Source organism: Acinonyx jubatus, chromosome C1 (assembly GCF_027475565.1).
Source record: "Acinonyx jubatus isolate Ajub_Pintada_27869175 chromosome C1, VMU_Ajub_asm_v1.0, whole genome shotgun sequence".
Lineage (NCBI taxonomy): Eukaryota > Metazoa > Chordata > Mammalia > Carnivora > Felidae > Acinonyx > Acinonyx jubatus.
This window is the reverse complement of record NC_069381.1, coordinates 161,555,001-161,675,090: the sequence shown is the minus strand read 5'-3', so window position 1 is coordinate 161,675,090 and position 120,090 is coordinate 161,555,001. Positions and strand designations below refer to the sequence as shown.

Below are 120,090 nucleotides of genomic sequence, written 5' to 3'. Positions count from 1 at the left end.
AAATGTGCCTTGAAGCTCAAGAAGGGAAATTCATAGTTCCTCCTTCACTTCCTCACCTCCTATTGGTAGTTTATTGTGTGGCCAAGAATAGCTCATGTTCTTCTGTGAATAATGAAATATAAAGAATAATGGAGTACCTGGGTGGCTCGGTTGGTTACGCGTTCAACTCTTGATCTCAGCTTGGGTCATCATCTCATGATCGTGGGATTGAGCCCTGTCAGTACAGAGCTTGCTTGGGATTCTCTCTCTCCGTCTCTCTCTGCCCCTCCCCTGCTCATGCTTGTGCACTCTCTCTTTCTCTCTCTCTCTCTCACAAAATAAATAAATAAACTTTGAAAAAAAAAAGAAAGAAAGAAAGAATACTTAGCACGAGGCTCCGGCCTGGCTCAGTCAGTAGAGCATGTGACTCTTGATCTCAGGATCCTGAGTTTGAGTCTCACATTGAGCACAGAGATTACTTTAAAAATAAATAAATAAATGAAAGAAAGAAAGAAAAGGAATACTTAACAAGTTGTTTATAATATTCCTGGCAGAAGAGGTGCACTGTATGTGATGATGTAATAAAACTGCATTCAACATTCAGCAACTAATACAGAATCACTATTATGTAACAGGTACTCAGTGAGAGACAAAATATATAATAATGGAGAAAAAACTAATGGAGAAGGGGGAAGAGGGAAACAGCAGTTGGGAGGGAGAGGGAAAGAGAGAAAGCAATCTTACAATACAGCAGGATATTGTTAAGTGCTGAATGAGTAATACAAACAAATGCTACAGAAGCTCAGAGGAGTTCACTTTAAGTTTGGGTGGTGCAAACAGATGTCACAGTGATGAGATTCGAGCTGTGCCATAAAGGATGACCTTGGATAGGCAGAAAGGCAGAAGAGAAAGGAATGGCATAGGAAAAGGTGCAGAGGCAGAAAAAGCATAAATTTCCTTGGGGAAAAGAATGAAGAGATAACATTAATTAGGGTAAAGTTTCTATGTCAGGTGTGAGATTAACATGAATGGACACAGACATTGAGAGACTTGGGTCTCAGGTTAAAACATTTGAGTTTTTCCCACTGGCAACCAAGAGCTACCAAGAATTTAAAATGGACAACATGAAGACAGGGCTTTAAAACGGATTGGCTAGAAAGGAGACCGGAGGCAAGGAGGTCAGCAGGGCATCCATTGCGTAGCTGATTGAGAGATGATAAAGCCTGAACCAATGGAGAAGGAAAGAAGGCATGAGACATTTTGAAGGAAGAATAAGTAGGGCTTGGTGACTAATGGAAAGCAGGAGCAAGTTGGATATTTGTATCTCTTTTCCTGAACAGAACAGAGTATTTACTTTGGAATCCCACATATCTTAAAGGAGGAGAAATTCCAAATTATTTCTCTGTTCTGAAAGCTGTCTACTTTGAAGTATTAAGAATAAGGAGATTGAGAATCCTAACTTGAAGCACTGACATACATTTGAAAAGTTTATTAGACCCTAATTTATCTGCTCAAAGGGAAGTGGTAACTTTGGGAGTAACTATCACCATTGTTAGCTCTTTTGCTCCAGTTAAGACCAATGAGAAACATCATCTGGTTCACACATACACACACACAAGTAGATGAAAAGGTAAAAGCTTCTTGTTGATGCTAATCTTACACAGCTACATTGCTACTAAATAAACTTTTCAGTAATAACCAGCAAGCTAAGGAATCCAGCAGAATAATAGGGTGATGTGGAAACTTAATGATCACCCAGACCAACCCCTCTGTTTTATAGAAGAAACTGAGACCAGGGAAATTATGTTCCCTTTCAACTAGAAAACACAACTGGAGCTACCCATAACCAGTAAAGAAATCTAATTAGTAATCAAAAATGTCCCAAAAAACAAGAGTCCGGGGCCAGATGGCTTTCCAGGGGAATTCTACCACACATTTAAGGAAGAGTTAACACCTATTCTCTTGAAGCTATACCAAAAAATAAAAATGAAAGGAAAAACTAATGAAGCCAGCATTACCTTGATTCCAAAACCAGACAAAGACTCCACTAAAAAGGAGAACTATAGACCAATTTCCCTGATGAACATGGATGTAAAAATCCTCAACAAGATATTAGCCAACCAGATCCAACAATACATTAAAAAAAAAATTATTCACCACGACCAAGTGGGATTTATACCTGGGATGCAAGGCTGGTTTAATACCTGCAAAACAATCAATGTGATTCATTACATCAATAAAAGAAAGGACAAGAACCATAGGATCCTCTCAATAGATGCAGAGAAAGCATTTGACAAAATACAGCATCCTTTCTTGATAAAAGCCCTCAAGAAACTAGGGATAGAAAAACCACACCTTGAGATCATGAAAGCCATATATGAAAGACGCAACGCTAGTATCATCCTCAACGGGGAAAAACTGAGAGCTTCCCCCCTAAGGTCAGGAACAAGACAGGGATGTCTCACCACTGTTATTCAACGTAGTATCGGAAGTCTTTGCCTCAGCAATCAGACAACACAAAGAAATAAAAGGCATCCAAATCAGCCAGGAAGAGGTCAAACTTTCACTCTTTGCAGATGACATGATACTCTATATGGAAAACCCAAAAGATTTCACCAAAAAACTGCTAGAACTGATCCATGAATTCAGCAGTCGCAGGATATAAAATCAATGCACAGAAATTGGTTGCATTCTTGTATACCAATAATGAAGCAACAGAAAGAAAAATCAAGGAATCGATCCCATTTACAATTGCACCAAAACGCATAAAATATCTAGGAATAAATCTAACCAAAGAGGTGAAAAATCTATATGCTGAAAACTATAGAAAGCTTATGAGAGAAAGTGAAGAAGACATCAAAAAATGAAAAAATATTCCATGCTCCTGGATAGGAAGAACAAATATTGTTAAAATGTCAATACTACCCACAATAATCTACATATTCAAGGCAATACCTATGAAAATAACACCAGCATTCTTCACAGAGCTAGAACAAACAATCCTAAAATTTGTATGGAAACAGAAAAGACACTGACTAGCCAAAGCAATCTTGAAAAAGAAAATCAAAGCAGGAGGCATCACAATCCCAGACTTCAAGCTGTATTACAAAGCTGTAATCATCAAGACGGTATGGTACTGGCACAAGAACAGACACTCAGATCAATGGAACAGAATAGAAAACCCAGAAATGGACCCACAAATGTATAGTGAACTAATCTTTGACAAAGCAGGAAAGAATATCCAATGGAATAAAGACAGTCTCTTCAGCAAGTGGTGCTGGTAAAACTGGACAGTGACACGCAGATAAATGAAACTGGACCACTTTCTTACACCATATAAAAAAAAAACACCTCAAAATGGATGAAAGACCTAACTGTAAGACAGAAAGCCATCAAAATCCTTGAGGAAAAAGCAGGCAAAAACCTCTTTGACCTTGGCCACAGCAACTTCTTACTCAACACATCTCCAGAGGCAAGGAAAACAAAAGCAAAAATGAACTATTGGGACCTCTCCAAAATAAAAAGCTTCTGCACAGCGAAGGAAACAATCAGCAAAACTAAAAGGCAACTGACAGAATGGGAGAAGCTGTTTGCAAATGACACATCAGATAAAAGGTTAGTATCCAAAATCTATAAAGAATTTATCAAACCCAACACCCAAAAAACAAATAATCCAGTGAAGAAATGAGCAAAAGACATGAATAGACACTTCTCCAAAGACGACATCCAGATGACCAACTGACACATGAAAAAATGCTCAACATCACTCATCATCAGGGAAATACAAATCAAAACCACAATGAGACACCACCTCACACCTGTCAGAATGGTGAATATTAACAACTCAGGCAACAACAGATATTGGCAATGATGCGGAGAAAGAGGATCTCTTTGGCACTGCTGGTGGGAATACAAACTGGTGCAGCCACTCTGGAAAACCGTATGGAGATTCCTCAAAAAATTAAAAATAGAACTACTCTATGATCCAGCAATTGCCCTACTAGGCATTTATCCAAGGGATACATGTATACTGCTTCAAAAGGACACATGCACCCCAATGATTATAGCAGCACTATCAATAATAACCAGAGTATGGAAAGAGCCCAAATGTCCATTGATGGATGAATGGATAAAGAAGATGTGGCATATATATACAATGGAGTATTACTCGGCAATCAAAAAGAATGAAACCTTGCCATTTGCAACTACGTGGATGGAACTGGAGAGTATTGTGCTAAGTGAAATTAGTCAGAGGAGGACAAATATATGATTTCACTCATATGAGGACTTTAAGATACAAAACAGATGAACATAAGGGAAGGGAAGCAAAAGTAACATAAAAACAGGGAGGGGGACAAAACAGAAGAGACTCATAAATATGGAGAACAACTGAGGGTTACTGGAGGGGTTGTGGGAGGTGAGATGAGCTAACTGGGTAAAGGGCATTAAGGAATCTACTCCTGAAATCATTGTTGCACCATATGCTAACTAACTTGAATGTAAATTTTTAAAAATAAATTAAATCAAAAAAATAGATAAATAGAAAACAAAAAGAAAGGGGTTAAACAAAAGAAAGGAAGAAAGAAAGAAAAAGAAAGAAAGAAAGAGAAAGAAAGAAAGAAAGAAAGAAAGAAAGAAAGAAAGAAAGAAAGAAAGAAAGAAAGGAAGGAAGGAAGGAAGGGAGAAAGAAAGGAAGAAAGAAAGAAAACACAACTGGTGCTAAAATCTGCATCTCCTCCCTGAAGAATAATGTTCTCTTTTTTTCCCAGTCCTATACCTAAGCTTCAGTGATTCCATCCTTCTGGGAAATGCTTAGAAGCCAACTGTGTAGCTGTGTCATATCTAGTTCTGTATTTCTCTTCTGTTTATAACACTGAGAAGGAAATACAACAGAAAAGAGCCTCCTGGATGAGACAGAGCTCTCCTTCCAAGACAGTGAAATAGTTCAGCCAGCCAGTAGCCCAGAAGAGCAGAGTGGGATTGAGATACTCAGCGTGGAGGACAAAGCCCCAACCTATTCTTGTCTGCATTATCTGCCACTACTTGATGTACTTCAAGAGGAGCAAACAGACCTTCTGTTTCCAAGATGTTGGAGAGAAGCAATCACTGCTATCATCTTGCAAATAATCCTGGATACTAGGAATGGAGCAGCCTTTTCCGGAAGGGGAAGATAGAGATTGACCCTGAACCCAAAGAAACTTTGGGCGCCTGGGCTCTCAGTCGGTAGACCATGCAACTCTTGATCTCCGGTTGTGAGCTCAAGCCCTACACTGGGTGTAGAGATTACTTAAAGATAGAATCTTAAGGGGTGCCTGGGTGGCTCAGTTGGTTAAGCGTCCGACTTTGGCTCAGGTCATGATCTCACCGTTGGTGGGTTCGAGCCCCATATCAGGCTCTCTGCTAATAGTTCGGAGCCCGGAGCCCACTTCAGATTCTGTGTCTGTATCTTTCTCTGTCCCTCCCCTGCTCACTCTCTGTCTCTCTCTCAAAATAAATAAACATTAAAAAACAAAAAATATATATATATATATATTAAAATTTAAAAAGAAAGAAAAAAACTTGAGCTCCACTAACTTGGGCGCTTTCAGGTCCTGAAAGATACCCTAGCAATTTTGTATTCGTAATTTTTTTTTCTTAAAGATATTCCCCCAAATTGTAGTTTAGTTTCAACAAAACCCCTAAGAAGGGAATATAGTGGAAGAGTGGAATATAAGAAGGTGCTATAGTCTAGCATTCTCTAGAAATGCCTCAAAAGGGTCAGTAACCTGCTGTATTAGCTATTTCCAAGTCCAAATGACCACCAGTCTTTGGCCACCCTTTGTATTTATTAAATTATATCAATAAGACTAGTAGAAGTGGAAGAGATAATGTTGAAGTCTTTACAATCTAAGCAATTGACTTTCCTTTTATGCCAATATTTAGGAATTCTTTCCTTAGTTTGCTATTGAATTGAAAGTTTCTATTGAATTTATATTTCTGCATAACAATTATACCTTCAGAAGCAGTTATAAGTGAGATGTCAAATAGAACTATTTTGTATGTTTGTTGCATGTTCATGCTCTGGAAATATGCTTTAGAGGTCAAAACCATGAAAAACTAGATTTCTATTTAGATGGAGATTTATCATTATTTGTGAGCTATGTCCAGTATGATTTCACTTTAAAACCACAAATACAGTTTTAACAATCGGCATTTTTCTTGTTGAGAGGACTGTGGTCAGACTAAATATCTCTCTGAACCTGATTAGGTCCTGAGGTTTTTAAATTCAATATTCAGCAAATATAGAGCATTTGTTAGGCCATAAGAAATAATTAAGAACTCCAGAGCTACTGTAGGTCTCCCTGAGTCTGCCCCTCTTTTCTGATGATAATCGGACATAACCTTGTCTGGTCCCAGGCCTCACCGTATATAAGACTGGGACAGAAGACTCACATACAATTAATCTTTTGAGGATTTAGGTGACATTGCTTTAGGTTTTTACATTAGCAAGCCCTTTGTTTGCTAGTACTCAAGTAATGGAATTTTAAGTATTATTAAATGCTTTATTTCTTCTTCCTCATTCCTAACTATCCTGAATCCAGAAAAACAGATAGACACATGGTCATTCTGTGAAGACAAAAGAACATTGAACAGTAAATTATACAACAGCCGGAACGGTCCACTGTGTATTCATTCTTATAATGGAACACTGGTGGGTACATTAGCATATTTAGTTTGAATTTTTATAAAATAGAGATGGGATTGTTCTAGCAGTTTCACAGTGTGCATAGCTACCATCATACTTCATGGACGATCTGACTCAAAATAATGCAAGGCTCTGAATAATGGGAAGGGGAAATGTTCTATAAACAATTCACAAGGGTTGGGTACCTCCACTGACAAGATATATTTAACAAACTCTAAAACCCACTTTTCCCAGGGACGTGTGGGTGGCTCAGTTGGTTAAGCGTCTGACTTAGGCTCAGGTCATGATCTCACAGTTCGTGGATTCGAGCCCCACATGGGGCTCTGTGCTGACAGCTCAGAGCCTGGAGCCTACTTCCAGTTCTGTGTCTCCCTCTCTCTGCCCCTCCCCTGCTCTTGTGCTCTATTTCTCTCTCTCTCTCTCTCTCTCTCTCTCTCTCAAAAATAAACATTAAAAATTTTTTTTCAATCCACTTTTCCTGTACAAACACAGTATCACTGTATTCCCATGGACTGCATTTACTTTCTTAGAGCTGAACTTTTTTCCAATGTTAGGCCTAAAATAAAATATGCAGAAATCTTTGAACTGTTTCTGTATCATTTTCATTGCTGGAGGGTACCTCCAGAGGTCACGTAGTTCATCCCGATCTCCAGCCAGGACTCTCCCTAATACTGAATATAGCTATATAGTGATCTGCATTGAGAAAGCTTTTAAAGATCCCTGGGGTTGGTCAAAAAATAGCTAATATTGGTCTGATTCATAGGACAACATTATACATATGTCAAAACAGCCACCTTTATCAAGGAAGACATCCATCAGGGTTAAGTGCTAGCTACAGCTTCAAAAGGAAAAGCTTTATTTTCTCAGAGAAAACGGTGGTAGATTAAGGAAATGACCAAGCGTGTTGGTATTTTACTGTTGTTGTTGTTGTTGTTGTTGTTTAGGTATACATTTAATGCTTATCAAAAAGGAAACATTGTCTTGTCAAAGACCGCTGCAGGGGAAGCCCTGAGGTGGCTGGAGCAAGGAGATCACAGCTCCTGTAACAAGTCCTTTCAAATAGCTACAAAGCTGGGTGTGGAAGGGTGAGGTGGGGCTGTTTTTCAAACAAGATCTGATTAGCATCAAGTCAATGGAGGGCAGATGGTGAAACACAAGAATAATATCAACAATCTGAAACTACTATCATACTGTATGTTAACGAGCAGAAATTTAAATAAAAACCTTTAAAAAAGAGGGTGAAACTGTGAAAAAAAAAAAAAAAGAAGAAGAATATTGACAGACCTGAGTTCTACGCGATCTGTTCAACTCCACTAAACCGTGGGTGCAAAAGACAAGAATTTAAGTGTAACTTCAATCTCCTAAGACAATCGCATCACAGTTTTACAGGGATAGTAATCACCCACAACTGTTAGACTTCTGAATTATTGGACTTAAAGCGTGACGCTAGGGGCGCCTGGGTGGCTCAGTCGGTTGAGCGTCCGACTTTGGCTCAGGTCATGATGTCGCAGTTCATGAGTTTGAGCCCTACATCCAGGCTTGCTGCTGTCAGCTCAGAGCCCTCTTCGGATCCTCTGGTCGCCTTCTCTCTCTGCCCCTCCCCCGCTTGTGCACACGCGCGCGCTCTCTCTCTCTCTCTCTCAAAAATAAATAAAACATTAAAAAAAAACAAAGCACTACATTAGAATTTAGAAATCTGGGTAAAAGGAGAGCTTAAAAGTTCTTATCTGGATTATCTGGGCCTTTATGCTTTTTGGTTGAACTATAGAGAGATTTTAAAGATACAGCTATAACTATTCATAAAGTGAGGACCTGCCCTGACAATTGTCTCAAGTATCCACTTGGCTTTGTGTATGACTGTTGCATTTTTTTTCACATAATATTTCTGTAAGGTTGCATAAAAGCCTAGTCAACCATGAGTGCTTTCAGGGTTAGAAGCTAGGAGTTTGGGTGAAAACAAGTTTATCACATACCCACCCTCTTGCCAACTTTCAAATTTTGTGCTTCTTTCAAAGAATTCTTTGAAAATATTTCACCTTTAAAAACGGAGACACCTCTGTGCTGTCTTAGTAGGCCAGATGCTTAGTCTGGGTTACAGGAAGTGGAAAGTCTCTGCCAGCTTCCTTTGTAATTCCTGACTTTGGAAATGGGAATTCAGCCATTGAGAACTTTTTGATATGCAGCTGCCTTTCTCAGAGAATGCAAACCAACTAACAAAATCTTCAGGTTGCCTTTTCCTTGCCTGAGAGCAAGAGGTAAAAGAATAAGGAGGTCATTCTGCAGTGTCTTCTTGGCTTTACGACATTCCCACAGTGGACACCTTTGAGTTAATGTGCAGTCTCTGTATTCACCATAAAACTCAGGCACTTAAAGTATAGTACCTCCTTAGTTACTTGAATATTTGGCAGAGTAGTTTTTTTTCACCCTTAAACTGCTCAGATAATTGTCCGTTACTTGTTTGTGTAAACAACCTATAAAAAATGTGTTGGTTACTTTTTAAAGTTATTAGTCAAAAATTTCCCAGAGCAGAATCAAGAAACTCCAAATTGAAGAAACCCCATTAGCTTTTAAGAAAAATCATGGAAATGAAAGGAGTGTAAGGAAAGACAGAGAGTAGCAGATTCTGTAATTTTTATTACAAAAAAAAAGTTCGAACTCTTTACATGCTATGACATTCAATGCCATGGAGAAGTTCATTGCAAGCAAACATTTTAAAAAATATACATACTGTATATATTTACATTCAAGTCTGAGTAGTTGGTGTCAAGGTGTAGTTCAGGTTCGAATCTTCACCCACCCTGTGGATTTGTTCAGCTACTAACTAAACAGCGATTGTATCTTCACTCAGGCACATGAAGAGGTAGAAACTGCTTTTTAAAGAAAAAAACAACAAAACTGGAGTGCAAATGTGAAGATCATCTTTGAAGCAGCTTAGCTACATCAAGGAGGCCCTAACTAGCTTTGGTCATCTCAAGCTGAATACATGTAGCCCGTCCTTTAAATTAAAATCTGGAAAACTTTGGGTAGATGTTCTTCTGAGTACATCAGGGGTTGTCAGAGATCAGCAACTCTGCCACTCGGCACCCAAGAATTGCATATGACTAAGTGAGGCGACATAGCAGCAGGGCTGGGCTGGCAGCTGGGCACCTTTTCCCTGATAAGACACAAATAAAACACAAACGAGTGGCTTATGAGACCTCAAATTGGTATCTGTACACCTACAGCCTAGAACTCAGAAGCCGACTAGGATACTTCGCTTCCCAAGTGAAACCTCTATCCCAAACTGAGCTAGTAAGTCTAGACAGGGGGAAGGTGACCTATGACTTCTGCAGGCCAAGGTTTCTCAGCCCCAAGACTAAACCTCATGACGGCTCTTGGGCCTGAGAAGGGCTCCCTGGGCTCTTGTCAGACTTGGTGGTGCTCGTTCCTGAGAGGGGGAGTTGGAGGGAAGCCACAGGGGTGGCCGAGGGGAGAAGCCCTTCTCGTTCTCTTTTCTTCTGTTTCATCCTGCGGTTCTGGAACCAGATTTTGACTTGCGTATCATTCAGCTGCAAGGAGTTGGCTATCTCGATGCGTCGGGCTCGAGTTAAGTACTTATTGAAATGAAACTCCTTCTCCAGTTCTGTCAGTTGCTTGGTGCTGAAATTCGTGCGGATCGCGCTGGAGGGGCTAGCGGCTCCATACTCGGCGAGTTTGCCTGCAACATAAAGACAGGGCATCGGTGGGGTGAGAGGACGCGGACAGAGAACGCGGGCGAGCAGCGGGGCCGGTGAGAATCAAAATCACAGCTCAGCTCTCCTGGGTCTCTGTAGACGCAAGTTGTGCCAGAAGAAACGCCCCACGGAGAGCGCCTTCCCGAAATTTCCTCAATGCCTGGCACATTTTCGGAGCGTGTACTTGGGGCACGCTCAATGGAATGCGCCTACTTTAACAGCGCTGCGGGACGCATTTCCTTCCTAAGTCCTAAATCGCCGTCCAGAGGGGCAGCTGCAACGCGCTCCCAGCACAATTCTGCGGAGGAGGGTCCGATCCCAACCCCAGTCGCGTCCGTCCAAGGCCCAGATACTTACTTTTCTTAGGGGCGTTCCTCTTCACTTTCATCCACTCGAAGGTGCTGAAGGCGGCGGGGAGGCCGGAGGCCGGCGACGCAGACTTGGGGTAGGCGCCAGGGGCCGGGGACGCGGTCTGGAAGGTTCCAGGGTGGCCGTCGGCTGGCTCTTTCAGACACTCCGGCAAGGGGCCGGGCTCGCCGAAAGCCGCGTAATCCACCTGACCGCTGAGGAGAAAGGAGCCACTGCCCGAGAAGACGGCTGAGGTGGCGTAGTGGACGTGCGCCCCGCCGTCGTCGGCCGGCCGCCCGAGCGCGCACGGGAAGTCGTACGCCGGCCCCGGCCCCAGGAAGCCGTAGTCCGCGCCCCCTGCCGCGGCAGGTGCGGCCCCCGGCTCGTAGGCGCCCTCCAGGGTGCACGGCGCGTAGGAGGGCGCGGCCGAGGGCGGCGCGGGGGGTGGCGCGGGGGTGGCCGGGGGCAAAGGCGCAGGTCGGGCGGCGGCCAGGGGCAGGCAGCTGACGAAGGCGCCGTCGCCGCTGCCCAAGGGGAAGGCGGGCTGCAGGGCCACGGGCCGGGCGTCGGCGCGGCAGAACTTGGGCGCGAAGCTGAGCGCGTCGCCGCCGCCCCCGCCGCTGCCGCACGACACGTACTCCAGGTAGGAGCTCATGGTTCCGGCCCACCCGCCTGAGCGGGGGCCCGAGCGCGGGGCCGGGCAGGACCGCCGCGGGCTGCGCCGTTCCGCCTTTCCTCTCTACCCGAACTGCCTTCGCCGAGCCATGGCGAGCGGGCCGGAGGTAAATAGTGGCCTAATATAGCAGCGGGGGTGGCCACGTGGCGCTGGCCGGCCAATGGGCGCCTGCCCCGCACGGCCGGGGTCCCGACTGGCGCGCTGCTCCACGCGCCTGCCCCGCCGCCAACTTTGCCAAACCTGCGGGTGGCCGCCGTCCAGCGCCCTCAGGCCGCGGGGAGAGCGGGCGCGGCCCCGGGGCGGCGTGGAGAAGGGTGGGGCGAGAGCGCCGGACGCCTGCCCCCCGGGACGGGCACTGGACGAAGCGGGAGGAGAAAGGCAAGACTAGCCGCTCGGGTGAGGACGAGAGGATAGAGGGCGAGACGCTTGTTCTTCTGGATCGGTGGGTGGCTGATCCCTCGGGTGCGGATAGTGGGCACTGAGGTGGGGAAGGGGTTAAAAGGGAGCGTGGAGTTCGACCCGTGGGCACTGTTCAGAGCCCTATGCGCTTTCGGTTTTCCTGGCACTGCTGTTAGCCTTCCCCTAAACCTAGAGGACGTGTTTACTTTTCCCTCGCTTTCAGCCTGCCTCCGATTCACCGGACTGAATGTTGTGCCCTAGGCGCTGTGTACCTGGGGCGGCATCAGATCTTCATGTTTAGACGAGATTTTCCCGTTACTTCGGCAGAGTCCCTTCAGTTTCCGCTCTTACCGTTTGTGGAGTCAAGGTGGGGGCGAGTGTTGGAGCGCCAGGTTTTGATTGGGACAAAAGATAAGGTTTCTGCCTTGCGGAGAAGTTTACCAGGATAACTGGGTTATCCAGATACAGCATCTGCGCTTGTGGTTGAACGCTCGTGCTCCTCTCCGGGAGGCTGGCTCCCGCACCCGGGCTGAGCACGCTCTGGCTGGGGCGCTTGGCTGGAGGGTGCAGAGGCTTCCCAGGGAGCCGTCAGATCTCAGAGGTTTGGACGGGCTTGTACCTTGAAGCAATTAAAGCTTCTGTTCCATCAGATAAGTGCTGCGTCGTCTCTTGCGAGTGAAATCTGAGGGCTCACAATGTTTAATGGGCTCACGTCTTTCCCTTGATAATACGGTTTTGTTTACTGAGCGTGGAGAGACGGGAAATAAAAGTGCAACTGGCACAGGAAATGAAGACTAGAAAGGTTACAAAGACCGGCTTTACATGGACAAACTTTTCAACTTCCTTCAACATTTCTTTGGGGCTGCAGGAAAATAGCAAAACTATATAAATAAATGTTATTTACACACAGCAGTCATGAGAGAGGGTGGCTTCCTAAAACTGTGTGAATACGGTCTACTCTTGACTTATTCAAGTGCCCTTGAGAATTTGATCTATTATAGCCTCTTAGTTATGGTGACGGAGGTTTTATTATTGTTTCACTGATCCACTTGTCATGCAAGAGCGATTGAGCCCTTGCCTAAAATTCCACTCTGAGGAAGCCGGGAAAATAGGAGCCATCACAGTCCAGGGAGCCAGTTCCTTACAGGGATGTGAACCTGTGAATAAACAGAGCCACACCAGACGTGTTACCCTGGTGAGGCTGAAGTTGAGCCAAGGTGGGGAGGGGGGAGGTGGAGGGTACCCAGCTAGGAGTGAGCACAAAGCTAATAGTTCTGGTGTTGCGGCACTGCTGGAGTTCTGGGATTTGGTTGGGAAATGGAATCCTGTGCTGAAGATGGCCCTTCAAACTTGATGTTGCTACTTCAGTCTTTTCCTTTAGCCAATCAGATGACAAAGGTCCTAAATAGTTCTTTGAAAGAGAAAAATAGAGTCTCTTTTCTAGCTCTCTGGACAGGGAATGGTAGAGCTCTTCAGACCTAGCTGAGACTTCATATGTAGAAACATTTTTTTGCTGTCCCCAACTCTGATGGCCATACAAAAATATCAGCGACCCAGATGCTGCTGAGTTCACATAACACCTCATGCACCCCTGGCTAGACTTTAAGAGCCAGTTTTTACCAGGATAGTGACCTAGCATGCACACCTCTGTCTAAATCAGTCTTTCTCTCGAAAGGTTTTCGGTTAATCACAACTCCTAGGCCCAGAAGCCCCAGCAGGTCAAGAAGGAAGATGGCCTTCTAAACCTCTCTGGAGAAGGCATCCTGCAGGCTGCAACTCAGGATGTAGGACAGAAAACTAAGCCTAATTGCCCGGCAGATCTGACCAAAACCTATCACACTAAGGGCCTTTGCTCTAAGGTTTCAGGGAAAACAGGCAGCCTAGGTGCCTTGGCAAACTTCATTGCAACAGAGACCAGGCTTCTGCTAAGCACTTGGGGCAAAGGTTGGGTCCTTCCTGTCACAATTAAGCATTGACTTTGATCCACCCATGAGCTGTCTACACTGTTTCTCTGAAGCAAATTTTGGAGATTGAACTTTCGCTGGTGGAAGAAAATGTCCTAAAAGAGAATGAGATTTTTTTCTTAAAATTGTATTGTTTTGTTTTCAGAACTATGAGTGAGAGTTGCCGGGAGGAGGGTATTCAATATTCGTTCAGACCCAATTGCAGTTCAATGATCATTGCATACAGAGAGCTACATTCTGTTGTCCTTCTCTCTACTCCCTTTAACCTCTCGGGCTTTGGCATATCCTACACCTTGGGGCCAAGAGCTGCCATCTCAACTCCTGGACTGGTCCTTGACTTATTCATATTGGAGCCGAGACTCTGGTCATCTCAGACTCAGATTCATCATTTCCCAAGGACCTACTGTGTAAGAACATTTTGTTAGGTGAGGTCTAGGCTGCACAAAAAAAGATACTCTCAAACCAAAGGAACAAGGGATTCATTTCTGGCACAGGTCTCAACTATGCTATAAATCTACTCCAGAAGAATGTGAATCTGTAGTTCTCTAAGGAGAGATTGGAAGATATTATTGGAGGAGCTATATGCAGAAAGATGTGAACATAGGATATTTTGAGTAACTTTAAAGTTTGTCTCCTAGATGTTCACAGAGTATGGGAGAAATGTCTTACTAATTTTATTGCTTGTTCAAGTCATGAATTCCCAAGGGTCACTTGCCCTGCCAGGTCCGGGTGCTGTGAGTTCTCAGCAGGAGGTGACAGCAGAGGGGCCTGATTGCCAGGTTGTGTTTGATGTAGGAATGCTTTGAAATCTCTCCCATACTGCTAACCAGGGCAGCCACCCTGAAACCCCACCCCCCATGACAACCTTTGTCTCTCATTCAAACAACAAACTTTTTTTTCTCCTGCAGACAGAAGACAGAAGTGAGGGAGGGTGACACTCTGGTCTTCTGTATGTTTACAGTTGTTCCTAAGAAGCGTCTTGCAACCCCTCTCCACGAGCCTCTTCATGTTACCCCTTGGAGACGCTTTGAGCACATGCAGACTTTTGGCTCCGCAGCCCCAAACGGTAGAAGGGCTCTTGCTTGTTGGGGTGAAAAGCCGGGGGGGGGGGAATGGGGGGGATTCTGGGCTTTTCTCTCAAGCAAGATTTGTAGTTCTCTGCAGAAGCCTTCAGTCATCCCATGATGGAAGTGGGGGTGAAGGACAGGAATTCTAAACCTATCAGAAGCCTGATAACAGGACCCTCCTTGAGGAAAACAGTTTGGAGTGCTGTGCCTTTCCCTGAGAGCTTTGTGAATGAAAGGCTCATGGGTCAAGCCCTTGCCTGGCACACAGTAAACATACAAGAAATGTTTGTTGGACAGAAATAAAAATGGACAGAATGGTGTGTTTTTACCATGACTAATATCGGATAAAAGATATCTTTAGATAACAGCTCCCAAAACCAATTCATGTGGGTGGAAATCAGCATAGAAGCTTCTTTAAAAGTGCAGGTTCCTGAGCCCACCCAAGAGATTTTTATCTAGTATGCCTGACTCCAGTAGGAGTTATGATAAGCCTCTTGAGTGATTCTCAAGCAGGGTTCTCGGGAACCATATTTTGAGAATTTCTGCCTCTCAGAAATTGGGGCAATGTGGGAAGAGAGGGGTAATTCGGTGGGAGGGGCCCTTGGCTAGCATCATGAGAGCTCATGGCTAGCGGGAACATTATACCTGAACAGTGCCCAGAAGCCTCTTGGGTGGTAGGGGCAGAGAATGTGAAATGGCTCTCACATTTTGGTTTGGCAGCCTAAGTCTAGTTGGGGTGAAGTTTTATAAAATATCCTTAAGTAGTAGTCAGTAGAACTTTCCCAAGTTTTGCTGATAAAATAGTGCTTTGCAGAGACCTGGCTTCCGTTCCTTGTCACCTTCCTAACTTGGCTTTAGGGATGCCAGTAAGATAGGAAGTGAAAGGCGTTTGTCTCTCCTAGTCTCTTTAGAGAAAATGTAGAGTAGTTCTGAGGTAATGGAAAGAAGGAAGGAGGAGTAGGAATAGGAGTCTCAAGAGGGCGGAGCCAACTCTTCTTTCCTTCCACCTCTCCCAAATTGTCTGGAATGAATATCTGAGCTCCCAGGAGCCAGAGGGGATGAAATGTCCCTTGGCCTAAGCTGTAACTCTTCCTTTGATTAAAGATCAAGATGTCATAAAATGTCAGTGCAAGAAGACCCCTTAGAGATGAGTGACATTGAACCCCTCATTTCAGAGAGGAAGTAACTTTACTCAGAGGTTAAAAGACAAAACTATCGGGGTGCCTGGGTGGCTCAGTCGGCTGGGCGTCCGACTTTGGCTCAGGACATGATCTTGCAGTCTGTGAGTTCAAGCCCCGCATTGGTCTCTGTGCTGACAGCTCAGAGCCTGAAGCCTGCTTTGGATTCTGTCTCCCTCGCTCTCTGCCCCTCCCCAACTCCTGCTCTGTCTCTCTCTCTCTCTCAAAAATAAATAAACATAAAAAAAAAAAAAGACAAAACTACCCTGCAAAAAATGAGGGAACTAACTTGGGTCTCCCGACTGTCTACAGTCTGCTGCCTGTCCACAGTGTACGAAGAGGAAAGAGTAAAACAGCCCCTCCTTTGCACTGTGGAAGGGTCAATGCTGAGCAAGCAGAGCAGTGTTGAAGGAGACACCCTTGTTTCTGGGAGGCCACACAGGCAGTGTGACTGCCTGGGAGGCTTGCTGGCCTCCCTTTGCAATTTGCTGAACTGGTGCTCCAGACTTCTGAGGCCCAACCTTGAGCTACTCCCAGAGAAGGCAGAGATGGATCTGGGTCCCCACCCCCTCCACCTCGCAAGGGTTAAGGATCCCCTCATTTCCTGCTGAGCTTGATCCCTGGGGGATCAAAACCAGAGGTGTCTTTCCATTAATGTAACTGGATAGTACAAATTTAGGACCGTGTGAACACAGGTATACCCAGGTCGGTTACACTTGTACTAATCTTTTTCTCCTTTATTTTTTAAATAGAGTATACATTGAAATTTACATGGTTCAAGATTCAAAGGGTACACAGTGGTATGCAGTGAGCATCTTTCTCCCATCACCTGGTTCTCCTTCACATAGGCACCAGTTAAGAGTTTCTTACATATCTTTCCAGAGATACCTTATATGTTTCTATCTATCTATAAATCCCCCCACGGTTTTTTTTTTTTGGTTTTTTTTGTTTGTTTGTTTGTTTTGTTTTTTTTTTTTTTGCTTAAATGATGGTGTACCAGACAGACTCTCTTGCACCATGTTTTTTCCCCTGTTGTATCTTGAAGATCATTTCCTATAAATGCATACAGAACTTCCTGGCTTATTTTTACAGCTTCATGCTGTTCTGCTGTACACACCTACCACAATTTATTTAACTAATCCCCTATTAATGGATATTTCCCTTATTATTCATTGTTTTCCCATTACAAACACATGTTCAAGTTTTTAACCTATTAGAAAAATCCCCAGACATGGAATTACTTAGTCAAAAGGATGTGCGCTGGCAGTCTTGACGCAGATTGCCATATTGCTCTCCTTAGATGTGAATCACTTTATGCTTCTGCCAGCAACATATGAGAATTCCTGTTAACCTCATACCCTTGCCAAGTCAGTGGGATAGTAAAAGTTTTTATTTTTGCCAGTCTGATAAATAAAGAATAATACCTTTTACTTATCCTTATAGCATCTCCAAAAATGCCATTCTTTTTTATCTTGTTTGATCCTTTCATAATTCTAGTTTACAAATGGTAATGGCGACACAGAAAAGATAAACTGTTGGTCGTTATCACACCCAATGTAAATGGCCAAGGTCAGATGTTCAGCACTCTTTCCTGTACTGCACTGTGCCCCGAGGAAGCCGAAGGAGATTCAGAGAGAGTGGGTGGCTTCAAGCATTCCCTGAAAGACACATGATATAAAAAAGCTTTCCGACATCTGCTAAGAGGCCTCCTCCTTAGTGGTCTGATACCAAGACCACATTTCTGCATGTGTCCCTGGAGAGTACCCTCCGGAAGCAGAGGAGCTCTAATTAGCAATATGATCTGACCTAGTCCTAAGCATTAGCCTGTATTCAATATCTGGGAAGCAGTAGGTGTTGTTTTTAATTTTCCTGAGACTTATTTCTCACTGGACATCCAGGATCTAAGTTATTGATCAGCATGGTGTGGGTAAGAGGATGTTTTCGCTCGGTTTTAGCTTTGCCTGTGACTCTCACTTAGACCTGGTGAAGATACCTGGTGAAGATAACACACACACACACACTCTCTCTCTCTCACACACACACACACACACACACACACACACACACACACGCAACTTTACTGATAAACTTATGAGGTAGATATCTATTGACTGTTTCACTGAAGATGAAACTGAAGGCCAGAAAGATTAAGTGTATTGTTGAGGGTCATACAATGTATCAGCAAAACAGAAAATACAGTGTAGACCTAAAACAGAAGTCCTTAGTTTCCCCCTGCAAAATCTTCTTTTTCCCCTTCCTGTATTCATTTTGGTGAACGACCTGGCTACCCAATCAGGGCCTCTAAATAGAAGCCTAGGGATTAACATCCATAACTCCTCTTTCACTTGTCCAACTGTCAGCAAGTCCTGTGAATTTGTCCTCCTAAATGTCTTCCCTCTTCATCCTCGTTACCTTAGATCCTCCCTAGGCTGGATTATTGCAGCAGCTTCCCCTTCTTCTTTCCTTCTTGCCTCCTATCCCTCCTCCAGTCAGACACAGCATCCCTCCCAAAGAGCAAGCTTTCCAAATAGATAACGTCATGTCCCAGTTTAAAAACTTCAGTGGCTTTCACTGCCTGCAGATTAATTCCAGACTCCTTTCCACGGACCTCATACAACCTCTTTTGCCAGCCAGATGCTCTACTCCAAACTCTCTTTGTTCCAGGTCTAGACCTTGTTCTTTCTTCCCTCCCTGCTTGCGTGTGCTGCTCTTTCCACCGAGTATGTCCCTCCTTCCTAGACCTAAAAAGCTCATACTTCAGGAATCAAAATTCACCTCCTCTGAGAAGCCTTTTCTGACACGACACTTGTGTCAGTGGCTCCTTCTCTTTATTCCAGGAACCTTTAGGCCATACTTCTGTTCTAGCATCTGTCACAGTTTTAGGATTCTTTTTCTTCCCCAGTAGATCAAAAGGCATACACTATTCGTGACCCATTTTTAGATCTCAGAGCCCAGCACAGTGCACACAGGAGCTGTTCAGCAGGTATTGCTGAAAGGCAAGGAGAGAGAGAGACTCTGACCCAAGGACAAGAGGACCAGTATTTTAATTGCTTAAAGAATTCAGGACACTGTGCAAGACTTAATGCTACAGCTTCTATCTATCGAAAGTAAAATGATAGTAGAACATCTCTCCAAAGCAAGTTAATTTCCACCTGAGAGGATGCTGAGAGAGAAGACAGGGAGGGAGGAGCTGGGATTTTGTCTTTCAGGGGCTCTTTCCTATAGGCTAAGGCAACAACTTTTAACTAACGTCAGAAATTTCTCAGCTGATGTCACTCAAAAAGAGGGTAAAAGAGGGGGTAGCCTGAAACTTTCTTAGAACTTACCGAGGACTACAAGCACCACCATAAGAACGCTTCACCACCCACTTTACCCATGACCTCCTGCTGCAAACAGCTCTAATGCTAATGACCTCCTTCTCTCTCCCTCCACCAACGCTCACAGTTTTCAGTCTATCCCTTTCTGGTATTTCTAAAATGAACCCCAAAAGAGCTGAAGTAAAAATACTCCAGTCCTTCCTTCACACTTGAAAAGAGAGGAGAGGCATATCATTATGGTTGGCATTTTACGTGTATTTTTATTGTTCTTTTTTATATGGCATTCAGGTTTAGTTCCAAGTTTAACAGGGATACCCTTGCTTCCTTCCAAATAAATGACTCCTGCAGGTAAATAAGAGAACTAAACTAGCTCCGCCCCATCCCTGAATTCTAGTCCCCTGGGAATCTTTTTTTTTTTTTTTTTTAAGACTCTTACATAGTGTCTGCAAAACCTGGGATTTTCCTCTTCCCTTTCCAGGGGTACAGCTGCGCTAAGCGTGTGACAGGGGGCGGGGAGCAGGGGGGGGGCAGGGTATACAGTCTCCGTGCGTCTGGGGAGGGCGCGGGGGCCGCCCCTTAGGAGAGCCGTGGGCTGCAAGGGGTCCGGAGGCGGGGCCGGCAGGCGGCCGGGAGTACCGGGAGTGGGGGGGGGGGGGGGTGTCCGGCCTCGCGCCGCAGAGCTTGGGGCAGCGGGTCGCGCCCTCCGTGAGCGCTCACCCCGGGTGCCTGTGTCTCCTCTGCTTGCGGTTTCTGGTCGGCTCCCAGCTGGCCCAGACTTGCTCTGAAGTAGGAGGAACCGCTGTCGAGTGAAAAGTGCACACCGGGTGATTGATGAATTCTTAATAGGACTAACCTCTCCCGCCACCACCCCCCCCCCGACCCTCGACACACACTGAGAAATCCTTCACCCAAGCCCCCCCCCTCGCCCCCCCCCCCTCCCCAGGCCTCGTCGCCGGCGAGAGGGGACGCGGCCGCCAGCCGGTTGGGTGATTAACTCACCGTTTGTCTTTCGGAAAGTGTGCCAGGTGGATTGAGGCAGCCTGGCCGCTCCGGCTCTCTGCTGACTGCGCCCGGCTGCAGGCCGGAGAGCGCGGAACGAGCGCGCGCGTCACATGGTGGCGCGGCCCGGAGCCGGCCTTTGTGCCGCGCGACCGCCCGGCCGCCCCGGGGAGGCGGCGGCTATTGTTCCCCGCGGGGGAGGGAGGTGCTCAGACTCGGGGTCCACGCCAGCCTCCTCCCCAGAGTGTCCCCACATCTGAGGACGGGTGGGGGCTTCCTTTGTGTGTTTTGGGCCTGCGACGGGAATGGCGCGCCGTTGCCGCCCCAAGGGGCCGCAGAAGGGGCCGAGAGGTTGGTGCCAGCGCTGTCGCTACTTCGAGTTCGGCCCAACCGACCGACCCAGTTTCCCGCTCTGCCCTTGCGGAAGAGACGGGGAGGGATGTGGTATTTGTAGGGCAAGCGCTTGGAACAATAGAGCCATCAAAAGGCCTTCTCCCTGGTCTCCTCCCAAGGCAGCTAGGCTCTTCTCCCCTCTTTCGGAAAGGCCGTGGCCCAACAGGTCCTCTTGGCCTGATTTTAGGCCTGCTTTCCCAGTAAAAACACTTCATCTGTTCTCCACGAATCCTAATTTAAAGTCTCCTCCTTGGACTCTTACTGATGTAAACATCCCATTTTCATTATTTTCCAGATATTATTCTTCCATAAATTGATCCAGACTAGCCATAGGAACCAGTCAAGATATTTTGCCACAGGATCTAAGACAAGAGGATTTACCTACTATTGCCCACCTTGCAAATCTCCTAGGGACCTTTCACCTGCTTCTGCTACTGCAAATGATTGGACATCCATTTACATTTCCTCTTCTTCATGTGTGGAAGCAAACTTGTTCACTGTGCTTCAGGCTGCCCCTGGCCTGAAAGTGGGTCCTTGAATTCCCCTTGTACCATTCCAACTTGCCAAGGTGGTTATGAGACCTGAGGGAGGTGTTTAGGCGTGGACTTTGGGCCAGGTGTGTAAATCCATTTGGTACCAACTTTGGGCCCCAAGGATAAGGGCATGTGTAGCTGCACCAGAAGAGAGGGGAACAGTGAAAACTAAAATTTCACCCTCTGTGATGATCTTCACCACCACCAGTACCAACAATGCTGTAAGTACAGAGGATTCACCTACCCAGTCGTTTTTCCTCTCCATCCGGGCCCTCTGCAAGAGTGAGCCAGTGCTCAGAGATGGTGGAGGGTATGGCTGGTGACTCAGTCTCAACTGTGTCCAAAGTGTCTAGGGAGAAGTCTGCTCACCGGTAGCTATATCCTCTCTGGGAAGGCACAGTGCCCTAAAGTGGTGAGGCTGTAGGCCTGTGGGAACTGGGGCCTCCTGCCCCTCTTTTTATTTTTATTTAATACTCACAAACTTCTCTTCATCCCCCCCCCCCTTTTTTTCCCTTACAGTTTCTGAAAGAAGGACCGAAGTAACACCAAGAACTCCCAGATGAAGAGGACCTTCCTGGATCTGTAACTGGGATTAACCAGTTCTTTACTGGGAGAGAAAGTTTCAACTAATCCTCAGGATAAAAGCAAACAGGCCTGTGACTGTCCCTTGAACACTGACAGTGTAAACAAGCTTCTGCCTCCTCCAGGTCAAGCAGAGGAACACTTTTCATTAGAATGTTGGGTTTCTTCTTTGTTATTCAAACATACACCCACACACATCCCCTTGTCCCTCCCTAATGAACAAACCTCAACAGATGGAGAGCCTAGGCTCCCAAGACTTATGACTGAGAAGATGCACTTCACTCAAGGGTGGGTTGGCTTGTACAGAATGGGGGAGAGAGAAGAAATGGGAAGCTAGTATAGGTAATTACTGTGTTTTAATACTCCTTACAGATAGAAATCCAAAAAATCCTGTTCCGCAAGGTTAGCAGCCTCTGGGGCCTGGGAAACCGATTTGGCTGATGTGTCTGTGATAGGGACTAGGCTTGGGGCTGCACCAGGGGGAAAGTACTCACTCTATATTCTATCACTCTCTCTCATTTGAAAGCCTGTACAAAGAAATGGTACAAATGGATGGTTAACTTAATGATTCCATCAGAGGCGGATTTTTCTCTGTCAGGACCCAGGATGAGGCTGAGGTCTGAAAGCCAGGAGGCAGAACATTTACTTAATCGCCCTTTCTTACCGCCTTTCCAGGGGCCAGGACTGCTCTTCAGACCTTTCCTCTGCCACGTCCCCGTACCCCTGGCTAGCTCAGTTGGGTCTTTTTACCCCACTCCTGGCTGGGCCTGAGTTTCTCCTGGTAGCCACGGCAGGGTCTCCTTATGGCTAAATCTTTTCCCACTCCCACCTCCCATTCTACTGCGGGCCATTTTTGCAGCCTCCTCTCTACCCAGCTTTAATTAACATTTGATTGCCTGGACAGAACAACCAGGGGCTCCCAAACCGCTGCCACCCCCATCCATGGACCCTTTCTTCAGGCCTCAGGATGATCCCCCACAACCTCGCTGATCCCTCCCCTCCCCCAGCGCTCCCCGCCGCCTCTATAGGGAAAAAAAAAAAAAAGCCGAGCTGGTCAAGGCCTGAGCCAGAGAGCCACGTCCTCCTCTGGAGCAGCAAAGGGGGTAAACCTCCCAGAGACCAATGCCCAAAGCGAGGCCCGGCCCTTCCCCACCTCCAGGCGTAGGCCCCACAGTGCCATTGTGAGGCCTTTCCCGACGCGGAGCCCTCGGGGAAGCTGCGCACACAAAGGCGCAGCCGCTCCTGGAAGCCCGGCTTGCTCGGCGCCCTCAACCTAGCGCCGGACAGTCGAGGCCTTGTGCGCTCCCCCATTGTACCCCACGCGGCCGTCTCGGGCAAAAGTCACGGGCTGGGGTGGAGGTTTCCTTCTCCTGCCAGCTTGCCCCTTCCCGCTCCAGGTCACACACTCCCCCCCACTTCCCCGGGAAGGAGAGGCCTGGGCCCAGAGCGCCATTGCCCAGCCGGTGCTCCCCTCCCCCACGCTCTTCTTTCTGCTTTCCCGAGGCCCGGGAGGGAGGAGGCGGGCGCCTCCGCCGATAGAGCAGCTATTGTGACCTTCCTTCGCCGAGCGGGAACCCAACCGAGTGTACCGCTGGCGGGGGAGGAGGCGACTGTATGCGCAGACCTCGGGGTGCAGTGGGGGGTGGTACTGGGAAATAAATAAAGGTTTGCAACCTTGGGAAGTTGGGCCCTTCAGAGGGCGTTTGGTTGTGTTTAGACTCCGGTGCTTCCTAACACTAATTGCGGGCTCAAAAGGAGCAGAATTTATGGCGAAGGCCAAGGCGGCTTGTTTATAATTTATGAAGTTTTAAATGGCTGTGCTGCAGGCCCTCCTCTCGCCCTGGCCGGCGGCCGCGCGGGAAGCGCCTCCCCAGACTCGCCACCGCGCCCTCCTCCCCGCGCCAGGAGCGGCGGAGTGTGCCCATCACATGACACGCCGAGGGCAGGAAAGAATCCAAGCCATTCTAGGAAGCCGCGAGGAAACCTGTCACCAAAGGTGAGAGAAAGTCAATTTGTCCCAAGCGAACTCCCCCACCCCGTTAGAGAGGGGTGCCTCCGGGTAACTGCCCGGAGAGGGAGCCCCCGACCCCGCACCTCTCTGGAGCATCAGAGTGAGAGGAAGCTGATGTCAGCCGGCCTAGACACCGTTTAAAGTCTAATCCATGAGACCTAAGCCGCAGATGACACTTGGGGCCTTGCAGACACCCGCAGACTCAGCAGATACTCCTGCGGTAACACACCGCGCTGGAAAACGCCTGGAGCCATAATGCATTATGTATTTTTATTATTATTTATGGTAGGAAGAGGAGATGAGGGAAAACCGGGCTGAATCTAAACAGCCTGATAATTCATCTATTTAATATTTAGCCAGTTAAGAAAGGTTGTTGTAATCCCTGCAAGGCAGCAAGCTCTTCTTTGACTTCCCTAATAGCTTAAAAAATAATTTCTTACAAGACAATTAGAAATTCTGCCTATGGATGCAAGTTTCATAGAAAACAATTTTAAACCTTGCAAATGGGTAAAATATCCCTCCAGTTGAAGTCATTTATTCTGTTGATACACTTGTACAACATGTATACTCTAAACCTGCTCAGATAAAGTAAAATTTTGCAAAAGGATAATCCCTACCACCCCCGATCTAACATGCTGCCATTTTAAAAACAAAGGAACAAGGGAACTAGATATTATTTGAGCTATCAGTATTTAGCGAAACACAAACATCCAAATAGAAACGATTGTTGTTCCACCAGAAGATTAGAAGTTAAATTATTTCCACACAATGGGAATTCCACCTCGTGTCACGGGGAGGGGGGGGGGATGTAGTAGGAGCTGTATTATTTGTCAAACCGAATAGAGATGCGTGGGCTGACTTTGCTGAAATACAAAAGACTTGAACCTTATCTGAAGGCGCTTTCCAAGTGTCTCCTCCTAGAGAAGAGGGTGGACATTGTCCACCCCTAGCCGAAGCCAGGCTAATATTTACAAAGTGGATATAAATCCTTGAAGACGTTTTTGCCCGTGTTGTACAAAGAAACCGGAATAAACAAGGTGTTTATACTTGTTGTGTTCCATTAATTAAACTTTTATTACTTTACATCGTGGGGAACGTTTGTTTACTTGAGAAATGAACCACCAACCATCATAAAGGAAAAAGTCCTGACAGCATTTCCTAGAGAAAAAGCTTAGGTGCGTGTCTCCAAATGATCATTTCTTTGTGTGCACCTTAGCTTTTTCAGAGCTCAGTTCTTCTTACAACTTCTCTTGTGTCTTTTCTTTGATTGTCAGTTTTCTTTCAAAGTTTATTTTTTATTAGCGCAGAAACGTGAGAGCTGGCCTCCCCAGTGTAAATGCAACCTTAAAAAGTTGATTTATGTCTAAAAAGAAGGTGGTGGAAATAGCATAGCAGGCACAGCACAAAGCCCTACCCAGATTATCCCCCCCCCCTCCCCGGGGCATTTCTGGGTTTGCATCCTCAGATTTCCACCCCCCACCAATGTCAATAGCTGCAATGTAATCAAGTATCCCCAGAACCAATTCGTATACCAGATTCCAAATAAATGAAAAATAGATATATCAAAGAGTCAGCCTATTCGGGGGCCTTCTGCTGGGATTGTGCAAAAGATAAAAGGCAGAGCGATCTACTTCCAAGTGTGCTTGATTAACACAGATACACTTCCGACTGAGAAATTTTTTTTATTCTAAATATTTGTTCAAATAGTACCAGACAATTTGAAATCAATAAACTGTGTCGAGTGGTGAGGGCTGCGGCTGTTGAGAAATGAGTAACGGGTGTCGTGCCACGCCACGGGGCCGCCTGACTCTATACCCATGAAGGACAATTTGCGGTCTTAATCCTTTACAACTACAAACACCAGCCACGGTTACAACTGTTCAAAACTACTCTCTCAACTAGTTCAGAGCAAGGGGACTAAAGAGGTGAGACGTGGCCCCCGCGGCCTGGGAGCGCGTTCCTAAGCTCGGCTGGAGAATTCTACAAATATACACATAAATACATTAAGACGAGGATAAATAATCAGGGAAACGAAATGACTCGCTTCAAATAATAAATACGGTCGTTGAGTCCGATGCAATCCTTACGGGACGGGAAGGAGCATATAAATTAAGGTCTCCGCAACTAAGCTAGACGCGGGCCAGGCCCGGGGCTGTCCGGGCTCTGGACCCTCTGCAGAGCGCGCCGCCGGTGGATCTCAGACTTACCTTCGGGACACCACTACCAGATTAGAGTCCCTCGGTCCGCAGTATATGGCACTGTCAGGGTTACAGAGGACAATCCTTGCGGCTGATTTATGGCAAGTCACCCAAAGGAGGGAGCTCCTGGAGGGGAGGCCCAGTCGCCTGCGCCTCGGCCGCTGTTGGCCCGAGACCCAGGAGGCGGCAACCGGGCCAGAGGGGGGGGGGGGGGTCACAGAGCTGCCCCGCGGGCCCCGCCCGCCACCCCCGCCACCAAAGCAAGAGAGGTAATTGCGCCGCGAGTTCGGGCCGGTGGCGGCCGCTACAGATGCGTCAGTTTGGGGGCCTCGGGCAGGCGTCCCTGAGACGAGTGGTGGGCCGAGAGATCTGTGTAGGTGGGATGAGGGTCGCACGGTCCATGGTGGTGGTTGCCGGGAATCTGCGCGGCGCAGCTGTAGTCCACGCTGGCCGAAGACGGATGCGAGAGGTGGCCCAGGTTGAAGACGGGCCCGGACGCGGGCGCCATGGAGTCGACGAAATTGCCCCCCACGTACACCGGGCTGCCCTGCAGGTTGGCGCTGGCGAAGCCGCCGCCGTTGCTGGCCATGGGGTGGGGCTCGAACTCGGGCGCCGCGTAGCGCTTTTGCTGTGGCAGGCAGCTGCTGAGCGGCGCCGTGTAGGCGGCCAGGCCGTACATGTTGGGCTGAGATTTGGCGAAGGCCGGCGGCGAGGGCGCGTCGTAGGCCAGGCCGGGCACGGGCGGCAGCTGGCCCGAGTAGGCCACGTGGCGGGCGGCGCTGCCCAGAGGCGGGCTGCGCTCCGGGGACTGACCGGCTGGCGAGTGCAGGATGCCCTTGGCCTTCTGGTCCTTCTTGTACTTCATGCGCCGGTTCTGGAACCAGATCTTGATCTGGCGCTCGGTGAGGTTCAGCAGGTTGGCCATCTCCACGCGCCGTGGCCGGCACAAGTAGCGGTTGAAGTGGAATTCCTTCTCCAACTCCACCAGCTGCGCACTCGTGTAGGCCGTGCGCACCCGCTTGGACGCTGGGCCCGGCGGGCTCTTATCCTCGCAGCTCTCTCCTGGGCAGGAAGGGAGACAGGGGACGCTGAGCGGGAGCGGGGGATAGGGAGGACATCCAGGGCCAAAGCGGGGTGCTTCCCTGGATCCCTCCTCTTCCTCCCCATCTCCTCCCATCTTAATGCTGGCTGGAATGAGGGAGGGGCGTCTGAGACGTAAGATTCCAATCGGGACTTCACAGGCCCCAGCCATACCTATGAGTTGCACCTGAATTCCAGCCCCCCCCCCCCGCCCCCGCCACACACACACACACACACACACACACACACACACACACATCTGCCTTCTGAGGTCCGATTCACTCTGCCACCCCCTCCCCTTCAGCCTAGTCCATCATCCTGTCCCTAAGGCTAAGGCTGTGGAGGAGTTTAATGAGAAACTAGTAGCAGCTGGTAGGGCCTACCCCCTCTTCCAACCCCCATTAAAGAAGGAACAGACTTCTCTGAATACTCTTCCCAGCCTCTGCCGGGCTGGGGGAGGAAGGCAGCCCCAGCTTGCCTTGCTTAGGGGCTGGCTCCTGGGCAAGGCACCCCAGGAAGCATGGAATGAGGGTAGAGATCATGGCACCTCACCCCAGCTCAGCTGCACCCAGACCCAGGGAAGTGATAAGCCATAAAAATACTTCTCCAGAGTTTCAGGGGCTCCAAGGCCAGCCTGGGTGCATTCTGAGTATTGCAGTGCTAGGAGCAGCAGTCTGAACTCTGGTTTCCAGTCCCCCTGCCACCTCTCCGCAGCTTGTCCACTCCCTCCTTGGTTACACAAATGGATTTCTCCTGGGAGGGAGGGGCCTGGACTTGCAGCTGGGAGGGAGGGGCAGGAGAAGGAGCTTACCGGCTGGAAGGCACTTTCCCCCAAGAGCAGCAGCCCCAGAGAGTTGCAGGCAAACCAGAGATTTGATAACAAGGTAGTTACACCCCATGCCTCAAACTGGCCCTGGACCTGGAAGCATATTCATCTATCTGAAGATAAACTGCATCAAACGACACGAGGCCAGAAAATTTTAGGGACCAGGCAGGCTAAACAGAGAGAGGCAGTAGGCCTCAGACCTCCTGGCCCTGCCCATCTTCTTCTGCCCACCCTGAATAGACCCACAGAAGATCTTCCCAACTCTGGGGTCTCCCTTTTCAGGGAGAGAAATCCAAGGCTGCTCCTGTTTTAGAGCATATCCCCTTCCCTTAAGATATGCCCCTCCCCATTATGGATTTGCTGGGATGGGGAGAACTGGGCTGGCGTGGACCAAGTAGAGTCTGGCTGTCTTGCAGGCTCCGGTTGGATTCGAGTGCCCCATTCTGTGGTTTTGTGATCTTGTGCAACTGTCTAACCCTTTATCTGTAAAATGGGGCTATACCTACCTCAAACGGTTCTTTGGAAAATTAGACAGTGCTTGTAAAGCGCTTACCATGGTTCTTAACATAGCCCTTCACAGACTTTAGTTCTAATTAATTTAAGGGAACGGGATTCGTGTGATGTAAGATACCTAAAAACCCAGGCTTGGGGAATCACAAGTTTCGAAGAGCTATTGGATGGTAGAAGGAGCCAAGTTATGACCAGCCACCCAGGAAAACAAATGTTAAGTCAATATATGGAAGAGCTATCTATTAATAACTATGGGACTTGTCCAGCAATGGCACCAACAGCCCGGAATGGAACACCCTGTCACTGTAAGGGCATGGGTCCAATCAGGGACACTAAAAAGAAAGGACATTTCTGCACGAGTAGGAATTTAGACATGTGGCCTCCAAAGTTGCGCTTCTAGCCCCCAGTCTCTTGATTCCTAGATGAGCCTGAGCTAGCCTCTGGGGCTCAGTGGGGGGGGGGGGGGAGGGGGGAGGGGGAGGAGACTTAGCCCAGGATGAGCCCCCTCAGAGAGCTACCTGCAGCGGCACAGCCGTTCTTCTGCTTGGAGTTCTGTCGGGACTCTTTCATCCAGGGGAAGATCTGCTTGCTGATGGTGGCTGAAGAGCCAGAAGCATTGGGCCCACCCTTGGCCTTCTTGGCAGGCGCTCCACCTCCGGGATTGGTGGGCGAGGATGGGGGCAGGGTTGGTGGCGGAGGAGGGGGTTGTGGTGGCTGCTGCTCTGAGTTCATGCCGGGAGGCTGGCTGCCACCCCCCCCACCCTGGCTGTTCCCAGTGCCAGGACGCATACAGCTGCCGTTAAGTTCAGCTCCTTTGTGGGCTGGGGCTCTCAGAGGTGCGGAACTCTGGATGGAACAGGCGGAGCCCGTGTAATCAGTGTCCAGGGAGTTGGCAGCGGCAGGGGGTGGGTAAGGCTGATGGGGAGTGCCGTAGCCATAAGTGTCAGTGGCTTTGCTGTAGCCGTAGCCTCCGAAGAGTCCTGGGTTTTCATAGTAAGCAGCCTTCTGCATCGTGCACTCAGGAAGTTCCAGGGTCTGTTGACCCTGCTCAAATAACATTGACCACCACTGTCTCCTTCACCACCACCTCCACTGTCTGCCGAATCCCGAGAGGGCTGGGGTAGCCGCAGGCACCAGGTGACCTGTGGAGAAGAAAAGCGAAAGGCCCCAGAGAGACTGTAACTGACAGGACAGTCGATGTATAAGGACTAGCTAGCCCAGGCTCTCTGCTGCCCACCCAGTTCAGAGTGCAAGGAGCTGAGATTTTATGAAGTTCAACTTATTTGAACCTTTGAAAAAGTCAGAAGGAATTTCTTATAAACATGAAAAGACCACTCCCACTCTTTAGCTCAACTCCATCCAAGAGAAGGGGCTTCCCCCACCCCCACCCAGATAATGTTTTCTTTCTTCAAGATTGTCAAATAGCTTTTGATATGGCATAGGAAAGCACTTATGGACTCATACATTTTAATGGCTGATTCTCCCACTGGACTTTGAGCTCCTTGTGTCTTATTCATCTATATATTCCTAACACCCAGCCCACTGCCCTACACGTAGTAAGTGTAATAAATGCTTATTGAATGAGTGAATAAATGGACCTATCAATCAATCTTTGGGTCATCCCACAGTTTTGATGAAAAAAGAAAGTTCAGAACAGCCAGAACTCTCAAAAGAAGGAGGAGGAGGAAGGAGAAGGAGAAGGAGGAGGAGAAGGAGGAGAAGGAGGAGAAGAAGAAAAGTATCTCCCCCACCTGGTTTCAAAATCACAGCATCTTTCATAGAGACCAGACAGTCCACTTTCTGGTGCTGGGATGAGAATCCACCCAGTTAACTCTGTGTGTCAGCACTGTGAAATCTACCAGGAGATAAAAACCAAGAACACTTAAAGACTCCCAAACTTATTTTGAGGTTAGAAAGATGTTTCTTCTCTTTCATCTACATTTTTCTAGACTCTTTACTTTGTCCTCCACTACTTTTAAGTGGATACCACTGGAAACTTGGGAAAGAGATTTAGAATTTGAAATGCATGGAGCATGGGTAAATGCAGAATGCTTCATGGTACAACTTTATCATTTTTATCCTGCATCTAATTGTGTGAACAGATATTATTATTGACCTCTGCTCTGGATCATACACTGCACCCCACCTCCACCCACTCTACAACCAATGAGAGAACCTCTCATGGCATGATGAATGGACCCAGAATTAGAAGAAGAAAAAAAAAAAAACTAAGAAAAATTCTTCCCTTTTGTGTCCTCTGATTCTTGATGGAAGTTTTCCTTGTCAACCACTCCACCCCCATCTCGTGAAAGGCTCCTAAGGAGTTAAAGTATAACTAATAGCATTCAACCACTTTTGTGTGCTTGATAAAGAAAACTCATAGGTCAGCTCCCTGGTCTTAATTCTTGATCTCCTCTTTCAGGCACCTTTCCTTCCTCAAAACTCCCTGGGCTTCCATCATGGTCATCATGATGGACCACATTGTCTAGACAACTTACGTGGCCTAAAGGATTTGACCACTGGTACCAAAACCACTCTGCCATTCACTCATTTCCCCTCCACTTTCACCAAACAGCCTAACCCAATTTTTAAAATCCTTTATATTAGCCTTTGTTTGGTAGTATTGTTGCCCATTTTGTTACAAAGAATAAGTGAATATGGCATTTATCTTGATAAGACACAGACCCTTTTCAATGGGATAATAGAATACTAGGATGTTATGTTTTAGGAATTGTTTCTATTATTGTTCTGAAATGTATGCGGTTAAGATATCTACCTAGCAAAGCTGATGTTAATCTTTCTTTCATTCAATTTCTATGTCATTCTGACTATTAAAGTTCCTGAATATCAAATGGAAAGTTACAGCCTCATCCTCTGTCTAACGTTTATATATGTTTGCCCCCAAGCCAAAGGACTGGTTTAGCTGTTTCTGGACTTTTCTGGGATCCTACTTCCAGTCTTAAACCTTGGGCCCTCTGGATATCAGAATGGCCACATTTGACACTCAACCCACCAGAAGTCACTGCTGCTTCTGTCATTTCATTTACAAGTGTGGAAGCAAAAATACTTTCCCTCTTGCCTCCCAGGTTGACCAAGGTTATCTTGATAGGTGGACCAGTCACATTAAAATAGCTTCTTTAGGAACTGACCATGTTTTTGAAACAGATGGCTTTACATATATATTTTTCCTATGGTATATTCTTAGGAAAAGCTGTGTACTGGGCCTTAAAAGTGTAAATATTTGGCAGCTTCATGAATAACCACAGCGTCTGTTCTGCCTCTGTTTTCATTGTCTTAAGGGATTTCAAGGCCCACTCAGTGATGATCCACCACTCCAATGTCTATTTGCCCCAGAAGCAAGGGTAGTAGCCCTCTCCTCACCAGGAAGGGCTTTGCAGACTCCCCCCACCTCCGCAGTATAATGCCCCCAAAAAGCCACCTCTCCTAAAACAGAACCTGAGAATATTGTTACAAAACTGGTTTTAAAAAAATAAAAAAGCTTATTTCTTTGTAGAAATCCCTACTCCTTGTGAACTCTGCTTGAACCTAAAAAGCAGGAATGGGTCATAAATCACTTGGACAATGGTCAACTGTTCAGTGGCTCATCTTTTCGATCCTCCCCCCCCCCCCCCCCTTTAAAGGCTTTCTTTCCTAGCCCTTTGGTATCTCTGCTCATTTTTGCTCGGGGACCCAAATGCCTTGGGGTGAAGACTAGCCCGTGTCGGGGGGAGGGGCAGTCTTCGAAGTCCTCAGCTGCCCTTTTCTCTCATTCCTCCTCCCCTCAACCCCCAGGGCACCGGCCAGGGCAGGCTCCCCAGAACCCCGCCGGCACCAAGCCTGGCCCCTTCTAGAGTAAGGGCACTACACAGGGTCTGACTCGACCTTTCTTGCGGTCCCGGGAAGTTGCCCAACTCAGCTTGGAGGCCCAACCGCAGGCTGGGAATGCAGGGCCAAAGGATTCCTAGCCACACGGAAGGAAGGCGGCCTCAGAGCGACCACCGCCCGCCGCCTGGGCCGCGCTGGACCGCCACACTCGCCGCGCCTCTGAACAGCCGAACCCTGATACTTGCTCACTGCACTTAATTCTGGGATCAATACCTAATATGATACCGAATAAATAAAAGGCGCTCACAGCGGCCAGGGGACGGGGTTATTAAGCAGCTGGAGCTCTCACGGTGCATATCAATGCACCTGTCATTGTGGTTTGTAACAAAATTTATGACTGCAAGCGCGGCGGCAGTAAACGCTTCAGTAAGGAATGAAAAGAAAAACACTTCCCAAGGCCCGGCACTTTTCAGAAGTGGAAAACAGGCTCCGCGTAGGAGGAAGAGCGGCAAAAGAATTCCCTACTCCGCACTTTTCCCGGCCCCGCGCCCCGCGAGCTGGGGGATTATATAAAGTGGCCGGTGCCGGTCTCTCCGAACAGCTCCGCTGCACGGCCAGACGTAGGACCGGACGCGCGCAGCTCCGCCGGGGCCGAAGACCCGCTGCCCGCCGCTGCCTGGGGAAGCCGGGAAGCTCGCTGGATGCTCAGAGGCCGGCCCGGCGCTCGCTCTCCCGCCGGGGCCGTGAAAGACCGAGGGGCTCGGGGAAGGAGGGGGCGGCAGTCGCTGGGCTGTGACTAGCGCGGCAGTCGCAGTAAATTATGGGCCGGTAGAGTCAGGGCAAGTTGAAAGAGAAGGGGGAGGCGATGATGTGCCGGTTGCTTCTGTTGCTCTCAAATGTTTCTAAGGTTGTAGTTGGCTCCTCTCCTTGTTTTTGTTTTTGTTTTTCCTAAACCAGGGCCTCGGAAACCCACACATCTCTTTCTGGCAGACAAGACTTGTGCTGGGCACCTCCGTTAATTCACTGGAACATAGCAACGATTCTTCACTCCCTGTTGGCTTTACTATTGGGGGATTCCGAAACCACTCCTTTTCGGGTTTGCTCAGTGGGGATATATTTGCTGCAGAGCTGGGCTCGCTCTCTGCCCGAGTTCTCTCGATCTCTCAGCCTGAGCCTCCTCTACCCTATGGGAAGCCCTGGACGCGCCTTCTAAATCATTCTTATTTAGCCCAGATAACTCAATACGTAATACACCCTCCATTTAAGGCACTGGGCTCACCCCCATTAAAGCGCCATAAATTTGAAGGCCGATGATCGGTTATCATGTAACGGGCAGCAGTTCACACGGAGGTGATCCACTTCAAAGCCGCCCTTTGTTTTATGTCTTGATGTATGAATCCTGAGATGGCTACCTTGAGTTGCAGGACAGATGGAAATGTAGTGGAAATTATTTTTTTAAATCACACTACTCACCACAGTGTGTGTGTGTGTGTGTGTGTGTGTGCCCGCGCGCAAGCTCTCGAATTTTGTCTGTAACTCTTTTTAGGTTCTTCAGGGTCCTTTTGATATTCTGTTGAGGCGGATCTGGAACAAAATGGAAAACTCTCAGTGGCAGCCGCTTCTAACGCACACATGTTGAGAGGCTTTCCCCTTTAGGGTGTCATAATCAATGTGACTATTGTATATGTTGCCCGAAGCCATTCCAGGCACCTTCTCCCTGGCAGAAAGGGAGACTTGATTGGCTTCTAGGGAATGAGTGGCCTTTAACACCAAAATCTTTGGCTGGATGGGGGAAGGAGGAGCTCAGACCAGAGGAAAGTGCCAGATCCTCAAGCAACGGGTGAGCCAAGTGGGTCAAAGGCACAAGGGGAATCTGTCCTCACCCCCTGCTTCAGCCAAGCTCTTAGTGCTCCAGGTGCCTTAGTCTCCCAGGCTGAGCCCAAACCTCCTAGGAGTAAAAGAGAAGGACTGTACAAAATTGGCGTGGGAGGGAGGCTACAGCATAGGGCACCTGAAAAAGATGGGCCTGGGTGGGTCCTAGTCAATGGCTGCCCTACTCAGCCCCAGTGGAAAGGGAGCTGGGCGCTATTTCCTGATTTGTACTTTGTATCTTGCATGGTTCCTCTGAATTTATTTTATTCCAGTCGGTACCCACCACAATCCTGGCCTGGGCTGCCCACTCCTGGGTCGGGATTAGGCTGCAAACAATCTAAGAAACACACATCCCTTCCACCCAACAGACCAAGCTGCCCACCACTACGGGCACTTAGCGGGTGCCCATGAAGGTCAGGTGAAAGGAGAGACACAATCCCCCCTCTTGCATCTGCCCTGTGCAATTTGTCGACTCAGTAGTTTGCAAACACTAAACCGGGCAGGAGAAAGCCCCACACAAAGCATTCCAGTCCCTTCTAAAGACCAGAGCGCACAGCCATAAGCCTTTGAAGTGACCTTTGGCTTAGACGGCAATAACTCACCCCTTAATGAACACCCAACGGAAGCGCCTCGGAGAGATCCCAGCCCAGTAGGGCTCCTAATCTCGAGCCCAGGCTTCAGCTTCCCAGCCGGTCTGGGCCCAGGGGGCCCAGGCCGCTAGGCCCGCCTTGAGGGCTGTGCAGTGGGTGTGCGATGTACGCAGGTACTCAGACCTGATCAGCGAGCTGGAAGCTACTTTATATGATACGTTCACGTGAACAGACATCAACTTTCGCCGCTTGACTATGTTTTATTATTTTTTTTTAAAAGGGGGTTCTTTAAAAGTAGGATCTTCCCCCTCAGAAGAGGGCTAAATTGAAAGACCACCAGGGCTGATCCCACGATGCCTGTAGCTAGATTTTGTTTTTCCAGCCGTGGATGATCAGGGTAAGTTTGCTCCTGGGCATTCTGGGATGCCCTGTGCACCCTGTGCTCTAGGCTCAGGAGGCTTGGGAAGGGAAAAGAAAAGAGGACCCCAAGGTGGCCAACATTAGGCCACCCAGAGTCCCCATTGCCTTCTCTCGAGCTCCCTGCTCAGCCCACCCACCCTCCAGCACAAGCCCAACTTCAGCCTCCTGCTTGACCAGAATCGCGGGCTTAACCCTGCTGGCTCTGGGCCACCAGCTCAAGTACCCTTTCCACAGCCAGAAACTGGGGTAGCGGGAGGGAGACCCATCTGGGAGCTGTCAACGGAGAGCTGGTCCGCGGCAGGCCGGGCCCTATACCCCAGCCCCCACCAGCATCCCCGGGAAAAGTCTTTAGGATAGGGAGCCTTGGTGCGGATTATTGAAATTTTCGGGGAAGTTATAAGTGAGTGCTCCACGGGGCCAAATGAAATGCTGCTCGCGGTAATTGGATTCAGCTGACTAAGTTGGCAGGCGCGCTGCTCCAAGGCAGCAGGCGAAGAAAAATGTCCAGTGACTTTAAGTTCTGATGGAGCCAAGAGCAGGCGATTGACAAAACAGCTTTACTGCTCTCCTTTGATGGCGATGTCCTCTTGGAAGTCGGTCCCTCTCCAGCTGGGGCCTGTCCCATCGTAGGTGAAGGGACTGCTCCTTGCTTTCTGGGACCCTTCCCCACAGAGGCCCAGTCTGGCCCGGCTGTGTGACGCTCCCATGAGCCTGGAGCCGCTCCCTCGGACTCATGGAGCTGCTTACTTGGGCTTTGGCCCCGGAAAAATCCAGGATGAATTGTCCTGTCCTCCTCCAGCCAGGAGCCACAGGATCCCGTAAACAAAAGGATGGATGGGAAGCAGGAGCCAAAATAATGATTTAGCTTTCATCCTGGGTTCTTTGGGGAGAAGAACCCAGGAGCCCTAAACCTTTTTTCTCTGCCACTCTGGAAGTCAAAACCCAGATTACTGAGGGAGCATGTACTGGAGGAGGCTCTCAAACTCTTCTGAGTAGTTTGGGGGTTCTCATGAATTTGGGGGAGAAGCTTGAGAAGCACTTTAACCTCTAAAGGAAAAAAATATTAAGCCAACAGCAAGAGATAAAGGCGTGCGTATATGGAGCTAGTTCCCAGAACAATGCAGGGAGCTGGCTGGTCACAGAGTTTATTTTAAATACATATAAATCAACCTGCCTATGCCCAGCCAGGCAGCCCAAGACACAGAATTAATATGACGCTCCATCTTACTTTGGCAGTGACAGTGTAAAAAAAGTTTCTTTTTATTCATTTCATTTCCCAGCCCATTTTCATAACTGCACATTTACCCCCAAAATAGTTCCTCCAGCCCCCAACCCCTTCACCGACCCTCTCCTGAAACTGCCACATCCCCCCCACCATGCCATCAGCCACCCCCCAAGCCTGGCAAGCTAGTGTGTCCTCCTAACCTTTGGGTAGGCGGGGAGCATCCCCACAAAGCGCACCTCCTTACGATTAATCACCGTCCTCAATGTATATGTAGAAGTGTATCTAGGTCTACGCGGACTGCCTCACCAATTGGCAATAATCAAGATCACAGATTACACAAAATAAATCATATTTAGTATCCCGCTCAGGGCAGCAAGCAGCCCGGTGCCCAAAGATTTCCATTTTGTCATGCAATTGCTTACCTGGATCCCAATTTATCATAAACCTGGTGTCCTCGGCCTCAGAGTGGGCGCCAGTGGGGGGCAGAGCTAGCCTTCCCCCTTTGTCTGCAGACAACACTGTCCCAACCCTGGTCTTGCGCGCTCGCAGACGCGGCCATATACCCGAGCACACGGAATTCCCGGTAGAACGGCACCAGGCTGAGGTTCAACTACCAATAAACGCAGGAGGAACGAGTTCGCAGTCCCCGAGCTGGCTTCGCCTGCGATGCGCGCCCGTCGGTCCACCCGCCCGCCTGTCCGCTCCCAGGCCCAGAGCGGCGGCCACCCGCGCCCCCACCCACTCCTGGGTTCCTGCCCAGCCCTCCCAGACCCCCCAGAGCTCGGGGTTTGTTTTGCTTTCGGAATGTGGCCCTTTCTGGATTTGGAGAGAGCCCCGGAAACCCCCTCATGGTCGGGAAATACAGACGCTGCCTTCAAATGCGAGCATATTTGTTCACGTGACCCCAAGGGAAGATTGTACTGATTGAGGCTGAAACTTTCACGCCATCCAGCCCCGGAGCGCAGCCAGGCCGGGGGGCTAGGAGGAGGGGCGGGAAGCGTGGGATCCGGGCCCCTTCCCCGGAGCAGGCATGAGTGGGTATGGAGCGAAAAGAAAGCCCTCATCTCGCAGCTCGAGGCCAACCCAGCCCCAGTCCGGCCACCGGCAGTGGCATGAGGGGCGCTGAGAGTCTCACCCCCCACGACCTCTGACCCTGGCCCAGCCTTCCACCGGACCAGCCCGCGGACTGGAAATTTTAGAGGCTGCCTTTCAGAGGCGTCTCCGGAGGTGACTATGGAGCTTCGGAGGCCCAGGGTTCCCTTAGCTCCCCAGTCGAGTCCGATACCTCTCATCCGCACGCACTCGGGCCAGGCTCCGCCTAGGCGGACGGGCTGCTCGCCCCCTCCCCGGTCGAGGCAATTAGTTGTGGCACAGCGCAGGCTCCAGCCCTAAGGTGGGTGACTCCAGCTCCCAGACCGGGGCCGGTCACCTCGGGGAAACCCCACCCCCACCCCCACCCCGCTGGGGCTCTGGCTCGTTCCGCAGACTCGGCAGAGGAGCCGCCACTCCCCAGAGCCAGAAAGGGCGCATAAGCAGCCGACCGGACCCGTAGCGGTCTCCCTGCTCTGCGTCTTGCGCGCTCCACTCGGGTTCCGCGCGGCGTGGAGCCAAGGCGCCGAGCTGCTGTTTGCCGAGAGCGCGCGCCTCCAAACCTGGGCAGGGCTCACGGAATCCGCAGGCCCCGCGACTGCCAGGCCGCGGCTTCCCGCTTCCTGCGGCGCCTCCAAGAAGGCGAGGTGGCTGAGAAATCAGCCCTAGCCGGGCTTATCTGGGAGTCCTGGGAGCTTCTATTTTAGAAATATTACATCGGGACCTGTTCCCAGCACTCTCCGAGTGGTCAGGCGGAATTTAAGGTAACAATTCTGCGTGTGAGAAAGTTAAGCTCCCAGCCAGGGTGAGCGACCGGCTTCCAGGTCCTGGCCTGCCGCGAGTCCCCAAGGTCGTCTCCCAGCCCGACCCGCTCCCCAGAATCCCGCACCATGCGGAAGTCTCCACCCCATCCCCGAAGTCTGGTTGTCATGGCCAGTTCTGCTTCCCAACGGCATCGGGCACGGAGCAGATGCCCTGTCGCCGCCGGCGAGGTCTCCGAGCGACGAAGGCGAATGTGAATGTGCTCAGCAGCCCCAGAAGGGCCCGGGAGAAGGGGGTAAAGTCCTCCTCATCCCCATTGCAGAGGCACAGGAAGTCCCGGAAGACAGGTCACAGGCTGCTCAGAGCCCTGTAGACCTGTGAGGGAGCTCCTCCTTTTGTTCACCTGGACGGGCCTGGCTGGAGGCCCACTCGGGACGCCTCTTGGAGCCGGACCCTGGGTGCCCCCAGTTCACCCCCACCGGAGTATCCCGCCCCCTAGCCTCCCGCCAGGGGCCGAGCAACGGGCCCGCAGCAAGTGTTAATCTCCTGCCAAAGAGGGGGGCCGCTTTGCGGGAATTTGTCTCCAGGAAAGGATCTAAGCCTTCTTCAATCGGAGCATATGTTCATAGAGCAATAAACCGGAAAGATTTACAGTCCTCGCCCGGCCCCCAACAGCCTCGCACCCTTTCAGGAATTACTTACGATGATTTATCACATCAACCCGGGCAATTGTCACACTGATAAAATAGCCCGGGCCGGTGCCCGCCAAGCCCAGGACTTGGGAGGCTGTTGGCTGCCGGGCTGCCAGCGGGGCTGGGGAGGCTTTTTGTGGGTTCCTTCTCTGGGCCTACCAGGGGATGGTGTGGTGGGTTGGGGTGGGTGGGGTTGGGGTGGGAGGGGAGCCAATTCTCATTGAGAAAAACGCAAGCAGCTCAAAGAAAGCGCCCGGAATCTGCGTCGGAGTCACTTGCAAAGCACATAAACATTTGTCATCTTTGAATAATTGAATTAATGTATTATTGTTTGAATGTATAATTCATAACGGAGGAAACTTTGTCTCTGTCCTGACGGGGAAATATACACACACCAAAAAAGAAATCAAAACATACACACAATCCCACAACAACTACCAACGCAGCCAGCCCCAGCTAGCGGAAATCATCCTCAAAGCCAACGACAGGGAAGGAGGCGAATAAAGAGGCTCTCCTCCCCGGCACCGGCCCTGAGTTTCAAGCTGGAGGAGAATGCCCGCTGCCGCCCCGACCCAGACCCCGGCAAGCTGGGGGTGGGGTGGGGTGGCAGCGTAGTGGCTAGTGGGACCTCGAATCTCCTTGGAGTGTGGGAGAAGAAAGGCTGAAATGGGAGGCAACCGGACAGACAGCTTTTGCACCTCTCCCTGGCCTCTCTCGCACATCCCTGCCCCAGGCTCCCCTTCGCCCCAGGGTCTCCCACCCTGCCGGCAGGGACTTCTAACCCGCGCCTTTATTTTCCATCTTCCCCCAAATTAAGAATACAAAAATAAAGGGGAAGAAGGAGAAAACTCCTTGCTGGGGTGGCCGAAACAGCAGAGCTGGGGTGGGAAAGGAGGGGAGTGGGAGAAGCAACTCGGAAATCATTATCTGTTGGTTAAAACCTGCCTGGGGTAAAATTTCAACCCGATTTTATAGCCTTCTATTATGACGCAAAGAAAAATTTACGACCCTCGCTTGAAAAGAGGGCCGGGGCCTTTTCTCACCGGTTTAAGAATAGGCAGCAGATGCCGTGACAGCGACCATTGTTCCCGGTAGACACAGGCGACCGGGCAACCTCGGCCCGCGTGCGCCAGGCGCGTCCCCCAGCCGGGCGGGTTTTTTTTTTTTTTTTTTTTTTTTTAAACAACTCCTGTTGTTTCGGAGCAGCCCGCGCGCACCCTCGCCCCTCGCCCCCTCGCCCCTCGCCCACCCCCACATGCTCACACACACCCTCTCTCTCGCTCACATACACACACTCGGCCGCTCTCAGTAATTTTTCATAAGTGCAAAGCTTTGCTGAACCAAAGGTCACCATCCAAGCCACTAACAACTTCTCGCCGGCGCGCGGTTCCAAATCAGGAAGCAAAGGGAACTATTTGTCAGCGGCCCTGACAGCTAAGTTCATTAAGGATTTAAATCCGAAGAAATAAAAGTCGCCAAAATATTTACCTGCTGGCCGCGCTCCCGCGCCCGCCACTGGGGGCCGAGGGTGGAGTGCTGGGGGCGCCGCGCAGCCCCCCTCGGCGGGTGATATTCTTGGGATCCCTGCACTTTCCAAGTCGGAGAGAGCCCTTTGCGTGGCAGATTAATGACGACTCCGTGTTTCTTAAGGGACGTGCTGAATTAATTATTTCGCCAATCACGTGGTCGGGACTTGTAGAAATCTATTCTTATCATCTTCCTCGCACTTTGAAAATTCTCCGGGTTATGAAAGGCCCTCCCCCGGCTGCCGGCGAGCCCCGGCCGCCCAGCCAGGCGCGGGGGGCAGGGAGGGCTCCCCAACATGGCGGGCGGGCGGGAAGCGCCTTCTGCCGAGGGTCCCGATTTACTGTACTGTACTCAAGCGGGCTCGGCTATGGACTCGCTTCCTCCTCGTCCCTGCCCGTGATTCAATACACACAACGGTATTGATGTATTGGTGGGCACAGGAGGAGCCATTAACCAGAAGACGGGCAGAGGACAATCATAAAATGTGTCTGAATATTTAAACTTCTGTCTGCGCACTTATAAATACACATGTCCACGCGTCTGAGGCGAGCCCTTCCATATATTAAGGACACATGTCTGATTTTATGCATTCTGCTCATTTCCTGTCGCGAGCAATCCCCCCCCCCCGCCCCCAGCTATTTTGGGACTCCTGTCTTGGCCCACTCTCCAAGGCAAGGCAAAGACGAGAAAAAGCCTTTGCAGGAAAAAAAAAAAATATAGCGCACGGCACTTTTTATGGTGGGGAGTGTTTATTGTCGTCTGGAGGGCAGAGGGGGCTCTGGGGGAAGGAGGGGCAGGTGCTGGAGGCCCCAGTGGGACTAAATAGCACAAGGAAAGTAGGAGTCCAAGATTGGAGACCAGAGGGGTTTGGTCCCAGCAGCCACTGGCCAGTCTCAGCTTGGTCCAGAACCCAGCACTCTCCCAGAGTTGGGGGGCAGGGAGGTCTCTCACCCACCACAAGACAAAGAGAGATTGGAGGTGTCTGGAGCTAACCGGGGCCAACCTGGAGCCTCCTTCTAGCCTGGGAAGTTACTTATTTTTTCTTCCAAAAAATAACGCCCTGCAGCCTGAATGCAACGTTAGGCTTCCCAATGCTCACAAAACATGGTGGCCAAATTGGGACTGTGTATGTGTGGGGGAGAGGTTAATGACAGATTTGCTAACCCTTACACACTTTAACCTTCACATGTCAGGCACAATGCAGAAAATAATAAATTGTTTATATTGAATGTTAGCTTTTAGAAGACTTAATGAAGAATGCTTCTTTGGAGGCACCAAACAGGATGGAAGTTTCGCTACACCTTTTATTATTTCAAATATAGATCAATGAATTACATCAAAACTACAGGCAACAATTAGTATAAATAATACTTTAATCAGTGGCAGCAGAACATTGGTCAATTCTATTAAAAAAGCATCCTGTGTGAACAGACACCATGGGGCTGACAGACAATGTCATCTCCCAACAAAAGGCTGCAATGGACAAAGTGAGATGGGAGTCTGAGGAGCAATGTCCTCAGTAAACACTTCACTCCTCCCCAGTCACGACCCCAACACAGCTTAAAAAAAAAACAACACCAAAACAAACACTTCTGGCTCATATTTGGGGGAACAAACTGGAAACAAATGAAAGCAAATGGGCACTGAGCCTTTCCACATCTAGGTTTCTCCAGAGTGTGTTCCCAGATGGAAACTCATTTCCTTCCCTGCCCTAGGTGGTTTTGAGAAGGGGGGGGGGGGTGCTGCTGCCTCTCCCCTGCCCCACTCCTGTGGGCCCAAACGGACGCTGGGGTACGATTGGGACCACAGGGTTGAGGACTGCCCCCTGGGCCATCCAAGCTCCATTAACATTTCAAAAGACAATCCCTGGAAACTGAGAACTGAGACTTATAAACAAAGAAGTTGTTTCTCTGATTAAGTTACTTTTCAAAGTAGTGAAGCTATGTTTGAGAAGAAGGTGGGTTTTCTTCATCAAAACATGCCTCTTGGCTTTCCTCTGGGACATGGGTGAAGTCAGTGAAGCAGTTTTGGCATTTGGTCTGAAGCTGGGGTAGATAACCTGAACTTCTGGGAATGGGGAAATCTATATAATAATCTTTATAATATATATGTAGTTGGGTGTCGTGAAAATATATACTTTTCCCCCCTCCCAAGGAGAAGGTTCAATATATTCACAGATTTGGGCTTTAGGAAAGAATCTTAGCAACTTTCCAACTTGCCTCTAACGATAGCGGCTCTTTTCAAATGCTACATCCAAAGACTGCTCTCCCCATTAGAGGGGGAAAAAAAGAAGAGAAGGGTAGTTAGAGTCCAAAAGGTTAAGGGTTTAGAGGTCAGTCCTCCCGGCTGAAATACAGCTAATCGAATAGAAAATTTGTCCTCTGGATGAACCTGATTCTGTAATTTAGCCGAACTTCAGTAAAATACCTTTTCAGCTTCTCAACGTGAGGGCGTCAGAAAAAAGACGTCTTGACTATGTATGAACTCTTTGCTTTTTGTCATAGAAACAATGATGCGAATAATGCAGGAATATCCATCTTTAATATCCCGACGTGGCGATATTCAAGTATTGCCATGTGCAAGTCTGAGAGCCAGGCTCACCCCAAGGAGGAACAAAGAGCTGTCCCCAGGGTCTAATACAAAAGACCAAGGCTTGGAAGATACTTTAGAGAAGTGGAATTTCAGCCTAGGGACTCCAGTGAATACCTGCTCTCGGCTCTCAGGAGACACCAAAGAACATGCGTGCAGAAAAAGTCTTTTTTTTTCTCCCTCCACTTAAATATATTTAAAAAATTATCTCTGAACTTTATAAAGCATTCTGAAGCACTGAAAAAAAAAATAGCTCCAATTCTTAATCTCTCTTTCAAGCTCATCCTTTTTCCCTCCCCTCTTTTGTCACTTTTTGGTAGCTACAACCAGGGGTTTCTTTTTGGAGCCCACAGCTTTGGGGTTTAAACTTCCAAAGTCTGTTTCATTTGAGTATATGAACTCTGGCCATTCCCTTTGACTCTTCCCCCCCCCCCCCCCACACACCCCTTAGCCTTAAGGGTCAGCATTTTAGAAAAATGAGCCTTGAATCCTCAGGCAAGGCATAAGAAAAATGACTAAAGAACATCACTCCTCTGTTGTTTGAGAGTGATTGTTATGAAACCACTATTCTTAAGGCAAGGAGGAGGGCCTAAAACTTTTATACTTTTACAATCTCTGCTTCTAATCAATGGGTTGAGAAAAACTTCCTTACACTTGTTTAAAAAATAAAAAAACTTCAGGGAAAAAAACCCTAAGACCAACTTTTGTGGGCTTCTAGATTCAATTAGTGTTCTCTTTCTTTTTTACAGCAAGATTTCCCCACCTTCCCACTTTCTCCCCACCACACACCCCCTCTCCCATATAGGCCGTACACCAATTCCTATAAAATACTGCTACATGGGTTATTTGGAATCCAGCATTTGGAATCCAGTTGGAATAGAAAATTCAGTCACTATCTAATGACCCAGAACATAGAGGTGTTGTTTTCTTTCCCCAGAAGGAAAATGTTGGACCATTTGTTTCTTTCTCTTTTCCCTTTCCTTTAATCACCCAGAACTAGTTGTAAGCACAGTGCTGAAAAAAGCACATGTGGAAATATATTTTCAAGAACTCAACTTTGAGTGGACCCTTTGCTTCCCTCTAAAAGGGTTAAGGGCCCCCTACACACATTTCCGGGGAGTGGGGAGGGGTGGAGTTCAAAATGCCGGTTAGAGCCAGAAGTTAGTCCACACATCTCTGATTCTTCTCCCTGAAACTCAGCCCCTTTCACCTTCTTAAGATTTTTGGCATTAAGATGTCAGTTATTTCTGTCCCCCATCCCCCAACAAATAAATATTTAAGCAAATATAATCTAAACATAAAATAACCCAACCCATTTCCACTTCCTTCTTAGACTCATTTCTTTGGGCATGGGGCCACCGGGAGCAAAATATTTTTTTCACACCGGAAATTATACAGATAACCCAGAAAGTTCAGAAATCCTGGCCCAGCTTTCCTGTTTCCACTGAAAGCACCTAGCACAGGGATGGCCAACCTGCTGCCTCAACTCCCCCACTTTATTAAGCCACCAAGATCCCTGGAGGGGTGGGGTGGGGGAGGATGTTCAAATTCACACTGGGATAAAGCATCCAACCTTCATTTGCAAATCCAAAATCCAACAGCAGAGATTTTCATAAGTTTAATGACTCGCCAAGGTTTATGTTCTCAGTAGCTCCTGCCATATGATAATATACTTAGAGAATCCCGCCCCCCTCCCACCCCCATCCCGCTTCAGGGAGGGGGCTGCCCTCGGGCAGGATGCTAACCTAGTCCGAGGGCGGCCTGCGTATCCCAGGTCCACCCCACAGTACCTTAGAGCCCAGGGAGGTGACAGCAAGCCTGGCCTGCCCCCGCAGCTTCGGCTCAGCCGGGAGCGCAGGGAGGAATAGGCCCAGGGTCCCCACTTCTACAAGGTCGTCAGGTCCGTGTGGTGGTCCTTGGCCAGCTGCTGCAAATGCTGGCCTGGGGCAGCTGAGGAGGAGCAGGAGGAGGAGGAAGAGGAGGACGAGGACGAGGACCTGCCTTTGGTGTTGGGCAGCTTGTGGTCTTTTTTCCACTTCATCCTCCGGTTCTGGAACCAGATCTTGATCTGGCGCTCAGAGAGACACAGGGTGTGAGCAATTTCAATCCGACGGCGCCGGGTCAGATACCTGTTAAAATGAAATTCTTTTTCCAGTTCTAGGACTTGCTGCCGGGTGTAGGCCGTCCGAGACCGCTTGGGCTCCCCGCCAGTGTAGTTGGGGTTCACTGCGAGACAAAACAGACAGCACGGTCAGGTCAGCGCCCGGCTCCTCTTAGGGCCCTCGCCACTGCCGCTCACTTCCTGGCGTGCCCGAGGCCCGCGGCCCTCCCAGCGCACTCCCCAGCCCGCTCCCTTCCTCCCTCCCGCCCTCTCGTCCTCTGTACCCAGCGCACCCGCTCACTCCCACCCACCCACTCCCCCAGGCTCCGGGGCGGGGATCCCCTTACGTGCTCCAATCTCCCTGGCCCACCGAGAGCTCCGGAATTCCCTAGCATTTTGGAAAACCCCCCTCTCCTCCTCTACCAGGTTCCGTCCGCTCTGAAAATGGAGTCCTCCCCCACCCCACCCCCATCTCCACCCCCTTTTTCGCCCACAGCCAAGCAGCCAGCCACATGGTCCCGGCCTGCTCCCTCAGCTATAAAAATTTATGGAGAGAGTAATTGCGGCGCCCATTGAAGCCCCACAAGCCCCCACCCACTCGCACCCCCTCTCGGGGGCCCAGGCCTCCAGGCTGGGGTGGGGACTGAGAGGTCGCTGGACCATGCCTTACCCGAATTCACGTGCACCTTCTTCATCCATGGGTAGACCACCGCGGGCTGCTTGAGTGCCGTCCCGGGGGGCGGCTGCTTGGGGCCGCCCGGCTGGCTGCAGGCCCTGGCGCTGGGCAGAGGCGCGGGCGGCGGCGCCGGGGGCGCGGGGCACGGCTCTCCTGGGGCTCCGTAGTGGCCACCGGGGCCGCCGGGTTCTTGCCCGTGACCCCGAGTGGGTAGCGCCGAGCCGGGCCCGGGCCCGCCGCCTCCGAAGGTCTGCTCACCGAAGTCGGGCCGTGGGTAGAGCCCCGGGGGCTGGAAGTCTGCACCCTGCACGCCTCCGCTGTAGTAGTCGGCGCCCTGCTCGCCTAGGTAGCTGCCCTGCAAATATTCTTCGCACGGAGGGAACTTGGGGTCCACATACTTGGAGTTCACCATATACGAACTCATGGCCATTAATTTCAGAAGGTAGAAAATACTAATTTTTCTCGTGTTGTCTTTTTTTCTCCTTCCATAGGGCCCTCCTACTTGCTGTCAACTGAATAAAGTTGGCGGCCATGTGACCAAGCCAGCCAATAGCGAGGAAGCGAGTTTATCACCGGGTTGGTAAGCATCTCATAATTTTCACAAATTTAACTAAATAACATACGTGTAATCAAGTGACTCACCATGGCACATTTGAGGGCCCCCACCAGATGTTAGTGTAGTTCTCCAATTCCCCGCACCCTCATTCCTGGCAGGTAATCCCAGCTTTTGTCTGCCACTGACTTTGTTAACCTCCAGTGTCCTCTCCACTCACCCCTGCTGAAATACAGCCCCCCAAAATGGGTACAGTTCAAGGGGGAATGAAACCCCAACTCTGTCAGGCTGCAGAATGCCAAAAGGCCGGTGGGTGAGGCAGCCTCTGAGTTGGGCAGAGTACCCCAGGCAGGCAGGGCTCCCGCCCGCGGGAACGGGGACTCTGCCATACAAAGGCCGAGTCCCGGCTTTGTCTTCCTCAGGGTCACCCAAAAGTTACAACAGTCTGGCGGGCCCGAATCAAATCAGGCGATGAGTAACTGCCAAGCTTGCTGTGAGTGCCCAGGATGGAGTGCTTTTAGCCAAAGTCGGTCTTACAGGTATGGCAAGACCGCCCTCCACCCAGCTCATACAGCTGAGGGGTGGGCCTGGAAGGTGATGATGGTACCCCCACCTCACCCAGATAGGCTCCAAAGGACCCTGCACTCCCTTTTCCCACGTGGCAGTCAACGACCTGTGAGCCTCCTCACTGGACACCCTCTGACCTCACTTCATGCTCCTTGAGGGCAGAGTTGGGGCTGGGGGTACCTGGCTTTCCACCTTGCTCCCCAGTTCCCCAAAAGCTAGCCCTTTGGCCCTGCATTCATGCAACCAATTAAGGGTTTACACGGGGACCTCTGCTTAAACGTGAGGGGCTTCAGGGAAAAGGCTCCCCCTGTGTCACCAGGCTCAGTCCATCTTCCTGGAGTCTAAGGTAATAAAACAGAAAGGAAACTGACCCGCACCCGGCTGCCTCTGGCCTCAGCTTCCGACTATGGCTATTTCGGAGAAACATGAAGTTTTTGCATCGACCATATATTCCCCTAGAATCGAATCTGTGACTATGTGGATACCACACAAATTCGGTTCTACAGGGTATATATAGACAACGTTACTACCTCCGGGTTTCACCTAGAGTGGGTACCCAGACCGCTGCCAGCCCCGGCCTCTTCCTCGGAGCCATCACCGGCCCGACGCAGCCACTCGCACTTTCAGAGAGGGTTCAGGTAGCTTGAAGAGCTCGGTGACAATTTGCAGCAACGAGTTCCCCATCCTTGCACCAGGGCCAGAGTTACCGAGCAGCCAAGGAGACAGGACACTCTTCTTAAGAAAGAAAGAAAAGAAGAAAAAATAATCCATCCCAGAAATGGGGGCTTTATTACCCTCCTCTCTAGATCCACCCCCTCCCCCTTATCAAGTGGTATTTTCCAGAAAGGAGCAAATGCCCTTAGTGGCAGGAGAAAAGATGCAAGAGGAGAATATCCTCTGCCCATTCTTCTTCCCAGTGCAGGGGCAAGCCAGGTTGGCTGACAAAGCTAGTTCCCCAAGAGGTCTTGCATTTACCTTCCTGGGCCCTGTGCCGGGCTGGCCTCTCCGTCCTGAGCTGCAGACCCTGCGGCAGGCACTGCTTGCAGGCACCAAGCTGCCCTGGGCTGGGGTCGGCGTGCTAATGGTGAAGGGCAGGGCGAGGGGTCATTCGAAATCATTTACAAACATATCACAAAGTTTCATTATTTTTGCTTTGCCGACAGCAGCACACAAGAGTACAAAAGTTCATGAGTTGCACCCGCCCGCCCCAGTGCCTCAGCGCTGTCTAGGGCTCACCCCTTGGTTTAGGGCACCAAGAACACAGACTCACTCAGGGCCGGGATGGATTTCAGGGGCAGAAGGATGCCCCGGGCTCAAGTCCGGCTTTTGGATCTGTGAGCATAGGCCAGAGGTGCTAGAAAAAAATTGTTTTGATTGTTTTAATTTCCTCCTTGTGATTCAAAAATTAGTTTCAGCCTCAGCCTTCATCTGGTGGGGTAGAGCAGAGAAACGCCTTTCTGCCTCTCAGCCTGGCAAAATTGGCTGCCTGCTTCTACTCTGCACTTTGCATGCTCCCCACCCCACCCCCCATCCTTTGGTTCCAGTGCTGTGGCTATTTTGTAGGGATTTCCTGGGTGCCAATTCTAACCAGAGTCTGAGGCTGCCCCAAGCCAAATTTCCTTGTTGAAGGGGGTGGTTCCCCCCAACTTCCCTTAATGCCGAGTGCTCCCACATACCCACCTGCCTGGGGACACTGGGCCTAGGCTTTATCCAGACAAATTGGGGGAGCCTGCTGGGCCGGGTGGGGACCCGGGTGAGGGTACACATTTTCATATTTGTTAGACGCTGTGACCTGCATTTCACCTTATTGCTCCACTTGTTCAGACAGGTCAAAGCCAACGAGTTATTGATGAACAAAAGCGTTAAATATTCACCTCCCGCTCAACTGCCCATACAAATGCTTTTGATCTCTCGGGCTTTTTGTGCTGTGTTCAGCTACAGGGTGCCGAATGGGTTTGCAAGCGAAGAGCCCTGGCAGAGATAAGCACCCAGAGCAGGGGCAGCAGCAGGAAGGGGGCAAAACCGGGGTGTCCTGGGGACACCAGATTTTCCAGCCTGGAGCCCAGAGTCGGTGTCACTTAAGCCAGCCTGATTAATAGAGAGGAATTATGAACTGGGTGGTATCTCCACTCCTGGGGGTGAACACAGCCCCCGGGAACTCAACTAGGCTGCCCATCCTGGAAGGCAAAGAAACCTGGCCCAGAGCCAAGCACCAGTTTCTTCCACCCTGAAGAGAGGGTGTCTCACCAGAGAGGATGGGTGCCTGGCTCCTACCGCCTTCCTTCATCCCATCTCCCATTAAAATAAAGTCATCTCCATTTTGCAGTAAGGGAAGGGTCACTATCTTTTCCTCGGTTCTCCCGCCACTACCATCAACTTAAATGGGATAGTCTTCCTGGAGACCCCACAGGCCTCCTCAGAAATGTACCTGTCTTCCGCGGCACATGCAACTCAGAAAGATCCAAAGTTCTGAGCCCAGGACCCCAAGAATCTCTGCCCCCACCGCAACTCTACCACCACTACCACCACCAAAACCACGTTTGCTTGCAACACTAGCGGCTCTGGCGCGAAAATTCTCGAATTGCAGTTACAGAGAAACAGAAGTGAACCAGAAGCTTCGTATCTCTCCCTCCTTGCTCAGCCCGTGTCCCCAGCCCACAGCCCAAACGTCTGGAGCTGTGGCCGGGGGAGGGGCGAGGAGGGATTTCCACTTACAGCTCAGAATTCGCAGCCCTTCCTTCCCGGAAGCGGGCCAACTGCACACACCCGGAGCCGTAGAGGGTTACGTTTTTCTTGCTTTCCTTCGTCTTTTTATTAAAAACAAAAGAAGAAAAGAGAAGACTGCGCCAGGCTGGAACGGGTTAAGCTAGGCTGGGGGGGGGGGGGCGGAAGAGAATCGCATTGCTTTGGTGTTTAGCAGGTTGGTTCGAGCAGAAAGCGATGCTCGCCGCAACTTGTTAATGGAGCGGGCTGCTAATTAGCTGCAAGCTCCTAACAGAAGCATAGGCTGCTGCGGAGCTGCACCTGTGCGAGCTGGGGAGGCCCGGGGAGGCCCAGAAGGTCCAGAGAGGCCCAAGGAGACAAGGGTGAGAGCCTGCGGTGTGCTCTCTTGGATAGGTGACTGTGAACTAGGCCCCAGAAAATCCATCCAGGAGCTCAATCAACTTAGAGCCTCCAACCCCGGAGAGAGCTTCCCTTGCACCGCCAGGCCAGGGCAGTCAGGGCCCTTCTTCCACCCGCCCACTCTTCTGGCGCGGCCCTTCTGCCGACACCTCCCCAGTTATCAATACCGCCTCTTCGCATTTCGGAAGAAACGGGAAGGTACTTACAGCCGCAGCCTCTCATGGTCCCGAACCTGTTGCAATGAAAACGGGGGTCACTTAAATTCCACAGGATAATGAAGCAGAGGTAGAGGATACACAGAAAAATGACAAGGCCCAGACACCCCACCAATACCCAGACCTCCCTGCTTCGGGTGCCGCCCCCAGGAACTGCGCCAAGTTCTCCGCGGAGCGGAGCGGGAGACCGCAGTCCTCAAGGGCAGACCCGGGGAGTAGCAGAGTATGGTCCCCAACACCTCCCCCACTCCATGCACCCTTGGGCAAAACCTTACTGGTTGCTTGGCCAGACTGGGGCTGCCTGTAACAGGGTTTCCCCAGTGGGAAAACGGGAAGCGAGGAGAAAATGGGCCTTTGTGTTTTTCCTTCTGCACAATCAGCCGGGTGGGCGCAAGTCCACTGGGGAGGGGGCAGCCGCTGCATCTGTCCCCTGCCCCAGCGCCCTGTCTGCCTCGCGCTGGGAGCAATTCAACCCCTTTTGCCAGTTTCAGATTAGTTTCAAATTCCTCAGCCCCAACTAGCGCCCCCCAAACCTGTCTTCTCCTTCCCAAAGAAGGACCAGGCATGACTGGGACTTGCCTTCCCACTCCTGCTCCAATTCAAAACAAAGAGCAATTTCCAAGGGAAATGAGGATTCAAATGATAACGAAGGAGGAGGAAAATCGATGGGTTTGAAGGTAAATGGCAATGCTTTAGATTGTTATGCAGCTCTATGGACCGGGCAGTATTTTGTCAGTATTGCTTCTGGAGAGCCCACAAAGCAAAGCGGTGATCCTCACAGGGGCTGGTGTCCAGCTTTAAGTTTTCATCCCTTCTATGATGGCAGTCTTCCCTGAGAAGTCTCAGAGGCAAAGCCATCTCCATCCTTATCCTTTCTCTCTCTCTCCCTCCCCCCGCCACTCTCTCCACCTAGACTACCACAGTTTCATTCCCGTCTGAAGCAGATGCTCCATTATGAGGAAGAGAGAGACAGTAAGTCCCTTTTGTGAGGTAGGAGCCCTCAGTTCCTAACTTTCTATGTCCCGAAGGGAGGGGAAGAGCCCAGGAGTCCCATTCTATTTGTTAATTTAGGTTTAGGCTAAAATGAACAGTAATTTCGATGGGACTTCTCCTCACCCCAGGCAGAAAAGACAAGGCAGAGAAATCTCCCACCCCTGGAGTTGTCCTGGAAAAAGTAGTAAGTGACTTACTGTTTTTTTCTCCCAGTGGGCAGGGGAACTGGGAGTCAAACTGTCTCCTTCTGAGCCTGGCGCTAGCTGGAGCCTCTCACTTCCCTATCGCTGCTCCAAGAACCAAGCATCTGCACTTGTATGCTCTTAACCTAATTTATGGTGGGAATTATATTTTGGCTTGTCAACTCTCAAGCCATAAAACAAAGTTTATTGGAATCACGTGCTCGTAAATAGCCACTCAGGTCTCATCTCTGCACAACCATAAATAACCCTCGGCTTTAAACTTTTATTCACTAAATAAAGGTTCACTGAAACTGTTCTCTCACACTTAAATAGTTCCAAATATTCAGGATGCAAGGGGGGTCATATTCATATCAATACCCTGGGCTTTTCAAATAGCATCTTTTCAGAGAAGTCTCTTTAAGTTGGGAGATAGGGCTATTTCGAAAAGACTGGTTGGTGGGCATGTCTTATGATTCTTTGGCTGCATTCACTGTGAGTACCATCAGCTCCTTTATTTCAATCATTTTCTAGCTCTAGATGTGGTAAATAAAGAGGAAAATCAAAGGTTACCTCTTACTTGTTTATACCAGAAGTTATTTGAGATTTTGTTCAAACTTCAACAGAAAAAGGGTGGTGAGGGAGAGGCTGGGTGGGCTTGTGGGGGGCAGTTGGAGTTAACACTTGGATCTGTATTGTTGTGGATGGACTCAGTGAGAAAGGTGAAGGTAGCCACATGCCTAGAGGTTTCTATAATTTGCTTAGATCTGAAAGGGGAGCCTTTGCAAGTGACCAAACTGCTTAAAACAGCAAGACTTGGGGTTTGGTAAAGTGAGAAACTGGAGAATAGCCCCATCGGAATCTTTGGCAACTGAAGCTCTAAAGAAGGTTATAAAACAATAAAACAGCCCTGGTGTGAAGGGGACAGGGTGTGAGGAAGCAAATGAGGCTCTCAAGGAACCCAAGCCCAGGAAGTCAGATGTCCCTACTCCCACAGGGCTCGAGTCCCTGAGCCCAAACCTGAGCACAAAGCTACACCCCCACGCCGCCACTCCCACTGGAGGGAGAGCCTAAGAGAGGAGGAGGGAGTGCGCTTTCCTGCTGAGAAAGCCCAGAAAAGGAGCTTGGGCCTGAGCGCTGCTCTCCAGGAGGATGTGACATTCTGTGCTGGGCAAGGTGGGGGTGGGAAAGATGCCCCCAGCTCCTACCAAGGGGGGTAAATAAAACGAGAAGTGACCCCAGCACCCTTCCATAGCCCGCCAGAGTTTCCACCAAACAGTGTGAAAATACATGTGTTTTTGACTATTCTGGTTTAAAAAGCATAGGTGTTATGTGTAGGTTTGTAAAGCCCACACACATATGATTTCTAAGTCAACTTCAGTTGCAAAAGCTCTCATCAGCAAGTCCAACCAAGCCCCTGAAAGAAACCCCTCTCTACAAAGATCTCTTTGCATCCTAATTTCTACCCATTCGCTGTGTATTTCTAAACCCATTTCCTGGTTTGACTTTCATTAGCTGGAAAGCCGGAGCTGTTAGCTCCGACCTACCTACCGTAGGACATTTTTTCTCCCCCCCCTCCCCCATTAGCCACTCAGGACGACCTTTTTCTTTTACAGTTGGTAGCATCTGTCTTTAAAGTATGAGCAAAGATCGACCCTTTAAAAACTGATTTCTGATTCTGTTAGGACTAAGTGAGCAGTTTCAAAATAAGTCCCAGTTAATCCACTGTAAAAAAATAATTAGAATTTGAGAGGTTGAGAAAAGCTTTATTTCTCCTTAGGTTAATAAAACAGAATTAATCAAAGGATATATGACTTTCCAGGCAATTGTGATGAGCTTTTCATGGGGGGTGGGATATAAGGAGGAGACCAGGCTGAGGAGGTGGTTGAAACAATGCCGGGCGCCTAGTCCGGGCTCAGTAGATATTTTCTGAATGAATGGTAATGAAGGATGGTGACTGGGCTTGCAGTCTTTACTGCGGCTTACACAGGAAGATTAATAAAATGACACAGACTACTCTGTATATTTAGATAATAACAGGAAAGTAACTAGCTATGCATACAGAAAAGGAGGAAAGGAAGACATTAAGGCAGACATCTTCAATTACTTTCTAATCTTAGAGGAGCCAGGAACATGATTAAGGAGAGAGTGTCCACCTTCCTACAGTCTTTGCTTGCCCCAGGGTCCCCAGTGTCCCGGGTGTCTGTGAATGAATGAGAGAGTGGGGATGGGGAAGAACAAACTTGATCTAATAAAAAGACTGAGCATCAGGGGTAACAACATACTAACTTGGGCCAGTTTGCTGGAGTTTTCTCAAGGAGTTTCAATGGTGGTGTTGGTGCTGGTAACGGAAGAAGAGGTGGGGAAGGAGAGGTTGAAGCCTTCTTTACAACTTGTAAGGAATTAGTTTTGGGGGAAAGTGGGACTCTGGGTACTACCCCTCCCCATTTGGCTAGAAAGAGCCAGTCCTGGGAATTCCTGCCCAGAGAGCTCCCATGAGGTAGGGTCCCGTGTAGGACTCCACCAACCTAGAAGCCAGAGCAGCTTTTCCAGGAAGGAGGAGAAAGTGAAGGCGCACCAGCAGGTGTCAGCTATAGTCCAAATGTAATGAGGTCTACCCTCTGCCCACCCTAACGGTCCTTGCTATGTGGCTCCAGGAAAGAATATTCTGACATTGACTTTTAAGAGGCCTCTTGCCCAGAGGTATTGTTGAGCACTCCTCTTTTTTTTTAATGTTTATTTTTGAGTGAGCGAGCGAGCGAGAGAGAGTGTGTGTGTGTGTGTGTGTGTGTGTGTGTGTGTGTATGAGTGGGGGAGGGGCAGAGATAGAGGGGTACAGAGGATCTGAAGCGGACTCTGCACTTTCAGAACAGAGCCCAATGTGGGGCTTGAACTCATGAACCATGAGATCATGACCTGAGCCAAAGTCAGATGCTGAACTGACTGAGCCACCTAGGTGTCCTGTCTCCTCTTAAGCTAAGTGTCTGCATAACCAGGATAGGTAGGCATGGGACTTTGAATGAAATCCCTAGATGGGGGGCAGTTGGAAGAAGGAGACTACACGGGCCTGGCACTTAGGAACACAGGATGGGGGTAGGGCCAGAGAAGGGCTGAGCAGGAAGTCCCGAGCAGGAGAGAAATAATGATCCCATATTCCTGGCCCTGTATTCTATCACTGGAAGAGGAACACTTCTCCCACTACCCTCACCCCTACCCCATACAATGGAGTCTTCTCATTGGAGGTCTGGCTTGGTGTCCTCTGGGAAGAAAAGGTGACCCCAGAAGAAAACTCCAATAGTGAGAGATGGGATCCAAAAGACTGGGCCCTGAGACAGGATCTCTGATGATGGAGCCGGGAGCGACAAAGCCCCCAGTGGTCCCAAGAAAGGGAGGGTCTGGGGTGGTCACCTTAGTACTTTGAGAAACAAGAGTGGAGGTTAGATGGCACAGGGGTTGGGTGTGGCTGGGAATGCAGCACTGCCCTATGCCATGGGCCAAACCTCATCTGACGTGGTTGATAGCTAAAGAGACCATGTGTGTTTTGAGAGAAAGTCTGACCCAGATGAACTCCTGGTTAAGCCAAGAGAAGCAGTTTGGCCAATGGCTTCGGAGGCCCTGTTAGGAAAAATCTGTAAGTATAAGTCATGGAAGCCAGGACTAAGGGGGTGGAACCTGGTTACAAGGGGTGTGTGCGTGTACATGGGTTGTAGCATGAAGTAGCACTTACATAGCTCTTCTTAAAAGATATAAGGAATCTCAAAAAAATTGCAAGAGCTGATGGAAATCTGGGGGGATAAGGCCACTCCAAGATCTACCTTGGCATCGCTGTGGCCCAAGTTGGGAGCTGTGGCTCAGCCATGGCCCTGAGGCCAAGATCTTGAAACATAAGCCGATTAAGAGGGAATGGAACACTTCTGACATCCCACTGGCCATTGGCTTTTCTATCCTGCCCCAGATTTCAAGAGACTAGAAAGAAGAGACTTGCTCTGGTTGGTGTCAGTGATAGGTGGCAGTGGAGAAGGTGACTCTAGGAGCTGCATAGTGGGAGGCCTCTCTCAGGAAAGGCCTGAAGCCTTCTGTAGAAGCCCGAGATGTGCCTGTGTGGGTGCAAGGCCTCTTCAACCTGACATCTGCCCACTGAGGAGCTAGGGGCACTTTCCTTCTGAATGTGGCCCTGAAGTCTACCCATAGGCAGATGCCAGATACTGAGACCCAAGGGGGCAGGGCCTACAAGGCCCACCACAGCAATAGGAAGAGTCCCAGATCTATGTTCTCCTGGGTGAGCCAGCCTAGGCCTGTCTTCTCCTCTGTAGAATTCAAGAATTGGGTGAATGAACCAGGTCTCTTTCAGCTCTAAAAGTCTAGGCCTGATTGTTGAGCAGGAAAAGGATACTGATGATAAGTAACACATACTGAATGTTTGTTATGTGCCAAAATACTGTTTTTAAGTACTTAACCAGTGAGTTAATGTATGCAAGGTGGTGAGAATAGTGCATGGTACATAGCATTGCTGTATAAGTAAAAATCTTCATAACAACTCTTGAAGGTACTCTTATTCCTGCTTTTCAAATGAGGGAACAGGCCTTACTTGCCTAAGGTTACATAGCAGGTTAGTAGTAAAGAATTGAACCTAAGCAGTCCGGACTGAGAACATTTTTGTTCTCTTTAAAATCTTAGTAAGTAAGAAGTTACTTAGTAAGAAGTCAATGTTCCCCTTCCCTAGATGGGAGCAATTAATCAGCCTATGGGGTAGTGACATTTAAAAACTTGATTAGGGAGGGAGCCCCAGGAACTATGGGGGTGCTGAGCAGTAAAGGGAACTTGGTGCCTGGACACCAAAGAACCATAGAAGAATCAGGAGAGACTCTTGACCAGCGGTTCACAAATGTAAGCATGCTTCTTAATTGCCTTGGGAGAGAGTGTTTACAAAATGCAGGTCCCAGATATTCTGATTTAATGTCTGGCCTGAGACCCTGGAACCTAAATTATTAACAATTTGAATGCAGGCCTTCATTAAGAATCGTTGGCCTAAAGTAGGGAAAAGAGGGAAGAGAAAGGCTGCATTGCCATGGAGGATCAGTGGGGTTGGATCAGAGCCCGATGTTGAAGGTGGGTGTCACAATGGTGCCAGAAACACCCCGTGGAGCCCACCAAAGTCCTGAAATGGGCGCAGTGGTGAAAAAAGGGTGTGGAAGAGAGTAGAGATGACAATCTGCAGTGTCCTCAACCTGCAAAGTCAATGATATTCTCCCTTTGAGAGCCTCAAGGAAGGCCAGAGGGAATCCTGGAACCCAAGCCCGGTCGTAGGAAAGCCAAGTCTAGGCCCTTCGGACCGCGTCGGGATGGGGGGCCCTGAACGCAGTGCTATTCAAGGCTGTCCGTTCTGGGTATCAGGGATCGCAGTAAGGAAAAGTGGCAAGAACAGCAGCCCAGCCTCAGGGGGCCGGTTAAACGCGGCTTGTCCAACCGCGGGACCCTGGTTTCCTGCTCTTAGCCCAGTGCGCAGAAATCGCGCCACCTCCGGGAAGGCGGAGGAAGTGAGGTGGCGCTCACTTCAGGCTCCGCGGCCTCAGTTCTGCCTCGGCTGCCCCTCCAGGGAAGCGGCCCTCTGGGGGTGGGTGCCGTACCTCCGACCCTCCTCCGAGACCGAAAGCACCCTGCGATTAGAAGAGGAGGGAGGGGAGTCACATGTGTTTCCCTACCCCCGCCCGCGCCCGGGGCATCTCCGGCGCCGCTGCAGCGGGCGAGACGCTTGTCCTACAGCGCCTCCTCCTGGACAAGGCGCCGACAGTCGAGCAGGGGGACTGAGCCTGCCCGGGAAACCGCGTTCTGAGGCTTCTTCGCGCGGGTGGAGGTCTTCCGCACCAAAGGCTCTTGAGCTGGTCCCTCAGTGTCCCCTGGGGCGACCAGAAGTCGAAAGGATCCAGAGAATGCCTCCCATCCCACCCCCAACCTCTTCCCGGCTTGTGGCCCAGGAGAGTGCATCCCTTATTAATTAGGCGAGTCCAGGCGGAAAATCCCTCCAGTTTGTCGTTTATTTATTTATTTGGCCGCTCTATGCTGAGCCACTGGCCCCCTCAGAGCCCTCAAACGTGCTGCTCTAGAGTAACAAAATCCGGGAATGGTCCGCCTGAAGGACTGGCCCGAAGTCTGGCGGTTTGAGTAGACGCCAGGAGGAAAGGCCTTTTCCCAAGCAGAGGCACCAGGCTGGAAAAAAATCTATACACTTCCCCGAGGATCACACATATAAATCTTCTTTTAAGTGTTAAAAGTGTGCGTGTGTGTGTGTGTGTGTGTGTGTGTGTGTGTGTGTATTTCTTTTAACACCTTGAAAGATTTGGCTTCCCTTTGGCCACTAGTTCCTATTTGCAGGCTGTTTCTAAAGTACAGACTTAAATTGGGATGGGGTGGTGAGTCAAGACGCTTGAAAATAACGTAATCAACGACAATGTGGTTGGCTATATTTAGAATGAAGGCAGGAATACAGGCAAGATGAGTAGCGAATTCTGAGGGAGGGAGGAGTGGCGAGATCAGGTTATATCTTCCTGCTCTGAGTCCGCTCAACCCCTCCCCCCATCTGCGCCTTTTGGTTAGATCCCCGGGCTGGGCTATTTCACTGCACATGCGCCACACGCCAAACGAGCGTGCGTGGCAGGCGCTTAGAGCCCTGAACGGTAAGCGCAGCCTGCGCAGTGCTTTGCGGTGTGTGCCACCGCGCACTCCTTGCGTGCTTACCTGCAGAGCAGCTTGGACACCCCGTCTGAGAGAGGCAGAAAACGTACTTTTTCTTTCTTCCTTCCTTTTTTTTTTTTCTTCAGCAAAACCTGTATTAAAACCCCCAACGGTCCTTTCTGATTTGCAAGCTCTGTTCCGCCAAACCAACAAAATCGCCATGTTGTCAACGAACACTCTCAAGGTTGTCATTTGGATTAGCGATTTCACATCTACTGCACGGTTTCTCTTGAGTCCTTAATCAAGGCGGGGTGGGGGGGGATCACCCCCTATGGTCAGAAAGCACAACTTATACCTCATTCTGCACAGCCATCAAGTCTAAGGGACCATTTCCTAGAAAGAGGGTATCTGTTCACACCAATTCCGGAAAAAGTGGCCCCAAATTGGACTTACATCGGAATTCCGAGTTCTTGGTGGCTTCTCCCTAGCTTCCGGTGCCCTCGCGTGCCCTGCCCCGCGGCCGCACTGCGGCAAGGCCGTAAATACCTCTAACAGCTGCCTGCCTGCCCAGAGTGAAATACTGTCTTTGTTCCGATTTTCCCCTGCTTCTCTAGTTCAGAAAGAATTCTGGCGAAATATACGTGTTTGGAGGAGCATCTGACAAGAAAATACGTTTGGTTTTTAGCCCTGGTGCTTGGCCACATTTATAAGAGCGAGCTTCGTTCTTTTCGCTGGTCCCCGTGAAGAGTGCAAGCCCAGCTCACAGCCTGACCGGTAAACACCAAGGCCCGGACATGCCACCGGCTGCCTGAACTATAAACGGATGGAGGTTCCCACTGAATACGCTGGAGTTACACTTCCCGGCTTGTGAGCTCTTACAATCCAAGTGTTTATTTAATTTTTAAAAATTGGGTTTAATTTTTTGGGTTATCCGGAACAATGGGGGCATTTCCGGCAGTAGCAAAAGCGTTAACTGGTCTCCTTCTGGCCCGAGTTCAAATGTGATTTGCAGATTATTTACTCCCTTAAATGCAACCGACCACTTAGTTCCAATAAACTCTTAATGCTACCACAGGAGTTACAAAGAACCCTTCAGTCCTCCATATCTGCCCATGACCTCACCCTCTGCTTCTTAAAAGGACCTGCAGCCCGCCTAAGTTCTTAGTCACTTGGGCGCACTCAGCCACCGAACCCAGGGAAAAGTGAACACTAGGGCTTGGCCATCACAGCCACAACTCCTCCCCACCCCCACACTTGTCCCAGCCCACCTAGGGGGCTCCTTAGGCCAGGGGACAGGCCTACGTGCCTGACCAGGGGCCTGCTTTTCAATAGGCAATGCTTTTTACCAATATGAAACAATGATCTCAACAGCCATTGTACTGTAGTGGCGAAATAGCTACAAAATGCAGACATTCCAAATAAAAAATATCATTTAGTTTCTTATTTGTGAGATCATAGTGATCCACCACAATCCCTCAGACGTCAACTCGCCACAAATAGTGGCCCTCCATTTTGAAACCAGCGTGATTCCATCGTGAATTGCTAAAAATACCTTTCTACAAAGATGTCATTTATTGTTTAGAAATACATTTATGGTCAAAACGATTACAAAGGATTATCTGGACTACTAGGACTCGCCGCTGGGTGCTTTGGGGAAGATATTCAGCGGTGCGCAGGTCCATCCCATGCGCAATGCGGCAGATTGTCCACAGGTTTTAATATTTCGCAAGGTGTTCATGAGGGAAGAGTCAAGAGGATTTTGAGAACTGCATCCTTAAGTACTGTTCAAAATGGGTGGGATAAAAGCATTCTTTTTTTCTGCAAAGGATTTTCTTTTGATGCATAGATAATGTTTCAGTTCAGTAATTTTGAAGTAGAGGGTAAAATGTTGCTATACAACGTTTATTTGTAGGCAAACACCACGACAGTGCATTTAGAAAGCAAAACATCTACTCTTTTCCTCTTCTGGCAAATAAGAAAGACACGCGATATTTGAACTTAGACATGGTTTGCATTTCTTAAATATCTATTGCTTTTTACCCAAGACCTGCACCAGCTTTTCTGATACTATTACCTCCCAAAACATGTATACATTTTGCGACATAAAATAATCCAATTTCACCTAACAGATTATTAGATATGGGGGGAAACGTTCTCGTTACAAAAATTCTCTAAAAACTAGAGAAACGGTTTAAAATATTTAAAATTCCATCTCACACATAAAGCTCAATAAAGCCTAGAAATCAGCCAGCATCACTCACCAAAGCCTAGATTAACAAACCAAACACATCTTGGGTATACAGAATCCACCCCACCCCCACCCCAAGCCCCAACCCTCAAAAAACACCTGTTAGCCTCCCAGATACCTTTGACCACAGACAAGCCGCAAAACACTGCTCTATACTCTAGAATGCCTTCAAGTGATCCACAGCAAAGCTAAGCCGTCCAGGAACCATCTACCCATTCTTCCCAGGGTGGGGATTGAGGAGCTCTCCATCCAGGCAGTGGGGTCCTATCTGCTGCTCTCCACCTCTCGGAAGCTCGAGAGGAAATGGGGCTTCCCTTCGACTTCTGAGCTCAGCTGGACCCCATCCGGGGCCCCAGGGGATGCCTGCTCAGAGGTGGAGTGAAGAGGAAGCCGGGGGCGCAGTCACCCCAAGGTCCCGGAGAAGTATAGGGAGTCGGGGCAGGCTCACTGGGCTGCCCAAGGGGGTGGGCGCCTGGAGCTCCTCGGTGGCAGTGCAGGGGCGCGGGGAGGGGCGACTCTTACCCGGAGGCTGCCGAGCAGGAGGCGGCGGTCGGCCAGGGCGGCTGCAGTAATCCATTGGGCGCTGCCGGGCTACGCGCACTCGGGGCGGCAGGGATCCGCTCGTGTTGGGGAAGGAGTCGCGTCGGAACCGCGCGGCTGCAGTCACCCGGAGCAGGCCGGCTGCTCCCGGCGAGCGTTGTCGGCGCCGGCAGGGGCCTCCGAGCCCAGGGCTATTTCCGGGCTCTCCCGCCCGCCGGGCTCCCCACCGGCTCCGGAGGCGGCAGCGGCGCGGCCCGAGCGAAGCGGCGGTGGGGCCACGTTGGGCGCCGGGCGGGAGCGGAGGCCGCCGCGGACCCCGCAATCCCGCAGCCGGCGACTGGATCCCACCTCTGCAGAGACAAAGGTTAGAAAAAGAGGGGGTGAGGCTCCAGGAAGGCAGAATGCGGGGGGAAATTCGCCTGGGAAATCAGGAAAAAGGCCGTGAAGGCGAGCGGCGCCTGCACATGACCAGCCGCAGCCAATGACGACCGCAAATAGGTCATAAAAAGGTCTATTACCAAGTTGTAAATTTTCTTCAAACAAAAAGGAATTTGCTGCAATTCCTTGCGGATTTTGCACATACAGCTCGCAAGCGCCATGTTTTTTCCTCTCTTTCTCTCCCCGCTCTCTTCTGTTCTCTCTCTTCCTCCTCCTTTTCCTTCCTTCCTCCTCTCCTCTTTCTTCTTCTCTGCTCCCCTCTGTTGTCTCTGCGTCTCTTGCCTCCATGGGTCCTGACTCTCACCTCTTCTAGGAAGTATTTCTTTTGCTCTTTTTTTGATTTGGCTCGAAACCTCTGCTGAATAGGGCGTTGTGTTAGAGGGGAAATGAATGCGGTGTACTGCCCAGGCGCTCGGGGAGTTGATCCTGGCAGTCACCCCCCTCTGACTCTCCTTGCGCGGGTCACTTGGCTTCTCCTCCCCTCCCCTCGCAGAAAGGCCCGCTCCGGAGCGGCAGCCAAGCACTTTCGGTTTTTGCCCCTCTCATCTATCTGCAGGCAAGCCAGCCCCCCCAGCGATCTTGCGCAGAAAACCTGGGCTCTGCAGGCCAAGAAAGCCCGCCGTCCCCTTTTCCCTCTCCAACATAAATTGGGGTCCCTCCCATTTCTTTGGGTTTCTGGGGGTAGGAGAGGTACCAACCAGCTCAAATCCTGGTGATGGTTTTAGGTTGCTTGTCAGGTTCTCCAAGATAACAGTTTGAACTCCCAATGCTTGGCAATTTATCTTGGCAGAAATATCCTCCTGGACAGTACCGGGTTAAAGGAGAAGCAGTCTTTCTGGATCCCCTATGAAACCCCTTGCTGTGTCTCCCCTAAGTGCACTTCTTATTTCTATGCAATTTAATTTCCCCCTCTTGCCTTGTCCCCAAAATGTTTGACCATTGGAAAGCCTGCGCAATGCAACACTGAAGAGGAGAGGGGTTCCATTTGTTCGGGGAAAGAGCTGATCCCCATTTCAACCTTGGGGAAAAAAATAGTCTTTTTTCTTCAAAGGCAGGAATCACATTCCTTTTGCACTTCTGATAGGAGCTGCTGCAGAGAACACCAGCTGAAAGTAAATGTCCTTGAGGTCCCCAGCATTCTCCTCATCATTAATGCATTCATAGGCATGGCCATCCAGGCTTCAGAACCTGTGTGAAAGAGGTAACCCATCCCTCCAAGCTTTCAAGGACACTGTCTTTGAACTTCTAGTAATGCATTTATAAATATTTGCATTGGATGTGTATGTGTAGGTTCTCTGCTATTAACATCCTCACACCCAGTAAGTACCTCAGTGGACGTAGACTTAAGCAGGAAATACATAGCACCCTCTGGAGCAGGCCATTTGTATCCCTTGAAAAGGTTCCGATGACCTTGGATGTTTTTTATTAAAGGAATTCTGTTGCCATCTGTCAGCAAAAGTCATATTCCTTCTAGAAACAGTGTGCTCTAGTTTTGCTGGAGGGAACCACAGCAGTAGCCAAAGTCCATTAAAATGTTCTCTGTATTCCCCTGTCTACCCCCAGATGCCGGAACATTCAGCAAACACCAGGGAAGCAGAGGACACAAGCTTGGATGTGAAATAGCAACACCTTCTGCACTGAAGAATAATAAAACAATGTTTTTAATTACAAAAGAAAATGTGTAAGAAAAGTGTAAAAATACGTGGGGCAAGTTTTGGGGGCCCTTTCTAAGCTAGAACACTTTATACTGGTCTGTACATGTGGAACTGAACAGAGATTGCTCACTTCTAAAATATTCTAAGAAATAATCTCAATTGTCAGTTTCCTCCTGCCCAAATAAAAGCGGAGCTTTGTGACCCTCCTTTTCAGCTTGGGGAAGGAGGGATGGGAAAAAGACATTGCATTGTTGAATAGGCAGCCATATTTGTACTTTTTCTCCTGTGCAGAGGTAAGCGGGTGTGCTGGGCTTTGTGGAACCTCACAAAATGGCAGTCCCTGAACTGACTTTTCTCTAGAAACCATTGAGACCCACACCCTCTTTTGTGTGTTCCTGGTTCTCAAAAACAGAGAACCTAAATCATTTCGAAGGCTTGGTTCTTTCATTCAGTGTTAACATTGGAGGGTCCTTTTCTCTGAACGGTTTACAGACCTCTCTAAGCAGACTCTAAGCAATCCAGGGCTGAAAAGCATCGTCTGGGTTTGCAAAGGATTCTCTGAAGGTTTATGCAAATTTCTGCAGCAAAAATGTTTGCTCGCTTTTTGCCGCACCCCTCGGATGTTTACAGATTTGAGCCAATTAGAAGGGTATCTTCTGTGCTCGGCTGCATGAAATACCATGATGGGGGGGATTTCTAGCCACTGTAAGAAAGACAGTGGGGTGTGTGTGCGTGGGGGGGGAGAGAGAGAGAGAGGAAGACAGAGAGAGACAGATGTGCAATTCCTCAAACTCTTTATTTGGAAGCAGATCTATGATTTTCCCAGCTACAAAAAGAAACATATATACCTACATTTATGACCAATACTTTCTGCAATATGTAATCCATGTTTATGTACAAATACACCAAATATATACCCCCAGAATACCAAATTTGTGTATGTACAAATACTCTCTAATGCACCAATTACTGCAACAGAGTTTTTTTCTGTACAAGAGCTACAATTTTACTGTGGATTTGGGGCCAATGGGACAAGAAGGTACAACACTTCCAGAGCAACACAGAATACGGAGGAAATGAGGACATTACTACTTCCCCTTCATTCCTTCATTTCCACATCCATTCACGTACCAGGTCTCCTACCTGAGTCTTGCCCCAAATCAGTGACTCTAAAACTGGTATTTGGGGAGTATTCTTGAGCAGGAGACCGCGAATTTTACTAACAGAGGAATCCCCTAAATGGAGGGCAACCGGAGTTTAGCCAGCAAGAAGCTCTAGCCAGCTTGCCACCACCACTGCCGCTGCTACCACCACCGCCATCGCCCCCCACCCCCACCCCACAGGCTGTTCTCTAGCCACGCTTTCAGGCGCTTGGCACCCTTGCTCTGTAGAAGCCAACAGCAGAGTCTCAGGCGGCACACAGCAGAACGTTTCCAAATCCAGCATGGACATTTGCAGCTGTCTCCTCTTGTGCAAATGTTTCTTAAGCCGCAGGCCGCCCGTGACTTAAAATTGTCTTTTCTGGCTCAGGTCAGCGAATGCCACAGCTACGGCCTCTTCCCTGGATAGAAAGCTAGGTGGTGCCTCACTTCTGGCCCCACCCATGCCGACATTTCCCCGGTCCTTGAAGTGGCAGGCAAATAGCCCCCCAATGCCTGAGGGGCTGATTCAGGCCCAAAACAGATTCCGGGTTGTTTTTTTTTTTTCACCTGTGCAATAAAAACCACTTTGGAAATCAAAATGTACCTCCTTAAAAATAAAAACATCTAGAAAAAGCAAAGAGCTCTTCAATGTCTATCTGATGAGGTGCTGTCCGTTTGGGGGGCAGAAATACTGGTACACTTGAATTTCTCTTCTCCACTACCCCTCTTCCCCCTCCTCTTCCCTCATAAAATGGCAGCTGCAGGAGAAGCCTCCAATGGAAAATGGATATCTTAATAACACATCCCAAACCCCAGCATCAGCACAGGCTCAGCGGAATAAGCTGTGGTGTAACCTGGACTCTGGGTCTTCCCCCACTGGGCCCACAACTCTGAATCCTTTGCGAAGTTCAAAGCTTTCACAGTACCTTGGCAAGGTTATTTACAGCAAGAGGAAGCTAGGATAGCCTTGCCAGCCCTGTTTGGAATGAAAAAGAGACCCCATCCCCTGCATTTATTTATTTATCTTTATAGCAGCGCAGTGCCTGTAATCCCCACTACTTTTTTTTTTTTTTTTTTTTTTAAATCAAACAGAAGCTTTACAGCTTCTAGTGAGCCCAGGAGGTATTTCCTGACTCAGGGAAAGGGTTATGTGCGGCGCTCAAAGACACTAGCTCTAGAAAAAGATTCATTTCTTTATTAAGGAGCTAGCTATGTTCTGGAGCGGTTGTTTACACTCAAGATTTTTCTGCATTTGCTCTCGGGGCTTGTTTCAATAGGTGAGGCCATCCTGGAGAACAGCAGAGGACGTACCAACCGACATCTGAGACGCACACAAGTTGGCTCAAAATGGGCGTGCAAACAGAGCGAAGGGAATACAAATAAATATGGCACCTATTCAGAGAAACGGAATCACAGCAGCGGCCACAACACAGAGACCTAGCGATTTCAGGCGATGCCAAGCGCAGTTCAAAACGAAAGCAAGTTGAGAAATGAGGGGCATTCCACAAGGCGACTAGCCAGAGTGAAAAATTAATGAGTGAAAATGTTATAATTGGCTTTTCAAGTATTCATTCACTCTAGATGATTAAATTGCCATAATTTGTATACACTATGAAAAATTATCAAATGTCAACTTTGACACTTTCCTGAAACTTTTCTCATTGGCCCAACGTTTTCCCCAAGTTTAAGGAAGCTGCAGAGCCGAACTACACATTACACTCTTCAGCTAACATGTGCTTTTTCAATATTTGGCCCAGACTTTTCCCAGAGATATTACATTTACAAAATACCCAAAGAAACCTTTAAGGAGTAAACAAAAGGCACCCGAACCATTCATTATAAAAGCAGAAATAAAACATAAATATGCTTTAATCAAATAACATAAAGTAAATATTCTGCAGGCATAATTCTTAAAAAAATTAATAGATCTCTTTTAATTTACTCACCATAAAGAAATGATTTTAAGTGTTCAAGTGCACTTGTTTGATTAATAAAGCATTTTATATTCAATTATTTAGTGCTAATCATTAGGAAGTTTATGTTGTTGAGGCGAATCACCAGCTCAGACATTAAAAACTACCATTATAAAAATATAGCAACAAGGTCAGTATCAAATTACCCTTACATAGGACAGCTCAAGGGCTGCTTCTATTCGATACTAGAAACTTTTTTTTTTTAACACCCAAGCCCCTCTCAAAGCGCAGAAACCTCAAGAGCAGTGACATGAAGGTAGCTTGAAATACAGGTAAAGTTCTTTCCAACAAAGAAAATAGATGGTGTCCAACAGCATGTGTTGATCATTAGTTTTAATAGTCTGTGGTAAAAATTTAAAGGTAGAAGTTAATTTGTCAGGCCTTCGGCTCTGTCTTCCTCCAGCTCTTGGGTTTCTTTTTTGGTTTCTCCATCCTTTGCCTCCTGTCGGGAAACTGGGAATTTGTCCTTGTTGTTCTCTTTTTTCCATTTCATTCTCCTGTTCTGGAACCAGATTTTTACCTGTCTCTCCGTGAGGGCTAGGGCGTGGGAGACCTCAATTCTTCTCTTCCTGGTCAGATAAGGGTTAAAAAGGAATTCTTTTTCCAGCTCTAGGGTTTGGAAACGACTGTAGGTTTGTCTTCCTCTTCGTCTACCAGGAGCTGCTGATTAAAATAAACAAACCAAAAAAAAAAAAAAAGAGGAAAATAAACGTTTTAGAAATGAAATGGTGCCTCTGCAGGTTGCTGGAGCTTTCTGGAACAGGTCTAAAGGATGAAACATACACAAGTCTCTTTAGCTCTGATATATATAGGATATGCAGGCAAGAGCAACAGAGGGAAGATCTTCACAATTACTGTCCCCATCATCTTTACGCGGTTTCTACTTTAAGGGAAAAAAAAAAGTATTACTTTATGAATAAGAGCCACTATAGCTACACAAGAAGGAGAAGGAGAGAGAGAGAGAGGAAAAGGTAGTTTTTAAAGCTAGAACGTGAGATGAAAGCAGATTTCTCCCCCTCTCCCCGCATTAAAAAAAAAAAAATGCATCCCAACCTTGTGGTCTCATCCAGGGAAACATTTGAGAAGGAGACGAGCTCTGATTTAAGTGGTCTGGGTCCTCGCCAATATTACCACTGGACGATTTACAGTCAGGATATTGTACCAGCTCGGCCTCTTGCTGGGTCGTAAAAATCGGCTGTCTCTGTAAGTTATCGTATCCGTAAAACTTCGCGGGCTCCCCGTGACAGGCAATCCCGCCGCAGGGGGGAGGCGGAGGCGGAGGATGCGGAGGAGGAGGGGGGGCGGCCTGGTAGGCTGCGGCCGGGCTGCCCCCGCCGGGGTGGAAGTAGTCCTGGCCGGGGCCCGGGCCGCCCCCACCACCGCAACCCGGCCCGGCGGGCGGCGGTGACGGATGCGGGTGCGGGTGCGCGTGCGCCTGCGGGGGCGCGTGCGGGAAGCCGGCGGCGCTGTTGCCATAGAGCTGCAGGGCGGCGGCGGCGGCGGCGGCGTGGCGGCTGCCGACCTCAGGCGCGAAGTGACAGTCGTAGTAAGTGGGATTGATGGCCTCGCCCGCCGCGGCCGCCGCCGCCGCCGCCGCGGCCGCCGCCTTGTACTTGGAGTACAGCGGGTTCACGAAGTAAGAGCTCATCGGGGCGGCGGCGGCGGCGGCCAGGGGCCGAGGTAGGGCGGCCCCGGGCGGGCGGTGCGGAGCTGGCAGGGAGCGCGCCTCAGCGCGGCCGCACTGCCGCGGGGGCCTCTGGGGCGGCTGTTCCCGCCGCCGGGGCCGCCGGGCTACGTTGCTGCTGCCACCCGCCCGCCTGCGCGCGCGTCGCCTCTGAGGCCTGGCAGCCGCGGGCACTTGGCTACTGGGCGTTCATGCCCGGCTCTCGCGCCCGCCGACTCGGCCTCGCACCGCCTCCCTCGCGGGTCGCGGGGCCTCGCCCAGCCCCCGCGCTCACGCCCGCCCGGCCTTTCCCGGCGCGCGCCGGCTGGGCCACAATATAATCGCCGACGCCCCGGGTGACCTGCCCCGCTGCCTCCACTGTTTCCTCTCAGGCACCAGGCGGCCCTGAGCGCACCGGGACAAGAAAAAAAAAAGTGCGCCCGGCCCACGGGGACACTCTTTGGCTTCGGTTTACAAACCCCCGCTCTGGAGGGAAGAGAAAAAAACACCCTCTACCCGCCGCCACCTCTCACCTCGGCCCCCCCGCGGCCCCCTCCCACCGCTCTCGCCGCCGCCGCCGAGGCTGCCGCCCCGGTGCGCCCCGGCGAGGCATTTTCGCACCACGCCACTGTGAGGAGAAGATGGGGGCGAGATAACCGCGCGGAGGGATCCGCGCGGAGGCGACACCGTCGCTCCCGACGGGACGTCTCACGCTGGCCGGGAGATGCCTCCGCCGGCCTTAAAGGGGGCCCATAAAGCCGCACTGCCAAGGGCTCGTCTTGCCCCCCTGGGCCTGGGGAAAGCGGCCCGCGGCCGGCGAGGCGCGGGCGCGAGAGAACCTTACACTTGGGGGAGGCAGGGAGGCCACTCCCAAGAGGCTACAGGAGCAAATGACTCCCTCCCTTGGCCCCTAGAGAAGCCCCCCAGAGGTTGGCCGTGGCTTTTGCACCTCAGGACACGCGGGCGCAGCCCAGGGAACAAGGGCAAACGGTGTAGACAGGCCGGACCGCGTACAGTTGGGTTGAGTCCTAAGTGGTTTGATTAAAGGCCACAAGGGTGACCCCCAAACCTGGCATTATCAAAGCGAATCTAGTCCCTTCTTTTCCAGGCGAGCAGGCCTTGTGGAAATGAGATGTACATTTACCCTTGACGCACTGCACGCCTGGCTGAGGCTCCCAGGTTAATTGATATTTAATGGAAATCATGCCCATGAATATAGTTTCCATCATTTCACCCTTGATAGACGTCAGCAGTAGGCTCAGGGGGGAAGCTGAAGAATGTGGGGGCGGGGGGGGGGGGAAGCAGGCATTAGCATTGCTGAGGGAGTAAATAGAAAAGCGGACAGAAATGTTCCGAGGCGGGAAGGAGAACTCACGCTGGGGTGGGTGGTGTTTCCTCGAGCAGGACGCGCGGCTCCGGGGTCCCAGCCCCGGCACGGAGCGGACCAGGGCGGGCAGTGGCCCCGGGCGGAGCACAGGGGGCCGACGCCTGCAAGTGCCTCCCCCCCTCCCCCCCATCGAACCTCCGGGCCGGCTTTCGGATCGCGCCGGTTCCAGGCAGCTGAAGGCGGCGCCCATCGTCTGCTAACGATTCTAGTCCATCTGCCAAGCCTGTGAACTTTCTGCTGAGAGCGGGCGCTAGACTCAGCTTAAAAAGTTACTAACTTTTCCAAAAGCAAGGAAAGAGAAGGCTCATCCTAGCTTGTGAGCGGTGAGGAAGAGAACCGTCCCGAGTCATGTGGGCAAGTCCAGTGTGAATCGGCAAAATATTCCTGATTTTAGAAGCTCAGTCTAAAGCCGCTTGGCGTTACACCACCAACTATCTTCTGACCTCCACATCTCTTTTTTTCCCCTCTCTACTCCCGTTTTAATGTCCAATAAATGTAATGAGTCTATGCTGAGTGAGTTTTCCCTCGCCTGCTCGGCCTTTTCCGTGGGTTCTTTGGGTGACGGACGAACCCTTTTCCCTTAGGGTTAACCCATTGTTGTGAGGGCACCAGGCCCACACCAGCCTTGGGAACCGACCTCCTCGGAAACACGCCCCGAGCCCACCGAGGACGCTCCGGCTAAAACTAAAACAGCACGCCGGCTTTTCACGCCAAATACAAATGTCTAAAAACCCGAGACGGCCCCCAAAAGCTCAGCAGGCGAGTCGTTTCAACTACCCCCTACTCGCGGGTTGGTCCAGTCTGGGAGTGCGATCCTGAGGTCAGTCCTTGTGGACTGAATCATATTTTGCAAGTGGAGAAAATGAAGTCGAGATAGAAAGGCATAACAAGATAGTATGTAATACTCATTCAATTGTTTCTACTGGGAATGCCTGGAAATGGTTAAGGTAAACGGATTGTTAATGAATTTCCAGATGATAAGGGCATGCTCTATTTTTTAAATTAGCATGGAGTGGAGGAGACTGGGGGCGGGGAGGGGGGGTTGTTTTCTGCTGGATATCGCCAGGTAAAACTTCCTTGAGATCCGAAGGCGAACAAATAGATTCTGATAGTTAACGACTTGTACTCCAATCTTGCAAATACCCAGTTAAAAGAGAAGTATTCTCAATAAAGCCCTGGAACCAACTTTGTAATTTTTTTTTTTTAACTTCAATGTTTGGCATGTGTGTGTATGCGTATTAAAACTCTGGACCAGTGAGTGGGTTTTGGAATAGAATGGGAAAAAAGAACGAGCCCAGATGTCAATTATACAAGGCACCTTCCAGAACTGTGTGATTTCGGGGTGGGGGGCGAAAAAAAAAAAAACACAAGCACTACGAAATTCATTTCTACATGTTCTGGCCTAATTAAGATAACATTACAAACTAACATTTCCTCTTGGGACAAAACAGTTTCACCGCCCCCCCCCCAAGCATTCTATTCATAATCTGAATGGGAAAAGGGCACGATTAACTTTGTAAATAAAGATCTATGCTTCTACACGTTTGTTTTGATAGAATGCATTAACTTAACCATAACATTTTATAGTTTCAGCCGTGCCGGAGTCCAAATTTTCTGAAATCCTGACTAATCCAAAATTTTATACCTAACAAAAACACGGCTGGAGAACTTAATAGTGTACATTGCTTATTTTTGCTTAAGTTTATCCTAATTTGAAATTAAAAATAAGATTGTAAATATATTAAATCAAAACCATCCGCCGCCGCAACGCCAGCTTTACGAGATCACAAAGTGGAGCAACAGCGCCCTCTAGTGGCAAAATGCCGCCTCCAACTGACCGAGTTTAACTTCCCTTTATTCGACTCAAAGCAGTTCTAATCTTGTTCTTTAGTTTGACTGGGGCTTGGATCGCTGACACTAATAATGCTTCATCCCTTTGATTGTAAACAAGTCAAGTGCAACAAGCTGGGGCTTCTGAACGCCAAAGATATTTGTACTCCCGAGAGCTTCCAATAGTCTTTTTCAAAAGCTTCCAGCCCTTCTTTTGCCAGACACAGTAGGTCCCCATTCCGTAATCGCCCACAATTATAGGACGGGCTAGACCGAACAAATTACAACTTTCTAAATATTAACTGTAACATGTTTTGTTTTTGTTTTTGGTCAGAGGAGCCAAGCACTTCGAAAACGAAGAAATGACCCAAGCTCATTTTATTATTTTCTTTTAAAGATGTTACTCTTAGCATTAAAACCTGAATATTTGCTACTTTAACTTCCTAATTTTAATCTTTCAGGCCCATATCGCTGGGCAGTCTGGGGGGCAGGAGAGGCAGAAATAGAAACCAATTTAAAAGCTTTCTGCTGGATCTCTGAGCGGCTATCTGGAAAGGCCCTGTTGGGCTGTGTTTATTGGAATTTCTATACACAATAAATGAGATTTTAAATTTACATCAAAAGTCACAGAGTGAAAGGAATTGACTAAGCATTCCACTTGAGTTTTTGTTCAAGCAAAGCTTTAATCAGCTTGTTTCCTTCCAGGTTAGTCTTTTTCTCAATTTCAAAAATGTTTTCTTCTAATTCAGCTGTAAAAATTACATTTTCTATAAGCAAGTAGATATAATTTCCAACAGTACTTTTGCAGCAAAGTTTGGAGCGGAGGGCCAGGTATTTTTATGAAAGGACACGTAAGTAACTTCATTTTTCCCTGCCGGCTCTGCAACCATGCCGCTGGGAGACCCATCGGCCCTAGTAAATGACTCAAGATCACGAACTCTCACACCTCCAAATAACAGGCCAATTAAAAAGGAAAGAAAGAAAAGAACGAGCTAGACGGAGACCACAGTGAAATATTGTAAAGAGACACCCGCCGTAGGCTAATTCTAATACCAGGCCCATTTTAAAAATCAGAACTACATCATCTCCTCCTTCCTACCCTCCCCCATTTTTATTTCCTAGGTGCTCACACCTCACCGGGGGCTCCCAAGCCCCTGCCTTCTTGGTCGACACAGTCTTGTTTATATTTTATTGTCCAGATTTTAAGACCCAGTTTTGTCTGCATTTCTCCCTTCCTCCCACAAACACAACATCAAAATGAGATGGTTTCAAAGCGAAGCGCCGAGCCTGTCGTAAACTCATTACCTCCAGACGTCTCGCCGGCTCGATGGCTTTATGACACCTTGGCTCTTCCTGTTTTCAAAGAGCCCTAGGTATCGGGTTGGCCGCAGGGGCGGGAGTAAGCAGCACCTTCTGCCGGATCTGGGCCTTGGCTTTCCCTCCCAGCCCCCCCTCTGCTTTTTCTTCAAGTCCCCTCTTTCATCAGGATCCCCCCAAACTCTGCCATTGCCCCCGCCTTCCACCCAGCCCAGGCCACACGGCGCCGCCACCCCTCAGGCCTGCAAAGGCTGTGCTGGGCCCGAACCCTCACTTACAATGACCTTCATTTTAGTCTCTGAAGGCGGCCCTCTGAGGGCCAAGCTGGGGGCTAAACAGTCACCGAAACTGAGTTGGGGGGGAGGGGGCGTTGAGAAGGGGTGGGGATAGCTGAGGAGGAGAGACTTGACCATTTCGATCTGCTAAGGTCACTTTGGGGCTCTTGAGGGTAGGGCGGAAGTTCCCAGCCTAACTGGCTCAGCCCTCCGGGAGCCAGCCAGCCTGACGAGCTGGGGGGAGTTGCTCCCGAGTACAGAGTTGGCCTTTCCCTTGTTTAGAGAGGAGAGTGGATGGCTGGTACTTCATCAGCAGCGGGAGAGGTGGGGTGCAGTGTGCCAAAGCTCCAGCGAGAGGGTGCCTGGCTTGGGGCGGGGGGTGTGGGCTTTGCTGGGCACTGCCGTGAGGCTGACACTGGGCCCAGGGCACAGAGTTCGCCGAGAAGCTGGAATCAGGCTGGGGGAAAGACAGAGCAGCCAAGGGCCCCCCAGAGGCTGTGCTCTGGCTGCCTCTGCCCACACAAAGGGAGACTCAGAGGCACATCAGACAGACCTCTCAGGTGTAAGGGCTCCAGATTTTTAGCAGTGTCTCCCTCCCAGAGATGGGGGAGAAGTCCTGTGAGGGTGATATTTTGCAGAGAAAAAGAGAAAGCAGGCACACAGTGTTCAGGGCCAGCGTCTGGGCTCCATTTGATCAGGTCAGCATTTATTGGTAGGAAGCGGTAACATTTACAACTGGTCCTCAGGCAGGAACCCGGAGGGCCTACACCCGCGGCCGCCCACGCGAGGTGAGCCCTCCCCAGGAGAGAGCGGCTCCTCCAGTGTACTGAGAATAAACCCCCGACCCACCAGAGGCCCTGGGCTCCTCTCTCGGCCTCATTTCAGGTCTCAGCGGAGGGCCCGCGGGCTCTCTGAGGGAAGAGGACTTCACTAACTGGTGGGCAACCTGGGCGGGCCCCCCACGGTTGTCGCTCTGCCTTCATTCTCAGAAGTGGGGCGCACTTGGCCCTTGCTTGAGCAGCTCTGGGGGCTAAACTACAGCACTTTTCAGAAACATAGGGGACATTTACACAAGAGAGGGCTCTTCAATCCAGCGTGCACTCACAAAATATAGCATTTCCTATGGAACCAACGGGTCAGGAAAGGGAGGGAGCGGGAAAAGGCGAAACCCCAAAGCCACTTGGTTTCTCCAACACATAAGCGAGCAAATACAGAGTCCCCCAAATACCTCACAGAGACCAACCGCACAGTCACTTCTACCTAAAAAAAAAAAGGGGAGGGGAGGGGGGGAATGTCCGAATCGCTGGAGAGTTTCTGGAAATCAAGCACCCACAAACAAACAAAAAAACAAAAAAACCCGCTGCTTTTGCAGCGCAGAGTGGTCCCGCCAGCGGCGCGCCGGGTCAGTCTCCTTTGGGGCATTTCTCCTTGCTCATCTTTTTCATTTTCATTCTACGATTCTGGAACCAGATTTTGACTTGTCTCTCTGTGAGGTTTAGAATCCTTGCCACCTCGTAGCGCCGGTCCCGGGTGAGGTACATGTTAAAGAGGAATTCCTTCTCCAGCTCTAGCGTCTGGTATTTGGTGTAGGGACAGCGCTTTTTCCGGGTGGAGCGAGCGTGGATCCAGTTTGCTGCAGGGTTGTCTACGAAGAGGGGGGTTTGGAGAAGGGGATCGAGGGCGGAGGGGAGGCAAGGAGAGACGACAGGGTGGGGGAGAGAGGTCGTTAAATTAATTTCACCAAGGATGGCCGCTTTTCACAACTTGGGGGGAATTATCATAAAAAGCCTTAATGCCCGCGCTCTGTTTACCGTACACACCGCGCGCCTAGGGTAGGTGGTTATGGGAAGCTTTTTATGGATGCGTGTTGCTCGCCTAGGCTAGGGTAGGCGTCTAGACGTTTTTATAGGTTAGTAAAACTATCAGTTTTGCACATTCGAGCCTTACAGGTTTCAGCAATAAATCAGGGGGCAATTTCTTTTGCACTTACTTGGGTCAAGTTGCTGCTGCGGCGGCTGCGGATGCTGCTTCTCCTCCTCCTTCAGTGGGCAGCCTGGGCTGGGGTGGTCGCTGCAAGCCGAGGGCTCCGAGGAGCCGCCTGCCCCAGACCCGGACCCGATCCCTGCCCCGGGCCCGGTTCCCCCAGCCGCAGCTGCTGCCTTGTCCCGTAGGAACGAGTTGCAGGAGAACTCGGGGCCGCCGCTCCCCTGGGACTCCCGGGCCGCGGAGCACTCAGTCCGTTTGGAGGAGGAAGACGTGGAAGTGGAGGAGGAGGTGGAGGTGGCGGCGGCGGCGGCAGGGGTCGGGGCCGCTCCGGTTTCAGGCTTAATCCCGTAGTGGCGCCCGTTGGGTGGGCCGCTGGGGCCGGGGCTGGGACCAGGGCCCGGGCCACCTCCGCCCCCGCCGCCGCTGCTACCGCCTCCGCCCGCGCCGCCCGGAAAACCGGGCAGCGGCTCCATCCAGGAGCGCATGTAGCGGCCGGGCTCGGAGGCGGCGGCGGCCAGGGGCGGCGGGGGCACGTACGGGTGGTAGAGGCCGCTCATCGCCGCCGCCGCCGGGGGCTGAGCGGGCACCGCGGACCACGAGGCGGAGAACACGGCCGATTTGGGGGCAAAACTACACGAGGCAAACTCGGCGGCAGCGGCGGCCGGGCTGTCGGCCACACCTGCGGGCCTGCCCTGCGCGCCGGGCCCCGGCGGTCCAAAGCGCGCGGCGAACACCTCATCGCCCTCATGGCCTATGAGCGAGTCCACGTAGTAGTTGCTGAGGGTGCCACTGGAGGACATTTTGAGGCGCCGTGCGCTCCCACCCAAGGTTACACTGCCCGCCGCGGCGCCGCTCCCCGCCGGCGCCCGAGCCGCCGACTAGTTCGCAGGCTGCAGCTTCCACCATTGGTCGCGCGGCCCACGTGATCATATTTACCAATACCGGGAGTAAATCAGTCCGCTAAACTGGGGGCTGCTGTGATTTAAAAAAAATATATATATATATCACCATCAACATAAACGCCGCAATTAGAGCGCGTGAGCCCGGTCCGTGCGCCCGGCTCGGTCCGGCCGGGCTCGGACAGCCGGGCGGTGGCTGGAACCACTACGCCCGACCGTGGCCGGAGGAGGCGCTGGGGACTATTTGTTCGTCTCCTCTAGCTGTCCTCGGTCCTGCAGTTCGAACCGAGACGCTGCCTCCCTAGCGCCTGGACTTCGAGCCACCGCCAGCGTGTCCAGGGCGCACCGAGCGCTTGGCCAGAGCCCGGAGCAGCCCGGGGAGCGCAGGGCGGGATGAGGCCCAAGCCAGGCCGGCCTTCCGAGGCGGCCCCCTGGCGCCCGAGGGGAGTTTTTTCCTTGTGCCTCTCTCCCTACCCAAACCCGCCCCTCCCTCCACATACCCACACACGCTCTCTCACAGCTTGTCGTGTTGTTTAAAACAGGTGGAAGACCTCTGTAATGATATTATGCCTTTCAATAAAAATTTTATGAGGTGTATTTGATTATAGATTAATGTGTCCCTAATAAAACGGACGGATGGAGCAGCTCGAGGGCCTCCTCCCCCTACCACACTCACACACGCCCGCGCAGCCACACACACCCCCGACGTGAGGCTGAGCACACGCCGCGGCCCGAAGGGTGAGCTGGGGCGGCCTGGCCCGCCGACTGGGTGCTTCGCTGGCCACCGGTGGGGCTTCTGTGTGCCCTCGGAAGTGCCGGCAGGCTGTCGAGTAGGCACCGCGAAGACAGTGGCGGCCAGGGTGCCTTGTCTTCTCCGGGGCTGCCGGAAAGGCCCTGGAAGAGAACACGCCATAGGGCAGAACCCAAATGCTAGCGCAGGCCCGCTCCCATCCACCGCCCCAACCCTGCCTTGAAGAGGCCAGCGGGAACCGCATCTCCCCGGGGCCAGGACCGCTTCTTGTGGTTGTCCTTGGGCCACTGTCTTCTGAATTCTTCTTCTTCCTTCCCCACCCCCTCCCCCCCTCCAGAGGTAAGGCTGGGCAGCCTTGAATCTGAGGGAAATGCCCATTGTCACTCCCAAATCCATGGTACAAAGCCTCGGAAGCGCCGCTGGGAGCCGAGACAAAAGCAGCCCCAGAGCAGGCGGCAGAGAATATATTCCTCACTCTACAAGTTGCTCAGAGCACCCTTGGAGGGATCCCAGCCCACCTCGAGCCCCGGAAAGCAAGGGGGTAAATGGCTACTTATGGCCTGATTGATTGCCTTTGCCAATGGCTTTCTGATTTTGTTCCAGAAGAGATGCCTTTGCCTGTAGCACGGGTTTTCCTCTGAGACACGGCCCCCTGTCAACAACTAATGGCGCTCCCCACATTGCAGGGAGGAAACGGATAAGTTAAAATTGCCCTCCTTCTCCTGCCCAACCAATGGAGGTCTGGGCAAATCTATCCCAGTGTTCCCAACCTGGCATTGCCTCCGAGCCTTCTCTCTCCCACCCCTAGGAAATGGCTCCCCTAAAGGGTTCTGTCTTGGAACTGGGGAAGGTTCTTGGTTTTCAGGAGGAGGTTTACAACCCTGAATAAATACGGAGCCTCCCATTGACTCCCTGGATGAGAACTGTAAGGCCTAGAGCCCCTCAATAGATAGTTTTATGGAGAAAAAGGAAGAAGTGAAAAGGCCGTGTTTTGTGAGGCTGCTTGAAGCTGGTGGAGAGCTTTTGCAACCACAGCACAACCTGGGGAAACGAATTCTCTGTCAGCTCTTCTCCCTTCTCCCAGGCAGCACTAGATAAGTCTGGACTCTCTCGGTGAAGGCTGGCTGGAGTTTTCCAAGCTGTGTCGGCAGCTGGAACATTGGACTTCATGGGAAGTCATGTTCATTTGCAAATTCTCTCTCAGTCACCTTTTGTACGTTTTCTTGCCTCCCAGAGACAGTGGCTCCAACCAGCATTGTGTAATTAAATAGAGAGAGCATTACCTGGGGGGAAAAATTCCCTCCTTTAAGAAAATTTCATGTGGGACCCTAAAAGGTAATGACTGAACATAAAATCCTTCCACAAGGAAACCAGGGCAAAGTGGGATGGGAAAACTCACCCATCCTCGGCTTCGCTGTGGCCTGGCTTGTCTTGCGCTTGGGATAGGGGTGGGGGTGAGGGAAGGGGGAGCAGAACTGGATCCGATGCAATGCTAGCTGCTGGTTGTCCTTGTTCTTGTAATGGAGGCCCGGCGGCTTCCAGGTGGGCAAGACCGCTTTCAACCTAGCCCCTGACGATGGCGTGCCAGCCAGAAATCGCCAAGACCCCACTAAAAGTATTAAAAAATAACACAGCCAAAACCAAAGACAGGAAAACACACAAATGAGGTGCTGTGAAGAAAAAAGCAGCGTGGGCACAGGCTTACTTACCAGGCTCTGGTTAGAGGGGAACTCACACCCATCTAGAATTCAATTCTGTTACTACCTTGGGGAGGAGGGGGGGGGAGGGTGGGAGAGGCGGGGAGAAGACTCCCCTTCTTCCCAACTATGAAGCCAGCACACCCAGGCTGGATTATCATTCCCCCAGCCACTGCCAAATTTTAGCGCCCTAGGCCTCCTCCAGCCTCTCCTATCTTCCTCCCCCTGCCCTCTATCACCGCCCCCCCCCACTGCCCCCAAACAAGCAGTTTAACAGGAAGATAATCTCACCAAAGGCTTTCATTTCCACCGAAACATACATCCGTTTCAGAAAGCAGAGGGAGCGAACTCGTTTCCAGAGTTTATTGCATTATACATGCGACCAGAACATGCACAGAAAGGACAGGTTGCTGTTGTACTTCTACCAAACCACAGATGCACCACAAGGGAAGGCTACAAGGCATAAATCGTCAATATTCCATCTCACCAAGGACAATTGCTAAGTTCATTTGTGAAAAGATACATTGTAATGTGCTTTTTTAGTCCCCCTCCCCCCAAAGCTTGTGGGTTTTCGTAATCTTTTTTAAATATATATGTAATTTAAGTACTTTAAAGTACTGGATGTATTCAAAACGCCATGAGATCATGGACTAACCACACACACAGACCTTTTGTGTTAGGAAAAACATGAAAAAGTCACATTGCTGGATGGATGAATGGACCGATGGAGGCTGTACAGTTCCAATAAGTTAAGACCCAAATGAAAATGCGCAGTAATAGTTACCCTGCATTACGATGAAAAAATAATAAATTACACGTGCTAGTTTTTTTTAATATATATACTCATAGGGATTACAGATCACTTGCAGCACGAACAGAATGACCCCAAAGTCACATTCTAGCAGGAAACAAAACAAAACAAAACAAAAAACAAAGAGCAATGAAGGTTTTGTTTCCGCCTTCCCAGTCCTCCAGCACTCGGCCCTGGAACGCGGTGCCCCCTCTCCGATCCTGGCCTCCGACGGGCCTGGGACCTAAGAGAAGGTGAGGTTGGCGGTCAGTTCTCGGATCCGGTTCTCTCGGCTCATCTTCTTGAGTTTCATTCGGCGGTTTTGAAACCAAATCTTGACCTGCCTGTCGGTGAGGTTAACGCTCTTACTGATCTCTAGGCGGCGCTCGCGGGTGAGGTACATATTGAACAAGAACTCTTTTTCTAATTCCAGCGTTTGGTGCTTAGTGTAAGGGCACCTCTTCTTTCTGCCACTCTTTGCAGTGAGCCAATTGCTGGTTGGAGTATCAGACTTGATTTCCTCTAACAAAATTAAAGGGAGAAGAAGAAAAAAAAAATCAAGATTTTTTTTTTTTCTCTCTTAACCTGTTCAAATGTACCCTTGGCCATGACCCCGCTGGCAGCCAGGCCGCTTTGGGAAATGCTGGTATTAAACATTCCTCTTATGAGGTGGGCCCTGGAAGGGATTTGTAATTGATGCCAGATTAGTTTAAATGCCCACAACGACACGATGGAGGGTACTCTCACCCTCGATGCTAGTAGGGTTGTCTCTCTCTCCCTCTCTCTTTTTCTCTCTCAACTTTCTGACCTGCACAAAACATTAGTACAATAGTAAACTTTCAGGATCTCCCCAGCAACGTTCTAAGTGGTCAGCTCACAACAGGGCTGGAGTGGAAGAAACAAACCACAGCCTGAACAAGACTGCCAACCCCACTGCTGCCTCACATCCCCAAGGCTGCCACTTCTTCCCCACTTCTTCTGCGCAGGCGGGGAGCCCCACAACCAGGTTTATAGTTGCCCTTCTCTTTCAAAAGATAACCAAGGAACTGAGTGCACCTTCTCCGACCTGCCTGGGCATTGAGGTACTCCCCAGAATTTCTTGAATTCTCATACCTTCTTGTCTCCACACAAAAGCATTCCCCGAGCTTCTTACTGCGGCCCACCTCTGGACACTGGGGGAGAGGCTCTGGGGCAGGGTTCCTCCTCAAAAAGCCAGAGCCCCTGGCTCTTTGCCCTAGCCCATGCAGATTCCATTCTCCTCCCTTCAGCCTTTGCCCCCTTTGCAAATGGATTGCAAAGCTTGCGGCACTTTCCCCAGACAAAGCCAAGGTTACCCAGCCCCGCAGAGGTAGGGAGCCCTGTTCCCCAGCCCGAGCGCCAATCAGCCCAGTCATCTCGTTCCCATTGCCGCCCCCAAGCTCGCAGGATGCGGGGTGCACACACTTGAACACGAACACGGTGCCTTGGACCACCTTAAAATCATCATTGGGCGAAAGGCAAAGCTGGGACTGCAAATCTGAGCGGGAGAAAGGAGGTTCTGGGGCCGTGTTTACGAGCCGCAGGTCTCATTTGCCCTCTTTTGTTGCATTTCAGGTCTAGCTCAGGAAAAATAAACCCGGCAAGCCCTTCCTCTGCCCAGGCGCCATCAGCGTGGGGCCAGGACTAGCCAGGAGGGCCAGGGCAGCCGGGGAGAAGCTGGGACCTTCTCGAGACTGAGACTGCCCCTCTAAAAGCCGGGAGGAGCAGCACCTGCCAGTCGGGCCCCGCCTCAGCTGCCCCGGCTCGACGCTGGGCACCCAGGCGCTCCCTCTCTGCCGGGTTCCCGGGCTGCACGCCCCGCTGGGGTGGCAACTTGCTCATACCGACCTTTGCTTTCCTTCTCCTGTACTTCGGGACTGGACACGGAGACCTCAGCCAGGCAGCTCCTTTCTTCCGGAAGGCCGCCCTTGGCCTCGGGGCTCTCCACCTGGGAGACTTTGGTGGGCTCCGGGCCGCTCACAGGCTCGTTCATCTTCTTTTCCATCTGCAGCTGGGCGGCCGAGAGCTGCGGCTTGGCCGCGCCGCGAGGGTTGAGCTGGAGCATGACTGTGGAGCTGCCTTCGGGGCTGTTATTGTACTCTTGGGTTTTCCCGGTGGCGTAGGTCTGACTCAGTCTAAAATATCCAGGGACAGGAACCTCGGGGTTCTCAACGGGACAGGACTCAGGGACCAGCCTCTGGTACGAAGGGACCTCAGCAGAAATGAGTTTGTTGCGCTTATCAGAATACATGCAGCAATTGGATTCTTCCTTAATGTTGGTGGTGAAGGAGCAAGTGGGGACTTGCTGTGTAACAGGTTGCTCTATTCGACAAGATCTGTTCGGGTCTGTCCAACTGTCTACTTGAGGTATATAAGGATGCACATTCATACCCATATTTTGGTGGTTCACTTCTCTTTTGGCCAGAGACGGGAGCAGTCCACAGGTTTGCATTCCATAGGTCCCCATGTCTGCGCTAGGTGGTGGCATGTACATGCTGGCGCTGCTCGAATAAAAACTGTCACTCCTGCAGGCACTGATCAAGGAATCTACTAAAAAAGTATTAGCAGCAGGAGAGCTGTTGGGAAAGGACATTTTGGGGAGGAATTTGAAGAAGAGAGATTGTGTCCTTTGTAGGCTGACATCTCTAGGAAAACATTCCCCGTGTAATTGTGGATGCCTCTGCCGACCACATGACAACCAAGCCAATGAGATTTGAAAATGGCCTTGAGCCGCAGCCTCCTCGCAGGTCACGTGCTCCAGAGCCCGGCCGGCCGGCCGCGTAAGCACGGACAACAGCGACATCTACTACGCGCCCGTGATAGTGCGCGCTGGAGACAACCGGCCCAGCGCTCTCCGTCGCCCGCCAGCCTCCCCGGGGCTCGTTCGGCCGGCCAGCCCCACTCGCGTCCCCCCCGCTCCGGCCGCCGGGCCCCGCTGGCGGAAGGAAAGTCTCGGCCAGAGGGGCCTCCGGGAGGACACGCGCGGGGAGGGAAGCCGCAGTGCCGTGGCGCCAGCTCACAGAAGCATTCCCCGCACACACCCAGGCAGAACGCGCCCCAGAGCCGGGGCACGGGCGGGGGGTGGGTGCCCGGCTGGTTCAGTTTCTCCCGGGCAGCCTGGGAAGGTGAGTCGGATTCCCCGGGCTCTGCGACACCCCACCCCAGGGAGCCACAGTAAAGATCTCTCACGCAAAGACGCGGCCAAGTTATGGTGGGGAGCGGAGGCGAGAAGAGCCGCGAGGGCTAAGAGGCCAAGCAGCTGGCCAGCCCGGAGCCCCGAGGACCGGCCGGCTCTGGCGCTGTCCATTCCCTTCTCCGGCCCGAGGGAGATGCGGGCTCCCGGCCCCTCCGCGCCCCAGTGGGCTCTCCGAGCCTTGGAGCCTTCGGCAGTCGGAGGAACCACACCCCGACCTCTGCGGCCGGGCCGCTGGGAGCTTTCAGCCGGGAGACAATCCCTCGCCAGCAGCGGGCTATCCTGGAAAGCGTCCCTCCGGTTCCCAGCGGGAGAACGAAACCGAGGTTTCCCTCCCCACACACCCTGATAATAATGAGCAAAGAGGAAGGAAGGGAGGGAGAAAGAAAAGAATTTTTTACAAGGAAAGGGGAAAACTCTCGCCCACAGACTCCAGAAGTTTTAGAAAACTGACTGGGCCGAGTAGCAGACAGAGAGAGATGCAAAGGTGTCATTTGGTTCTTCTGCAAAGAAAAATATGTTTTCCTTTTATGGATTTTGTAAAAGCATTGGTTTCTGACAAGTGCAAGGTACAAAAGGTTGTGGAATTTATTAATACATATTAAGAAGAATCAGGGCGATCAATAAAATTCTCATCTACATTCTTGGGCTACTTGGTAATTTTCTTGCTTCTGGAGGTTTTTAAAGAGTTATACCCGCTGTTGCCACACACGGGAAGATATTTTATTAACAAATCAATCGAGACTTTGTAAAGGATAAGATTAATAGTTAAGATTTAGCATAATGGCGTTCGCTTTATGAATTATTGAAAATTATACTATTGATTTTTCCCCTTCGCTACTAACCAAGAAGGTCAATTTTTGTTTTAACACAAATCGTCAAATATTAAAAGCTATACTTTTGTCAGAAGTTGAGTTTTATAGTTTTGGACAATTCCTAAAATTATTTGACACCGGTTTGCTTGGGTAAGGGGAGGGAGAAAAAAAGGAGGTGGGAGAACCTTAGTCCTCTGTTTCCTTTGGTGACGGAAAGTTCTATAAAGAGGATTTGGTCTGGGGTTGTGGTCGAGCTCATTAAAGAACAACCACCATCACCACCATGGAAACTCAGAGTTTTATGAGAAACTTCTCCAACAACTTCCTTTCTTGTTCTCTGGTTGCAGGCGGGTGAGCCGCCCTTCGGAAGCCCCGGCCTCGGGGCAGCAGCGGGGAGCTTTAACCTTGATTTCCAAAGGCTTGCCCTAGGCGAGGGGCCGGGCCAGGGCACAGGAGCCGTCCTCGGGCTTCCCAGATCCCCTTCCCAGCATCTGAGAGAGGAAAAGGGCCCCAGAAACCCTGATTGGGAACCAGTTTCTCTCGGTCCGGGAAGGCGTCTGTGTTTTCTTCTCTCCACACTCGCCTTGTGCGGGCTGGCCTTGGATTTCAGGCCCAGAGACTGAACTTGTGGGCAAATTGGGTTTCCGCCTCAGCAGAACATTTCTTTGGAGCCCGATGCTCATTAACGCGTCTCAGCATTCTTGGGGAACTAGGAGCCTGCTCACTCCTTCACAAAAACCTTTTCCAATAAACCCTTTGTCCCCCCTCCCCAAAAGGAATCTCCCCTGGCCTGGTGGAAACAGGCGCTGAACATTATTTTCGGCCTTGGGACCACTTTGCCTGTCCCCTCTAAGTGCCCTCGCCCAAACAATAACCCCTTTTAAAAAACTCCACGGTGGCAATGAGACAGACCTTTTAAACCTTTACGCAGCTGTTCAAATACAACATCATTGTCAGGTTAAAAGCCTGGCGCCTCTAACAGCTCCGGCTGCGGGATGCCGGCTGGCGAAGCCCGGGGTTTAAACATTACCTTTCCGCAGGGGTGGCTGATTTTAAGCTTGAGGATGGGGAGGTGGCGGTGAGGAAAGCAGGAGAAAAAAAAAAAAAAATCCAACTTTTCACTCTAGCCTGCCACAGTCCTGTTCAAAGCTAACAGCCGCTGATCATCACCCCCAAAATGGTTTTATCACAAGGTGGAGATCATGATCCCGGCCACGGTTAAGCGTGCCCAAGGCTGGACAAAGTGCCCGCTGCACACACTCTCGGCAGGCACCCTGACGCCAGCCTGGCGCTCCAGGACTGTCGTCCCTTTGCATCTCAGCCAGGGGAGCTGCCTGGAACTCGGATGTCCAATTCTCCCTATCCCACTCGTGAGACAAGACTGTTTAATCTAATCGGGAATTTTATGCCCATCAAATGCCCTTTCATAATCTTTATTTATACACGAAGAAAACATTAGGCGAAAACCCAGCAATTCCTTGCAGAGCGGGTAGGTCTAGCGGTGAGCCAAAACAAACAAGATCTGCCTTCCGAATTTGGGGGCCTTTCTGTTTCAACTCTCAGTGGCTTGGGGCTCTAAGTCACCCCCGCACTGGAAGCTTTAAATAGGTCCTCTTCATTCACAGAAAACGTGTATCAGATATAATTTTGAATCTATTATCACAAAATTCTATTTTATTCTCTCAAATATCTGCCTTCAGACCAGTTCTTTGAGGCCAGAGACTCCAGTGTTTCAGGGCGATTTTATCATAAAAATTGAGCAAAATAGAAAGAATACAGGAGGATGATCTGGACCTGGGAGGATGGAACATCTGGCTAAGACTCTAAGGCTAACTAACATGGGGCAAATGGAATGAAAAGGCAGTGGCTTTCGGGGCCAGCCTGTATTTTGCTTACGAGTATTTGATGTAGGTCCATAGCTGCTGTTTTCGATCATCTTTAGATCAGTTGGAGCAGTTACCATTAATAATAAATCAATATCGCGCTATAAAGGAGATGAATATCCATATTTGTGCGGAGACATCCTTCTCCCTGGCACAGCTCTTCCCAGAGAAAAATTAATAGGGTCGCTTTAGCAAGAAATTAGCATTTGTAATCAAGAAGTGGCTTGCATCTGCGCTCCTCTGTCACCAGGAAGAAGAGCAGTGACCCTGGGCCTGAGTAGACCTGGGGACTCCTAGGTTCACCCTGAATTCGGGCTCTGAGTGGCCTCAGGGCTGTGTCACTCTTTGGGGGCAGAGCGGATGGGGACAAATTTTAAAGGCTTCTTCCCCAGGGAGCCCCTCCGGGTTGCACCGTGCACCTCCCAGGCAACGTGAAAAGCAATCAGGGGGGCAAGTGGGGAGGCTGTGGAAGCCACCACCACCTCAATGAAGAGTGTGTGGAGACTGTGCAAAAAGGCTGGCCGCTGGGGAGCCTCTTTCCGTTACAGACACAAAAGACTCCTACTTGGCTCACTTTCCCTCCACTTCAGGATCTGAGACCTCGGTGACTCAAGATACATGGCCACACTCCACGAGCGCCACCGGCTCTGAACAGTCAGGTGGGGTTGGCTCTGCAGCCCCCCTAAGTCCTGGTCCAATCCTCTGTCCTTTTTCAGGCCCATGTAGGGCGCTGCTGGTAGGAAGGGAACTGTGGACTGCCGAGTCCCCGTTGTCTGAGGAAGGCTGCCAGCCAAGGCCAAGAGACCCCCGCCCCCGAAAGGCCACGTGCACCCCCGCTGCAGCTGCCTAAAGAGGAACATAACGACATTTGGGGAGGAGAGTTCTCGCCCCACCTGGACTGAGGCCCAGGTCAGGCTCCGAGAAATGTCGCTTCACGATAGCGACCCGCGGTCAGACAGACAGGAGTCAGGGGTGCCCGCGGGGAACACCTATGCCTCTGGCTGACGCCTCACTTAGGGGCTCGTGGAGCCCCAGCCTCCACTGAAGCTGATGCCGGCTCCCAGGGGCGGACCCAGGGCCTTTGGTCTAGGGTCTGGAGAAAGAAGACAGAGACAGCGGAGCCGAAGAGGCCAGCACTAATTCTGGGGGATGGAGGCGCTTCACAATGAACTTCGGGAAAGAAGGCATGGCCACCTTCCCTTAGAACGGCCCAGGTCCTGCAGCCCTCCCTTCTGGAACCTCCCTTTTGGGCAAGGATGGTGACAGAGGCCCTCCCCAAAGTCAGGGGCTTTGCAAAAGGGGGATGGGGCACAAGGAGGACACGCAGCAAGAAAACCGCTTCCAAGAGCTGGTGCCAAAATCAAACTCCGTGCTCAAGGCCAGCAGGCGGCTGGGGAGAATGTCCAGGATTCTGTCAAAGGCAAAGCTCGTTTGTTTCAAATGCAACCCCCATTCTCTGCCACCTTGTAGTGTAAATGTTTCCCCGGGATGGTCTGCCGCTACCCGCAGCCACCAAGCCCAGCTTGACCCTGTCGCCCCAACTCATAGTTCTGCCAGAGCCTCCCATCACCGGGTGCCAGGCACGGCTCGACTGGGGGGCACTCCCTCGCCCAGAACGACCCCCTCAGTCCCAACGCAGCTCATGGCTCATTTTCTCTGAGACCACACTCAGCTAAGTTGCCGGCGCCCTCATCTGTCTTAAACAAAAGCCTTTTAATCATCTCAGGCGGTCGGGAGAGCGTACCAGGCGGATGCTGTTTTGGGGAGGAGTTGGTCCTACCCTGTATCCTTCTTCATACTCAAACCAACAAGAAAATGGTTTTCTCTAATTTAATTAACTCGCAGTGGCATGGCTTATTTCGAAATGCACATATTTGTCTTCTAAAAAATCTCTCCTCGACACCACCAGGTTATACTACGGTATTCTTTGCGACAGCCTTATCTTTAGGAAGACAACGATTAGGTGATTGTCTATTTCAGGAATCCGGGTAGCTCCCTTTTCTCTATCTTTATACAACTTCCCACACCTCGTGGCTGCTGAGAACAAACAAACAGCAAACAAATACCTTAGGGGCCGCCGGTTTCTAACGGGCTGAGATTGCCTATTAGAATCCAGTATTGGAAAGATACGGTACCGCGGCCTATTCCGCCAAACGCGGCTTCTGGAACGTGAGCACGCCCCCGTGTGGCTCTCCAAGGCCATGCAAACGGGAAACGGTATCTCTCGGTTGGGCTTACCTAAGAGGGTGGACACACAAGCTTGCTACATTTAGACGCAGTTAAAAAAAAAAAAAAAAAAAGACAGACGGAGAGAGAGAGAAATAAACCAGTTTTAAGATCCTGCAACGATCATACTACTAGGGCACTGACATTTTAACGGACGTCCAGAAATCCACACAAAGGAATCCCCTTCCGAACGAAATTATTCAATTGTAGGCTTTGTTTCTCTTGCAATTTTCACCAAAGGTTGAGGGGGCACTTTAGAAAACAGCACAAATATTTTTAGTTTTGTTCCATAAAGTACAATAATTTATCTGACGGGGCAACAGTTCCCCCCCCCCCCAAATATAGCGAAGGTGTAAATCTGACTAGAGCTTCCTCTTTCAGACGCCTGCTTTTAAAGTCATGGTTCTTCATTACAGCAAAGGGGACTGCTATCTATGACACCCTCCCCCCCCCAGAAAAAACCCACCTCAGTGTATACCAGCTGTATAAAAAGCATGCTGGTAGACATTTTAATCTAACCAGTATTTAAAAAAGAAGTCAATTGCTATCGAATTACACAAATGTTTGAAGGGAAATTAAGGTTATTGATCCTGAAATTAGGAATTTGCTTAGATTTATGGTGAGCCCCTGTTATGATTCTGTGTGGTCATAAATGTATGTGGGGGTCTGGATATGTGTAAGCATGTGTGTGTGTGAGAGTGGGTGGCGGCTGAATATCACAGAAGAACCTTAAGGCGCCTAATTATTCAGAAAGGTTAAAGGTGATGACCTTGACATTTTGGAAGTTCAAAGGCATACACTTATGCACTTATGTTTTTCCTTCCCCCCCCCCCAAACTTTGGCAATTAAAAAAATTTTGCATTTGGAAATGCATACCTCCTCTGAAGATGCATGGGGTCCTGTACACCTTATGGTTTTGTTTTGTTTTGTTTTTGACTTTGGGCTTAGGAGAGGTTAAGAGTCATAAGATTCACTTTACTTTTTTCAGAGAAAGAGATGCTTTTCTCACTCCTACAGTTTATTGCACATTGCGGAAATCTCTTTTGGGCCCACCAGAAGGTGTATAATATAACCCAATTAAGCTGTTTAGAACTTTGGCTTTTATGGTGTTGTCTAGACAGTTCAAGGTTTTGTAAACAGCCTGGCCTGGCCCTGCAACATAAAGTGCTGTTCAGCCCCCACCACATTCTTTAACTTGAAGCGATAAATGCAGTGAGGAGTGGGTCTGCAGCCTCAGGCCCTATTGCAGGGAGGGGTCTTACCTCCTCTCCTGCAGGCCCGCTGTGACACTAGCAAGGACCCCAAGCCCTCTCCACCATTGGTAACTTCCTTTTGGTAAATTATTATTTTTTTTCAATGAAGGTTTCTAATCTTGGTTTCTTTTGGGGGGGGACCCTGGCTCCTTGACAGCTTGTTAAGAGTGAATTTGGATTGTCTAACAAGTTTTTTTTTTAATGGTTTTTGCCTTTTCAGAAATTCCAAGTTCACTAAGCTGGGAAATAGGGGGGAGGAGACGTCCTTCCTAGGTCCTGCTCTCCCAGCCTCATTGCCTGGAGGAAGGAGCACCAGCATGGCTGGGTCCCACCCTCGATTCAGAAATTCATCTCTAAAGTGAATTTTAAAATGAGTGTAACCTAGAGAAGGTGAGAGAGAGCTACTCTTATTTCAGCAGGATCAAAAAGCATTTCACTTGATTTTCAGTTGCATATGGGAGAAGGTTCTGGCTACTAAAATACCCTAATCAGACAATAAACTTCTTTAAAGAGGAAAAAATCATATAGTGTGTTGAAGCTGTAACCTCCATTTTACTAGAAACCATTTATTCACACAAAACACAGTGACTTATGCCTCCATACGACAGACCAAAGGTACATTTCCCAGAGTTTAAATAATCTGCATTCACCAAGGGGGAAGGTCGGGTCCCTTAAACTCAGAACAAAAACAAGTGCCTTCCAACCAACCCAGCGGCCTAAACTCTCTACAGATCCCACAGCGTCCCCACGGGGACTCAGAGTGAGGGAGGGAGAACAACAGCACATTGGCGGTAAAATTGTAAAGGGACGTTTGCATTTACCATTTTCCCCTTATTAGGATCCATTCGGCCAAGTCCCCGGCCTCGTCCGCAGGCAGCAGTGGTCGCTGGGAGGTCCCGAGTTGACCGTGGGAAGGAATCGTGGAGTTCCACAGAGAAGAGGCGTCATTAAACCCAAGGACATTGGGCCTGCCGAGGGCAGGTTGCTGGGGAGGAGGGTGGGTGAGTGGGGCTCGGGGAGAGGGGTGCTTCCTGGAGCTCTCAAAATAAGGGGTTTCCAGTGAAATACTGCAGACGGTCTCTGTTCAGTTTCTTTTCTTTCATTCTTCGATTCTGGAACCAGATTTTGACTTGCCGGTCAGTGAGGTTGAGCATCCGAGAGAGTTGGAGTCTTTTCTCTTTGTTTATGTACACGTTAAAGAAAAACTCGCGTTCCAGTTCGCGGATCTGGTACTTGGTGTAGGGACAGCGCTTTTTCCGGGACCGCTGGGGGGCCACTGCAAGGCAAAGAAACCAAGAGGTGAGAGAGACCGCTGACTGCCCACCCCCACCCGCCCTGCGGCCCAGGCCCAAGCGAGGGCCAGGCCTCGGCCCGTTGGGGACGTCCCCTGCCGCAGCTGAAAGACCCTGCTTGCGTCGTGGGGGATGATATATGGGCGGGCACAGGAGAGTGCGGGCGTGGACGTGTGTACACGCCCGGACACACACACACACACACACACACACACACACACTGGCACAGAGGCGGAGAAACAGAGGGCAAGGCAGGCTCTGAGTTGGAACCCTAAGGGAGAGAAACACGAGCGCGCCGGGGCATCTGCTCCGACTCCAGCCAGCAGCGCGCGTCAGCCAGAGGCTTGGATAAAGTCCAGTTCAAGGATCTCCCCACCCCACCCCCCTTAGAAGCAGGAGGCTCCAGTGTCCACACTCACCAAGTGGCTTGAAATCTCCCCTCCCTCACTCCATGGTCTCTAGCACCACCCCACCCCCCCAAACTGGGGAAAAGCTCTCTGTAGCGATTAATGTCCCCTCGAAGTCTACCTTAAGCCCACCTAAATTGGTTTCCTATCGTAAACACACTTTACAACGGCCCGGGAAATCTTATAGGATGTATAAACCCCTTCGAACGCTTATAAAGCAGCACATAAAACGGCGCAAGCAGAGGGAGGCCCCCGCCGCCCCCCCGCGCCCGCGGCCCCCCGGCCCAGCCGCCCACCCCGCACCGGGTGCCTACCTGTGCCGCCACTCTTTTCAGCCCCCGCCTCCCCCGGGGGCCCCTCGCCGTCGCCGCCGCCTCCTTCTGCCGCCCCCTTGGGCTCCGAGCCGGGGGTCGCCTTGGCGCAGGGACTTCCCCCGCCGCCACCGGCCCCCGTCTTGGGGTCGCCCTTGTCGGCAGCGCCCTCGGGCTGTGGCGGCGCAGGAGGCGGAGGGGGCTGCGGCCCGGCGAACGGGGGCCCGGGAGCAGCCTCGTAGAACTGGTCGAAACCCTGCGGCAGGATGCCGTTGCGGCCCACAGCGCTGTAGAAGTTGGAGGCGGCGCCCGCGGGGCCGTGTGGCGGCCCGGGCGCGGCGCACACTGGCTCGGGCGCCTTGAAGAGCACGTCCGGCCGGCGGCCCGCGGGAGGGAGCAGCTCGCGCTGCATGGCCGCCTCCTCAGCCGCCGCCGCCGCCGCCGCCGCCGCCGCGGCTGCCGCGTAGTAGGGAGCGTAGCCCCCGGCGCCGCCGCTGCCGCCCCCGCCGGGGCCGCCCCCGCCGCCGCCGCCCCCCGCGCCGCCGCCGCCGCCGCCGCGGTACGGCCACTTGGCGCGCTCCAGGCCGTAGTCGCGGAAGGCCACTTCGCGCACGGGCTGGACGTGCGGCGCCAGGTTGGAAGAGTAGGGGAAAGTCATCTGGCAGGACGACGGTTGCGATAGGAACGACGGCTTGCTGGCGAAGTCCGACGGGGCCACATAGTAGGCGCAGCCCGGCAGGTACATGCTGGCTGCGCTCGGGCCGCACTCATCAAAGTCGTTCATGGCTCCGCGGCGTGCGCGCCGGCGAGCCCCGGGCCGCTCCCCGCGCCGCCAACCTGAGCCATCGATTGCACAAGAGGCTTGGGCCAGGATCAACTAAGCAAAAATCCCCACCGGGCGCTGACGTGCAATTCATCTTGATTGATTCTGGTGGTAATTATGTCACGTGACGCCATGGAGAGAAATGTCCTTATATCTATATCAGCTCTCGCCAACACGCCCCGGGACGGCTCCTGGCGCCGAGACACGCGCGCGCTGGGGGCGGATCGGTCTCCCTCTCCAGCCGGCACTCTCCGGGCGCCCTCTGACCAGGCTGCGCCGCAGGCCGGTCACCTGTGCGCCGCCGGCGGCTGCCACTGCTGGGTGCATCTGCCACCGCCCGGCTGGGCCGCCCGCCCGCGCCCGCCCGCCCGCGCCGCTTTAAGTACGCGGACCGAAGCCGGCGGGGAGGAGGAGGGAGGGGGAGGAAGGGGGAGGAAGGGGGAAGGGAAAGAAGCGGAGAGCGGAGGGGGGAGCCCCAGCCCAGGGCACAGGGGACTAGGTGTGAGGTTGTGAGGTTCCCACCCCCCACACCTCTTCCTGCAGCCGCTCCCTCCCCCGCGACGCCGCCACCCTCTGCAGCTTGCCCGCCAGGAGCTTGTTGCTTCTTGCTCAAGGGGCGTAACTGCGCCACTCTCGGGGCGCGAGGAGCCCTGATTTACATATTTCTCAGCCCTGCGCGTTTATCGCGGAATAACTTGGCTCTCTCCATTCCTGACCCCGGGAACGCGAGTGCCAGCCTCAGAAAAAGACCCACGCCAAAACCCTACCAGGAGCTCACCCAGGCCAGGGCCTCGGTGCCCACTCGGATCTTTCGCCCTCTCTCCTGTGTTCCTGTCTCTCTTTCTCCTTCCTTCGTCTCCCTTCAGTTTTCTCACATCTCTCTCCTGTCTTCTCTTCTCACACTCCCTTCTCTTGTTTCCTCTTGCCTCCTTGGGGTGTCTGGCTGGCTCAGTCAGCAGAGCATCTGACTCTCTATCCTCTTGCCTTCTTCCTTCCTCTTACTTTCCTCGTTTCCTTTCCTTTCTCTGTCCCCTGATCCTCTCTTTTCCTTTCCCCTAGCTGTGTGTCACCACCACCTCTGTGCTCTCCCTGTTGCCTCTCTGCCTTTTCTCTCCCAATGCTAACGCAAGGAGGAAGTTCAGCCAGCAGAGACGCCCCATGCCCCTCTAGAAGGTGGGGGGTCTGGTGAACAAAAGGATCTGGAGTCCTACTCTAAAGGTGCCTGGCCTCCCACTCCCTACCAACCGGAGACAAACCACTGGCGCCTCCACCCTCCTCACCCTCCTCACCCTCTCTGCTTTTTGACCTGGACTGGGACCAGCCCGCCTCACATCCAGCCCCTTCTTTGCTTCGGAGCCCCTCCAAGGCCTACGCGTCCACGCCGCCGAGTCTCCCCCAGGCTCCTGCGGTGCCCTGGGGCCGGCATGATCACTGAGGGGCTCCTCCAGGTGGTCCGGTGGCTCTGGGAGGGGGGAGTGCTCTCAGCAGCTCTTTCCTCCTTGCTTGAGCCTCCCTGTACCACTTGACCCCCAGGGCCCCCCATCCATTTGCCCCAAGGCCTCACTTTCCTCCGCTGCCGCTGTGTCCCTCTTTCCTAGCCCGTGGGGCCGGGCGAGGCCTGGACTCCGGCCTCTGGGAGAGCCAGCGCTCTCCAAAGGAAAGAATCAGTCTCTCAGAAAGAAGCTCCCCAAACCCAAATCCCAGAACCGAGGGCAAGAAGTTGCCCCTGTACCCAAGATTCCTCTGCCCAGGCAATCCCAGAACTGGGTTCTGGGCCTCAACCCTACGCTCAGGGCGGGCGACGCAGGCTGAGAAGCTGGTTCCCTCCCTGGCCCCGGCTGCCGCAGTGCCCGTGTGGTGAGCTCTGCCCACCATGCCGACAGACAGAGAAAAGGCGGGTGATCGGAGCTCATATCTATTTTCTGGCCGTTGTCCCCCCCCCCTTCCTCTTTCTCCTCCCTCCTTTTCTCCCTCCCACTCTTCTTCCTCCGCTCCCCTCCCACCTCTGCTTTCCTCCGAACGCTGCGCAAACAGGTCGGTGGCGACTGGAGGGCAAGGAGGCTCCCCCAGCCCCCCAAACTACCCATCGTTTTGTGCACCTTCCTCCCAGCTGGCACCCTCGCCCAGATTCCCGCTCGCCCCTTTCTCCTCAGTCCAGACCGCCAGCACACTTATCTGCCTCCTATCTCCATCCCCCGCCCAAGCCTCTCCCTTTCGGGCTCGTTCGTGGTCGACGCCCCTGGATCTCTCTCCTAAAATGGCTCCCCGGACACTGCACACTGGCCCTGCGGCCGCTCAGGACCCAGGGCAGCGGCTGCGCCCCCCCACCCCACCCCCGCAGCCGAGTCTTTATGGGTCTGGGAGTGCGGAAAATTCTCGAACCTTCTCTTCGTACGGGGTGGGGCGCAGGCAGCCTGCTGCCCCCAAAGCGGAGCCTGCTGACCGCCGAAGAGGGAAATGGGGAGGACGGAACCATTCAAGTTCAACGACATGGCGATGGCGGCTCCGGCTGGAGCCGCGCTTTGGCGGGGGAGGGTGCGCCATCTGCAGCGGCGCGCGGGTGCACAGGGAAAGGGGCAGCGGACCCCTCTCTGCGCGTTAGCGCGGACCCCCGCCCCCACACCCAACCTTGGGCTTTCATTTTCCGCCCGGCCCGCTACGGCCTTTTGCCCTAGCTCCCTCCTCGATCCTCACCCCGAAACCTAAGGAAAACCGCAGCCTCCCGACCCGCGCGTCCCGCGAGAACCTACCATGAAGACTCCGGCGTTGTGGCCTTGTCCTTGCCTGCGCGGCCCCACTCGAAGCACAGAGAGCGCATCCGACCCTCCCGGCACATCCAGCTGCTCCGCGAGTGGTAGCTTTCCGCGCAGCGCCCAGACGCGATGCGGTAATTTTGAGCCACCCAAGATAAGACACTAACTTGACCTTAACTTTGTCAGGGCGCCCCTGGTATCTGGAGAACGTGAACAGACACTGTCTGGCAGCCCTCGTAAAAGCTGACTGGGGAAGGGATTCTGAGTCATTTCATTTATTGCCACTACAGTTCTGCAAGAAAGCTTTTCCTCCCTGCCAAACTTTAATTATTTATGCTCTTTTAGGAAACGAAAGAAGAGGAGAAACGCGGGGGGAAAACACCCAGAGCCAGTCCCTTCCCAGCAGAACCTTTGGAATGGACTCCCTAAGTCAAATGACCGGAGAACAAAAATGTGGGGAGATCACCTTTGTCCAAGGACGATCGGACAGGCGCTGTGCCCCCCCCCCCCACGAAGGGGGGGTGGTGGTGAATGCAGCTGGGAGAGGCGGGGTGAAGAGGCACCCTCCCCCCCACCCCCGCAGACATGAATATTTACAACGGTTCTGAATTTCTCCCCCACCCGCCGGCCTCCCGGAAGCCTCCCCAGCCCGCCTCCCTCGGGAAGAGCCCCCAGGCCTTAAGAGTCCCCCGGTCGGCCCTCTGAGCTCGCAGCCGATTGAATGCCAGACGAAGCCATTTTTTCTCATTTAAAACCCTTTTTCTTGATCAAGAGGCCTGCCTGGACTGCCGCATTTCGGAGGACGCATTTGTCTTTGTGCGAGGGAATGTTGAGCACTCAGATTTCAGCATCATTTCTCTCGGCGTTTGTTTCTTACGAATTTCGTCGTGGTTCCAAATCCCTGATAGGACTTCGGCTAGGAAAGGAGAGAGGACACCACTGCCTTTGTATTTGTGCGGGTCAGTAAAAGGGATAGATTTGAAAAAACACTGCTGAAGCCCCAACCAACAGTCAAGATTTTACACTTAGAATCCTTTCGATCTCTTTGGGGAGTGGTCTCCATGAATTTCTCCTCCCACCCCACATCCCAGGCTAAAGAGAAAGAACATGGTGATTTAATGGTATACATGGGAAAGAAACTGTCTCTCTGTGTTACTGTAGGGTCTGCATCTAAGTCTGATTTCCTAGTCCTTTACCCAGCTTTCCGGACCTGAGGTCTGAGAGGTCTGAGTGTGGCCTCCGCCTTTGTTCCCTTGTTCTGGGAGAGAGATCCAGCTCCGGGTACCACCGCCTCCCTGAGCCCCATCAGGTGGGAAAACATTTCTAAAGACAGGGCCTCAGGAGCCTCTGGCTTCCTACCCGCCCCCCGCCCCCCCCACCATTGTGTTTTTCTTAAAGGAGCTACTTTAAAAATATTTTTAACATACACATCAAACTGGCTTCAGGAAAGGGGAGTTGGAACCCATGAACACTTGGTCTTAGAGATTTAGTGGTTCTTGCTAATTCTTCCACTTGCTAAAAGCTAACAGTTCTCTAGTTTCCATCTCAGAGCTAGCTGGGAGTTGGGGTCTGCAAGAGGATGGCAGCTTTCCCAGCCTCAGCTGGAGGCTCCTAAGGCGTATAAGGGTGCCGAGGCCACATTTCCCAAGGGACCATGCTGGGCTCCAGGCAAAGGTGCCAGCATGGAGAATTTCCACAGGGCATAGCCTGTTTGAAAGAAGCCTGACCAAAAACATGGCAAGGAGAGATCTTTTGTATTGAGATCTGAGGAGCCTCCTATTTTGGCAAGCACCCCCTCCCCATAACAGCAAGCTTCAAAATTGGGGAATTTAGGCAAAATACAGAAGCCCTGGTGTGCAACAACCTGAGAGTTCCCTTAAGGTTGGAGACAAGCTCAAATCTGCCTACAGTCCCCTTTCCTCCCACTTGGATGTTTCATACACATTTTATCCATGGGCTTTTATGCACCATTTTCTGACCGACTTGGAAGCCATTTTCTCATTTAACGAACAGTCAACACCCGCAGTGAAACCACAACCAGAAAAGAAAAACGAATTTGGTGGCCTAAAATCATTAGGAGGGAATCTGAATTGTTTAGAAAAATTGACATCAGTCCCTTGACAACTTGGCTGGGACTTGGATATTTATTTCCATTCAAAACATTTCTATGTATCTGATATGTACAAGCTATTGTGGGGTTTTTTTTTTGACAAAATCAAAACAACATAAAACATGCACAACAACTATTAGATAGCAGAGAAAATGCAATTAGTCAAAACATCAACTGAGGTCAGTTGGGCTGAGGCTTGGGGCTATGTGGGGTGCCCACTCCCCATCTAGGGCCTAGTCCCCCACTAAAAACAAGTCATCCGACTTTGGGAAGGAATCAACTCTTTGGCTGTCATACATCTCAGTTGAAGTTGGGGGGCGCTACTTCTCAGAAGGAGAGGGAAAAGAGGTAGGGGATGGTAGAAGGAGCTGGAGGGGGGTGCTCAGTTTCAGTGAGGTTAAGACAGGACACCCCAGCACATGCAAAACACCTCTACCTGGCATTCAGGAACCCCAGCTGCAACAAAGCAAGCCCAGCAGGGCCCAGGGCCTTACAGGCTCCATGGGGGCAGGCCAGGCATGGGCTCAGGAAGGGCATAGCGCTGAGGCACAGAAAGGCCCCCAGTGGGATTGTCTGGTGGTGATGAGGGTGAGAGAGAGGAACTTCTCTCTACTTGGTCTAGAGCAGCGACCAGGGGCTGAGGGTTTGAAGGGCCTCCTCCTTCACCCCCTGACTACTGGAGGGCCTCTCACCCCTGCCTAATTATCCTAATTCAAGAAAGACATGTCCGCACCCTTACCCACCTCGACAGGACAGCCATATTTACAGTTGGAATGTAGGACACCCTTATCCTTGCTCACTCCCTTCTCCTCCCCCTGGATATTTTCCCCACCTCTTAGTGCACTCCAGCCTCAAAGCAGACTAGCAGCTGTCCTCACCAGAGCTCAGTCCAGTTACAGAGTGCAGGGCTCTGGCCTAGGCGTGTATGAGGAGATAGGAGACGTAGGGGAATTTTACCAGTACAGTCTAGAGATTTCAGTTTGTGGTGGAGCCTCAGCCTCCCTGCTCGAATCCATGGGAAGGAAGTATCCACCCCATTCTGCCCAGCTGGAAGGGTCAGCCCAGCCCAAACTCCGAGGTGTCCATGAGTTTGTCCAGCCACCCCAGCCTTCTACCCCTTGCCTTTCCTCCCCAAGTCTGAAGGTCTAGGGTAGCTTTTGTCCTCCGCAAGCAGCCAGGGCAGACAGGAGAGGGGCGGCACCCTTTCCTCACTCCAGAGCCATGATTCTGGCTTTGCCACAAGCGGCTTTGGTGGCAAAGAGAATTGGGCCCGCAGCCCTTTCTACTCCTTCCCGGAGGACTTCCTAAATTCAATTCCACTCTGCGCTCTAGTGAGGTGCCTGCTAAATTCAAAAAGAACTGGGGAGGAGAGGAAAGGGAGTCTAGGTGGAAGCAGAATTCCAAGTACAAGGGTGCTAGAGTGAGCCCCCGTGTAAATGCCCCCGACAAGAGCTAGGACAGGTGACCCCAGGCCCCCACTTGGGAAGCCTCAAGGCCAAGGTTGTGCTGCAACTTCTGCAGGCCCCTCCCAGAGATCGGAAAGCGTGGAGGCCCAACTGGCCAGGGCTCCTGGGCTGTAGACTTAGTGGGAGGGTACTTGGGACCAGCGGAGAAGGAGCGGAAGGAAAAGCCCCTAGTCCCAGTTCTTCCTCCACGCCAGGCCTCCGCTTAAAAGGGCAGGCCTGGCCAGCCGCGGCCACGCGGGGGGCTAGTATAGCGCCAGCGCCTGCTCGCGCAGGACCACGCGCTTCTTTTTCATACGCCGGTTCTGGAACCAGATTTTGACCTGCTGGTCGCTGAGGTTCAGCCGGTTGGACAATTCCTTGCGCTTCTGGCGGTTGATGAATTCGTTGAGGAGGAATTCGTTCTCCAGCTCCGCAATCTGCTGCTTGGTGTAGGGTTTCCGCTTCTTGCGGGTCCTCCCTGGGGCCGCCCCCCACGGCAGGCCTGCAACACAGCCCCAACCCAAGTCAGCCCTGCCGGCTGCTCCCAGTTGTCTGCCCGCCCCCAGCGGCTCCCTCCCTCTGCACACTCTCCCCTGCACCCCACCTCCCAGCCCAGCCCAGACTGGCCCAGGGAGCATGGCCACCGTTTACCGTCGGGCAGCGAAGGTCGCAGGCAAGAGGCGACGCCCGCCGCCTGCACTGTCATGTTCAAGTTGAGCGGGCCCTTGGTGTCGTCCTTGAAGCCGGCAGCGCAGGGGGTCCCCTCGAGCAGGGCTGCAGAGCCCGCTGCCGCACGGCCCACACCCGCGTAGTCGTACTTGGCCGCTTTGAGAGCAGCGGCCGCGGGGGCCAGGCTAGAGTCGGGGACGAAGGGCGGCCGCACACGGCCACGGTCCTCCGGCCCAGCGGCCACATCGGGCGCATAAAACTTGGCCTGCTCTTCGGGTCCATCCTTGGCGCCCAGGGGCTGTAGACCAAGCGGCCCGGAACCGGCCAGGTAGGGCTGCGAGAAGCTGCCGAAAGCGGTGGCACCGGCAGGCTGCGCTGGGGCGCAGGACGCGGGCGTGGTGGCCCAGGGCAGCGCCCCTCGCGGGTATGAGATGGGGGGGAGCGCGGCCAACTGGCCGCCATTCGGCCGCAGGTTGGAGAAGTAGAAGGAGTCAGGCGACTGCAGATTCAGAAGCGAGCCCACATAGCCCGCTCTGTAGAGACTGCGCTCACACATCTCCAACAAAGGGCTTCGGCTGCGCTCGCAGCAGTATTTAGTTACAACCGGGAATAAGAGGACAGGCTCAGACGATTGGACGAAACTTTGCCTGCAGGTTCTTCAAAGCCGGTCATTTCAGCACCGCCTACATCCCCCGACCCGTTTTCCCCCCCTTCAGGGTATTATGATAACTCCCGCAATATTCGATGGAGAAGGAGGAGGCTGCCAGGCAGAAGAACCAAGGAACGTGGAACGAAGGTGAAACCACTGTGAGTTTCCGGGCTCAGCTTCAGGAGCGGGGGACATTGGGTGCCTTTGCCCCAATGTCCCTTGGGATCCTTCTTGGTCTTGATTGGCTTTGCACTCCCCCTTCCCACTGGCTACCTAGACCAGGCTTGCTTCCACGAGCTTTAAGTTGCAGCCAAGGCCTTTTCTAGCGCTGTGCACCTCTGGCTAGGCTTGTCTAGAGAGTCCACTGTCTGGTGGGGCCACCAGCTCTGTCCCTAGGCCTGAGCTATGCTACTCCTAGGCTGATTTCTTCCTGCCCCTGTCCCTCTGGAGAGGATTCTGCACTGGTCATGTTGCATCGAGGACCCACACACGGCCTGAACCCGGCATGCTCCAAAGGTTTGCTGATGGAGGAGAAATGCATCACAAACTCTGCCCAAGTTTGGTGCCCAGGAAGGTGGTTTCAAACCAATTCTGGTGTGCTTCTCTATGGCCAAGTCCTCTGCTCCCAGGAAATTTGCGGCCATCCCGGTCCGTGGAGAATGCTGGCCCAGGAAGGGGCAGCTGCATTGGCCAATCGTGGCCAAAGGCTACATTCCTTTTATTGCCAGGAGTCACCTTGGCGACTACATCCTGCCAACCAGAACTCCAAGCTGTTCATCTCCTCTGCAGCGGGCAGAGCAGAACGAGCTCCCCGGACTTGGTGTGGAAAGACAGAAGAGCCAGAGTCACTCGGCGGGGAACAGCACGGCTCGCCCAGGCAGCAGGCTAGCGGCGTTGCTCCGCTCAGCGCCTCCAAGGCCGCTGGCGGGTTCGGGGTTCTGGAAAACAGGGGCCTGAGCAGGAGGGGCGGCGCTCCCTCGTCGGGGGCAATGCGGCAGCCCCCTCCGCAGGCCCTCCGGTTTAGCTTGGCCAGAGGGCTATGGGTCCTCCTCCCCTGCCTCGGTCCCAAGAAACCCAGCGGCCGCGTGACTGGCGGCCACCCCAACCTGCAGCCCTCCTCGCGGTCCCCGAGCCAAGCTGGAATTGGTTAGACCGCCAGCTCCGGCACGGAGACCACACAGGCGCCGCCGGAGGGCAAGGCTGACCACCGCGCTGCGACTTTATTGTGAGTTATGGCGACCAATTGGGCGGTTCTGGGGAACGCAGTCGGTCTCTTCCTCCCGCTCTAGGGCGGGAGTATGGGGTGAGGATGGGGATGTCCGAGACTCCTCAGGGTTCTGTCAGAGTTTCCTTACCAGCTCAGACACGGAAAAAACCTCCACTCCCCGTCCTTGGGGGTGGGGGCGTGGGGAGGTGTAGCCATAAGCTGCAACCTCAGTTCTTAGGGGCTTAAGGGATCCAGGCTCTCGTTTTGGGAAACTCTCCCTGTTTTCCAGGAGCTACAGACTCCCCAGGCCCAAAAGCTCCAGCTCCAGGGATCCCTGGAGTCTCATCTCCTCCCGTCTCAGCATGCAGCGATGCTCCGGTATTTCCAAGTCCAAGGGTGTCTTCTCCGGACCCTTAGGCAGCCGCACAGCAGCGGTTTACCCCTGGGGACTAAAGACATAAAGGCACTAAGTGAGCAATGAAAGACTAGAACAATTAGATTCCCTCCATTTCTCTTTGGCTCAGAATGGTGTCCATCTGCCCCACCTTATCTCCTGGGTTTGTAATTTCCGAGGTCCAGCAGGCAAAGTTGTACGCTGGGAGCTAAGAGCTTGGAGCTGAGGACTGCGCGGCGGGGCGGGGCGGGGGCGGGGGCGGGGTGGGGGTGTTGGTGGGAAGGGCAGGAGGCTTGGCTGGTGAGCTGGAGAATGGGAGAGGATTTGGCCGCGGAGCTAAACCGCGAGTTCTGCCAATGCCGCCGACCGCCCAGGAGATGGCGAGCGAGCTCCACGCCTGGCGAGGCGCCGCCGCACGGTCAAGATCAACAGTGAAGGGCGGCACAGCCGGCCTGGGGTCGCCAGCCCGTGCGGTCACGGCCCGCTGCCAGGCTCCGCCAAGCGTCTCGGAAAGCCGGAGATCGTGGCAGCAAGGCTGGCGGGGACAGCGGAGTCAGAGGCACCCGGCAGGCTGCCAGACACGGGGAAGTGTCGCGGCCGCCCCTTTGTCTGGCGGTGCGTCCCGGCCGCAAACGCCTCCTTCGCCTCCTGGATCACGCGTAGACGCGCGGGCCTGGAGTCTCCACCAGCGGCACTCCAAACCTGCTAGGTTTCAGACGCGTCCTCCCTGCGGCCTCTCGGTCTCCTCCCGGAGAAAGGCCTCTCTCCCAAGCTCCCTTCGCCTTTGCTCCCCGTGGGCCTCCCTACCAGCGCTCCGGCCACCTACCGGCTCCTCTCCTCCCTCCTCAATTCGGAATATAAAAGGAATGCATATAAATAGCAACGTCTTCATCTGTTATTGATTTAGCCATCAATTCAAATTCCACCGGAGAGCATTTGAGCAGTTTTAATCTTCAGCAAACCTCCCCATTTCTCCTAGGCAGAGTAAACTGACCAGCAAACTACGGATGAAAGGAAAACCTCCAGGCAATCCCCGCATCCGACAGGAAACCTCAGAAATGGACCTGGGAAATGGAGTGCGGCCCTGGAGTCTGGAATTTACCAAAAAGGAGGGAAAACGACGTTGGAAAAGAAGGGAAAACAGGCCTGCTTCAGATGAACGCACATCTTGCGAGGAAAGCAACATGCTAATTAGAAACTCTTCCTTAAAGTGGAAGGTCGGGGTAGTTATGTCCAGGGTTAGTTCTGTTCAGGGTTACTTCTCCAGAATTTGAGTCGTAGTCCGTTCTCTCTCTGTTTGCCTCTGTCTCCCTCTGTGTCTCTCTATCTCTGCCAGTTAAAACGAAGTTGGCCGCCCATAGCCAACCATCGATGCAAGATATGAAAGAAATCAAGCCGGGCCAGAGAAAACGAAAGTAGCTCCGGACCTTGGGTCTCTGCGTTTTCTCTAGCGTATCCATAAGGGAGCCCTCCCGCCATAAGAGTTTACATATTGTGTGAGGTTTTAAACATGCGTATTTAACTTACATACCAAAAAGTTAGCAACCACTAAACTGATTGTGCCTAGGCGCTAACAACACGAGGCACCCAGCTCCTCAGCGGCCATTTCCCTGAGTGGCAAAAAGGCCTCAAAAAAGCAAGTTCATTGGGCCTAAAAATTGCGTCTAGAGGTTTAGGGCGTATAATTATGGTTTTCAGTCCTCAAACGCTGTTTGGAGGCTGCTCGGAAAGGGTGATAAGGGATCAGCCTGAAATGTTTCTTTTTCAATTGCCAAATATGGATGTGTCTAATTTCAGGATCTTCCAAGAGTAGATATTTATAACAGCCTTTCTAGGAAGAACACCTTCAAGTGAGCACAATTTCCTATACCCAGACACAAACATACATATTGATTAAAAAAATAAAACTATTTGAATAAAGTGATAATATTGAAAGAGAAGTAAAATTTTATTGGAGATGTTGTTTTTTTTTTTTTTTTTGGTCCGGTAAAAAATACCATTTCAGACACCGCAAATTATATTCTCATTTAAAGACATCACTACTTATGTTAAAGCCACAGGGAAAAGGGTGGAGAGGGGTGGCGGAAATGGAGTGGAGTTTCAGAGAGTAGAACTGGTACTGAGTTTCCTTCATCTATAGCGAACATCATAATGTTGAGGACAACAAGATTTTATAATAAATAAGAGCACAAGAGGTAACAAGCTTGGAAAAAGAAAATATATAAAAGACGAAGAAACAAGAGAGTTCTGTTTATTTGCATCTCCCTAGGAATAAGGAAAAATCATTTTTAAATGCCTGAAGTACTGCACACATATCCCAGCTCACAGACATTTCATCTACAAAAATATCTCTTGGTTGTATAAATATGCAGCACTTTAAAAAGTAGTTATTTATCATCACATCATTTTTTTTCCACCTTGAACTTTAGAGCTCCACATTTTCATATTCGTTAGATGTGTTAAAATTCCAAGAGGGGCTCAATACATTTGTTCAGACAGTCAAGTTCTTCATTGGGTTCTGGACAAAAGTTCCCACCCTTGGCCACATTGATTCATTCTCTTTCAGGGGACTGAGGAGATCACTTCAGTTCTAGTCCCACAGACCCAGGGTCAAGGAGAAGGTGTGCATTTATACCATCCATGGATTACTCTCACATTTGCAGCCATTTGAATATCTGCATTCAGAGCTGGGGAAATGAAGGCATCCATGAAGACAAATTATTTTCAAATTAAAGATTATAAAAGCACAAATCGACGACATATACTAAACACATAGAAGTACAACAGCAAATGAAAGATCCGAAGTAGGGAAGATTGTCTTCATTTCAATATTGATACAAACCCTATTTAATAAGGTAGCTGCTTTTAAAGCCATCAGAGTACCTCCAGCCGCCTGTTTTTAGACTTTCCCAGTGACCTTAGAGCGCTGCCTGCCCAGAGCTGTTTCCACTTGCCTCAGGGTGACTGCTGAGAGCTAATGATTAAATTGCCCAATCACAGGATATGAATGACTGCAAATCGTTCTGCCCTAATAGATTATGAAGATAATCAGTGCTGGAAACAGGCATTTGAAGTAATTTAAGAGAATAAAACCCTAAAATCATAATGGCACTTCTGAAATTCTTTGGGGGGGGGTATTATTCAAAAGTACTTCAAGTCCCTTATACTGGCCTGGAGGGAGAAACAGAACATTAAAAACATCATAAAAAATAAACCTAGACAAGAACAAAATCAATCATAAGCAGTAAGAAACAGAACTACAAAGTCAGGTTGGGGTAGCAAAAGGTTTTAGAGCCTGATAGGGGAAGAGAGAAAAACAATTCACAAAATTTGCCATGATTGGCAGGGAGGTGGGAGGAATTAAATACATATTCAAGTCTTTCCGAAGGTCTTTTGGAGACAACTGAAAGCATTTAAATTCTCTTTGACCAATCTGGTCCACATCAGGAGACAGTGTCTTTGAGCTTAGAGACGATTTTCTTGTCTTTCACTCTTCGGTTCTGAAACCAAATGGTCACTTGTCTCTCGGATAGGTTCGTGGCGGCTGAGATCCGCCGCCGCTTGTCCTTGTTAATGAACTTGTTAATGGCATACTCGTTCTCCAGTTCTTTGAGCTGCAGTTTGGTGTAGGGCACCCTCTTCTTCCTCCCCCGACGGTAGACACACATGTCTGGCTGATTTAGAGCCACATCCCCTGGTATTTTAAAAAAAAAAAAAAAAGCACGAAAAAAATTAGACCAGGGTTTCTGGGGGCACCACTGGGGACTGTGTGTGTACATTCGGAAGGGGTATGGAGAATAAAGAAAACCAGGCTGTTTGCATTTTATTATTGTTTACACAGACATATTATTTACACATTATTAAAGAAAGATTATTTACACTTCAAAGTGAAGGCCATTTGATGCTGATGGATCATCATGGTTTCTCAAACCAGCGTCTTAACAAGCCTTCAATTTTATGGCATGGTTATTGTGGACAGTTACAAGGACAGTTTCTGCAAATGCCTGTGGCATACATACAAACAGTCTTTTAAAAATCCAGTTTGTTGTTGTTGTTCAAGCTTTGATTTCTTGTGTTCCTGTGTTTGGAGGTTGTGAGCTCTTAGAAGCTTAGTGGTCACCCTGGGGCAGACGTGTGCTTCAAAAGTGGGGCCCAACACTGACACTTCTTTGGGGAGGAGGGGCCAAGGCCTGGGCAAAGGGCACGCAAAGACCTTCAACTGTGGGAGAAAAACAGGCTTGTACCCGCACGCAGAAGAAAAGGGTTGTGAGAAAGACAGTTGAAATCAAAGGAGAAATGTACAGATTTCAGGCAAACTGGACGAACTGTTCCATAGGTTAACCCTGGCCGGCCAGGAGGACTAGCGCAGCTCCCAAGTAGGGGCATACACTACTAGCGCTTTCTTTTCGTTCTCGCGCTCTCTCTCTCCCTCTTCCCTCCCCTCCCTCCTTCCCTCCCGGCCACCCCTTTCCCCCGTCGCCCCTACCTGGAAAGGAGGATTTCCAAAAATGGGAGCCCTGTGTCTGGTCCTTGGCACAGTACACCTGGCTGTTCCACCCGTTGGCCAGCGTCCAGGACTGGTAGCCCTCCATGGAGATGTACGCCTCGTGCCGAGGCTCCCCGGAACCGAAGGTGGACACCATGTCGATGTAGCCAGGCACGTGCTGGTAGGGACTCGTGTAGCCCTGGTAGAAGGACACCTCCTTGGCTCTTGCGGGCACCTCGTTGGCCGGTACGCTGCTGCTTGCCAGGCCCGACACGTCCATGTACTTCTCCACCGGGAAGCCTCCCAGCGAGGCGTGCGGCGACGACTTGAGAGCGTTTTGCTGTAAGCCCACGCCGTGCGACATGCGGCAACTGTAGTAGCCGTTGCCGAAGTGGTAGCCGTAGCCCAGAGCTGGGGCGCCCGGAGGCGCTGCAGCGGCCGCGCCGGGCGCGGGACACTCTTTGGCGGAGGGAGCCTCTGGACGCGCTGCGACCACAGCCGAAGATGACGACGACGAGGCGGAGCCCGCACGCTCCGAGGTCCCCGGGTATGCGAAGCCCGAGGCCGCCGCCGCCGCCGCCGCCGCCGCCGCCGCTGCCGCCGCCGCACGCCCGGAGTGTGTCCCGGCGAACACTGGCGCCGAGAGGAAGCCGCGACACTGGCCGGGGGCCGCCGCCGCCGCCACGGAGGAGGAGGAGGAGGAGGCTGGGGCCGCCCCGGCGGCCCCGCCGTCCGCCCGCAGCCCGTCCATGTCCCAGCTCCCGGCGCGGCTCATGGCCCGGCCCGGCCCGGCCCTGGCCCCGGCCCCGGCCCCGCGCAGGACACCATGGCGCGGCGCGCTTCCTCCCCTTTCTCTCTCGTTCTCTGGCTCCCGCCCTCTTCCTCTCGCCCTCTCTCCCTCTGCGAGCCTCCCGCCTCCCGCCCGCCCGCCCTTCAACAGGTTAGCTCATCGCGGGACGTTTATAAAAACGAAGTTCAGGTTGGGAGGGGGCCTGGGCCGGTCGGGGGGCCTCCTCCCTCCCCGAGGGCTCCGGCTCGGGGCCGCGCCATTGGCTGCGCGGGGCCACGTGGGGGTGGGGGCGCGGGAGAGTCTGGCTCCGGGCCCGGGCCCCGCTGGACCCACCCACCCCGGCCCCTACCCCTTCCCAGCCCCTAGCGCAGCCCACCGCCCCTTCCCGCCCTCCTCTGGACCCTGGCGTTTGCGCCGAAGCCAACCCCCACGAGCTGATTGCGCGACCGCCCATCCTAGGCCCTGTCTGCGACTGAGAAGGGCGCCGAGGCCTGCCGCTTGTTTCGGCCACGGCTGTTTTGCCACCTCTCCTCGGATCCCCGAGCCGTACAACTAAACGAAGGCGAAGGACAGAGATGGTCAGAATGATGTGAAAACAGTCTGATTTTTGACCCTGTTGCTTGATCCCTTGGATTAGCTGACCTAGACCCCAAACCCGAGGGAGCTAATTTTCCCTACGTTAAGCATTGCTACCGGGCAAAGGCATTTCACGCATGTTCTCATAAAGGATCCTCCGAATTAAGACCAATTGGAGCAGACCCTCTCTACACACACACACACACACACACACACACACCGTCCACCAGGAAAATGCCCACGAAGTGCCCTTGGTGCCAGGACAGAGACTTACAAGTAAGTCAAGCGGACGAAAAGACGCGGCCTTGACGCGGCGAACGTGACGATCTGCCCCAGGGAGAAAAGGACGGATGCCTGGTCCACACTATTCGCCTCTACACTCAGGCCTGCCGGGAGTTGCCTCCCGAACTGGGCTCCCCGGCCCTTGCTCAGATTCCCCTGGCCAGCAGCAAGACCCTGTGGAAAGCTCTTGGAGAAAGCCACTCTGCTGCCCGCCACGAAACTTCTGCGCCTCCCCTGCAGCCCAACTGCCTCTTGCATTTTGCAGCCACCACCCGCCCCCGCCCATTACTCACACCAATTAATTGAAAACTTCACTTTCCCAGGGACCTTTGTTTCGCTTTCTTTTCCAAGCTGCCAACTGCAGAGAACTGAGAGGGGCAAATTAGGAAGGTAGTTTTTTTTCCCCCGCGAGCAAAGTTGGGGCTCCCGATAGGAGCAGCCAGAGCAACTGGGTCTGGTCTCCCGGGATAAAGTGGGCTCCTGTGACAAGCATTACAGCCCTGACCGGATTCATCCCTTCGTGCCATTTCTCAGACACAGAGCCCCAGCACCGCCCCCCCTCCATCTTAGCCATTAATGGGGAGCTGGTATGTGTCCGGCTGTGGACTTAAGGCTACACCTTAGGAGCAACGTTTCATTTGAGGAGTTGAAGGTGCTGGGTGGGGTTCAGGAGCCCTCGGAGTGAGCCCATTTGGTTCTGTAGCATCAACTCCCCAGGTCAGCCCATCTCCAAGAAAATTGTTCCCCTGAGCCTTGATTGGTGAAGCCAGCTTGTCACCTAGCCCTGCCATTCCTGGACCCAAGACATGACTGGATGGGGCAAGTAAAAACGCCAAAGAGGCCCTCCTGGGCCTGGCCTGGCATTGCAGGGTGGGCTGCTGGTGTTGGGAGTGTTGACACGCAAAACGCAGTAACCATAAAAGGCTCAAATAAAGGGGAAAGTTATGAGAGGGGCGCTGGAAAGGAAAAGCAGGGGAATTTGACCTTTTTGAAGTCCTAGATGTGTTCATGATCAAATTTGAGTCAGAGGGGGCTGAGCCTTTTTAGAAAGTCATAGGGAATAGAAGTTTGCTGGTGAGAGCAATTTTGGTTACTCGAAACAAGGAGGCAAAAGTTAGTAACGGAGGCTGAATTGGCGTTTTTAAAACACCAGCGGGGCCAGGTGACAGAGTTGCGGACTTTTTGAAAGAGTTTGGCTGGGTCGTCTTTACCCAACAATTTTGGTACCAAACCAGTCATGGAATGCTGCCCTGAAACACTTATTTTTCCTTTGTCTTCCTTGCTTTTTCTCAGAGAGAGAAAATACAGGCATCTTTAAAAGTTTTTTTTCCCCTGTGACCTCAAAAAGCAAAGTTGTTGAAATAATTTCTAAGACATAACAGGCACCAATGAACTTTCAGTCTTTTAAAACTAAATATCCCTGTGATTTTGCACACCGGGACCTCAATGCCATATTCTATCTGATACACTTTATTAGCCGATTATACGCCAAAAAAAATGAAGAAAATGAAATTAAGCTAGGAAGGAAGAATTTGTCAAGTTTTGCTGATTTGAGACAGCCCTTCAATTTTGGTTTGATTTTCCATGCAGCAAATTAAATTGTGCAGGACTGGGAGTAAAGTCCCAATTCATGCTCTTTTTGAAAGACATTAATGCTCTAATTGAAAGAGGCTTCTCAATGATGGCCCTGCCTCCAATTGCCCTGGGAGACTTTCACAGGATTTGGGGTTTCTCTGCCCATCCTAGCGGATGTTCAGGGATGACGGAGGTTTTGAACAACAAGGAGCTTTGGCTCTTGCTACCCTGCCGCTGAACCTGTTTCCAGTACAGCCTTCGAAGTCGCGGCACTGGGGGAGCCAGTTCCCCTTAGGAAAGAGGTTCAGACTGGACCCTACTGGGATTCCCCTTAGGAAAGAGGTTCAGACTGGACCCTACTGAGATTCCCCTTAGGAAAGAGGTTCAGACTGGACCCAGCACCCCAGGGCAGCTGCTACTATTGGATCATAGGGCTGTGGTTGAGTACCAAGCAAAGTCAGGGCTGCTGTGTTTATGAACTAATAAGACACATAGGTTACAAGCCAGGGGTGGTAGGTAGTGGAGGAATTTTGAGGCTGAATTTGTGGAAACATTTCATTTAGCTTGTGTACCCTTGTGTCTGAGTTGATCTTAGGTTTAAACCTAATGGGAATAATTTTCTTTACTGGCCAGGAGCACAGACTGAACCCTGTGTATGTGTGGGGGTGCATCATGTTGGGGCTTCAACAACAGGCATAATCTTTGTCAAATGAAAATCCTTTGCCACCAGACAGAAATGTCTGCAAACACTGATGTGTTACTCAGTGAAACCAGTTTTGTCACATTTCCTGATTTGAGTGAGAAACGCTTCATTGCCCAAGGTCCCACTGAGGGAAGGGAGCAGCAGGGAGAGGGAGAGAGGGAGAGAGAGGTCAGCTCTGCCTTCCTTTCCCATCACTTGCTTTTCTCTCTCCTCTCTTTCCATAGGCACCCTTTTTGGGAATTAATAAGGTTCTGAAAGTTACATCCTCCCTTGTCCTCCTTGTAGACGATCTTTCAAATCATGTCCTTGTCCTGGGTTGGGGAATGGGTGGGTGAAGGCTGCGATTTAGATTTATTGATGAACATAAGTTCCTCTGCTAGCCAAGACAGCAGTGAGCTCAATTAACCACATAATCCTGACCATTAGGGTAGGATAACAATTACCAAGTCCCATCAGAGCGGGGTGCTGGAAATTCCTTTGAAAGTGTTTTCCTTGATGGTCACACCGGGAAAGGCAAGACACCTTCCTAATTAACTCGTAAGAAGCCAACAATTCAGTGTAGAAATAAAGTCTTAATTCCAAAATAAAGTCTTAAATCCAGCGGAGCTGGCTGGAGAATGTCCTAACTCTCAACCAAGTCTGTACCCTGCCAACTTTGAAGTGAATTTTCTCTCTGTAGGCAATACCCAGTTTCATTCGGGTTGGATATATAATTTTTTAATTTTAAACAACAAATCTAGGGTAAAGAAAGGGGTTTCTAGCAAAAGCAGACAGTGGAATCCTGAGTTTGGGCACTTTCTATGTCTGAGATGTATTCCATTTGAATTTGACAATACAATTAGTCTATATTAAATGTAAATTGTCTGCAACAGCGACAACAGAACGCTCTGTAAACCTGAAGCGCTATTTGATGAACCCAGGTCTGCCTCCCACAGGGTAGTGGGCCCTTGTTTGGGATGAAGACAACACCTTCAGCCCTGGCAAAAATTAAACACAGCAAGAGTCTTCCCTCTTAGAGAAACACTGATCTCCTGGAGAAGAGGGCACTGGAGGGTGGGCCCAGAGCTCCAGGATACTGGTGACTTGCTGCTTTTTTCCACAACAAAAGCTGGGACTGCAATCTTCTGCTGTTTTGTCCTGTATCTCAAGGTGTGGGGTTGTTCTCGGGATACACTTCTCTAGCAATGTCATTGTTAACTAAAGTCCTGTAAGTGCTCACTCTGTGGGCCTTTGGAGATGAAAGAAAATAAATGTTTCTCTCTCTTTCTCCCCACCATCTCTGTGTGTGTGTGTGTGTGTGTGTGTGTGTGTGTGTGTGTCTATTACGCAGAGCCCGCGGTCTCTCTGAGGAATCCACGTGTGGTCACCAGCAGGGAGAAGGGATGAAGGTTAGGGAAATGCCTAACTACGAAGGTGGGAGGGGGGGAGCGCAGGGAGGGAGGGGGAGGGGCAAGTGGTCAGGCTTAGTTTCCCGGCCGGGCAGCTCGCAGTTCCTCAGGCCTGGCGCTAGATGTCCCTGCAAGTTTTCCTGTCGCGTCCGAGGGCGCACAAGCTTCAGGCGGCCAGCCCCAGAGTCCAGGGAGAAAGTACCCTACCTCCACTCCCTGGTCATCCCTGGTAGGGTGCGCAATTGTAGCGGGAAGAGGACAACCAGAAGCAGCCAGAGAGACCTATAAGAGACAACGTGAGAACGACCTGCCGAGGGATGGCAGCAAAAAGTTGCCACTAAGGAGTCTGGCCTGGAGTCGCCGAAGCCGAGGCTCCTTCCCTTATAAACCGAAACCTCCGAGCCTTAAGCCGCGGGGACTGCATTTACCCAAAAGAAAATGTACCAGTGGTTCGAAGCCCAGGCTTTAGCGGTTTTGAGGTCCCACCACACCCAGGCGGTCCCAGTCCCCGAACGAGCTTGCGTCCCGATGCGGGCCCGCGGGTTTTGGGCCCTCTTGGCCGGGAGCCTACCGTGCGGAAGACCGAAGCCAGGCCCGGGCGGACGCGGGGCTCCCGTTACAACTCCGGTTTTACCGGCGCCCTCCCTTCGGGCAGCCTGGACAAATTTTTATTACCTTCAGTCGAAGGCCAAAAGTGTTTACCACTTCACCTCGGAGGACCTGCTGCTGCTCAAGAAACAAATATTTAGTCTGGAAGCCTAACACACAGACAAAAATTAGACCTCTTTCATGTAATTCCTCCTTTCGACCAAAAAGTGCTTTTCAGTCCATTTGGAGAAAGCCCTTCCCAGGCCCTCCTCTCCCCCCCCCCCACCCCGCCCCCAATGCACCTTAAAAATTCTTGCCAAACCACGGGGGCATGGGTTGGATTCCTGTCTTGTTTTATTGAGTGAGTCCTGTACCTTGGTAGTAGGTAGGAGGCCTTGATATAGCCCGGACTCTACGTCTAAAAACTAGGAACACTTGAGAGGCCCATTCTCAGTTTCAACCTCTGCAATCTGGAGAGAGGTCCAAGGTTTGGGCATTTCATTAACAAACATCAACAAATGTTAATCTTCTCACTACCCTCTATACACGCTCAATGTTTTTGAGGTGGGCCTGTATTTAAAGAAGAAATATGTAAAATGAAAAAAAAAATCAACCAAAAATGCTGCCCCAAAGCTTTTAAACTTGGATATATAACTTGGATATTATCAGAGAAAAGTTTAAATCAGCAAGTCCTTCAACCTCTCTGTGTGGAAAGTTTCTCATCTCAGTAAAAGGGTAATAGAGTGGATCTGGAGAGTTGCTATGAGCTTTAGAGGAGATAATATATGTAAAAAGCACGTGTAATTTTAGTGTAAAAGCTATAAATAAATTGCCCAATATTACTATACTAGTAGGTATGGAATCTAAATAAATTAAGGAACATTAAATATTGTAACGGAGTGCTCACTGTCTCCCGTGAAACATTGCTAAACACGGTTTAGGGGAAAATTATGTGTCTTTTACTGTGAATAGTTTCTCTGACATGGTCTCCAGTGTACCTTTTATAATAAACGTGCTAGAATATGAAATATTACTTAAAAGGTGCAAAATAGTTTTCAAACCCACTAATGAATGAAGGTGTCGCCTAGAAACGGTGTTTTACCTTTTCAACAGCCTGAGGTCCGGTTTGGCGAAGGCTTTGGGACCAGAGGCGTGAGGTCCCAGAGGAAGGGAAGAAGCCTTGAGCGAAGGAGGAAGGGGTTGCCGTCCGCACCCCAGCCCCCAGCCCCCAGCGGCGGCTTCTGCGATTGAAAGCAGCTCTCAGCTGCCGAAACCGCGAATAAAACAGACGGGGGCGCCAAACGACAGCAATAAAGGCATCTGCGACTTCCGCCCGGGTCGCGCCTCCGCAGATCACACCCCCACCTCCCACCCCCGCCAGGGCCTTGGCCACCCACGGACCCAAGCCTGGACCGAAATGTCCCATTCATTTCCCTAAGCAAGTGGGACTAGGGAGAGGGTACCCTTCCCAGGTTCCTGGGACAGCGACTTCTTTTTGCCAGGAGCACCCTACCAGAGGTGGCAGAACTGGGGGCCTGGACTGTGGAGCAAGGAGGGAGGTGGGGGTGTCCACAAGACTAATCTTTGACCGCGTTAATGGCCAGAAAGCCGGCTCGAGGAGGGGTCATAGTGCTCGGAGTTGTGTGGCCTCGAGGATAGGGTGGGAGGCGGACGCTGAGTCAAGTCATGTTCTGGGTTCCCGACGCCCCCTCCGCGGCCCTCCCCCCCCAACTCTGTAGCCACCGCGTGCCTATCCAGCTTTCCATTTCTCACCTTGGGGGAGAATTCCGTTTATTACCTAAAGAGGTGGAATTGATTTTCTAAGCAAAGCTCGCGTTGTTGAAGTAAGTTGGCGCCGAGGGGAACAGGAGAGAAACTTTTGGCATTGACTATGTGTATAAATGTATATAAATATATTTAACACCTCGTCTCCCCTTACATTCCTGACGCGCCCCCAACGGGTTCAAGGTTAAAAGGAAAGCGCCAACGGAGAGATGGGCAAATAGATTCTGTGTTTGCCCCTAACACACCCCAATGTGCTGGGTGTGGCGGCACGGAGGAAGAAGGGGGGCTGGGTTGGGGTCTGAATTGGCGCCGAGGCGAGGATGCAAGACCCGCGCCGGGCGCCCAGATTGCCAGGGTCTCTCGGCCGCTTCGGAAGCTTGCAGGCGACCTCTGTGTCCTGTCCCTATCTTCTCGTTCCCGCCTGTGGCCGCGGATTCTCCTCTTTTGCTGCTGGCTGGCAGACCCGCACGCATTGGGGGTCCGGACAGGGTGGGGCGCAAGCGCAGGAGGAGATGTGCAACGGCCTTGAGTGAAGATTGATCTTCGTTAAAATGGTTGCCACCGGCGTCATTATGACCATCAAAGTTATCGCCAAGAGGCTCAGCCGCCAAGCTCAGGCCGCAAGAAGCAGCAGCAAGGCTGGTCCGCGACTCTCCGCGCCCGGGCTCAGCACCGGGAATACTCAGGGCCACAGGTAAGAGGCCTGGTTGGGGGAGGAGAGGAAGGAGAGAAGAAAGAGCAGTGGAGAAAGGAGGATAGCGGGATGGTAGGGGAAGGAAGCTAAGTCCCTTCTTTCCCCCTTTGACCTAGAAATTCGGCAACTTTGCCACAAATAATTCGATTTGAGGAGGCAGGGGGAAAGTTGGCAACGCAAAAAGTGGATCTGGGGCGGCCCATATGGCGTTGTAAATCGCGACTGTGTTTAAAGTTAGCTGTCGAATTCTACTATGAAATCGTCCAGCCGAGTTCATTTCCCCCAGGGAAAATGCGTAGGCGAGAAGCCTATCCATCAGCAGGGTTATAAAAGTAAAAAACCCAGGACTTCAAGTTCAGTACTCACTCTGCAAACGGTGTTAAAAAATCAGAGAGGACCTAATGATTTCCGTTTGGAGGCGCGGGCCCAACGCACCTCCCCAGCCACGTAGCACTAAAGTGCTTTCAAAACTCTATGATATTTCCTTTCCCTTTCTCTGTCTCTCTCTCAGTCTCTCTCTCTCTCTCTCTCTCAGCTGGGGTGGGAGGAGAACAGCCACGCTGAGGCGAAGCAGTGGGGAGAGAGAAAATTAGGCATCCTATTTGTTAAATAAAATACATATTTGATTCTAAAATTCGAAAGATAAGTAATCCAGACAGGAGCGCAAGGTCTTCTCCTTACGCAACTCTTCTACATCCTCCCTCTTGTCCCCTCCCTTACCCCCTCCCGCTTGTAAATGTTAAAAAAAAAAAAAAAAAAAAAAAACCTTCCCGACGATCTACTCTGGAAAATCAAAGCATTATCTATTATTTAACACGTATCTGTGTCCGAGGAAAAATGAGGAAGGCGCTGCATGATTAGGACCTAAGGGGCAACCCAGCAAACTGAGAGCGTAATGATGCCCCTAAATGAAGGGGGAAATGTGCCGCGGCGCGCTCTATTAATCAGACTGTCAATTTCACCCCCGAGGCCAAACCCCCGGGCGAACAGAACCGGCTCTGAGCGGGCAAAGGACCGGAGCCTTCCTCCTCACTTCTTGTCTCTTCTCGCCTCCTACCTGGATCTATTTGTCTGCTCCGAAGCTGCCTTCATTACCCACTGACAGGAGCGTGTATTTATTTGCTTATAAACCTGTTACAATAAATGATTATTCGAACGGCGTCATTCGTACCTTAATGACGAGCGAGCGCTACTTTTTGATGAATGACATCTCGGGCTCGGAAGGATGTATGGGTCATTTTGACCAGTCATTCCCTCGCTCTGGCATCCCACAATTTTTCCGCCTCCCTCCAAAAGAGATAATAATATTTAGAGGCGCTCGCTGGGGCTGAATGAGAATTAGCCCTAGGCGCAGCCCATCATTAGGACGGGACAGCCGGGCCACTGTGACATTTTTTAGAAAGCTGAGATGATGGAAAGAATAAGAAAAGAGATGATTCTGATGGAGAGGGGGCTGCACAGCCCCACGACCGGCAAGCGGTTCTCCAATTTATCCGATTCGGCTGGCAATGCTGTGCTCGAGGCCCTGGAAAATTCGCAGCACCCGGCTCGCCTCAGCCCGCGCCTGCCGTCCGCCCCCCTGCACGGCGCTCTGGGAGACCTCCCTGCCAAGGGCAAATTCGAAATAGACACTTTGTTCAACCTGCAGCACCCGGGCAGCGAAAGCACCGTCTCCTCCGAAATCTCGTCCGCCGCCGAAGGCCGTAAAAAGCCGGGTCATTATTCAGAGGCGGCCGCCGAGGCGGACATGAGCAGCGACGTGGAGGTGGGCTGCTCGGCGCTGCGCTCCCCTGGCGGCCTTGCTGCCGCGCCGCTCAAGGAAAACAATGGCAAAGGTAACCGCGCCGCCCTTGCCGCGCTCTCTAGTCCTATCCTCCCGGTTCTTTCGCGGCCCCTGCTGGTCCTTCCTACTGCCTTTGCCCCTAACCGACCCTCCGCAGGCAAGCTGAACCCAGCGGGCTCGAGCGGGGGCGGGACGCATGCTGGGAACCTTGCCCTCCTGCTCTGCTCCTTGAGCCTCCCAGCGAGGCGCAGGCCTGGGAGGTTCCAGGCCCGCCCGCCCGCCTTCGCCCGAGTCAGTGAAAATGTTTCTTCGGGCTGGTCTAAAAGCCCATGCGAGCTGGCCGACCTCTAGCCAACCGCTGAGTCGCCGTAAGGGAAGGGTGCCCCGGGTAGCTGCTCTGAACCCCCCTTGCCCCTGATTCCCCAAGGCCGAGTGGAGGGGGCATCCTGAGTAAGTCGGAGGGAGCCTCGCCGGGCGCCTCTGGTAGACCTGCCTGGGTCAGCGGGAGAAAGAGTTGAAAAGTAGAGTCCACCCCCTAATGGTTCGGGTTTGAGCTGCTGCTGTCTTTTGAATTCTAAAAATATTTTTAACCAAACCCAAAAGACCATCAAAGAATGGTTGGAAACCCTACAGAAAGCTGCCCTGCCATCTCCTGACCATGGTAAACCTAGAGTTTACCAAACTACGCCTAGATGGAGGCATTTTCCCTTGGCCACTTTTCCTCCTGAGTTGAAAATTTCTAATTATTAAGAAAAAAAGAAACTTCCTAATTGAGTTCCTATTATTTGGTTAAGAAGGGCTCCCCAAACTTTATTGATTCCATTCACGGCAGCAATTTGTAAGCATGACAGACCCCATCAATTCAGGCAGCTTCTTGCCTTTCTCTCCCGGCTTCCCCCATCCGCGCTCAGCTCCAGCGCGGAGATCTCGGCCCTACAGTGACTCTCGCGCTGTCGGCCGTTTGTTTGCCAGGGTACTCGGAGAGCGGCTCAGCCGCGGGCACCACGACGTCTGCGTCGGGCTCCGGCCTTGGCAGCCTGCATGGAGGCGGCGGCGGCGGCGGCGGCGGCGGCGGCGGCGGCGGCGGGGGCGCGTCGCTGGGCGGCTCCGGTTCTGGCGCGGATCAGGTGCGGCGCTACCGCACGGCGTTCACCCGCGAACAGATCGCGCGCCTGGAGAAAGAGTTCTACAGGGAGAACTATGTGTCGCGGCCCCGCCGGTGTGAGCTGGCCGCTGCGCTCAACCTGCCCGAAACCACCATCAAGGTATCGATTCCAGCACGCGCCTTTTCTAGACTCCCCGGGGGGGGGGGGTGTCTGGGTTGGTTTTTGTTTCTCCTTTCTCTTTCCTGGGTGGCCACATTTAGCTGAGGGCCTGAAAATCTGCGGGGTAGAGTCACCAACGGAATTGGTGTATTTGTTTCTCAGCTGCCGCATCCGAAGGGTTGGCCGGCCTGGCTGACCTGGGAAGCCCGGGGAATGGCGGAGCTGATGCCGGAAGCACTGGCCTCTGTTCAATTTTGCCCAGCCGCCTGCCCAGGTGCCCCTAGCCCATGTCCATGGCCCCACTTTCCCCTCCGCGGCAAAGCCGGCTGGTCTTTGTTCCTCTGGCACGAACCCTAGGTGAAACTTTTCATCTGCTCTTGATCTTGGAGATTTATTTTCCACATAAATCGTTACAACATGGAGGAAGGAATACTGTATTTTAAAAATCGATTGGGTTCAGAAAGTAGTTTCCTAAACATTTTTTCTCCTGGGCAGCAGGAAAAAAGCAACCTCCTGGGGAAGGGAGACTACAACGAAATTGTCCTTACTTATATATCTCGAAGTGATTAATTTTATTAACCTGGGAGCGATAGCTGGGAGGTTGGGCGATTTGGCGAACGTTTGGCGGAGGATCTCACACTCTAGAAGAAGCAAAGAGGAAGCTCCAACGGATAAGGGAGGTTGTGGAAGTCTCCCTTTGGTTTGATCGGGCTTTCTTTAATTTAGAGTTGTGACGAGTGATGTCTTCATTAGACTGTCTTGGGAGGGGTATAACAGTCCCTTTCCCAGTTTAAGAGGATGTTGTTCCCGCCACTCACTTGAGGCAAACGATTCCAACAAAAATCATCCCTTCAGTATCAAAATCGTACCCGTGCCCTTGGGGCAGGCCCTTGCAGCTCAGAGGACTCAAGACCTCGAGCGGCGACCTTTTAGAAAAGCTGCCGCGGTAGCCCCTCTTCAACGGTGGCCTAGAATCCCGTGCAAATCCTGGGATTGAGAGACCGGTGCTCAGCAAGGCTGGGCACCAGTGGGTGGCGGGAAGGAGAGGGAAGGTTGCGTTGGGAACCGTAAAACGCAGCGGAGAGTAAGGGAGCAGGAGGCGCAGCAGTCGGACACAGGGCAGATTATTTTTGCTGAGGAAGGTTGCCCACTCCTGTTCCCACTGCCTCCCTCACTGCCAGCTGGGAGAATAGGGGGTCTCCAAACTGGGTCGGGTCGAAGGGGAGTAGGTCAGGCCTTTCGGAGGTCCGAGAAGGGTGCAGAGGCCCAGGGAGGGGGCTGAGGCCTCAGGGCACTCCCTAACTCGGGCCGCGGTGCGGCTCTCCCTTCAGGTGTGGTTCCAGAACCGGCGCATGAAGGACAAGCGGCAGCGCCTGGCTATGTCGTGGCCGCACCCGGCCGACCCCAGCTTCTACACCTACATGATGACGCACGCGGCCGCCACCGGAAGCCTGCCCTACCCCTTCCACTCGCACGTGCCGCTGCACTATTACCCGCACGTGGGTGTCACGGCTGCGGCCGCGGCGGCTGCGGCCTCCGGCGCAGCGGCCGCGGCCTCGTCGCCCTTCGCCACTTCCATCCGCCCGCTGGACACGTTCCGTGCCCTCTCGCACCCCTACTCCCGGCCGGAGCTGCTGTGCAGCTTCCGCCACCCGGGCCTCTACCAGACGCCCGCGGCCGCCGCGGGGCTCAACAGCGCGGCCTCGGCCGCCGCGGCTGCAGCAGCTGCGGCGGCTGCGGCCTCCTCGGCCGCGGCGGCCGGGGCGCCCCCCAGCGGCGGCTCCGCGCCCTGCTCGTGCCTCAGTTGCCACAGCAGTCAATCCGCCGCGGCGGCCGCAGCAGCAGCCGCGGCGGCCCTGGGCTCCCGGGGTGGCGGCGGCGGCGGCGGGGGTGGCGGCGGCGGCGGCGCGGGGGCCGCCGGCGGCTCGGACTTCGGTTGCAGCGCCGCGGCTCCTCGCTCCGAGAGCGGCTTCCTGCCCTACTCAGCCGCCGTGCTTAGCAAGACCGCCGTGAGCCCGCCGGACCAGAGGGACGAGGCACCGCTCACCAGATAACTACGTCGCCGCCGCCAGGGGGCCGTGCCCGGGGGTCCCCTGAGCGCCCCCGCGCTCTCCGCGCGCTTACGTGCCCTCTGCGCGTTGCCCGCTGCCAAAGCTGTCGCCAGGGGGCGCCCCGGCGCGGGAGGCCGAAGGGAACTTGCCCCGACCGAATTGGGGGAAAGAGCCGCGCAAAAAACCCGGCGGTGTGCCCTCAAATGATTTCTATTTTTGTATTGGCTACCCAGCAGCATCTTTTCCTCTAAGTGTTTCCCACCGCCCATGCCCCGTTTCCCGCCTCTGTCCGGAGCTCTTGGTCTTCCCGAAGACAATCCCCTCGCCCTCAAACTGGTCCTCAGAGGTTTGGGGTCCTGGCTGTAAGCTCTCCTGAACCACGTGGCCAGAAGCAACGGAGAGCCACAACAAAGAGAGGGGGGAATGCTGTGCGCTAGTGCTTTGTGCGGCAGGGCAAGTCGTCCCGAGGTTCCTGCGGCTGCTCTTTTTCTTCCATCCTTTCTTTTCTTTACACGAGGGTGAGGGGAGGTGGCAATTTTTCTCTCAGCCTGAGCTTGTTAGGGGCCCTGTCCGCGGGGAGCGGAGGAAGGGAGGTCTGAGAAGGCCAGGAGGGCGGACGGAGAGTGCGGGCGGCTGCGGGTGTTCGTGAGATGGTTTACCGCGTGCGGGAGCAAGGCCGGCGGGGGCCCTGGCGGTCTTTCCTGCCCGGGGAAGGGCAAAGCCGAGGCAGGAAGGAGTGGTGGTCTCGCCTCCCCTCTCGGCCCTCCGCTGTTCTCTCTTTTGATCTTTTGGTGTGGGATGCAGGCGTCTTGCATATTTTAAGCAAAAAGCAATGGCTAATAAAGGTGCCACAGCCTGGCCAGAAAAGGAAAGAGAAACGAAAGAATGGGGAGGGGTAAGATTGACAGATCGTTGTAATGTCTGAAGAAGCGTTTCCAGCTCAGTTTTCCAACTACCGGGTTCCACTCGATCTGGGAAATACTTGAATCTCTAGATATATATTATCCTGAAGCATTTCCTTAGACACTTTTCTAAGTTCGAACTCGATTCCCCTCACTCCTTCCCCTCCTCGTTTTCCTTTTGCTCGGGCAAAATGGTTCTTGGCATCTTTCTCACGCATGTCTATTGCGCTTTCGCCTCTGCAAAGCCACGGATGGGTTGCTGAGACCCATTCTGCCAACCCCGGCTACTGGAGGGGTTTCCTTGAACTTGAAGAAAGGCACATCAAAACCCACCAGTGTTAACTGCCACGTCAATTTTGATGCTAATAATGTGCAGATTATGACGAAAATTGCCAATCATGCTCTCTGATGGACCTCCTTTGAATGTGGAATTGGAGAAAAGTTCCCCGCACGGAGACCTGCTGTCAAGTACTAACAACCCGCTAAGGGAAGTCATTAGGAGAGACGGATAAGAGACTCGGTACATAAAACATTGTTCTTGGTGCATAGAATGTATGTTACTTAATGTTATCTCTGTTACCTGAAGTGATTTCGCAGAAGAAAGCCACGTTCTTATCATCTCAATTGCCAATTTTCATTTTGGTAACTCGGACGCCCTGGGTAGACTTTTCTCTGTTAAGTTGATATTCCACCAATGTGAACAGCCTCATTAAATCAAGCCCAGATATTTCCATAATGCTCCCCGCAGAGCCACTTCGCTCCTCACATAATGAGATTTTCTGAAGAGTTGAAGCCCTAAAATAACTTGCTAGTGCATGTTTAGACCCAATGAAGTGGGTATGTGTGTGTATTAAAATGTAGGTGTGCTACCTACATATCCTCGTGTATATATGTATGTATATATGTATATGTATGTATATACATATATATCCATTCTCTTAAGCACATACTTATGTAAGAGATGCGCACACATTCATATATACCCATTGGCACTATTTTCTGTGATTTATTTCAAATTCGTGTTCTGACATTTTTGTTATTTTAAAGACACTGGA

General features: G+C 51.4%; 10 protein-coding genes and 2 long non-coding RNA genes across 22 annotated transcripts in view; 2 read left to right on the top strand and 10 right to left on the bottom strand.

Moving 5' to 3' along the window:
* Positions 1 to 9,278: 9,278 nt before the first annotated feature.
* Positions 9,279 to 12,264, bottom strand: HOXD1 (homeobox D1). Its single transcript, XM_027055439.2, has 2 exons — positions 10,735 to 12,264; positions 9,279 to 10,361 (listed from the first exon to the last, which is right to left on the bottom strand). Exons 1-2 carry the CDS (start codon positions 11,378 to 11,380, stop codon positions 10,027 to 10,029), a joined length of 981 nt encoding a protein of 326 aa, XP_026911240.1. The 5' UTR covers positions 11,381 to 12,264; the 3' UTR covers positions 9,279 to 10,026.
* Positions 12,265 to 18,145: 5,881 nt separating this feature from the next.
* On the bottom strand, positions 18,146 to 22,835 carry LOC113598174 (uncharacterized). Its single transcript, XR_003418791.2, has 2 exons — positions 20,326 to 22,835; positions 18,146 to 20,125 (listed from the first exon to the last, which is right to left on the bottom strand). It is a non-coding gene; the product is annotated as an uncharacterized LOC113598174 (long non-coding RNA).
* A 2,675-nt stretch (positions 22,836 to 25,510) lies between these two features.
* HOXD3 (homeobox D3) lies at positions 25,511 to 44,977 on the bottom strand. 2 transcript variants are annotated; one of them, XM_053215309.1, is made up of 3 exons: positions 44,840 to 44,977; positions 28,977 to 29,600; positions 25,511 to 27,104 (listed from the first exon to the last, which is right to left on the bottom strand). In XM_053215309.1, exons 2-3 carry the CDS (start codon positions 29,515 to 29,517, stop codon positions 26,347 to 26,349), a joined length of 1,299 nt encoding a protein of 432 aa, XP_053071284.1. In that variant the 5' UTR covers positions 29,518 to 29,600; positions 44,840 to 44,977; the 3' UTR covers positions 25,511 to 26,346. The 2 variants fall into 2 exon arrangements, with proteins under 2 accessions (XP_053071284.1, XP_026911238.2); XM_027055437.2 differs by lacking the exon at positions 44,840 to 44,977 and adding an exon at positions 40,422 to 41,102.
* On the bottom strand, positions 29,477 to 55,502 carry HOXD4 (homeobox D4). 7 transcript variants are annotated; one of them, XM_053215314.1, is made up of 5 exons: positions 50,276 to 55,502; positions 49,662 to 49,753; positions 47,922 to 48,300; positions 45,821 to 47,681; positions 41,747 to 45,275 (listed from the first exon to the last, which is right to left on the bottom strand). In XM_053215314.1, exons 4-5 carry the CDS (start codon positions 46,254 to 46,256, stop codon positions 44,935 to 44,937), a joined length of 777 nt encoding a protein of 258 aa, XP_053071289.1. In that variant the 5' UTR covers positions 46,257 to 47,681; positions 47,922 to 48,300; positions 49,662 to 49,753; positions 50,276 to 55,502; the 3' UTR covers positions 41,747 to 44,934. The 7 variants fall into 7 exon arrangements, 6 of the variants coding, with proteins under 6 accessions (XP_053071289.1, XP_053071292.1, XP_053071290.1 ...); XM_053215317.1 differs by having other exon boundaries at positions 47,922 to 48,024; XM_053215315.1 differs by lacking the exon at positions 49,662 to 49,753 and having other exon boundaries at positions 47,922 to 48,024; positions 48,217 to 48,300.
* Positions 55,503 to 61,138: 5,636 nt separating this feature from the next.
* Positions 61,139 to 63,211, top strand: LOC128314072 (uncharacterized). The gene is made up of 2 exons (XR_008295454.1): positions 61,139 to 61,280; positions 62,918 to 63,211. It is a non-coding gene; the product is annotated as an uncharacterized LOC128314072 (long non-coding RNA).
* Positions 63,212 to 63,786: 575 nt separating this feature from the next.
* Positions 63,787 to 69,787, bottom strand: HOXD8 (homeobox D8). 3 transcript variants are annotated; one of them, XM_027055441.2, is made up of 3 exons: positions 69,163 to 69,787; positions 67,178 to 67,325; positions 63,787 to 66,787 (listed from the first exon to the last, which is right to left on the bottom strand). In XM_027055441.2, exons 2-3 carry the CDS (start codon positions 67,200 to 67,202, stop codon positions 66,492 to 66,494), a joined length of 321 nt encoding a protein of 106 aa, XP_026911242.1. In that variant the 5' UTR covers positions 67,203 to 67,325; positions 69,163 to 69,787; the 3' UTR covers positions 63,787 to 66,491. The 3 variants fall into 3 exon arrangements, with proteins under 3 accessions (XP_026911242.1, XP_014942677.3, XP_026911241.2); XM_015087191.3 differs by lacking the exon at positions 69,163 to 69,787 and having other exon boundaries at positions 67,178 to 68,314; XM_027055440.2 differs by lacking the exon at positions 69,163 to 69,787 and having other exon boundaries at positions 63,787 to 66,784; positions 67,178 to 68,314.
* A 3,482-nt stretch (positions 69,788 to 73,269) lies between these two features.
* On the bottom strand, positions 73,270 to 76,538 carry HOXD9 (homeobox D9). Its single transcript, XM_027055438.2, has 2 exons — positions 74,587 to 76,538; positions 73,270 to 74,241 (listed from the first exon to the last, which is right to left on the bottom strand). The coding sequence occupies exons 1-2, from the start codon at positions 75,380 to 75,382 to the stop codon at positions 74,000 to 74,002; spliced, it is 1,038 nt and encodes a 345-aa protein (XP_026911239.1). The 5' UTR covers positions 75,383 to 76,538; the 3' UTR covers positions 73,270 to 73,999.
* Positions 76,539 to 76,572: 34 nt separating this feature from the next.
* On the bottom strand, positions 76,573 to 87,219 carry HOXD10 (homeobox D10). The gene is made up of 2 exons (XM_015086514.3): positions 80,586 to 87,219; positions 76,573 to 79,241 (listed from the first exon to the last, which is right to left on the bottom strand). The coding sequence occupies exons 1-2, from the start codon at positions 81,538 to 81,540 to the stop codon at positions 78,964 to 78,966; spliced, it is 1,233 nt and encodes a 410-aa protein (XP_014942000.2). The 5' UTR covers positions 81,541 to 87,219; the 3' UTR covers positions 76,573 to 78,963.
* HOXD11 (homeobox D11) lies at positions 82,497 to 92,903 on the bottom strand. The gene is made up of 2 exons (XM_053215311.1): positions 90,121 to 92,903; positions 82,497 to 89,383 (listed from the first exon to the last, which is right to left on the bottom strand). Exons 1-2 carry the CDS (start codon positions 90,899 to 90,901, stop codon positions 89,148 to 89,150), a joined length of 1,017 nt encoding a protein of 338 aa, XP_053071286.1. The 5' UTR covers positions 90,902 to 92,903; the 3' UTR covers positions 82,497 to 89,147.
* Positions 92,904 to 95,922: 3,019 nt separating this feature from the next.
* On the bottom strand, positions 95,923 to 100,263 carry HOXD12 (homeobox D12). The gene is made up of 2 exons (XM_027055442.2): positions 97,900 to 100,263; positions 95,923 to 97,750 (listed from the first exon to the last, which is right to left on the bottom strand). The coding sequence occupies exons 1-2, from the start codon at positions 98,471 to 98,473 to the stop codon at positions 97,512 to 97,514; spliced, it is 813 nt and encodes a 270-aa protein (XP_026911243.1). The 5' UTR covers positions 98,474 to 100,263; the 3' UTR covers positions 95,923 to 97,511.
* A 2,139-nt stretch (positions 100,264 to 102,402) lies between these two features.
* On the bottom strand, positions 102,403 to 105,506 carry HOXD13 (homeobox D13). Its single transcript, XM_015087341.3, has 2 exons — positions 104,654 to 105,506; positions 102,403 to 103,861 (listed from the first exon to the last, which is right to left on the bottom strand). Exons 1-2 carry the CDS (start codon positions 105,426 to 105,428, stop codon positions 103,611 to 103,613), a joined length of 1,026 nt encoding a protein of 341 aa, XP_014942827.2. The 5' UTR covers positions 105,429 to 105,506; the 3' UTR covers positions 102,403 to 103,610.
* A 6,614-nt stretch (positions 105,507 to 112,120) lies between these two features.
* Positions 112,121 to 120,090, top strand: part of EVX2 (even-skipped homeobox 2) — a 9,892-nt gene continuing 1,922 nt past the window's right edge. Inside the window, exons 1-4 of one of the 2 annotated variants that reach the window (XR_008295452.1) lie at positions 112,121 to 113,034; positions 114,004 to 114,869; positions 115,790 to 116,082; positions 117,414 to 119,555. Coding sequence is in view for 1 of the 2 variants with exons in the window: in XM_027055448.2 (XP_026911249.1) it covers positions 114,443 to 114,869; positions 115,790 to 116,082; positions 117,414 to 118,136 (1,443 nt within the window). In the remaining variant the exon portion in view is untranslated. Of the gene's footprint in view, positions 113,035 to 114,003; positions 114,870 to 115,789; positions 116,083 to 117,413 lie in introns of both variants that reach the window. The other variant, XM_027055448.2, reaches the window with a different exon arrangement.

What these genes read in the sequence shown, in the direction of transcription:
- HOXD1 (XM_027055439.2), bottom strand. Translation starts at nt 11,380, where the DNA reads ATGAGCTCCTACCTGGAGTACGTGTCGTGCGGCAGCGGCGGGGGCGGC. An exon ending in GAGGAACGCCCCTAAGAAAA is followed by an intron (nt 10,362 to 10,734) that starts GTAAGTATCTGG and finishes TTTATGTTGCAG; the next exon opens with GCAAACTCGCCGAGTATGGA.
- HOXD3 (XM_053215309.1), bottom strand. Translation starts at nt 29,517, where the DNA reads ATGTTATTTGAGCAGGGTCAACAGACCCTGGAACTTCCTGAGTGCACG. An exon ending in GAACGGCTGTGCCGCTGCAG is followed by an intron (nt 27,105 to 28,976) that starts GTAGCTCTCTGA and finishes CTTCCTGCCCAG; the next exon opens with GAGAGAGCTGCGAGGATAAG.
- HOXD4 (XM_027055445.2), bottom strand. Translation starts at nt 46,256, where the DNA reads ATGGCCATGAGTTCGTATATGGTGAACTCCAAGTATGTGGACCCCAAG. An exon ending in GAAGGTGCACGTGAATTCGG is followed by an intron (nt 45,276 to 45,820) that starts GTAAGGCATGGT and finishes TTTGTCTCGCAG; the next exon opens with TGAACCCCAACTACACTGGC.
- HOXD8 (XM_015087191.3), bottom strand. Translation starts at nt 67,772, where the DNA reads ATGAGCTCTTACTTCGTGAACCCGCTGTACTCCAAGTACAAGGCGGCG. An exon ending in TCCCTGGATGAGACCACAAG is followed by an intron (nt 66,788 to 67,177) that starts GTTGGGATGCAT and finishes TATTTTAATCAG; the next exon opens with CAGCTCCTGGTAGACGAAGA.
- HOXD9 (XM_027055438.2), bottom strand. Translation starts at nt 75,382, where the DNA reads ATGTCCTCCAGTGGCACCCTCAGCAACTACTACGTGGACTCGCTCATA. An exon ending in GCAGCAGCAACTTGACCCAA is followed by an intron (nt 74,242 to 74,586) that starts GTAAGTGCAAAA and finishes CCCTCTTCGTAG; the next exon opens with ACAACCCTGCAGCAAACTGG.
- HOXD10 (XM_015086514.3), bottom strand. Translation starts at nt 81,540, where the DNA reads ATGTCGCTGTTGTCCGTGCTTACGCGGCCGGCCGGCCGGGCTCTGGAG. An exon ending in ACAGGAGAAGGAAAGCAAAG is followed by an intron (nt 79,242 to 80,585) that starts GTCGGTATGAGC and finishes TAATTTTGTTAG; the next exon opens with AGGAAATCAAGTCTGATACT.
- HOXD11 (XM_053215311.1), bottom strand. Translation starts at nt 90,901, where the DNA reads ATGAACGACTTTGATGAGTGCGGCCCGAGCGCAGCCAGCATGTACCTG. An exon ending in TGAAAAGAGTGGCGGCACAG is followed by an intron (nt 89,384 to 90,120) that starts GTAGGCACCCGG and finishes TTTGCCTTGCAG; the next exon opens with TGGCCCCCCAGCGGTCCCGG.
- HOXD12 (XM_027055442.2), bottom strand. Translation starts at nt 98,473, where the DNA reads ATGTGTGAGCGCAGTCTCTACAGAGCGGGCTATGTGGGCTCGCTTCTG. An exon ending in GCGACCTTCGCTGCCCGACG is followed by an intron (nt 97,751 to 97,899) that starts GTAAACGGTGGC and finishes GCTGTGTTGCAG; the next exon opens with GCCTGCCGTGGGGGGCGGCC.
- HOXD13 (XM_015087341.3), bottom strand. Translation starts at nt 105,428, where the DNA reads ATGAGCCGCGCCGGGAGCTGGGACATGGACGGGCTGCGGGCGGACGGC. An exon ending in TTGGAAATCCTCCTTTCCAG is followed by an intron (nt 103,862 to 104,653) that starts GTAGGGGCGACG and finishes TTAAAATACCAG; the next exon opens with GGGATGTGGCTCTAAATCAG.